At 38.6% G+C, this 144,179-nt stretch overlaps 6 protein-coding genes across 6 annotated transcripts; 5 read left to right on the plus strand and 1 right to left on the minus strand.

The window, feature by feature from the left end:
• Positions 1-10,510: 10,510 nt before the first annotated feature.
• On the plus strand, positions 10,511-31,992 carry LOC306852168 (caspase recruitment domain-containing protein 11). Its single transcript, XM_079388838.1, has 24 exons — positions 10,511-10,631; positions 12,861-13,082; positions 15,854-15,991; positions 18,530-18,716; positions 22,311-22,449; positions 22,543-22,713; positions 22,789-22,908; positions 23,858-23,983; positions 24,076-24,243; positions 24,815-24,904; positions 24,990-25,026; positions 25,246-25,286; positions 25,372-25,460; positions 25,594-25,640; positions 26,378-26,495; positions 26,573-26,729; positions 26,810-26,933; positions 28,602-28,842; positions 29,184-29,250; positions 29,328-29,430; positions 29,505-29,663; positions 31,216-31,322; positions 31,402-31,517; positions 31,620-31,992. The coding sequence occupies exons 1-24, from the start codon at positions 10,625-10,627 to the stop codon at positions 31,822-31,824; spliced, it is 2,979 nt and encodes a 992-aa protein (XP_079244964.1). The 5' UTR covers positions 10,511-10,624; the 3' UTR covers positions 31,825-31,992.
• Positions 31,993-41,630: 9,638 nt separating this feature from the next.
• On the minus strand, positions 41,631-56,977 carry LOC306859008 (alpha-2-macroglobulin-like; the record flags this gene model as incomplete). Its single annotated transcript, XM_079399821.1, has 42 exons — positions 41,631-41,671; positions 41,848-41,953; positions 42,034-42,117; positions 42,203-42,284; positions 42,660-42,781; positions 42,863-43,084; positions 43,154-43,338; positions 43,413-43,575; positions 43,659-43,733; positions 43,807-43,963; positions 44,047-44,122; positions 44,237-44,413; positions 44,528-44,611; positions 44,681-44,732; positions 44,814-44,935; positions 45,026-45,149; positions 45,259-45,484; positions 45,573-45,696; positions 46,352-46,445; positions 46,519-46,644; positions 46,932-47,081; positions 47,158-47,370; positions 47,456-47,683; positions 47,755-47,918; positions 47,994-48,107; positions 48,187-48,304; positions 48,420-48,501; positions 48,599-48,683; positions 48,762-48,927; positions 49,031-49,051; positions 49,205-49,257; positions 49,371-49,527; positions 49,600-49,786; positions 52,704-52,735; positions 52,820-53,004; positions 53,395-53,606; positions 53,671-53,746; positions 53,838-54,014; positions 56,040-56,055; positions 56,212-56,264; positions 56,365-56,520; positions 56,929-56,977. 42 exons carry the CDS (start codon positions 56,975-56,977, stop codon positions 41,631-41,633), a joined length of 5,136 nt encoding a protein of 1,711 aa, XP_079255947.1.
• A 1,184-nt stretch (positions 56,978-58,161) lies between these two features.
• LOC306852142 (trinucleotide repeat-containing gene 6B protein-like) lies at positions 58,162-75,188 on the plus strand. The gene is made up of 20 exons (XM_079388805.1): positions 58,162-58,285; positions 59,021-59,088; positions 59,178-59,199; positions 61,399-61,737; positions 61,822-63,678; positions 63,764-63,919; positions 65,166-65,341; positions 65,431-65,505; positions 65,596-65,748; positions 65,879-66,010; positions 66,098-66,220; positions 66,759-66,854; positions 67,332-67,542; positions 68,480-68,599; positions 69,496-69,630; positions 70,795-70,881; positions 70,998-71,201; positions 71,288-71,352; positions 71,714-71,853; positions 72,272-75,188. Exons 2-20 carry the CDS (start codon positions 59,044-59,046, stop codon positions 72,681-72,683), a joined length of 4,548 nt encoding a protein of 1,515 aa, XP_079244931.1. The 5' UTR covers positions 58,162-58,285; positions 59,021-59,043; the 3' UTR covers positions 72,684-75,188.
• A 4,026-nt stretch (positions 75,189-79,214) lies between these two features.
• On the plus strand, positions 79,215-86,007 carry LOC306852415 (transmembrane protein 184B-like; the record flags this gene model as incomplete). Its single annotated transcript, XM_079389204.1, has 8 exons — positions 79,215-79,298; positions 80,135-80,300; positions 82,177-82,267; positions 82,349-82,424; positions 83,730-83,821; positions 83,919-84,088; positions 84,552-84,746; positions 85,811-86,007. The coding sequence occupies exons 1-8, from the start codon at positions 79,230-79,232 to the stop codon at positions 86,005-86,007; spliced, it is 1,056 nt and encodes a 351-aa protein (XP_079245330.1). The 5' UTR covers positions 79,215-79,229.
• A 3,278-nt stretch (positions 86,008-89,285) lies between these two features.
• Positions 89,286-143,138, plus strand: LOC306859019 (uncharacterized protein; the record flags this gene model as incomplete). The annotated part of the gene is made up of 12 exons (XM_079399830.1): positions 89,286-89,380; positions 89,633-89,686; positions 91,245-91,283; positions 92,036-92,590; positions 99,001-99,042; positions 99,308-100,009; positions 104,909-104,938; positions 105,052-105,496; positions 137,015-137,256; positions 137,505-139,449; positions 142,284-142,363; positions 142,486-143,138. The coding sequence occupies exons 2-12, from the start codon at positions 89,671-89,673 to the stop codon at positions 143,136-143,138; spliced, it is 4,749 nt and encodes a 1,582-aa protein (XP_079255956.1). The 5' UTR covers positions 89,286-89,380; positions 89,633-89,670.
• Positions 132,885-135,044, plus strand: LOC306852330 (GTPase IMAP family member 9-like). Its single transcript, XM_079389065.1, has 3 exons — positions 132,885-132,996; positions 134,052-134,084; positions 134,316-135,044. Exons 1-3 carry the CDS (start codon positions 132,978-132,980, stop codon positions 135,011-135,013), a joined length of 750 nt encoding a protein of 249 aa, XP_079245191.1. The 5' UTR covers positions 132,885-132,977; the 3' UTR covers positions 135,014-135,044.
• Positions 143,139-144,179: the final 1,041 nt, after the last annotated feature.

The raw sequence follows: 144,179 nt of genomic DNA on the forward strand, positions 1-144,179 counted from the left end.
GGCACACCCTGGTCCTCGAGCCAAACGCTCTCACTGCCCACACTGGCTTCCCGCAACACTTTTACAAACTTCTCACAGCGTTTATGTAACTTTAATAGCGTCTGCTTACTGCCACTCAGGGTTTATGAAGCCTCAAACTCTCCAGACGTCACCATCACGGTCCGGTTATGCTTAGAAATGGGTTGCTGGTGTGGGTTAATGGTTTTGACGATCCCATGTTCCCATGCAACATACAGACTGATAAAATATAGATCATGAAGTCACATTTTGTGATAAATGCATAAATGTAAATCAGGAGTCACTCAATCTTGACAGTTTTTAAAATGCGTATGTGTAAAATGTGTGTTTTAAAATTTTTTTTTTTTTTGTATAAAATAGTGTTCCTAGCTCAAACATATAACACATATCATAGTGGGTTTCTGATGTTTACAAGAGATCTATGATTTGCTGTTACCTCGGGACTGTCCTGTAGGGTGATATCAGGTAAATTGGTTTACAGCTTTTGAAACAGTATGCCCCACATTTTTTGAGATGGCAGTGTTCAGGTAAAATGGGCCGGTTGATCAGCAAAAATGGGCCAGTCAAACTACAAAGTGAAATAGAGACATTTCTGATAAAACACAGTTAATTATGTTTAATTTTATAATGTAACAGAACACTGCATTTAAATTACATTAGAACATCCATTTGAATTGCATTAAAACAATCATTTCAAACAATTGAATCTATAAAACATACATTTCATGAACAAAATGTAACAATAACAATTAGTGTTATGGCAACAGTTTAAAGGTTAACAGCCAATGACTGCAAAGAATTTCAAACAGATGAGGTATAAGACACTCAAACCTTTCAATGAATTTCATCAATAAAAATGAAAAATGTAACAAAAACCTGAACATTTGGTGTGTGTGTGAGGACATAAATTTGTATAATGACACAGGTGAAGGAGACTTTTCAGGACATTGCCCCATGTCCACACTTTTCAAAACGCTTATAAATCATACAGAGTGAGTTTTTGGGGGGAAGGTAGAAATGCACAGTCTCCTGTGAGGGCTAAGTTTAGGTGTAGGGTTGGTGTAGGGCAATAGCACATACAGTTTGTTCAGTATAAAAACCATTACGCCTATGGAGAGTCCACATAAACCACAAAAACCAACGTGTGTGTGCATGCATGTGTGTGTGTGTGTGTGTGAGAGTGTGTGTGGTGTGTACGCGTGTTCGCATTCAAAAGTTATGTGAAGGTTTTTCAAAAACTGGCAGATCTTAATCTTGGCAGATAAAGCCGTCGTCATCAAAAATGCCATTCTCTTCACCACAGCACTCATGAAACCAGGCACTACAGCGATCACATCACACCCTGTCCTGAGTGGCCTTTGGGTCACTGGGGTCGCCGTAGAGGGTATGGCAAACCTTGCAGGGATCTTTGTCTTCTCTGTGGTTCTTCTTACCTTGCTTTTTTGTCTTTGTGTTTATGTAGTCAAGGTGTTCCTGACTCCTGAGAAGGAGGCTTGGCTCTTTTTCTCATGGGCCTCTCTTGTTTTGGTAATTTGTTCAGTTGTCTTCCTATATTCTGCCAATGCTCCTCTCATCCTCATCCCCTACCCACCGATTGTATTTTTTTGCCCCATCCCTGGCGGACATCCTTTCTATCTCCTTTATGTTCCTTTCTGACCCTCGTCTTTCCTTTCTATTTTTCATGCTGTCTGTAATAAAACGTGAAAAAGGTACGTCACAAATGCTAAAATATAATATAAATAATTTTAAAAAGGAAAAAACACCAGAATTTCTACTTAAACTCAACTCAGAAGGTGGCCCATTATAACTGAAATTAATGCCTCATTTTATCTTAACACATTCAGGTAAATTGGGCCAGTAACTAAAAATTATTTTTCTTTATAAAACAAAATCAGTATTTTATCTCAGAGAGGCCATCAATCATTATTTCTAAATGTGCATTTGTTTTTTATTGATTTATCTTCCTTATTATTGAGAAGTAATATTGGATATGTCAGGCCACTCACCTTGCCTTTTTCTGGTGTGGTCTCAGAATGAGGCATTGCCCCTCCCTCATTAGCAACCTCAGACCAATAAATCAATTTGTTAAAGTACTGTTATGGCAACAGTTTGAAATTCTTTGCAGTCATTGGCTGTTAACTTTTAAAGAGATAAGACACTTCAACATTAAATGGCCCATTTTACCTGATGGCCCAATTTGCCTATCACCCTACCCACTTAAGAGTCAAAAACCATTGTCACAATTAAATGAAATTTGAACTGAAACCTTCTTTATGTGCTTAAATCACAAATACATGATGCATTTGTGTGACAGTATTCGAGGTATTTCATTTGCCTGCACAGGTTTCAGGTTTTCCCACCCACTCATCCATAAACATGACGTCATACAGAGATCGAGAGAATGATTCTAATGACCATGATTGTGTTTTGGGGGATTTTAGTCATGGATGACTCAGCAGCAATCCCAGAATTCCCTCACGGTGTCTGGAAATTCACTTTGGATACGTGTCTGCTAAAGGAATGTGTGTCAATGCTCTGCTGTAAAAGTACTTTTCAAGTGTCTGTAGTTTATCAGAGCAGTATCCTTTAGAAAACTTAACTTCACAACACTCCAAAGCATAATATTGAACTTTTTTACTGCACTGTTTCACATTAAATATCATTTAATACTTAATTACATTAGAAATCTATTACTTACTTACTTTTACTCAAGTAGAAGTCATTCAAATATTTACTTGAGTACAAGAAAGTACTACATTTTTAATGTTCTTAACTATTAAAGGTAAAAAGTGTGGTAAAAAGTATGGCATTATGCTTTGGAATGAAGTAAAGTTTTCCAAAGAAAAACACTTTGATAAACTACAGATGCTTTTTAAATTTACTTTAGTAAAGTAAAGAAATACGTCATTACTGTCTCTGAAATGCTGTCTGTGTAAATATGAAAAAACATCACATACACTTTTGGTTGTGGGAATATACTATGATATGACATTTGGTTGATATTCCATCTTATCTCTATGGCTTTTGTGTTTCAAGTTAAGATGATGTTCATTGTTATTTAGCTAATAGTCTGTCAAATTAAAACAGTAATATTTTGTCATAGCCTCATAAATGTTCTTCCATGTCTCCAGGAATCTGTTGTTCCTCAGATTGACTGCAGCTGGCGTCGGGACAACCGGAGCGCTCGAGGAAGCAGCTCGGGACCGAAGTGAGAGGAAATTCTCATGTTTTTGAGGAATCAATCACTGCAGAATGAAGCTCACAGCAAGAGCACATTTCAATGTAAATGGCTCTTTATTTTAGCCTCCGCAGCAGAATTCCGCGGCTTCCTGAACGCTGTCTCCTTGGTTTAGTTTTTCACAACTGTTCATAGACCAGAGTAGAGCCCTGCCCGGGACTGTTTTCTTAAACCCGCACCCGGGTCAGGAATATGAAAAAAACTGAAAAACGCATGCAAAAAGTTCGACTCGGTGTGCAATGACCAACTGTTAACAAACAGTTATAAGCATAGGCTAAATAAGCCAAAGCAAAATATTAAATTACTTTACATAGAACTTAGAAAATATGTACGCCGTCTCAGGTGTCAGATTTATGTCCTTGTGCACGCAACTTAAGTTTAACTCTTTCCCATTTTGTTTTCAGTGACAATTGAGAATTGTTTCCAGATGTCTGACTTGCCTTGCTTTGCTTTTGTTAAGTAAACAGCCGCTTTAATTTTCTTCTCAATTTAATGTGTTGACTCCATTTCTATTACACACCGAATCTCACCGTTCCATGCAGGTCTCCCGTGACATTTTCTGACCGCCCACTCCCGCCCGCAAGCAAAGGTCAAACTGCCCGCTCCTGCGAGATTTGGGTTGATGCAGCTCTCTAGATCAGAGTCCACTGTACAGTTTTCATGCATGCTGACTGTAAAACTGCACAGATAGGGGTAGAGTGGGGGAAAACCCACCAAAATAACCACAAGATGAATTCAAGAATTTTTTTAGGCAGTGGCTATTTGCACTAAGTGTAAATACCGATAGATGCAAATAGCTATACATTTACCCTGTTAAAATAGGAAGATTTTCTGCTATTTATACGACTTATTGCAAATAGTGAGAATCATCTGCACCGCAGTATTGTAGTACATTATACAATAATAACATATTGAGTGTAAATTATAGTTTTAATTCAAATTGAGCGATATGAGATTTGAAAAGGAAGAATAAAAGGCGGGTTCGAACTCGGGCCGATCACATCAAAAAGCACAGGCCTAATAATTTACACCATTAAAACTGATGCAGAATGAGCATTTTGTTCAGTGTTGATTAACCCACTCACACATTTGGAGTTACTGTAACCTTTGACAACAAGGCAGCTATTTGCACTTAGTGTAAACAGACATTTATTGTAAATATGGACTACGTTGACCAGAGTGATGCAGAAGTTTTCACCATGTTTTCACAGTAAATTATATCATTTTCAGCAGTAAGAAAAAAAGTGTTTTAAAGCTTGTTGTTTTGTAGAACATCACAGTTATATATGATATGAGAACAGCTGGGCCTGTAGGGAGTACATGTTATTTAATAAAAATATAATTATATTTTCAGAATGACATATTTTTTTCTCAAACGGGGTAAAACGCCCCCAGGGGGCAATTACTGTAGTTATTCTGTTCTGAACATCAAATCTTTGTTTTTCCATCAAATGTATTCTAACTAGGCTGAATAAAAATATTTGGACTTTATTACCTCAAGTTAGCATCAGGTAGCTAGTTAGCTAGCCAGGTAGCATCAGCTAACAACGTATTTTTCTTTTTTTTTTTTTTTTAAATTTGAATTCTAATTAACACGACAATTTGTACAAAACAGTAACTAATCACTCAAAAGTTGGAAAATTCCTGTTTATTTTTACATGTCTGTCAATCTGAGGCGTTGCTATGGGTTGCGTCCGTTTTGCTCGACTGACTGATATTTCTGTTCAAAAACCATAGGCTCTCGAGCTCGATGGAAGGAAAAAATAAAACAAATAATATTTTAAACATTTTTCATCAATAATCAAAGCTAGTAAGTCGATTTAATTAAAAATCCATATATTACATATTTTAGAATATTACATAATTCATCAATGCCCATTAGTCATGTAGCTGTAGGCTATTCAATTCACTTATATTTATGTATGATATACACCGTTTACTATTTAATGAAACTATAGTTATTTAAGCACAAGTGCCACCTACAGGCCTGTTATGTGAAGTGTAGGCTGGCGAAATGGTGACGTGAAAGGACTATTTTTGATAATTATGCAGCATTATGAAAGTGTCTTATGCTCATCAAGAGTGCATTTATTTGATCAAAAATACAGAAAAAACTGTAGCCTAATATTGTTAAATATTATTACAATTTAAAATAATTATTTTCTGTCTTTCTATGTTTTACATTTATACTATTTTAATAAAATATATAATTTATTTCTGTGATTCAAAGCTGTATTTTCAGCATCATTACTCCATTCTTCAATGCATGGTCCTTCAGAAATCATTCTAATATGCTGATTTATGATCAATGTTGGAAACAGTTGTGCTGCTTTATTTTTATTTTATTTTATTTATTTATTTATTGGAACCTGTGATACGTTTGATAAATAAAACCACATGTAAATAAAACAAATAAATAAAATGAAACTCACTGATAAATAAAAAGTTAAAAAGAACAGCATTTATTCAAAATAGAGATGTTTTCTAACAATAATGTATGAGAACAAAGTTGGATAGAATATCTATATTCGACTGTAGCTGTGCATATAGCCTACATTTTTGCAACAATATAAACAATCAAGCAGGCAAGATTTGCTAAAAGCCTATTCCTGTAGGAGGCTACACTCTAAAAAATTTTGTTTAACCCAACTTTCCGGGCAGTAACCCAAACGCTGGGTCTAAACAAGCCAATTTTTTACTTGTTGGACCCCAGGAAGAATAGCCACTACCTTCGTAGTGGCTAATGGGGATCCAAATAAACAAATAAAAAATAAATAAATTGCTGGGTTTGTCCATATTTTATGTATTTAACCCAGCATTTTTTAGAGAGTAGGATATACATTTTATTGTTTATTTATTATTATTTTATCAGTGGACCACTGGATTGTATGCCGTTTGATGTATATCTGTAACATGACTGAATCAGAGATGAAATTCACAGCTCATGCTCAGACATGATCACCTGACACGTGATCATGTTATCATTGTTTGTGAAGTTATCAACTGTTTAAGCCCCTCATCAGAGGTGTCATGCCCATGCCCATTTCACTTAGTTCAACTCTGATGAGTCAAATGAATGAATTTATTGAAATGACTCATTCTACTGTATGAAGCTCAGGCCTACTAAAGTCACAGATCTCAATATGAACTCCAACATTTGTCATTACATCATTTGTTTAGCTCTATACCCTTTTGATTCATGTGTCATCTGAAAAACATGCTCTTTTCTGTATCTTCTAAGCAGAGAAATGGTCATGTTCCTCTGGCCGCAGCAGCCCTGATGATGTCAGATCCTATTCAGCTGTCTATTAATGGCACAACAGTAGTTTAATGTGTCTGAAAGGAGTCATAAAGCGTCATTCTTCTGCAGAACAAAGCTCTGATTATGTGTTCGGATCAGATGGAAAGAAGCTGCTCTCGGCTGCCCTTCGTCGCATTCCTCCTTCGCAGAATCGCTGGATGTCTCTTGATCTCTGCTTCTGGTCGAGTGTTTGGTTTTGTGGCTGGTGGCACAGAGAGATGATTGAGCACAAGACAGACGAATGAACAGAAGATGCAGAATGAGACACTACAATACTGTCAAACACTGAGCTGAAACACATGGTCAACATAATAAACCTTAGTCAGGGTGGCACCATAGTTAATATTTGTCAGGAATGAAACTGAGGCTGTGATAGAGGTACAGTGCACTGTTGTTCAACAGCATGCCAGTTGTTCAGCTGATGAAGCATCTTTCCAAAAACTTTCAAGAACTATGTAAAAATCAATATGGCATCTACAGAAGACTTTACAGACAGTACAGTTAGCTAATATAAAATTTGTTTATTTATTTGATTGAGAATCGAGCATATTGTAGGCCTACAAACAAAAATACTTAACCCAACATTCCAGGGGTATATAAAGGGAAGAAGCCAATCAGTCAATCAGTCGTCAATAAAATCAATCAATTAATAAAACGTTATGCCTGTTAAATGACTTAGTTCATATTGCTTTCAAGCTCTTACCTTTAGATAGCCTATATTCATATTTTAATGTCAGGTTTAAATTGTTCAAACATAGACAATCATGTTCACTCCTTTGCATTTACAGTTTTTCTCAATTGCTTTGGCTCAGTTCTCAAATGATTTTTTTATTTCCCAAAACATTAAGTTCAGATCTCTGAACAATTCGCTTCTTTTTCACATCAGATTGGAATTTCTTATTGATTTGAGCAAATTGCAAATGCTTTGGCACATGTGTGCAAAGAGTACATACAACTGTCTGCAGTTTGGACAACAAATAATTGCATATGGCTTGTTGATCAAAACTGATGACTCGATTCTCACTTACACTGTCAAACACTTCAGAACTTCTCAGATATTTTTTATTGTGTAAGCCATCACATTCAAAACGATCTATTCAATTATCATAATTAGTATACATGAATGTATATTCTAAAATATATCTGACATTGACATTGTTTGTAATGTCTGCTAAATTGGCACATGACCTCTAATTGCATTCGCAATCTAATTGCAAATTACCTCTTAATATGAATCAACCATTTAACCATTTAACCAATCAACTTTGGGAGTATATATATATATATGTAGATTGCCCACAGCACAATCACTGCTGTAGAATTTTTTGAGAATGGAGGACGTTCACAACCCTGAACTGCAGCAACATGCTCGTGGAAGAGCAATTGGAAGGTGTGTAAGAATACGTGGTGGTGGTAGAGGAAGAAATAATCGAGGAAGAGGTGGAAATAGAAGAGTCAGAGTCTCTGATGAAATCAGAGCCACACTTGTGGATCATGTCATAAATCATGGTTTTACAATGGAAGAGGCTGGTCGAAGAGTGCAGCCTAATGTAAACAGGTCCACAGTGTCATCAATTGTGCAAACCTTTCGTAGGGAAAACCGGTAAATATGTATTTTTTTGTTTTACAGTATGTAAAGTATTTTTACAGTATAAACAACAATATTGTAAAGGTAAATGCAAGTCTAATTGTTTATTCTATAGAACTGCACGACAACCTCGCGCTGGTGGCAGAGCAGCAGTATTTAACCAACTGCAAGAACAAGAAATTTGCAACATGGTCATAGCCAACAATTCCATCAGGCTAAGAGAGATCCAAAGTGCAGTCATAAATGACAATAATGTCTTTGCAAATATAAATTCTGTCAGCATTTCCACCATAGACAGAGTTTTAAAAAGACATCAGATGACTATGAAACAGCTCTATAAGGTGCCATTTGAGAGGAATAGTGAAAGAGTCAAGGCGTTGCGGTACCAGTATGTCCAGGTAAACCATTGGTGTGCACTTAGTGAGTTTTCCTGTATTTCTAAGATGCCTGTATTACTTTACTGTAAGTTTCAGAAACCCATAAGAAAATACATTTACTGTTACTTTTTTTTCTGTGTTTCTTCATAGAGAATTATGGAGTTAGAAGTACATGAAACGACCCACATTCTTGTTTTTGTGGACGAGGCTGGGTTTAATCTGTCCAAAGGCCGGAGACGTGATTGGACACCAAGCCACAATTGACACACCAGGCCAACGTGGGGCCAATATTACAATGTGTGCTGCCATTTCAGAGAACGGTGTGAGCACACATATTCCACACATTGGGCCCTATAATACCCAACTTCTCCTGGCCTTCCTAAATGCACTTTACAGAGACCTGATTCCAGAACAAGAAAGAGGTTTAGTTAGACCACATTTGCCTAATTATGTTGTTGTCTGGGATAATGTCAGCTTCCACCGAACCAACAGTGTTGGGGACTGGTTTGCTGCACATGAAAGGATAACCGTGGAATTCCTTCCACCATACTCTCCATTCCTAAATCCAATAGAATAGTTTTTTTCAGCATGGAGGTGGAAAGTGTATGATCATAGACCACAAAATCAGATGTCTTTGTTGGATGCCATGAATGCTGCATGTGAGGACATCACAGCTGACCATTGCAGGGGATGGGTGCGGCATTCAAGGAGATTTTTTCCACGGTGTGTGGCAATGGAAAACATCAGATGTGATGTTGATGAAAATCTTTGGCCTGACCAACGTGAGCGACAAGATGTCCACCAAGTATAATTTGTTTTTTTTCCCCATGAATGTTATTTGTTGTTTTTGTGTATTTGTGGTAATACACAAATATGAAATGTAAAGTGAAATCTTGTTACTCTTGTCAGTTACTTTACATGTACAGTAATACACTTGTATTGTGTATATACACATGAAGTACAAAAATAAACACTGTACAAATACAAATGTTCATAGACTTTTTTTTTTTTTTTTTTTCTTCTACATACTATTGACTTTTCTCAACAAATATGAGATTTGTTTAAACCCTTAATTTTCATGGTTGACTGTTGTGGTGAAAAAACAACTAAACATTTTGACCAGTGTGGCTCACACAATGACAAAAATACTTTAGATTTTGGTGGCCTTGGCCATATTATTGACACAATAACTAGGTTTTGAAGCATGAATTAAATGTTTTGGGTGAGTAACTACATTTTGCAGACATGCTATAAAGTTTTGAAGTTCCTGCAAACAGTTGTGACATTTGCACTCACAGTTTAGAGAATGTTAAGACTGTTTCGAAAAATGTGCCAAAGCAATTGAGAAAAACTGTAATCAATAAAACAATGCGCAAATATACAATTAAAAAATACTGCTATTTATCACCATCCGACGAGAAACACATTAACATCACATCAGCTTCTACAAAATTAATATTTTTTTTGTAAAATAAATTCTCTCAAAAAGTAGGCCTACCTGCACATTCAAAAATGATAGATAGACAGACAGACAGATATATAGATAGATAGACAGACAGACAGATAGATAGATAGATAGATAGATAGATAGATATCTGAAGCAGGAGTGTCTGTCTGGTCAGTCCGTGTTTCATGTCCAGTCTGGTGTCTCCCTCCAGTGGATCCTCCTCATCCTCACAGACATGAACTAACAGGTCACTGAACTCTCTGACCCGCCCGGAATGTGACTAATCACGCCGGATATTAGTTACAAATTAACTCGAGCGTTGCAACACGACGTTTTCACCGTGACTTTCATATTTTATTGCGTGACTCGGGTATTTATGTTTTCCCCTACATTTCTCCGAACTCTGACTGAGCGTTATTTTTTTCTATAATAATTAGGCCTACGTTAAATCGATTCATGAAGTTTAAATGTAAATAGTGTTGGTGTCAAGGGAGAAAGGGAGGCGAAAGTAAACGATTATGTCAATGTAGCTTTGACTCCTGAGAGAGAGAGAGAGAGAGAGGGGGGATCGCCTCGCATCTTCTCATCTGGGTTGTGTCTGTCTGAAGTGCAGCTGTGTTCATTTCTCTCATCTCATTCGTTCTTCAGCTGAATCATGAGCGGTAAGACCTTTAACTTCCAGTTCTTTATCTGTTCAGCCTCATCAGCAGCTTGACAAACCGGATATACAGAATAAAATCAATCAATTAAACAATCGTTTGATTCGGTGATACTAAGGCATTATGTGATATTATGGGGAAAAAGCACGTTTATATTTAAAACTTGACTAGTTTTTTCAGTGTCCTTGACACACAGGTGATTGCATTATTCTTGTGTTGTGTTGTGTTTCGTAACGAAGCCTATTGCTTGTTTGTAGCCTATATCAGTTAGTGTATAATGAAAAAAAATGATGTCCCTGCTGAAAAAGCTATAGAACCCTGCCCAAAACACAATATAAAATCTAATGGATTTAATGTTTTAATGGGAATTGTATTGGTTTTAATGGAAACTATAATGGTGTCTACTGGTATGAGATGGATGTTAAATCCTATTGGAGAAATGCCCAAAACACACTACAAAAAGGAATTTTGTAATGGTGTTACTGGAAAAAGCTAATAGTTTATAATGGTATTTTAATGGAAACCATTGGAATTTCTGTGATGGTTTCTATAGTTTTTTTTAATTTGAAACTCCAAGAATTGGTAGTCATTTTCACAAGTAGCCTAATTACAAAGAAACAGCACATTACACTGAATTAAACGTGACAATTGTATGTAAAAAGACTTTTTTGTACTTGTTTTTGTACAACGTACTTATTTTTTTGTTTTATTTATAACCTTGCATTAGCGTAGTTTTATGTTAGCATTGTTTCAGTATTACTGTATTAGTATTGCTTGTTTGTAACGCAGCCTGTCGTGTGTGTAGTATGCGTTAATGTTAGTGTACAGTAGTCTAGTGTGCTTGTGTTAGTGTACAATAAAGTAGTGTTGTCCTTCCCAGCTCTGGATTCCTTCACTATGAGACATTCATTAGATTCCAGCATGTGTTTGGACCTGCCTTACCTGAACACAAACCCCTCACACACCTCTAATCTTCATCATCTCTCAAGAGGAAGACCATAGTTTGTTTGGAAACAGTATATTCAGTGTATTTGTGTGCTTCTACACAAATCACAAATAAGATCTTTTTAATGCCTCAAACTGTTTGCCACAGGTTAAAAGTTAGAGATCTCTACAAGAATGCTTTTATAGCTCTGCGCTCTCACTGGATGATGCCAGTTTAGTTGTTTGGGTGTGTTGTATTCATGTGAAGGAATTTTAGAAGGATCTAGACTAAGATGATGATTAAATGAATCGTAACTGATATGCCTAGTCTCCCGAGAAACCTCAGAGCGGTAACGATTTGGTGTGCAGGTATAAGCAGGTTTTGTTTTCCTCCAGCAGCGGTATCGGTCTGTGATTATCTCTCAAGTTCAGTGAGAGGTCTGCATGGTACCATCAGCATTCCCCAGCTCTTCATGCATTACATTTACAGTCTCACATCTGTGTTTATGATCATGTGGATCTGTGATATCTCCCCTTTGTCACATGCATTCACCCCAATCTCATGAGAAAACATAACTATTTTTAGAGGTGGTGAATTCGTGTGATTATTTTATTATGTGATTTGTATTTTTTTTTTTTTTTTAGTAAGCAAGCATGAAAGTTCACCTCTGAATATAACCATCAGCGGAGCATAGATATCATACAAAAACATACAAACTGAGTTAATAAGATTGTACGATATACAAAGTAGCCACCAGTTCACCAAAACACACTGAAAGAAAGAAATAAAGACAGAAATATCTGTTGAAACAGTCTTCACTCACTCAATTAAAAAGAAACAGCAAGTAACACATAGTAAACAGATTTTTTCTGGAATAGTATTTTCTTACAAAACTTACTTCAATAATTTAGATTTATTTAAAAGTTTCAATGAAAAATGCTTTTTTTTACCTTCACCGTTGGGACTTATTTCGCTTGTGATCTGATGCTGCAAATCTCCAATATCTGTGCATTCACTTGAATCCTTACAATAAGATTGTTTGAAAAACTTTCTCAGATTCGTTCACCAGATTACTGGTACAAAATGATTAGAAGTTTGTTTCGTGAATGAGGCACAGTAACTTTATCATAACACCCATCTGATTTGTTGTGTTGATTTGTAGGTGTCTTATGACCCAAATGTTGTTTGACTTTTGAACTTTTTTGACGTACCAACTAAAGCAACCACAAAAACAGGCACAAACTTGAGCACCGCACTGCTTCGTGTTATGATCGTGAACCTCATAAACGTCTTCTGTTTTCCCGCAGGTGAATGTCCGCTGGGAGACGAGGGTTCGTTCATGTCTCCGTCAGAGGAGGAGAAGTACGAGGAGCTGTGGGAGCGAGTGGAAGGAGTGCGACACAAACTGACCCGCATTTTAAACCCAGCGAAGCTGACGCCGTACCTGCGGCAATGCAAGGTGATCGACGAGCAGGACGAAGACGAGGTGCTGAACTCCACTCAGTATCCACTGAGAATCAGCAGAGCCGGTGAGACACAAAACACCACACATGAACACTTTCCAAACACTGCATTGACAAATGAAGTTGTATAGAACAACAAAAACAATAAAAATACATAAATAAATACATACATACATCCATAAAGTAAAAACCAAAAGTATAAATTTATACAAGGTTAAACATTCCGAGTAATTTTTGACTTTTCAAGGTTTTTTTCTTTATTGACTATCAAAGACCAAACAGGAATTATGACATTATTCTATTCTGACCCCCAAAAAGTCGATTTATGTATAAAGAAATATGAAGTCTAATAAATAAAATCTACTGAATATGAGAATTTGAGTTATGGATAAAGAACATTTCTACTGCAAGTGTTTGTTTTGTGATATACTATAAATATGGTGAATTTACTATAAAAAATATGGTGAGTTTAATGAACCAGCGTCTAATATGGCTTTAATTTTGGGTCAGCTTTATAATTTCGGTTTGGTTTTAATGTGTATAAATGTACTAAGTGTCCAAATCCTCTCAAAACACACACAAAAGCAGTAGAAACGAATGGAAAAACACACATTTTACATTCATATATATATTTCATATTTAATGATTTTTTATTTTATTTGATGGTTTACTCTTTCATGAAGATATTTCCATTGCTTTGTAAAAGTCTGTACAGGACGTCTTACTGCATTTGCACCAGTTTCATGCGAGAACCAGAAGAGAATCGTTTTGCATTTGTAGATTGCATTTAATAGATCACACGATTTATTTGTAAAATTTCTGTATATTTGGGTTGAGTTCTTATTGCATTTACACTGTTTCGACCAATTTCAAGTGAATAATTTTTACATTTTAGATTCCATTTAATAGATGACTCTTTTATTAAAACAGTCCCACCTGTGGGACGCTTGGCGCTCTTTTTTTTGTTGTCCTTTTTCTCTGTCAAATCTTTTAGGAATTGAAAGCTTAGAAGCTCAAGATTCATCCTCTGAACCCATTTTGAAATCTGATATTGTGTTACCATGGAAATGGTACTTTACAATCTTTTGGCGGTCTCCTCCCCCTTAGCAGGCGTTGTCGAGTGTCATATTACAAAATGCATTACGGTCTTTTATAATCAAAACGTTTTATAATCTTGGCAAAAAGCATATCATTGGAAAGATCTGAGTCTGAAGATTCCAGATTTTGTGATAGCAGTAATACTGACAGATAAATCTAGACATTTGTATCAGAAAAATGCATCAGAAAAATGTACTTTTTGTGGTATAATGCCCTAAATAAAATCTCACAGGAACCTCAATTTTTTAATATCAACTTCAAATTTGGAACATAACCTATTTAGACATAAGGCTTTAATTTTTTAGCAATTTTAGAGTGAAACCTGTTATGTAAAATATTTATTATATATAAAATAAAACAAAATTACAGTAAATTTAAACTTCTATAACTTTTTAATGCTTTAATTTTAAATTTTTATTTTTAAATGCAATGCGTTCATAAATTACAACAATTTAAGTTTGGATGGTGCACGTTCATGCCTATTTTAAAAAATGGGGGGTGGCAGTTAAGAGGTTAAAGTGCCAAATTAAACGTGTCTTTTTGACATGTTTCGGTTGAGTTCTGATAGCATTTCAACAGTTTTGACCAGCCGATGTCGTCAGCATGTTTACTGGGCTCTTTGTAAGTGTGAATCATTCAAATGTCTCCCATCGGTAATGGAAAGTACATTTTTTAGAGCTTGTAGTAAGAAAGTACAGCTGTATTGGGAAATTCTGCCATGTCATAATATTGCGTTATTAAACTACAGACACTTTTGTGCCAAATGTTTGCATTCAAGTGTGTTCCTTGAAAAGCTTCAGCCTCATTTCCCTTACTTTTTTGTATCTGGAAAAGTCAATAAGGAACCAAATAAGCTTTTCCTCATGTGTAGTGCAAAGGGTTGTGGGTAATATTTAACCCTTTTACATTGTAATGATTTAGGATGTACTCATAGCCAGTGTTGGGCTAGTTACTCAAAAAAAATTATAATTTGTTTTACTAGTTACATTATTTTTCTTCACGCCCCACAGAAGTTCTTCTAGAATGTTACTAACAACATATTTCTGCCTCATCATTTGACCAAAATCCACTTTGGATCGCAGTCAGAAGTTATTATAAACACTCAATGATTGATAGTGACATTCAAGCAGAAGTGGTGTATTAATATCATTAATTGTCACGTGAAGCTAATTGTAATTTCTCTGTTACCCATATACGATTATATTTCGTTATGTATTTGATCAAATCACATAAGTTTGTAAGAAACTGTTTAGTTTTACAAAAAGATGTTGAATTATAGTACTATAATGTAGCACATGCTGATCAGAGGGATGTAATGCCAGAGTAAAGTAATACACAACAGCGTTCAGATCATCTTTTTTTCCTGACAAAATCAATATAATGCAATATTTCTATTTTGAATGTAAGCTTTTCCTTATTCCAAGCTTGCCTGCTGCCCTGGGACACCACATGCATGTGCAAGTCCTGAAAATGATGAAAATAAATCAATTATTTAATTGTTGGATTTTAAATCAGCGGGGTTGAGGCACTACTAGTTACTGCAAAAAGTAATATTACAGTAACTATGTTACTAGTAACTAGTTACTGCACAACACTGCTCATAGCATACTATTTATGGTGGATAGTAATTGAATCTGGATTCAAATGTTCACATTAAAAGAGAATCAGTGGAGGAATGTGATTGGTGGCCGTGTGTGCCTGTATCAGTGTGCAGAGATTTGATTGGCTATTGTGCTCAGGCCGTTTATTGGACATCCTGAGGGGGCGTGGCGAGCGTGGTCTCCAGGCCTTCATGGAGTCATTGGAGTTTTACCATCCGGAGCAGTTCACGCAGCTGACCGGGCAACAGCCGACACAGCGCTGCTCCATCATGCTGGGTGAGTATGACTCAATTCACAATCCTACACAAGTATACTACTCATACTATTTCTTGTATGTTTCTGAACTTGCATCATCTCACTCATTATTATATCAAATGGAGCGAATGCTAATTTACTGCTTTCTGAATACTGGTTCAGTGAACACAGTAATAGTATGTGAAACGGAATATAATATATTATTTTTGGAATTTTAATTATTTAGAATTTTTAACATGTCATCCAGGCATTATTTGCATACTGTGCACTGTGTGCATGCTATATACAGGTCCTTTTCAAAAAATTAGCATATTGTGATAAAGTTCATTATTTTCTGTAATGTACTGATAAACATTAGACTTTCATATATTTTAGATTCATTACAACACAACTGAAGTAGTTCAAGCCTTTTATTGTTTTAATATTGATGATTTTGGCATACAGCTCATGAAAACCCAAAATTCCTATCTCAAAAAATTAGCATATTTCATCCGACCAATAAAAGAAAAGTGTTTTTAATACAAAGAAAGTCAACCTTCAAATAATTATGTTCAGTTATGCACTCAATACTTGGTCGGGAATCCTTTTGCAGAAATGACTGCTTCAATGCGGCGTGGCATGGAGGCAATCAGCCTGTGGCACTGCTGAGGTGTTATGGAGGCCCAGGATGCTTCGATAGCGGCCTTAAGCTCATCCAGAGTGTTGGGTCTTGCGTCTCTCAACTTTCTCTTCACAATATCCCACAGATTCTCTATGGGGTTCAGGTCAGGAGAGTTGGCAGGCCAATTGAGCACAGTAATACCATGGTCAGTAAACCATTTACCAGTGGTTTTGGCACTGTGAGCAGGTGCCAGGTCGTGCTGAAAAATGAAATCTTCATCTCCATAAAGCTTTTCAGCAGATGGAAGCATGAAGTGCTCCAAAATCTCCTGATAGCTAGCTGCATTGACCCTGCCCTTGATAAAACACAGTGGACCAACACCAGCATCACTGACTGTGGGTACTTGACACTGGACTTCAGGCATTTTGGCATTTCCCTCTCCCCAGTCTTCCTCCAGACTCTGGCACCTTGATTTCCGAATGACATGCAAAATTTGCTTTCACCCGAAAAAAGTACTTTGGACCACTGAGCAACAGTCCAGTGCTGCTTCTCTGTTCAAAAGTGGCTTGACCTGGGGAATGCGGCACCTGTAGCCCATTTCCTGCACACGCCTGTACACGGTGGCTCTGGATGTTTCTACTCCAGACTCAGTCCACTGCTTCCGCAGGTCCCCCAAGGTCTGGAATCGGTCCTTCTCCACAATCTTCCTCAGGGTCCGGTCACCTCTTCTCGTTGTGCTGCGTTTTCTGCCACACTTTTTCCTTCCCACAGACTTCCCACTGAGGTGCCTTGATACAGCACTCTGGGAACAGCCTATTCGTTCAGAAATTTCTTTCTGTGTCTTACCCTCTTGCTTGAGGGTGTCAATGATGGCCTTCTGGACAGCAGTCAGGTCGGCAGTCTTACCCATGATTGCGGTTTTGAGTAATGAACCAGGCTGGGAGTTTTTAAAAGCCTCAGGAATCTTTTGCAGGTGTTTAGAGTTAATTAGTTGATTCAGATGATTAGGTTAATAGCTCGTTTAGAGAACCTTTTCATGATATGCTAATTTTTTGAGATAGGAATTTTGGGTTTTCATGAGCTGTATGCCAAAATCATCAATATTAAAACAATAAAAGGCTTGAACTACTTCAGTTGTGTTGTAATGAATCTAAAATATATGAAAGTCTAATGTTTATCAGTACATTACAGAAAATAATGAACTTTATCACAATATGCTAATTTTTTGAAAAGGACCTGTACTTCAGAGGTATGACAGCATGATAAATGAACAGATTCAAGTTAAGTGAGTTTATGCTGAAACCAAAGACATTTTTATAAAATTAAGTGATTTTTACTTAAAGCAAGAACAATTTTATCAAAGATATGTAAGTATATGCATAATGAAACAGATTTATCAAAATTATGTGGACTGTATGCGTCAGACAAGAACACATTTTTCAGAATTAGGTGTTTATACTAAAAACTAAAAACACAATTATGTGGATTTATGCTAAAAAAAGAACAACTTTATGAAAATTATTTAAATTTATGCATAACAAAAGAACAAATTCATTCAAATTAAGTGGGTTTATGCTAAAACAACTTTTTTTCAAAATTAAGTTTATGCTTAAATCAAATTATGTGAATTTATGCATATAAACAATTTATCAAAATTAAGTGATTTTATTTTAAAACAAACAAATTGAATAAATTATTTTATCATCTTTTTCTTGTTTTAAACAAAACTCTAATTTATTAAATTTGATAAATTTATCAGAAAACAAGACTTAATATCTTAAGTCCTCTTGTCTGACTATTTAAGAATGTTTAGATATTTGCACTGGAAAACAAGACAAATAGTGAGAATTTAACTCAAAGTAATAATTTTTTGCTATATAGAGCCCAAATCTTCCTCTAGGAAGAGACATTAATCAGCACGCAGCAGTTCTAGCTGTTTGTTGATGTTTTGTGTGTAGATGAGGAGGGTCCTGAGGGTCTGACTCAGTTTCTGCTGCTGGAGGTTCGTAAGCTGCGAGAGCAGTTGCACTGCAGCCGTGTGTGTGAGCGGCGTCTGTCTCAGCGCTGTCGCGTGGCCGAGGACGAGCGCAGCCGAGCTGAACGCAAAGCGCAGGAGCTGCGACAGGACCGCATACAACTGGAGAGGTGAAGAAAACACATCCAATTTCTTCAATTTAAAGTGCATTTACCCTTTTAAACATTTCTTATTTTCACTTAATCAAAACTTGATATACTAAAATAAAAACTACATAGACAATAAAAAAAAATTACTAAAACTTTAAATTAAATAAAGGAAAATAGAAAAATAAAATCAATGTCTAAATAAGGAAGTACTAAACACTGGTCTATACATAGTACATATACACACAGACAGATAGACAGATAGACAGATAGATAGATAGAAGCGGGGTGAATGAGAGCACAGACATAGTTGTAGCTGAATTAACCCCGGAGGGTGATTTATTCACACAAATGTTAAAGTGCAGTGAAGACATGACGTTGTGCGGTGATAGCGCAGTGTGGCTTTTGCAGCAAGGCGTCTGTGTGAAGTGAAGCTCGTCTGGGTCTCAGTCTGTCACTGTTAGGGGAGAGAAAACACACATTAGTTCTATCTCTCATGGAGTCTCAATCCAACTCACAACCAGTGTGTCTTCTCTCCCTGCTTTAAAGGGTGGCCGTGATGAGCGGCAGGTGTGCTGCTCATTAACCTCATGTGTTGGTGCTTGGCGGTGATTGTGAGAGCAGCGTTTCCAGGGCGACGATAATCCACTCCCTGGTGGCTCGCCACAATATATATATATATATATATACGGTATATGTATATAGTACAGTGATACTAAAGACTAATCTCTATCTATCTGTATAGATAGATAGATACAACATTTACTGTTCTAATCCATTACATTTAGTCATTTTAATCATATAATATGTATTGGCATGAAATCAGTATGTTAATATAAAATTAAAAGTATAATTGTCATCTTTATTTTGTTTTAACTTGTAAATAATTTTCAAAAGAGGTTTGTCATTTTAAGATATATCTCACAGTTTTTCATGTAACATGAAAAAATAAATGTGGTTCACATTTCACAGCATATTAATTAATGCTTACATTTTGTTGCAATTGACAATGACAAAAAACACAACAAATCACTGGTAAATAGTGATTTGTTGAATTTTCTTCAGGTTTTGTTCATATACAGTGCCCTCCAAAAGTATTGAACAGTAAAGACAAAATTGCGCCGTTGGCTGTGGAGTCAAGACGTATACAAATATGATTAAACGATTAATATGAGACAAAACTACTACTACTAATTTTATTATTGGGTGACTCAACACATAGATGTTTTACCAGCTAAGAAGTTCAGCACTTTTAGAGATTCATCCCTCTATGTGATGTGAGCATAAGTATTGGAGCAGTTGCCTCACAGGTCTTTCTAAGTGATCAGCTGTGTCCTGTTGTATTAATTCTTCAGATATTAAAAGCAGGGAATGTGTCGGATCAGTTATATCCATTACTTCTGTATTCTGAATCTTGCATTCGAGGATGACACACACAAACCAGGATGAAGACGAGGGAGCTGACTTTGAGAGAAAAGCAAGCAATTTGGATGCTCAAAGAAAAGAGGAAGTCAATTAGAGCTCTAGCAAAAACAAAGGGCATGGAGAAATCAAGAGTTTGGAAACCACCAGCGACACCAGCAACCAACAACGACCTGATCGGCTGAGAAAACAACAGTAGTTGATGACAGACAAATCATAAAAGCTGTGAAAATGAACCCTAAAAGATGTGTCTGTAAAATCACCAACAACTTCCAGAAAGCTGGGGTGATGCTCTGACAATCTACTGTCCTCAGGAGACTTTGACACAGAATTACAGATGCTACACAGCAAGATGCAAACCTCTGACCAGCACCAAAAATAGAAAGACAAGATTAGAGTTGGCAAAAAAGCACAAAGGTGAGCCAGAAGAGTTTTGGAACTGTGTTTATGGACCAATGAGACAAAGATGAACCTTTATCAAAGTGATGGCAAAGCAAAAATGTGGAGAAAAAAAGGGAACTGCAATGATCCCAAGCATACAGCCTCATCTGTAAAGCATGGTGGAGGTGGTGTCATGGCATGGGCATGCATGGCTGTCTCTGGAACAGGCCCTCTCATCTTTACTGATGACTTAATGTAGGATGACAGAAGCAGAATGAATTTGGAAGGGTACAAAACCATCTTGCCTACCAATATTCAAGAAAATGGCACCAGATTCATAGGGGAGTGCTTCATATTGCATCAGGACAATGACCCAAAACACCCTGCCAGTTCAGTCAAGGAATTTATAAGAGCAAAGAAATGGAAAGTCTTAGATTGCCCAAGTCAATCTCCAGATTTAAATCCGATTGAACATGAATTTCACCAGCTGGAGAGGAGAGTAAATGCAGAAACTCCCCAAAACAAGCAACAATTGGGATTGGCTGCAAAAGTATTTCAAAGGATGAGACCAAGAGTCTGGTGATGTCTATGGGTCACAGACTCACTGCTGTGATTGTGTGCAAGGGATCTGCAACTAAATAATAGCTTTTAATCTTTTATATCTGCCTTATGTTCAACTATCCCAATACTTATGCTCACATCAATGAGTGGGATGAACTCTAAAAGTGTTGTTCTTTTATTTGGTAAAACGTGTTGAAACGGCTAATAATAAAATGTGACATTCTGTAGTTTTGTCTCATATTGATCTTTTAATCATATTTGCAAATGTCTTGACTCCACAGCCAACAGAGCAATTTTGTCTTTACTGTTCCAATACTTATGGAGGGCACTGTATACAAAGTTCTGGCATGAAATTCTAGATGGTGCTGTCCAATAGATCTATCTCAATATGACATAAAGACATCATTATCATGTCACAGCTGATTGGTTCTCTCCTGTATTGGTAGCCAATAAGCTCGCTGCTCAACACTTGGCGTTTGCTGTAGCACTAGCAGCGCACTTAAGAAACCTTCCACCTTCCCCAGCTCCACCTGTATATATCTGCTACGGTGTGATAATATATGGTATGGGGGATATATATATATATATATATGTTATATGTGCAGCAGCAGTATTTCTTACATGCTCACAGCAGCATTTTGTGGATGTTTTGGCAGTAGCAATTCTCGGTACTTACTCTCCTGCAGCAGCAGTAGCGTAGCAGATCTATTCCGCCAAGACCAAATACATTAAAGGTGCAATAGGAGATTTCGGAAAATGCTAAGTTTAGCCTGATAGCACTGAAAGTGAACGTCCCACCCTCCCTGCAATTGCCGTCCAAAGCCACGCCCCTGCTCCTGAACGCACATACGCTCAAAGAGCAGAATACCAGAGACTTTTCATATGTATATCTTATCACGTCTGACGGTTATTCTGTTCGAAGTCATTGTGCCCTGCAAAGTGGACATCACCAGATATTCTGCCATGATTCCAGTTCAAAGCGAGCGTATATGTTCCATAATATGTTCCATGACATCTGTGTACCGTGCCACCCCTAATAAATACAGATAAATACATTTAGACCACTTAACTTAATGATTGCTATCAGGATGTGAAGAGAATTTCAACCAGGACAACAAAAAATGTTTCTGAAGACAATCACCTATGGCACTTTTAACGTTTTCATGTACAGTACCAATCCCTCCGAGAGTTGTCATGACAGAAATATATATATATTATATTTTCTATGCGTGTGTTTATGTGTTTATGTGTCAGGTTGAGGCAGGACTGGGAGTCTGGCAGTCGTGAGTTGGGTTTACTGAAGGAGAGACATCTGGAACAGGCTGTGAAATACTCACGAGCGTTAGAGGAACAACGCAGAGCTACAGCGCGCGAGAGAGAACTGCTCACAGAGGTAGTCAACATTAATCAGTATTTCACACTCCAGATACACACAGTTCATGTCAGGCTCAAAGTGAGTGTGTCCATGCGATGATACCACTGACAGGTGGAGCATCTCAGGAAGAGATTACAGGAGGTGGAGAAACAAGTTCATGGCGGCTCCGGGCCCTCGTTGTCTCATCACTCGAGCATTGGGGTGTGTGATGGCACCCCCGCAGGACCGGAGGAGACACCACCGCTCGCCGTGAGAAACAGAGAGCTTAACTCTGGAAATCAGGTCAGAGTCATGTGAGGGACCCTGCTGACACTTACAGGAGTGTGTGTCGGTCGTCTGATGTATTGTGTGTTTTAGGCTCTGTTGGACATCCTGAAGCAGGACCGGCGGGAGGCGTCGGAGCAGCGGCAGGAGCTGAGCAGCACCATCGCCCGACTGCAGGGGGAGCTGGAGAGCTCTGAGACTCAGAGAGAGAAAGTAAGAGCGGACCTCTGCGTGTCTGTGGTGTTTATAGGCTCAATGGCCGTTTCTCAATATGCGTACTTGTCTGTACTTGTGTTCTTGTGAAACGTCATCAGTCGCTGCCCAAGTACTGTTCCAATTCAAAGTTCACATCTAGCCAAGTCCAGTTCAAATCCCCGGATGTGTTCTTGATCCGCCCCTTTTACCGAGGATGCATCGAGAGGTGACTTGTGCGGACTTGATACGGGCCATAACCCAGAATTCAGTTCGTCCTCCCGTCCTCGAGAGTTCGTTCTTCCGAGTTGAACTTGGCAAGTCCAAACTCGAAAGGACGGAAGTCCAGACTCTGCGAACTTGGTATTGAGAAACGGTCAATGTGGAATCACATACTAGCATAGTACTCATTTTCTGCCAAATATGAAACAGATAGTATGAGTAGGCTACGCCATTCTGAAATCAGCCTTTGTTTTGTATGCTCTGTAAAGGTGGATTTAACATGTAAATAAAGTGCAGTTGGAAATGTAACTAATTAACATTCATTACAAAATTACAGTTTATTTCTATAGTGCCTTATACAACACAGATGCTTCAAGCAGCTTTAAAGTAATACACAGGAAAAACGGCATCAGTGTTCAGCAATCAGTTAATTCACTTCAATAATTCCAATTTCAATAAAGCAGCTCTAAAGAAGATAATATAGTGTCATGAAGTTAAATTTTTCAGGAATGTCTTGCGCTAGCTTTAAATAGAGGTAAATGGATTGATTTTACTCAATATTTTTTTTAATGAATATGTAATATAATTTTACTAAACTCTTAAATACAGTAAGAATTCCATGTGGTTTAAATGTCATGGTGATGGTTTGACTATACTGGTGTAGCTAGTCAAAAATGTCCTCATTAATATAGTGAAAAAACACCTGTATATGTACATACACGCATACATATATAATATGTTTGAGTAGTTGGCGTCTCAGTGTGAGCAGCTGCAGCTGCGTCTCAGGACTCTGCAGCTGGACTGGGAGACGGAGCAGAGCAGAAGTGTGTCCTACTTCAACCAGATCATGGAGCTGGAGAGAGAGAGAGACCAGGTACCAAACACTCACTCGCACATACACACACATATACACAAACATGCACTTAAAAACTTGTGTGTGTGTGTGTGTTTGTTTGATTGTTTAAGGCGCTGCGCAGTCGCGACAGTCTGCAGCTGGAGTTCACTGACTGCCTCCTGGACAAGAACCGTCTGCGCAAACGTATTGCAGAGCTGCAGAACAGCCTGGAGCAGCTGCAGAGAGAGACGGAGAGAAACCGAGAGCGGAGGGAGCAGAACAACACCTGCATGCACTGCGTACGTCTGCATCACTACACATGGCATGCTTGTGTTTTTCAGTTGGGGTGGTGTCTAAAAAACCACTACTAATCTCCCACCATATACTATACTATACTATATACTACACATATATTAAAGTATAGACTATAATTCATAGTGTACTGTATTGCACCATATCAAACTATACTATACTGAACTGCACCATTCTATACTCTGTTGAATAATATTGTAAAATATGCTTTACTGTACCATAATGTACTATTCAATACTGAACTATACCCACTCTATACTACACTGCACTGTACTATGCAATACTACACTATACTACACTGTACTATATGACACAGTACTGTACTATGTGGTACAATACTACATCATACTGTACTGCACTACACTGCCCCATACTGTAATATACTACATAATACTCATTACATTATACTCTACTGTACTATATGGTACAGTACTACACTGCACTTCACTGTATTGTACTTTAATGCACTACACTGTACTATACCATTACCATATTATACTACATTATACAATACTATACTATACTATACTATACGTGTGTATGTTTGTGTTTCTGTAGTCTCACCTGTCGTTGTTCAGTGAGGATCAGTGTTTCGGCCCGTGTTGTTCCGTTGATTTGAGTCCCGGTCCACTCAGAGCTCAGCTGAAGGTCAGAGTTCACACACACAAACACTGTTGTGTTATGAGTGCACATGTGTGTGTTGTTCCCTCATGCTGTTATTGTGTTTTTACAGTCAACCTCTCAAGCTCAGATCTGTGAACAGTCTGAAGGTGAGTGTTACTGTGTGAATAGTAATAGTATGGATTTAATTTACACGAATGAGAACAGAATTTGATCTGGATTTGAATTGGATAACACCGCTGAGACTGTTTCATAATTGAAAAACTGTACAACATGTTATTTTATACTGTGAAGCAGCTTTGAAACAGTCTGTATTGTGTAAAGCATGTTGATGTTGGTTTTAATGCTGTTGTGTGTTTGTATCACAGACTCCTGCGGTTCTAATTCAGACGAGAATCTGCTCACGCCGGTAAATAATATATCATTTCACTCGATGATTCAGTGATGATCTTGTCCTGTGTTTGAATCTCACTGTGTGTTTTGTGATTGTGCAGGAGTGTAACGCTGAGAAGGATATCAACAGACTCTCCACATTTCCCTTTCCTCCCTGTATGAACTCCATCAACCGCAGAGCAAACATAGAGTAAGACAAATCAAACATTGTAAACTGTTAAATACGTTAATCTACAGCTCAAGCTTTAGTTTACAGACATTACTAAACTAGTGAAGGTCAACGCCTGATTCACTGGCGTCTCACTGTCTGTGTGTGTTTGCAGGTTTGATCTGAACTCTAGGGGGAGCGACGAGAATGAGCCGTATACAGGTGTGTGAACCAGCTCTATATCTGTCTGTTTGTGCATCTTACTCCCAACCTGTCTGTCTGTTACAGGTGGGAGAAAAAAACTATTCTCTTATGTGTCACCATTCTTTGCTCAACAATTCTGAATTGATTCTAAAGAACTGCACGATTGATTCATTTTTAACCACATTTTGTAATTGCAACTTTTTATCTCACAATTCTGACCTTTTTTTTCTCAAGATGTAAGCTCAGATCAAAAGTCAGAATTCTGATTTTCTCACAATTCAGAGTTTTTATATCACAATTCAGACAAAATAAGTCAGAATTGTGAGACATGAAATGGCAGTAATGTTGATAAAAAGATACAAATTTTTTGCTCTTTACTAAATTCTATTTTTGTGTGTTTTGTATTTTAATATCTATTGATCTGGTGATGTTTTTTATCATGTATCTATTGTCTAGCACTTTGGTCAGTGTCAGCTGACTTTAAATGTGCTTTAGAAATAAAATTATTAATTTCATTATAATAAAAAAACACTTCGGAATTAAATTGTATCAATTAAAAAAAAAAAATAAGAAAGTTGGTTTTTGAGAATCATTGCAACTGAAATGTTGGTGTCTTGACAAACTGACCCCTGTATTGTATTGTAAAAATGTCCGATCTTTACCTTTAGAATCAAATTGAATCATGGGACCTGTGAAGATTCTGTCTGTGTTCAGTTTGTATTTAGATTGTTAGTAATGGTGTGTGTGTGTTGTAGAGGACTCAGACTCGTGTGTGTTGAGTTCGTGGAGCTCTCTGCCGTCTCAGCTCTTTCCTCCTGACGTGATCACCGTGACTCCGACTCTCCCGATCAAACCTTCATCATCCTCCCCGCGGTACGAGCCCTTCATCAGCATCAAAATGTCCTTCATCATGTTTGTTTTGTCTCATGTTCCTCTCGTTTGTTTCTTAGATTGTGTCTGGCACTCTCCTCCTCGTCCAAAAGCGTCAGTCTGGCGGAGGACGTCACTATCATTGGAGGAAACCGGACGGGTGTGTTTGTGCAGACGGTCAGAGCGGGTTCACCTGCGCAGATCTGCGGCCTGAGAGAGGGCAGTGAACTACTGGAGGTGAGAGAGACTGAAAACTGTTTCCTGTCAGACGTTCCTCTGTCACTGAAACACATTCAGATCATGTGCTCTGTTGTCAGTTGGATCAGGTGTTGTTCGGCGAGGGTCGTGTTCGTCTCAGTCAGTGTACGGCTGAAGTGGCTCATTTCTCACTGCAGTGGTGGACCGAACCGAACGCGCTCAAACACACACGCAATCCCGACGGTGAGAGACAGACATGTGCTCCATCAGTATTTCTGTGTGCATACATGGAGAATTTGAAATTGATCATGTTCAGATAAATATCATGAGATTGTGAATGTTTTGACATTGCATTTTCGGTAACACTGTTTCTTACTTACTACATAACTAATAAGGAATTAATGAAGAACTAACAGGTAATTATTCATTCACGCTTAATCACTACTCTTAACTACTAACTAAGATCTGTTAACTAATCAGTATGTAATACAATTTTATGATTGTGTTAAGTAACAGTTAGCTAATCAATAACTGATGTATTCGGTCACACCTCCTGAAGAATTATTATTAATTATTATTAATCTACTAGTTAAGGTTCAAGAAATATAAATATGAAGTAACTACTAATGAACAGTCATACACAATTAAATTGAGTTGTGACCCTTTCATAGAAATGTTATTAGCAGCAGCAGTAGTAGTAGTATGAAAATGCAATATTAATAAATGCAATACATTTTATAGAGGTTTTCCCTGTGTAGTGAATTGTTTTGTGAGTGTGTTTTGTAAGAAATCATCTTCCGATAGGAACCCCACCACCTCTCCAGTGCCATGCGATAACTTACCTTAGTTTTTATATATTATATACAGTACTGTATGTGTGCCTCCTCAGCATATACCACATTACCATTAATACAGTACCTGTATGTAAGGCAAGGACTGAGGGAAAGTGAAAATACAGGTAACCCATTAGTAATTAATAAAGAATTATCAAATGATTCTGCAGGACTAATTTTGAACCTGAAACAGTAGTAGACCTATTCTAAAGTTTAAATATAGTAAAACCTTTGAGTTGGATAGTTATGGCAAGACTGTGGAGTTGGGGTTCCTTTCCGAAGCAGATTTCCTCCAGAACATGCACACAATGCAATTATTTAAGATACAGGGGTGAGAACGAGAACGGCGTGACATTTCACCAACTTTACAAGAGGACCAAAACAAAAATGTACAATCGTTTATAATAAACATTTGTACACTCATGGATGACAGTATACTTTTGTCAGTAGACAGTGCTCATCAAGAGCTTTCTTTTGATATATACAGTATATATATGTCTCTTACGCCCTTCTGGTTCTCACCCCTCATTATGTACAATTATAGTAATGAGTCCTTTTGGGTGTGCAGCAAACACGCATATTTCATTTCCATTATAGGCTAATAATAGTAGTAGTGGACTGTAACAAAGATGCTGTCCTTTTACTCAAGTAATTTTGAAAATTAATAGGCCTACTTTTAATTTTACTGGAGTAATATTTTATTGGGGTATCTATACTTTTACTCAAGTACTTGATTTGTGGGCCACAACCTGATTATTATAGTGATTATTTGCGTATAAATGTTCAGTAGTAGTTATTTTTCTTGAACCTTAACTAGTAGATAATTAATAGTAGTTCTTCAGGAGGAATGATGGCAGAATACATCAGTTATTGATTAGCTAACTGTTACTTAACACAATCATAAAATTGTATTACATACTGATTAGTTAACAGATCTTAGTTAGTGGTTAACAGTAGTGAGTTAAGTGTTAATGAATCATTACCTGTTAGTTCTTCATTAATTCCTTATTAGTTATGCAGTAAGTAAGAAACAGTATTCTAAAGTGTTACCACATTTTCTTTTCCTCTCTCTTCTCAGGTTATTCTCGTTTACTCACTGAACTCTCGTCTCCGTCTTTCACTGGCGCCGACTCTTTCTACGTGCGCGTGAACCTTGACCTCTGTCACCATGGCGACCCGCCGTGTCTCAGGGTTTGCTGTGACGACGTGCTGCACGTCACAGACACGCGTTACAATGGTAAATATCAGTGGCGCTGTGTTCGTGTGGACAAACACACAGGGGCGCCGCTGCAGGCCGGAGCCGTGCCCAACTACAACAGGTACATAATGCATACAATACATGATCACTGAAATATTATCAAGTGTTTAAATAGCATCCCTTTAGCTGTAGTGACTAAAAATCTATGAAAAGGCACATAATTGGTGGTTTAGGGTGGGATGGACTCATATAATCTGGTGTTTTTGAAAAATTGTTGCTATTTTGCTGTCCTATGTTTTTTACTCCCATAAAATTGTTTATATATATATATATATATATATATATATATATATATATATATATATATATATATATATATATTAATCACACAAAGGCTTTTCTGATGTCATATCAAACATCTGATGTCATATCAAACATGTCAGACTTGTGTTTTCTCTTCAGGGCTCAGCAGCTGCTGTTGGTGAGACTTCGTACGATGGCGCTGGAACAGAATCAGTGCAGGAGGAAGGTGACGGTCTTTCCGTCTGTCTGTCTGTGTCTGTCTCTCTCACAGACACTGACTGATTGTTTTTTGTCTGTCTGTAGTTCTGTAAGAAAACCTCTGAGCGCGTTCGGCTCATTAAAGCAGTCGCGGCGAACTATCGCGAGATTGGCTCCTCTAGTGCGGTGCTCTACACACTCAGTAACCGTAAGCCCCGCCCACTCTAACATTTAACCAATCAGAGCGAACATTGTGAGTTCTGAACGTGTGGGTGTTTATAGGGCATGAGGAGCAGCTGATCCCGTTCAGTCTGGTTCAGAAGGTTGGGGTCTTCAGCAAACGGCCAGTGGTCTTCTCCCCGTCTATTCTGTCCCGCGGGATCATCGAGCGGCTGCTGCAGCCGGCAGAATCTGGTCTGGACTTCAACACCTGCCATCCAGGTACAGCGGCAGATCCTAACTACAACCACAACCATGCTGCCTGTCCCTTGAAATAAACTAAATATATTCACTGAAAATATACAATACAATATAGAAACAATAAAAAGTATTTATATGCTTTATATTTATATTTTCCCCAGATTTCAACTTAATTGACAGCATCTTCACATAACCCCATTATAATAAATGTCATATACCTGTGCCCCTCAGCAAGAAAATATAGCCTAAATATAACTTTCTAAAAATATAGAAAATATATATTAATAAAGTTATCAAATACTAAATTCTAAATTAAATAAATGAAGAAGTTATTGATTTCCTCGTTTTAATTTTGTTCTTTGATTAACAGACATCACAGCAGCTGGTTATTAGGTTATTTTGTCTGCTACTTTAAAAACTGTCACTGCTGAATTTGATGCAGATCTGACACTGCTTTGAATGTGACTCATAAATAATAAACACTTGCATGCTTTGAATGTGACTCATAAATAAGAAACACTTGCATGCACAGTTTTAAGGCAGCTTTAATAGCCTTCTTTTGTAATTTCATGACTTAACTGATGACATATCTACGACATTGCATACTCGTAGTTTCATTTGGGTTTGAGTATGATACAGCGCTTTAAGATAGCCTAATACAACGCGCGCCGGCGCACTTGAGGAGCATGCTCTACGAGCACAGTGACAGCTGACAGGACAGATATACTGAAGCTCCTCGGCTCCGGTAACGTTTCCGTGCTCGTTTGATTCGCTTCTGGCGCAGAGGTGAAGTTGGAGTTCACGTCTGAAAACTGTCCCATTTAATGTGCTTGTAAAGACGTTCTGCGTCTGAATAAACGCAATTGTTTAGCAGTTTGAGTGAGCATTAATTGCGCTAAATATTTTTAACGCATTAAAAAGAAAAAATTATTCGTCTGTGTTAACGTGCTAATTTTGACACCACTTATATATATATATATATATATAAATAAATAAGTGGTGTCAAAATTAGCACGTTAATCAGTATATGCTTAAATAACCTACTAAAATTACTAAGGATGACAAAACAAGCATAAAATAAATAGCAAAACTTGAACTAAAATTTAAACGAAGATACAAAAATGTACTAAATGCTACAGTACTACCACTAAAATATATATAAAAAATACTAAACAAGGCACAAACACTCATGGAAATTACTACTTTTATTACTACTTATAAAAATAAAGTTACAAAAGAAAAAATGGAAATATAAAAAACTGATTCAAAATTTAATACTATTATCAAAAATGAAAAAAAAAAACAAAACAAATGAAAATGGATAATCTTAAACTTAATTTAAAAGGAAACGAATAATATATAAAAATTCTAAATAATAATAAATCAATTATACTAAAATAACACTGCTACTGCATTTACGGCTGGGATTTACTTTGTTTATTTGAAAATAGTTTGTTTTTAACATGTCATTAAATTTTTTGTGTTAAAAATCTTGATAACTTCTAGTTCATAATTTCAGTAATTTATTATCCATTTTATGGATTGTTTCCCCTGTTATTATTATTGTGTGCAGAGCCAGTGGAAAGTTGTGTGCGTCAGGACAAGAGTGTGTTCCTCATAGACTCTACAGATCAACCACTGGGAATCAAACTACAGAGTATTCAAGAGGTTATTAACCAGGTAAACATTAACACACACACACACACACACTGAGAGTCACAGCTGTGTCAAAACTTTGTGTTTGTGTCTCTGTGTTCAGGACAAGCACTGTCTGCTTCAGCTGGGCTTGAATCATGTGGAGAATCTCCTAAAGCAGAGCATCTATCCCATCATTATCTACATCAAACCCAAAGACAAGAAGGGACGCAAGTTCAGGTGTGGATCTGTATCTTTCTGTCTCTTGACATTGCACTCACAACATCAATCCGACATTGAGGTCTTGATATCACGCAAACATTAATCCGCTGTGTGTTTCAGGAAGCTGTTATCGGGCCACCGAGAGGAGGACCTGATGGAGACCTGTCAGATGGAGGAGCTACAGCTGGAGACTCTTCCTGTGATGTTCAGCACGGTGGAGCCAAACGTGTGGAGCAGCACGGATGAGCTTCTGGCCGTCATACGCAGCACAATCCTGAGCCAGCAGAGCGCCATGGTGTGGCTAGAACAGGAGCGACTCCAGTAGATACGCTTCTTAATGCGTTTCACACTTACTGTTGTTTAGGATTGGTTATGGGACAGATGGATAATGACCATACCTGTCATATAGTGGTTACATCTCATATACTTCATAATGTGAAAATAAAAAAATATATAACAATTTTCAATAAAACTGTATAAGGCATTTTCATGCATGTTTGGCTTGAGTTTTGTTGTACTTGCACAAAGGTTCGTTTCTCTCTTAAAAAATGTTTCGCAAAGCTGCTTCTCAATCTATTCTCAATTTAGTTGGCAATTCATCAGCAGAAAGCAAACAGCAGGACTTCATCTCCCTCGATGAAACTAAACACGGATCAGGCGTCTCTTTCAGAAACGCCAAGTTATTTTTGATCCATCGTTCAGTGCTTTATTTAAGCCGCTCACAATCATCTGCACTAATAGCAGTCATACTAATTATTGGAAACATGCTTCTTTTTAAAGACGGAGTTAACAAGTTCAAGATACAAGATGTAAAATCATTGCTTGAAAAGGATTTTAAATCTTTTATCTTGAATTTATTAACTCCGCCCTCAATACATTTCCATTGCTTGTAAATAAAGCATGTAACAGTAGCAGGGGCTTGTTTCATAAAACCATTTTACCAAATAAACCAGGCTTATTTCAGTTAGTCTGACTTATTTTGAACCAAATCAACTGACGATAAATCAGACTAACTGAAATAAACCTGGCTTATTTGGTAAACTTGTTTTATGAAACAGGCCCCTGTATGTATTATGTTTTAAAGCTAAACTAGATCGTAATAAACCGACCAAATTATTCCCAGTTGGAGGTTAATTATTGCAATTAACGAGCTTAATTAATTCCAATTAAGAGTGTTTAAATATCGCTGCCAGAAGCGGTAACCATGTGCCACTGATCAGATTTCCTGGTTTAACTTGGCTGGATTAACATCTATTGCTGACATGCCTATTGGGGAGGGTTCAACAATATTAAATTGTGTTTGACAATGTGCCATAGTTGGTTTGCTTCAAGATCCCCACCTGTGGCTTTCTCTTAAACCTGGGGTTTTCAAGCCAGCCCTGGAGCACCACAAACACTGCACATTTTGTACGTCTCCCTTTTTGGAAACCCAATCTGGTCTCTGAGGAGTTGAATTGGATGTTAAATCAGGGGGACACACAAACTGTACAGTGGGTGCTCCAGGACTCCAGTCTTAAATTTTGCTTAACGGGGTGTTTTTGACATTGAACCACTATTCGGTTTCAATTTATTAAGAGCACCACTAAACGCAACTGCCGTTGACCAGTGTGCTGTACAAAGAAAGTAACCACAAACAGAATTAAAAACCAAGACAGTTCACGCATAAAACTGCAAGACATGGGGCAGAACAGAAGCAAATCGCGAATAAGCCAGTTCCAAAACGTTTAACCAGGATTTAAAAAAAAATGATAGTGTAGGGGTGGTTCTGACTTCTGTAGGAAGACTACTCTGAAGTCTCGGAGCAGCTTCTGTGACTGCTTGATCAAAGTAAAGTAAAGTAAAGTAAAGTTGTGACGTATTGTCAAGTATGGTGACCCATACTCGAAATTGGTGCTCTGCGTTTAACCCATCCAAGTGCACACACACAGCAGTGAGTAGTGAACAAATGCACACACACACACACACCGTGAACACACACCCGGAGCAGTGGGCAGCCATGCTGCAGCGCCCGGGGAGCAGTTGGGGGTTCGGTGCCTTGCTCAAGGGCACCTCAGTCGTGGTATTGAGCGCTGTACATTCACTCCCCCCACCTACAATCCCTGCCGGCCGGGGACTCGAGCCCGCAACCTTTCGATTACGAGTCCGACTCTCTAACCATTAGGCCACGACTTCCCAAATCAAAGGCATGGATTACTCTTTTAAAATTATTAAGAGAAAGGACTTGACCAGGGTTCGCAACTGATACAAACTAGACTTCACAATTTGTTTATTCAGTATCTGATCTTTGAGTTAAGTGTGCTACAGCGCTATCAGAATGAGTCTTATTAAAATGAGAGCCTGGAGCACAGACCTCACTTATCTAATGAATGGACCAACCTCAGTTGGTTTTTGCAGTCCTGGTATTAATGGCTTTTCTCTTCCAGTGATGCATGTTCGTGGTCCTGTAGCCTTTGAAATGGCTCTTGCACCAATGGCAGAGAATGCTGGAGGCGAGAGCAGCTCCTCTTTTGACGTGTCTGTCAGGACTTACTTTCCAGAAACCTGGATCTGGCAGCTTGTTCAAGTGGGGTTAGTAAATCATCTCGTTTCATGTAGTGTTTGAAGAACTTGTCTAGCTGGATCAGGTGCCTTTTAGGGTTGAATCCTAAATTCTGCCAGGCTGTGGCCCTCTAGGAACTGGGTTTGATTCCCCTGGGCCTGTCTTCACAAAACCTCTTGAGGCTAAAAGTAGCTCATAACTTGCCAATTTGGGAGAGAACCTTAAAATTAATGGGCATGTCAGTCCTAAATTTAGGACCCCTAAACGTTTGCTTTCAGTGTTTTAATACTAAAACTACCCTGATGGCGCGCGTCCGTCTCGCAGATGTAAATGCAGACATCAAATAGACGTCTCCAAGACATATTTTTAGGGTGTTTGCTCATCTGCAATGCGTCTATAGGACATTTCCTTTTAGATGTCAAATAGACTTCTATTAGATGTCTTTAAGAGGTTTATGATTTAGACTGCATGTAAAACAAATAGCTGTTGCTGGCAATCTGCCTCAGAACGCAAGTATTTTAGAAACGGTTGATTTTATAATGAGCTTTTAAAAAGGTTACCCCAAGTCTTCTATGTCCTTGTTTTCATTAACCAGTTAGGCGAGGAATAACGGCTGTTCTTGCATCCAGTTGTGTGGCTTTTTTTTAAACGTTTGCATGCATTACTATCAGCCAAGATGATTCTGCTGTCAATTAAAAGGCTGTTTACATAGACCTAGCCACTAACTGTATTTGAAAAGTATGCATGTAAAAGGCGGACACTAAGCTGAACACACTTAACTAGCGAGGCTTATCCTGAATTTTAAAGTCTCTTTGTGGCTTATATATATATATATATATATATATATATATATATATATATATATATTTTTTTTTTTTTTTTAATTAAAACTTTTGAGTATAGCAACAGAATATTATGCTGTATTTCTATGAATAAATCTGACAGTCTATCACTGTGTGCATGGTTAGTAAGCATGCTGAACTCATCCATGGCAACTGGGTTAACCCGCCCCCTTATTCTTAGCTAAAAGACTTTATTCCTTATAGTAAAAGTTTGTCTCAGCAGCTTTATGAATGGGTTTAAAAATAGCTCTTGGCTAAACTTTTACTGCCATTTAGGAGCAGTCTTAGTGGTAAGACTGTTTTGTGAAAATGGGCCCAGATCTATAGCCACTTGGCCCCAATTGGTTTACCCCTTCATTTATACTTTCCTTCGTCCTTCAGAGACTATGGATCCACACGAGTTCCCCTCAAGGTTCCTGATACCATCACCACATGGGAAACGGAGGCGTTCTGCTTGTCCTCCAAAGGTTTTGGTTTGGCTCCTCCTATTAAGCTGACGGTCTTCCAGCCCTTCTTCCTTGAGCTCTCCCTGCCTTACTCCATCATCCGTGGGGAGTCTTTTGAGCTGAAGGCCACAGTCTTCAACTATCTGCCCAAGTGCATCAAGGTCTGGATTCACTAATGTAATGTCTTGGGTGGTGAGATCTATAATATCAGCCTGCACATCTCTAACAGAATTGGAGTATGTCACCTTGCTTTAAGCTCTCACTGAAAGATGTAGAGAAGATGCCCTTTACTAAATGTGCACTAACAATGTGACTTTCATTGGCAGGTTAAAATGATTCCAGCTCCTTCCTCGAACTTCACTCTTCAACCTTTTAATGAGCCTTACTCATCGTGTCTCTGTGCCAATGGGAGAAAGACCTTCAAATGGATTCTCTCAGCTTCTGTTCTCGGTCTGTTTTGGACTTTATTTATCTTTCCTCCTTCCTAAACTGAGGTGTTGTTGCTCTCTTCCTGTCTGTCTCTGCAGGACCTGTCAATGTGACTGTCAGCGCTCAGGCTGAATAATCCCGATGTGGCACAGAGTTTGTGACTGTGATAAAGTGCTGATTGTCGTAGATTTTAACATTCACGTTGATAATACAAATGATGCGTTAGGACTTGCGTTTACTGACCTAATAAACTCTCTTGGAGTCAAGCAAAACGTCACCGGGCCCACTCAACGTTTTAATCATACGCTAGATTTAATTATATCGCATGGACTTGATCTTACCGATATAGATATCGTACCTCAAAGTGACGATGTTACTGATCATTTCCTTGTATCGTGCATGCTGCCTATTACTGATATTAGTTATATGGCTCCGCGTTATCGTCTGGGCAGAACTATTGTTCCAGCCACCAAATACAGATTCAAGATTCAAGATTCAAGAGTTTTATTTGTCACATACACAATTATACAGAGTATAACCAGCAGTGAAATGTAGGTCAGGTCCGCTCCAAGGACAATGCAATTATAAAGTATACAAATATTAAGAGAAGAAAAGTAGAAAAAAATAAAATAAAATAAAAGAATCAAATAAAAAGATAGATAAAACATATAAATATAAATGTGCAGGTCAGTATGTTGTTGACTTAAATAGTAATAAGAGGAATGTGCAAAATAATGTGCAAAAAAGTTGTACAGGGTATTTAAATAGCAGCAATATGAGGTAGAGAAAAATTATGAATAGCTTATTGATATGGTGATATTTACATGGAGTCAAGTGATGTTATGACACAGAGTTAGAGTTTAGGAGCCTGATGGCCTGGGGGAAGAAGCGCCACCTAAGTCTCTCAGTTTTTGCCATCAGGCTACGGAAGCGCTTACCAGATGGAAGCAAAGTGAATAGATGGTTACCAGGGTGATTTGAGTCCTTGATGATTTTGACAGCTCTATTTTTGCAGCGTTTGAGGTAGATGTCCTGCAGAGAGGGGAGAGCAGACCCTGGGATGCGCTCAGCTAAGCGCACAACTCTCTGTAGTGCTTTGCAGTCCTGATTGGAGCTGTTTCCATACCACACTGAGATGCACTGAGTCAATACACTTTCTATGGTCCCTGAATAGAAAGTTTTCAGGATTGCTGGTGAGACCCTGAATTTCCTCAGCTGACGCAGATGGTACAGTCTTTGCCTGGCTTTCTTGACCTGTGTTTGGATGTGTGTAGTCCAAGTCAGGTTCTCGGAGATGTTTACACCGAGGTACTTGAAGCTGCTCACCCTCTCCACAGGGGTCCCACTGATCATAAGAGGAGTGTAGGGCTGCTGCTGTCTCTTCCTAAAGTCCATGATCAGCTCTTTAGTTTTGCTCACATTCAGAGAGAGACAGTTGTCCTGGCACCATGATGTGAGTCTCTCTACCTCGTCCAAGTATGCGGTCTCATCGTTGTTGGAGATGAGGCCCAGAACCACAGTATCATCAGCGAATTTGACAATAGATGTGGAGCTGTGAGAGGACACACAGTCATGCGTGTAGAGAGAGTAGAGCAGGGGACTCGGGACACAGCCCTGTGGGGCTCCTATGTTCAGAGTGATGGAGTTTGAGGTGAACTGGCCAACTTTCACCACTTGAGGTCTGCCGGTGAGGAAGTCTTGAATCCAGTCACAGAGTGAGGAGTTTAGGCCGAGGTCTGTGAGTTTAGATGCCAGCTTGATGGGGACTATAGTGTTGAAAGCTGAGCTATAGTCAATGAATAGCAGCCTTACATAATTTCCATTGTTGCTATCAAAGTGTGTGAGGGAAGAGTGGAGAACGTGAGAAATGGCATCGTCCGTGAATCTGTTTGGGCGATAGGCAAACTGAAGAGGGTCCAGAGTATCAGGGATGGAGGAGCAAATGTGGCTCTTTACAAGTCTCTCAAAAACCTTCATGACTATAGATGTGAGGGCAACTGGGCGATAGTCATTCAGGCAAGAGGGTTTATTGTTCTTTGGCACAGGGATAATGATGGATTTTTTGAATGAGGTGGGAACCACGGCGGTAGCAAGGGACTCATTAGAGATAAAGTGAGCAAACCAGCGAGCTGATCGGCGCAGGACCTCAGAACACGGCCGGTTATCCCATCAGGTCCGGCTGCGTAATACTGTAAGGAATGTATTTTATATATTGTATGCTCATGTTAGACAATACATTAGCTAGCATTAATAATATCGTATTGTATAGTGTTACAATATGTATAGGCCTACAGATAAACGTAGCCTATTATCGTTGCATGCGTCATTAATATGAAACATTTCACCAAAATCAAGTTCAAATATGAAGCTTTTGACCAGCGAATGTTTTTTTTATTTTTTCTAGTGATGTTACGTTCGTGAACGAATCGTTCTTTTTGAACGAATCTTTTAGGTGAACGAATCATTCTCGTTCACGTAATCCATTGACTCATATTTCTCGTTCACTGAAATTCCTCCCTCCACCGCAGCACGCCGCTATTGCGCGCATGCGTAGCTCTGGACCGTTTCATCTGTCAAAGAATGACTAAACCTCGAGCCAATAGCCTTCGAGTATGATACGAGGACGGAGCATGTGATTTGTTGAATCTAGTGAACGAATACGCCCTTCATTGAGTTGCTTTGAGTTTGAAAGAGTCAAATGAACTGTTACATACATACATCTCGTCTCATTAGGTGCGTTCGACTTCATGCAGCACTTAGCAGACCGATCGGCGGCTGACTTGAAGCAGTGCATGCCGGTTAGATATTCAGTCCGACTTGACCCGGCGCCGACCACACGTCACTGTCACATGTGGCATCAAAGTACAGCGATAGCGTTTCGAGAGCAGCCGGCTGACTCAGCCGGCGCAATTTCTCCAGAGCGACTGCGGGAGCGCTGATGACGACACAACTGTCTCACGATTGGCCAAATTCACCACATGACAACAACGACGTGTATTTCGGGTTTATTCTGACAGCTTCAGTCCCACTAATGCTCATAAACGGACTTTCAAAAAAAATAATAATAAAAAAATAAAATAAATTAACTTTTCATGTCATCTTCATCTCGTAAATCATGTTTATTAAAAGATTACAATTATTTTTACTGCAATCACTTTTTTGTTAATTCGTTTATATAGGTTTTGTGCATAGGTTTATTTTGGACCTTTTTCATACAGACCCTTTACAGTATTAAGCTGCATAACCTATTTAGATAATTTTTTATGGAATAAATCAAATGTCAATCTTACAGGCTTTTAATATAATGTGGTCATCATGGATTCTGATTGATACTAATTGTCTAGTTGCTGGGTTCATCCATCTTCACTTGCATGTGATTACTGCCAACAACTCAACTTAATACAACATTCAGATCACTTTCATAATCTGGTATAAATCATAATAGAAAGGCAAATAAATTGGGTTTATCCGTAGGCCTGTTCATGGTGTTCACGTATGAATGTTCATGGTGTTTTGTCTTACTAAAATGTGCTTACCTAACTGGAGAAACAGCAAAATAAGTAAACAAATATGTAACATCCTACTTCTTTTATCTGTAATGAAAACCACATTTAGTACATACAATTATCATCTTCATAGATTATTTTTATTAAGTTGCAGTAGCAAAAACACACATAATGAATCATGCACAAGTCAAATTTTCAATATGTTCTGTTTATTTACTTAAAACTTGTTTCTGTCGTGATGACACCCTTTCAAAATATTACATACATCTTAAAGGTTTATTAAAACATAAACCAACATAGTAATAAAAAAAGAATCACTTCTAATGAAAATTGTTAAGTGTATTGATTGGTTAGTAGAAATAACAGTCACACTGGTGTTGGGTATGGTCCCATGTCCCTTTGGATATATAAAAACAACACTTATTACATTGAACCTTTACTCACTTTTGTTGCTCATTGTGCTCAATTTCATACAACAATAACAGCATTTCTATAGCTTCCAGTTCGTCTGCAATAAAGCAAGCAAACGCCACGTGATCTGCCATGACTGAGGTAGATGCAGCAAACTACGAGAGCCCCGAAGTGTCCGACTTGACGACTCCGTGTTCAACTCCGCCCCTGACTGCAAGCGGCTACTCTCGTTGACCACCGTCTGTAGCCGTGCTTCAAGTCCAACGCACCTATTATTACGTTCGTCGTTCGAACAACTGGTTCTTTGTTTTATTTATTTTTTTATTTATCATTTTGTTTTATTTATATTATTGTTGTTTTATGTTTGAACAGTTACATACTTTTAAATAAAAAAAATATTTCATTATGTTAGTCATGTCATGCACTTTTGTTTGTTTAAAAACTGTGAAACAAAAAAATATGGCAGTATTGATTATTTGCGTCACGTCATCCCATCTCATTTGCGTCACGTGACTCACGTCAGCAAATAACATTTCAGCTCGGGTTTAGAAGGGGCATGTAATTGGTTGGATCGAACGAACGAATATAATAGCATCATTGACCGAGATGGCTCTGTTTTGAGTCTGAACGAGAGAGAGATTTCCCGTTCGTGAACGAATTGAAGGAACTGGTAGCTATACCCAGTTCGTTGACCGGGTAGGTCGGCCATTCTGTCAATCTAGTTCATCAATCAGCAGAAAGCGGATGCAAAGCACAGGTATCCGTACTGTGCACGCTTGTTTATATTCATATTTTACATACAGAATAACTCCTCGTTTAACATAATCTCAGATTTGAACGTGTAAATCTCTGCCTAAACAATTAAATGTTAACTAGCCTAGTATGCAAACAAATAAAAAAAACACTTGTGCTTTGGTCATCCGAAAAGAGTGTAATTTAAAAGATAAAAAGAGTAATGACTTTGATCACTTATTTAGACTTATTTTACTCATTTAATGAGAAGGGCACACTTTTTAATGAAGCCAAATCGGTTTTTATTTTGTAACAAGTAAATACGTTAGTTGAACAACACATTTTGCCGCACATGCTGACGTATTTGTGTAATATGGAAAAATGGTCACTGAACGAATTAGTGAACGAATCTGAACGAATCATTTTGGTGAACGAACGAAAAATGAACGAGTCTCTGGAAATAATCAAAATTTCCACCACTAATTTTTTCCTGACTCGTGTCCCGTTTTCCGGGGAAGATTCAGGGTTTCGCACGAGCTATTTGGCTGTGACTTAACAAATGCTAGACTAAGAAACTAAAATTAAAAAAAAAAAAAAAAAAGCATTATCCTTTATAAATAGTGTTTTTTTTGAGTTACGAAACCGCTGTACTTAATCAACAGTTCTTTATTTACCTTCAGACAGCAAACAAGCGGAGATGCTCCAAAATGCGCGCCGCAATTAATTGAGGAGAGAGACGGGAGGAGTAATGAGGTTTGACTGACAGTTTGAGGAGCCAATGGCGTTATGAGGTTTAGTGTCTGTGGCGGCACTTACTGTTTCAGGATCAGTAGCGGTTATATTAACGATTTGAGCTCGAGTTTCAGAATGCTTTCTTTGGAAAATGTAACGTTAGCTTTTGTTGACGCTACCATGCTACTTGATCAAAAAAAAAAAAAAAAAAAAAAAAAAGCTACTGAAGAGCTATTAGTTTCAGAAAGCAGCGACGCTACTGAGAAATGTACTTAAACTAGTAGTGGTCACTACTTGTAGCGACGCTAACACTGAAAATAACTAAACTGTAGTGGATACAGCAAAAAGTCACAAGAGCATATAATTACAGTCCAGAGTCCCACTTTCAATGCCTCCAAAATGTGAAAGCCCCCATTAAAAAAAAAGCAACAAAATTAAAAAAGCAGCTTTATTTGAGTCATGTTAAGTCGTACTCTAAACGGTACTGAATCAAATCATGGACAGGGAGATGTGTAGGTGGTCTCAAATGAATCACCTAAAAGAGCAACAAAATGAGTTGTATTGTTAAACAAGAATTCAGCCTGAGCAAAGCATGACCTCCCAAAAGCATCATTAGCCTATGGTCGCAAGCTCAATTGCACTATTGGGAACGACGGAACTTACGACCATAGCCACTTTTGGAAAACACACCCCAGAATAAAGAAAACATACTTGGCTGATAGTAGTCATAAACCTTGATAACTGCTGGCTTAAGATTTTTCACTGCAAGAACCCGTTTCAGCTGCAGATTGTAACTCATGGGTACTCCTTTAGGAACCTGCAAAACAAAGGATGAACAGCAATACAGCACATGAGAAGATTGCAGTTTGTGAATATGTCCACTGAACACAGTCTCACCTCTTTCAGATACACCAGGACATGATCATCTCTGGCATCAACCCGCTCCACTAGCGGGGCAAATGAATTAGGTGGAGATCCAAGCTGAGATGAAAAGATCATTTTTAACTACACATTTACATGGAGCCTCAAACTTCAGCACTTTGCAAATTTTAAAATGTATACGAACCGGTGACGTTTCGGCCATGAAACCTGACAAGAGCTTAATGTCCACTATAACCATGTTAGTACTTGACTTTGGGCCATTGTATCTGAATGGAGTGGAAATAAAGAGGTTTATATGGTGGCCGAGAGATCTCAATGCGCTGCAAATAGATAAAACGCCTGCAAATAAAGAAACCTTCCTCAATTTGACAACACACGCACTGCAAATGCTCACAACACAATCAAAAAAATAAACGCACTACAAATCAAATTCATTTGTTTGTGTTGTGAGCGTTTGCGCCACCTGCTGTCAAACTGATGATGTTTTCTTGATTTGCTGGTGCTTTATCTATTTGCATGCGTTTTCTGAAGTTGCAGCGCGTTGAGCTCTCTCGGCCACCGTAGGTTTAGTCATCAAGAAAACAGCTTCCTTTTGTAAGAGTCAAACATGAGCTGGTTTCAAGACACAAAGCTGTTCTTACTTCACTGTGAAGCTCAACATAAGATTGGCTCCAAGCAGTTGGCAGTCTCCAGTCACCTTCACTTCGACACTCAATGTCCTGGCTACTTTAATGGGTGTTGGGATGTTGTAGAAACATGCAACCTATAGTATGCAAAATGGAGAGCAAAGAAAACAATTACGCCATGCACAACAGAAACAGAAACAGAGGGTGAAGATACAGACCTGCACAGACACACAAGTTGATCCTGTTGCTTTAACACTATATTTGTCTGGAACGGTCTTCAGCCGTTTTTCCTGATACAGCAGCCTGTTGTCCCAAGTCACATCGAAGTTATGAACATCTTCTCCTACAACTGAGGACTGTACAGTAACGGTGCTAGAACCAACCAAGCCAAATATTTGAGTGGCGTACGTCGATAGAGCCTGAAGAGCCACCACTGTGTCCTATATAACAAGCACCAGATTAAAAACTCCACTCAGATATGGATGAATGCACTCATGTTTGGTGGTCACCTGGGTGGAGGAAAAGCCACCATAGGGATTCTGCTGGGCCACGAGCCAGTTGACAATGCGGTTAGCATAGCCCAGATTAGCCGTCGTGAGAGGTTGTATAAAGAGAACTGCTAGCAGCACATATGAGGTGATTTCCACCGCCAGAGTATCACCAGATGTAGTCTGAGTCCAATGGAGCTTAGTGCCTTAGGAAGAGACAGAGAAGAGAAAGTTTATACCAAAGACCCTCTAACAAAAACAAACGGCTGGCGAATATTACCTTCAGAAATGGCAAGGTTGTTCAAGACCTTTAAAAGCTGTGCTCGAGTGTTGGTCTCTCCTGCCAAACTGAAGGTGTACGTGAGAAGAGCGGTGGCGTAAGTGTTTCCCAGGTTCCCAACGATAGGCCTCAAGCAAGACAGCGCATTGGTGATGACTGGATCCTGAAAAAGAATCAAATCAAATATCAGACAACTGCCAGAACAGGAGGATCATCTAAAAGGAGCTCTACTGGAGATGTTTTTACCTTGACAGGGACACGGAGTTCAAGCAGTGATGCAGTGATGTAGGCGGTCATGGTCACATTATCATCAATTCCACCCTAAAGCACAACAGCATGGATTAAAAATACTCTAAAAGTCTACGGGGTACGTTCCATTTGATAACGTGCATACCTTCATGTCATTGTGGTACAAAGTCCCCCGTTGCATGAAACAGCCATTTGAACCTTGCTGGCTTATCAACCAGTCCTTTGCACTCTGAAGGACATTCGGGTCGATGAATACAAAGCGTGTCGCTAGACCAAAAGACCTCAGGACAAAGGCAGTCAACCTGGCCATGGAAGTTTCATGACAAACTGAATTTACAAACAAATGGTGACAAAAATGATCCTCGAAGAACAGTGTGAAATTCACCATGTGTTTGATTCATCATAACCAAATGAGCTGTATGAACCGTCACTGTGCCTGTAGTTCAGTTGTCCTTGGTATCCTGTTCAGATCAAATACCACATACACGTTAGCTTATCAGAGAGTCTGATAGATTATATAGGAAGGTCAGGACCGAACGTCCTTAGGATTTCTTAGGACATCTGCTGATCCATACCGCTCCGAAGGTAACCGGTGGCGGTCAGTCGGATGGGTGCGGTGAGTTGGCCCGTGACTTCCAGGTACTGCAGGATGTAAATATTGGGAGCAAGAACGATCATATTCTGCTCTCCACAGCCATATGGCATCTGCAACAACCTATTCAAATTCTTCAGTGCACGGCCCATTATGTCCCCTATGAGAGGTAAAGTGTATATTTAAAAAAAAAAAAATAAGAAAAATTTTAAAAAAATGGGGTTTGTCCTGCCAAAATATTACATGTCAGTTTTTACTCAATTAAATACTTTACCGAGGACTGAAACCGAGCATCTGGCTGATCCCTGGATCACATTTGTTGGAAACGTCAGAGTCACGTCTTCAGAAAGAAGACTTCCTGTGGACAGAACAGAATGGATCAGCTTTGAGCACTAGGCTAATGTTTGGGAATTGAGTGTGAACAAACCCTTTGGACACAGTAACCAACTCTGGGCGTCTGTCCTCTCAACTCCTTCAGGCTAAAAAGCAATAAATCACATCAGCAAAGCAGCATGAGCTCAAGAATCAAACTGGTTAAGAAGGCTGGTCAACACACTTACTAGAACAAGTAGACGTCGAGTAACTACATCAATGCGTCCTCTCTCCGGTACGATCACGACCTCAGTGCCACATTGAGTCAGGGATTGTTCAGCTGAAGCACTTACTGTAACATTGACAGGTCCTGCAGAGACGGACAGGTAGTGAGCAACACCTCAAATACTCGTATGCGCTTCAAATTTTAGAAACACATGGGCCAAAAAAAAAAACTAACCGAGAACAGAGGCTGAGAGAACCCACTTAAAGGTCTTTCTCCCATTGGCACAGAGACAGGATGAATATGGCCCCTTAAATGGTCTCAGAGTGAAGCTCGAGGAAGGAGCTGGAGTCATTTTAACCTGCCAATGAAATCACATTAGGGCACATTAGTACACAGGACCAATATGGATCTATTATATATAAAAAAAATAAATAAATAACAACAACAACAACAACATCATGACAGACCATAATGCACTTGGGCAGATAGTTGAAGACTGTGGCCTTCAGCTCAAAAGACTCCCCACGGATGATGGAGTAAGGCAGGGAGAGCTCAAGGAAGAAGGGCTGGAAGACTGTCAGCTTAACAGGAGGAGCCAAACCAAAACCTTTGGAGGACAGGCAGAATGCCTCAGTCTCCCATGTGGTGATGGTATCAGGAACCTTGAGGGGAATTTGTGTGGATCCAGAGTCTCTGAAGGATAGCCAAAGAGAGAAAGAAGCAAATTTAGTAAGTGGCATCAAGTGTCAAATACTGATTTACCGCAAGATGCTTCACTAACCCCACTTGAGCGAGTTGCCAGATCCATGTTTCTGGAAAGTAAGTCCTGATGGTCGAGACAAAAGAGGAACTGCTCTCATCTCCACTTTCTGTTATTGCAGCCGGAGCTGCTTCAGGATGACCAACTTGCATAAAATGAAGATGTAAGCTATTAATACCAAGACTGCAACAACCAATTGAGCTTTATACATTTTCAATAATTTTAGATAATTAAGGCTTTTGCACCCTGAAAGGAAAAACTGTCTTTGTGATCAGAGATTCATTTTGATAGCTGAAGTACATTAAAAGGGATAGACTTATGGGATAATAGCAGCCCAGAAAGATCAAAATGATCCATTGTAGCCCCTAATGCAGAGTTCACACTGCACAATTTTAGGCCCGATTTTCCCTCACCCACAGGTTATGCAAAATCGGTGACAAACGCCCAAAATTAGAGGCAAATTCACACAAGTGACAAAATCACACAAACAACGGTGATCTGATGACTTTGAAAATCATGCAGTGTGAAATCGGCATAATTAGTACATTTAGTAGTTCTTGAATTTGGATTCACTTTAAATCTGGGATTACAAAAAACCCATTTAGGCATTAGACGTGCCTGTATTTACAATATAAAGAGTCGTGTTAAACTTCAAATTCTGCATCAAACAGCCCTAGATAGACAGCTACAGTGCAAACATTCTAAAAATCAAACCCTTGCATAAATCACGGTGATTGCTTCCTTTTGTAATTTCACTAAGTCATATGGCTAATTTTGGATCAAGAACCTAACAGGAATACCATAGAAGAAGTTGCGATAGTAATTCAGGCCTTTGTACGTCAGGCACTGAGGTTCTCGGACAGGCAGATTTGTTGCGATCTTCAGCCCCACACTCTGTCAAAACAACAGTTCAAACTACAAGTCACATTCAAAAAGTACTGACTGACATATAAAGACCATTTTCTACCATGAAAGCTTCGTAAGCTTGGTCTGAAGGAACAGCTCGACGGGGTCGAACATTCAGGCATTTATGTTCATCCTCGACACCAAATGGATGATCTGATAGCGACTGCACTGGAAGTAATCCGTATACCTGAGAACATTTAGAGGGGGAAAGACAAAAACACTTGTAGTTTTAAGTCCTCCACCTGAGAAATTCTATCCTTTTTAAAAAAATAAAAATAAAACACACACACACACACACACACACACACACACACACACGTGTTGATCAAAAGAACTGAAAGTTGGACAAAGGGTCACAGCATAAAAGGATTAAAACTTAAATAAAAACAAAGACCACCAACTGGTACCATGCGTCACCAATGGATTCAAATCTACATTGTTTAATAGGAAATCTGATCAGTGGCACAGGGATACCGCTTCAGCACTCAGACGTCTTCCTGGCTCCATGATCAGGACGCTCTGATCAACAGCACTGAGGCCACACAGGGATCCTGCTTGAGCAGAGACAGTCAAAACGTTTCCCTCAGCAGGAACAGCCGTAGCAGGAGAAAACTGCAGAGACACCTGGAACAAACACCAGCTCACACACTGAAGGACAAGTCATGGCACCCCACATGGGGGAAGGGGAGCTACATCATACCTGGTTTTGGAAACACATTTCTGTGACAAAGGATGCACTAGCAGCAACTACATTCTCACTGGGTAGAATGCAGAAGGCTAGAATCTGCACTGCTGGAGGCAAATCAACACTAACAGACAGCTGGAATGACATCGTGCCACTCGTGATGGTATTAGAAGCCCATGCTTGAACCCTCTGAAATCCATGAAGGATAATAACTCCTTTGGACAAGACCTGACAAGATAGGCAGAGTGCATAAAAAGTGGACCAGCATAGCAATAAAAAGGCAAAGAGCAATATAAAACCAGTGTCCACCCACCATATAGATGATATCAGTGTTGTAGTTACCAGTCTCTCCAACAAATGTATACTTGATTGTCATTGGATACTTGGCACCGCATTTCAGCGGCTGCTCAAGCTTCAGTATTGTCAGTTCACTAAACGTTGGGCTGTAGGGGCTAACAGGTTGGAGAAGCGCAAGTGTTCTTTTATCTGAAGTGAAGTATGGTGATCTGTAACCATAAGAACCTTCTGGAGTCGCACTTGCCTGGAGAACAATGAATGGGATTGGTTACCAGTGACAAGTCTTCATTTAAAATAAATGAATAAAAATCTTACCATCAGAATAAGATCAGCTTTAGGGAGATCAGCAGTGTTGAGAGCGAAAGCAGTCAGTCCATTCCGGTTTGTCGTCAAATTCAACAGCAGTTTGTTGGGCCATTGGCTACCATCCAGGAGATAGACTGCCTTGCTTGGGATTGGAGACCCACTGAAAAAAGATGCTGAGATCTGTTGGGATAAATAAAGGTTAGGAAAGGGAACCAATGTAAAGATTTCAACAAGTGATTAACTTTTACTTTCCTTTCCGTTAATTATTGATCCATAGTCGAAGAACTCCGGGAGCTCCAAAAATGTGACCTTACCAACTTCAAATGTAATGGACACTGTTGCAGATTTTGACATCACTACATCTGGAAAAATGAAACAAAAATCATAAACGCCAATGTCCTCCAAACACATCTTACTGGTTCAGATCAGCCAATAGCTCACCTGTTCCCTCCTCAGTGACATTGGCGGTTATAAGAAACACATCTTGCAGATTTTCAAATCTGGTGGTGAAAAACACTGATGTTCTGAAGGTGAGGGAGACACAGCCCGTGCTATTTATCTGGCAGCAGAACATAGTCATGTTTAAGTCAACCACATGCAGAAGAAAGGAGGGACCAAAAAAAACTACTAGGTAATCATACCGCAGCAGTTTTATTCAAGCATAGACGAGTCACCCCAGGAACCACAATGTATGGAAATGGCTCACGGCACACATCCACCAATGCCTGACCAGGTACAGGCTGCCCATATGTGTATCTGGGAAGTGTTTTAAGGAAGAAGATCAAGACCAGACCAAAAAAAAAAAAAAAAAAGATGAGAAATCTGGCATCAAGTAAACAGAAGTGTCACTCACATACTGCAAACTTCAATCTTCAGCCCCACATCTCCAACACTGTGCAGCTGTGGTACGTTTACAGTGACATCAAACTTGGGTAAAACTAAACCAGAAACAAAGCATTTTAAATTAAGATCTCGAATCAGCTGTTGTACCGTTGCACATCGTACATGAAACTTACCATATTTTTTCACCTCAAAACCCTGTGAGGTCATTCGGTCACCAATAAAAGCCATCAATGTGTACATCCCAACCTGAGCCTCTGAGTTTAAACCGTGAGAAAGCTGCAATATCCACCCCGTTGAGGAAATGTGTGTCCACTGACCGATTCTGTTGTTTTGATTGTCCTAGTAAAACAATTAACAGGTCAGAAAAGAAAAATGTACAAAGAACATCCCGAAATAAAGCAGACCCATCTATTCAAATACTTGCACTGGAGCAAATTCTCACCTCCACAACCACCAGACTGTACTGCAAGACAAACACAATAACATTAGACATTAATATAAAAATCTCTTTTTTTGTGGGGGCGGGGGGCACAATTATGATGGGCTAAAGTTTGCACATCTGAAAACGACATGAATTATTTTGCAATTTGTATGCAGCACAGAGGTTAGGCCTCACCATTTGCTCAAGAGGAACAAATTTGGCATCCATGGTTACAACTCGGAAATTCACTGCAAAAATAAGAAATCAATGAATGCTCACACTCACTACACCAGGCACTTGAATTTGAACTTGGAGCTCAACAGAACTTCTAAAATTCATCCAAGGGTCATTTGTAGCTCACCAGTTTGTCCTGGGTTGTAGATGGGTTTGTCTGTTTGGATGAAGGTCAAAGGCAGGTAATGTCGGAACATAACTTTCCTCTCTTCGGTCATTTTGAAGAACCTCCCTTTAACTACCACCCTCAACTTCTGCACCGAATCTCCATCTACTCTAGGAGCCTGTAAAGAAACATTAATGTACGTACATCAAACTAGACAAATGGTTCATGTGTAGCATGATAAGGTGTAAACCTGGAAACGAAAACAGCGGTAGATTTCTGCAGAAGCAGATCTCTGCTGCACAAGATGAGTTGTCATGTTTTTGTCATCAAGCAGAGAAACGGTCATTGTGAGACTCTCATTGGGTTTCAGAAGAATTGTACAAAATTTGGCATCAGAGCCAGACTCAATCTCTGAAGGAAGTGTCACCAAGAACCACCTGTGGAAACATAAAAGCTGAACTTCAGAAATTATAAGCAACCAAGTCAGAGCATGTTGTGCAGGCATACATTCACAGAAATTGGTTGCCATAGCCAAAACTAACAGCATAAGACAATTGAATTGAATTTATTTATTTGATCAGGGACAACGCACAAAAAAACATTAGTCTAAAAAAGAAGAGATGTCATGTGCCAGGTTATAGCAAAAAATGCTAATTTCCACCCGCAGTCCCTGGACAGGTTGATATTATACTTACAGCAATATACTTTTGTTCACTTCAAAGGCTAATGGTACTTACGGCCCTGATCTCCGTCCATCAACAGCAAATGGCTCTAATCTTGGTTCATCAACAGCGATCGACCCTAATCTGTGTCCATCAACAGCAAAGAAGAAAAGGGCTAAAATAAGACCTTTCCAAACACAAATCTCCTTCATAGCCATGAAAAGCGATCATCCAAGATCAGATGTCAATTGAGTGTCTCAACTTCTGCCACAGTCTACCGCTGTTTACTGCTCTACAGCTTCTCACAATCAGTCTTAGTCAACCCTGATGATGGCAATATTAAAACATTTTTAATCAGATGTGCCCATTCCTGCTCCTGAAAGGCAAATGTCCTGCAGAGTCTAGATCCAACAAGCTCCACCAACCCTGCCTTGAAGCTTCAACTCTGAAGACCTTGATTAACGGGTACAGGTGTGCTCAATTGGGGACACAACTTATAAGCATGTATACGCATATTTCACCATGTTTTATTTCCCCTTGAATCTTGTACTGTTTACATTATCTGTAACTAGGAAACTTACAAAGTATGTTTTATATAAGCAGCTGCATATTTTAACAATAAAAACGAATCATTTCCCAGTCACTCTTTGATATCAGCTATGTGGAATCTAAGGGTGGGTTGACAATATCAATATCTCTATTTTAAATCGTACCAAAATGGATTCTTGAAGGTCATTCTTTTAGCCTGTGCAGTTTTCTTTGACGTGTGAACAAAACCTCACTATAACCATCTAATAATCACAATCATTTTTGTGCTTTGCTATTTTTATTATGAAAGTTGAGTTTTCAATGTCTGTTGTGATTTTTAAGAGCTAAAAAATTTAACTTCACAATAATAAAGTGAATAAGTCCAACAGCAAGTATTATATTTCAACTCTAAAATCAAAACTTAAATATGAACTTGGATTTGGAGCAGGCCCAGGTCTATCGTATTATTAGAGGCTAATCCATTTCTCTGTAAAACACTTGTTACATAAATTACATAAATCATATAACAACATTCAATATGAATATATGAAGGGTTTAGAGCTGCTTAACAGCAGAATTGAATTCTGTTTGTACCATTGATTGTTATTTTCCTGTTGCATTGAAAAAAAAAAAAATCTGTATTTTATAAAGCGCTTTAGGTCAGAATTCTGACTCAAATGTCCTAAATGAACTGTGGCCTTATCCTTGTTTAACTTAAACCCTGTCTGTGAAAATTAAATTGTCTCATCTATTATATCGACTATTGTACAGACATTTAGAAGTTTTTAAAAAAAATGCAAAGTATTGAAACTAAAAATAAATCTCTTTAAACACTTGCATTTTTTCAACACTATAAGTGTGTGCCATCAGGTAATGAAAGTTCTACACACTCTTGTTTTCTTCATGACTTCATACTGTATGATTAAGAAACAGAAAACAAAAGGACTCTTTTCACAATTCCTAGTATTTGTACAGGATTTGCATTTTTCAATGTCAACAGCATTTAAGTTTCGTAATACAGAAGATCCATTTTAACATAAGACGTTTTAGGAAAAAATAGTTTTTATTCCATGTCTTTACATTGTTTAGAGCATTAAAAATAAAAGATATTTCATTCATAAGTTATGCTATGTCCTCGGTAGAGGACATCGGGACTCAAATTCTTAAAAAATAAATAAAAAGACATGAATGAACATGCATAGGCAAGAACAATTGATTTTTTAAATCAGATGCATTTTTAGTTTTCAAGATGTATATTTTTTGCATGCGTGTTTTTGGGGCAACATGTAATGAAGTGTAATAATTGACAATTTTCATAATATTTCACAGAATATTGAAATTCCTACTCATTTGTTAGGTCTCCCAAAATGCATAAACATGCGTTTAGTCCCGGTGTCCTCATATGAGGACATGTGAAATCAACGTCTTGTTTCGTAACAGTCATATTTTGATTTGAAACCCCATAACGTTTTTCTGAGATGTTGATTTATGACACCCAATTTAAATTAGACCGATTTAAATGACTAAATACTTCCATAAGAGTGTCTGAAATTTAGTGACATTTTTGAAGACCAATGAGAGGGAGTGGTCATGGTGAAACATCCAATCTTTTGGTATCTCTGAAAAGCCCTGAATGTGGACATCCAGACTTAAAACTGTGGCATGTATGGTCTCAGAAATTCACTAAAATGTGTCCTCATGAGACCACAGGGTCTTAAGAGGTTAAGACATAACGGTTTAAATTGTGCATCATAAAAGCACTTTGAGATTTGAGCAGTGGCTGCATCTGCCATGCGCATTAAAGCTCACCATTCAGATGAATGGACGCTCGGACAAACTGTACGTAATGTATGTGACTGCAATAAAATGAGAATCATTTCTTCCCCAATAAACCTCTCAAAGAATAAAATAGTTTTTCTATTATGGATCAGCCAACATTTATTTACAAAATAATCTGAAGAATTCTTGATTCAATAAGGTACACTTAATAGCAGTGGCTGGGAAAGACCTGAATGTCAGCGGAGACCATGTCAACTAGATGAGCGTCGAAGAACCTTGTAGTTTCAGACAAACAATTGTCAAAGTTAAAAAAAGGCAACAAAAGTCTGATTAGATAAAAGCAGGTTTATTGGAGTCATGTGTCCTGAACACGTCAGTGGCGTACATAAACAGAGCATGAAGAGCCATCACAGTGTCCTAAAAACAAAGCACCAGATTAAGCAAACAAAAAAAAAAAAATCCACTGTAATGATTGAACTCTTATTTGGTGGTCAGAGTCACCTGGGTGGAGGCAAAGCCTCCATAGGGATTCTGCTGGGCCACGAGCCAGTTGACAATGCGGTTAGCATAGCCCAGATTAGCCGTCGTGAGGGGCTGTACAGAGAGAACCGCTAGAAGCACATAAGAGCTGATCTCCACTGCCAGAGTATCACCAGATGTAGTCTGAGACCAATGGAGCTTAGTGCCTAAAACAGAGATGGAAGGAAATGGATGCCAAACATCCTGATGAACAAAGTCTCAAAACAAGAGACTGGTAAAAATCCCACCTTCAGAAATGGCACGGCTGTACAAAGCAGTTAAAAGCTGCTGAAGGTGTAGGCAAGAAGAGCCGTGGTGTAAATGTTTCCCAGGTTCTCAACGACAGACCTCAAGCAAGACAGAGCATTGGCAATGACTGGATCCTGAAAAGCATTTGAAACGTCAAACTACAGACAAAACAGGAAGGATCATGTATAAGTGCTGGCAATTCAAAAAAATAATAATAATAATAAGTTACTGGGACATCTAGTTCAAGCAGTGATGTAGGCAGTTATGGTCACATTATCATCAACTCCACCCTAAAACAATATACTCACTTAGAAGAATAGTCCCACCCTGGTGTTTATTGGATGACACATTTGAAGAAATGTGGCGTGCCTTCATGTCACTGTGGTACAGAGTCCCCTGCTGCATAAAACAGCTGTCTGAACCCTGCTTGCTGATCAGCCAATCCTTTGCACTCTGAAGGACACTCGGATCAATGAAGATCCTTGCTAGGCCAAAAGTCCTCAGGACAAAGGCGGTCAACCTGGTCACAGAAGTTTCATGACAAATTGAACCAATGACACCACTAGAAGAACAGCATGAAACACCATGTATTGGACGCATCATAACCAAATGTGCTGTATGAACCATCGCTGTGCCTGTAGTTCAGTTGTCCTTGATATCCTGTCAAAAACAAATTAGACACTCAAATGGGAAGAATAGGACTGGACATCCTTTGCATTCAGACTCAAATATTCAGTGGATCTGCTCATACCTCTCTGAAGGTAACGGGTGGCATTTTGTAGGATGGCTGCGGTGAGTTGGCCCGTGACTGCCAGGTACCGCAGGATGTAAATATTGGGAGCAAGAACAATCACATTTTGTTCCCCACAGCCAGATGGCATCTGTAATAACCTATTCAGATTCTTCAGTGCACGACCCACTATGTCCCCTATGAGAGACAGAAAAACCAATGGTCAGGGCAAAAACCCATATCAGAAATCAAAGTTATTCTGCTGAACGTCACAGTGTCCATTGCCCCTCAATGAACCGCTTTACCAAAGACTGAAACGGAGCATTTGGCTGATCCCTGGATAAAATTAGTAAGAAGCATCAGAGTCACATCTTCGGAAACACTTTAGATTGGCTTTAGATGGAATCAACTGCTGAAATAAATGCCTTACTAACCCCACTTGAGAGAGTTGCCTTTTGATATGGCCATTTTGTTTTCTGCTACCATATGACTGCCACTGGCTGTGCCTCCCTCACCTTCAGGACCTTTTGTTGGTATTGTGAGTGCACACAAATACAAGTAGACCCTTTACAGGTTCGAATGATGTATTACGCTTACCTTTTATCAAAAAAAAAAAGACGGCTTAGGCTATTTTAATTTGTTTCCACTGAAAAAAATCCAAAGCTGGTGCCTCCATGTCCTGCAGAGCGCGCTTTAGCTTCCACTCGCAGCACAAACTGAGATATAGGCCACACACATTATTATTATTATAATAATAATAATAGCAGGTTTAACGTTTAAACATTGTTATATACACTTGAACTGTTTTAGTATATCTATTTTATTTTAGGCAAGTCGTGATGATCTGAGAAGGCTAAATTTATCAAACATAGGCTTTGATCAGCTCATGCAACTGGCCGCTTGGTCGTTACTTAAAAACAAAAAAAACTTCTAGGCTATTTAACGAACAAAAATGCTCCAAACGTATTTCTAAATTAACTTAATAAAAAAACAAAACGAAATATAATTTTGCCATTGCACACAAAACTTAACTATTTTAATAGCCGAAACCGTAGTATAAACTTTTAGGAGAAGAGGGAAAAAAAGACGGGCTGGGGTCGGACTCGGGCCGGTAATTCTGATAAGCGTCTCTGGCCAGGGCCGGGCTAGGGCCTAAATTTGAGGCCCGTGCAGGGCTCTACGTCACATGCCAGTAGACACCATTATGGTTTCCATTAAAACCAATACCCCCCCAATATTAAAACCAATATTATTGGTTTTAATGGAAACCATAATGGTGTCTACTGGCATAGTAATAATAATGTGTGTAGCCTATATCTCAGTTTGTGCTGCGAGTGGAAGCTAAAGCACGCTCTGCAGGACATGGATGGAGGCACCAGCTTTGGATTTTTTTCAGTGGAAACAAATTAAAATAGCCTAAGCCGTCTTTTTTTTTTTTGATAAAAGGTAAGAGTAATACATCATTCGAACCTGTAAAGGGTCTACTTGTATTTGTGTGCACTCACAATACCAACAAAAGGTCCTGAAGGTGAGGGAGGCAGTCATCTGGTAGCAGAAAACAAAATGGCCATATCAAAAGTCAGCCACATAAGGTTAAACCCTCTCCTTTACAGCAGTAGTCACATCCCTTAGTAGTTATATTTAGGCACAGACGAGTCACCTCAGGAACCACAATGTATGCTAGCGGCTTAGGACACTTCCACAAATGCTTGACCAAGTACAGGCTGCCCATGTGTGTAACTGGGGAATGTTGTAAGAAAGGAGATCAAGAATTAATGGACCAAAGAGACAAAGCCAACAAAAACAGTTTCACTCACTTGTCACAAACTTCAATCTTCAGCCCCACATCTCCAACACTGTACATCTGTGGTGTTTACGGTGACATCAAACTTGGGTAAAACTAAAACCAGAAACAAAACTCTAAATTAAAACCTTAAATCAGCTGTTGAACTGTTGCACATAGTACATGACAACTTACCATATTTTTTCACCGCAAAAACCTGTGAGGTCACCAATAAAAGCCATCAATGTGTACATCCCAACCTGAGCCTCAAGGTGTAAGCCATGAGAAAGCTACAATATCCACCCCGTTGAGGAAATATTTGTCCACTGACCGATCCTGTTTTTGTGATTATCCTAGCAAAACAAGAGCTTAAACCATTAACCTAATGTAAAAGTACAAAGCAAGACTGTTCAAAGACATGCACCAGAACAAATTCTCACCTCCACAACCACCAGACTGTACGACATAAAGACAGTAATATTAAACAGACTCAAACATCGATGCAGCAAGTATCATTTGGAAAAAAAAAATAAAGTGACTGACTGAAGCTCATGCATCTACACATTTGTAATTTGATCAGATTAAGCTCAATTGTGAGAGACCTGGCTGTACCATTTGATCAAGAGGCAAAAATTTGGCATCCATGGCCACAACTCTGAAATTGACTGCGAGGAGAGAAACATCAATAAATGCACACATTAGAACTTGTATCAAAAATTACTTCCTATATGCCCAATATTCATCCAAGGGTCATTTGTAGCTCACCAGTTTGTCCTGGGTTGTAGATGGGCTTGTCTGTTTGGATGAAGGTCAAAAGGCAGGTAATGTCTGAACAGGATTTTCCGCTCTTGTCACTTTGAAGATCCTCTCTTGAAGTATCACCCTCAGCTTCTGCACTGATTCTCCATCTACTTGAGGAGCCTGTAGGGAAAGATTTGTTTAAACGTTAAAATGAAACTAGACTAAAAGGTCCATGTGTAGCACGATAACAGACCTGGAAACTAAAGCATCATTGAAAAGCCAGCCGAGATCTCTGCTGCACAAGAGGAGTTGTCATGTTTTTGCCATGAAGTAGAGAAACAGTCATTGTGAGATGCTCATTGGGTTTTAAAAGACTTGCACACAATTTGGCATCAGAGCCAGACTCAATCTCTGCAGGAAAAGTCACCAAGAACCACCTGCGGAAACAAAAGTTGAACTTAAGAAAGTATAAGCAACTAGGTCAGAACATGTTGTGTACATTGACAGAAAGTGGCTGCCATAGCCAAGACTAAGAGCATAAAACAAAGCAGGATGTTTTTATTCACTTCAAAGGCTAATGGTACTTACGGCCCCGATCTCTGTCCATCGACAGCAAACGGCCATAATCTCTGTCCATCAACAGCAAAGCAGAAAAGAGCTAAAATGACCCTTTTCCAAACACAAATCTCCATCATAACCATGAGAAGCTCTCATCCAAGACCAGGTGTCAACTGAGTGTCTCTTTCAGAAACAGCTGAACTTCTGCTACAGTCTACCGCTATTTACTGTTCTTCAGTTTCGCACAACCATCTAGTCCCAACGTTTACAAACCTACCTTGGAGGCACTACTGCACATTTTGCATGTCTCCCTCATCTAACACACCTGATTTATCTCATCAGCTCATTAGTACAGACTACAAAACCTGAATTGGGTGTGTCTGATAAGGAAGACATTCAAAATGTGCAGGGCTGCGTTTCCCAAAAGCATCGTAAGCTTAAATACTTCGTAGACCCATTGAAGCCAATAGAGCTACGAACAACTTAATTAACAGTGCTCTTAATTATTAATGTAATGTCAAACACTCTTTTCACTGATAATCCCCAATCTGAAATTAATTAACAGTATATTTGTTTAGGCCTACTCAATTCTAAGCTTTAAAACGTAAAAAAAAAGATTTTATGTAAATATTTACGGTAGTATATTTACAGAATATCTTCATGGAACATGATCTTTACTTCATGTCCTAATGATTTTTGGCATGACATAAAATTTGATAATGTTGACCCATAATGAATTGTTGGCTATTGCTACAAATATACCCCAGCGACTTAAGACTGGTTTTGTGCTGCAGGGTCACAAATTACATAGAAGTATGTTTAATGTTGAAAACAGTTCTATACTATACTCAAGATTCTTTGACGAATATAAAAGTTTATAACAGCATTTCTTTGATTTTTTCCCCCCAAATGGAGTATATACTTCAGTCAACACGACACAAATTATAATGCACTGCAAATTTGCACATTATTACTCTATTTGTGTATTATACTGTAGCTTTATTTTAAGAAATGCATATTTGCTGCTAGATTCGTGGCACTTAATGATCCTTTCCATCCTTAAAGCAGCTGAAAAAAGGGGATTTCTTAAAATTCTGGAAATGACTCTCTTGGTTTAGTGTATAGTATGCATAGCAAAGTCCCTTGTCTTTGGCTGTAGTCAGAGCGGAAATCACAGCGCCCTCTGCTGCTCCGTCGGCAGCGTCCACATTAAATCATAAAACGTTTTTGTGACAGCCGTCTGTGACACGCTTACATCTTTAATCAACATATTAATAATTGTAAGAGTCACTATCACACCTGTTTAGCGGTCGGTGGGAGAGGTGTGTGTTTATGTGAACTGATACCCGGATGTTGCTCGGCGCGGCTGCAGGCCGGATTGACTGAGGTGAGCAAAACAAACTCAAACATTTGCAAACACACTCAACATATATCACACTAGCAACAACATACGCATGTATGCATGTGAAATAATATGTTAGATTCGTGTTTGAAAGCCGTCTTTATTGTGTCGCGAGCAGTAAGTTACTGAATTTAGTTTTGATCTCTTAATCTGTTTACCATCGAAATCCAGTGAATAATTGAATTTATAGAAGCCTTACATAAACTAACGCGGCCTGAGGTGATACAAGTAACTCTATACTACTTGCTTCGAGTGCTATTAAAGCATTTTGTCCGTGCGTTTGAATGTTTGTGGCTAAATGCGCCACAATTAGCATGTTAGCTTGGTAAGTTTTAGCAGAACGATGAATAAAACCGCTTTTTGGCTCATATCAGCAGTGATTCATAGTTAATTTGAAGTAGTACATCGCTCTTTGAAGTCCACTGGAGAACTAATATCGCAGTATGGTCGTCAGTCAGTAGCATGATATGTATCCGAGTGTTTGTACTATTTACCATCAGTGTAATACTGTGCAGTGTTTGTGTAAGAAAGTTTCTAATCATTAACACAGAACAGAATAAAGTCTTTATTGTTTCATGACTGGGCTGGTGGAAATATGTGCAAATGGACCAATTAACAACATGCATGGGACTTTAACGACATGAATACATAACTGATGTGTATCATATAAAACAGTGCAATTAAGCACAGAGTTATAATGTAATGTGTGTCATGACACAGGAACAGGAAGGGAGCAGCAGTTCATGGAAGACAGTCACTGTAAGACAGGAGACAGCAGTCATCAGGAGGTGCTGTACATAACACTGTACATACCCAAGAAAACATACATTAGCTGTATATGAATGTGCAATCAACTAATGAGCTTTTTTTATTGCAGGGCACTGAAGACAGCACTAAAGGTTGGTATTTTACAATTCACTTTTGAATACTCAATTATGAAATAGTTACACATGGACACTACCGTTCAAAGATTTTGTGGTCAGTATGATTTTTAATGTTTTTGAAGTCTCTCCTGCTCACCAAGACTGCAAAAAATATAGTAGTATATGTATGTGTGTGTATGTGTATATATATATATATTTACATTTATAGTCAGTGTTTATTAGGGGTGCAAGAAAATATCGATACACTTGAGTATCACAATATTTTGTTTGGCGATACTGTATCAATTCTTAAGACTGGAATATAGATATTTAAAAAAACACAAGGTTCATGGCAGTTGTTTCATTTTGAGTTCATATCCCAACCACTAGAAAGCAGTCTTCATCTCTGAACTTAAACAGTGACAGTAAATACTACAATGCTCAATCTTTTCAAAATGTCTTGCTTTTTTAGCCCTGTGTTGCCCCTATGCAATCTTTTTTGAGACCTATAGCAGGCATCAAATTTGAAATGAACTCATTTTGTGCATAAAATTTCTCAGTTTAAACATTTGTTATCTATGTCCTATTGTGAATACAATATTGAATCATGTGATTTGAAAGTCCCAACATTTCCGGAATTCAGGTTGTAGCATTAGGGCAGGCAATGTTAGCGTTACGCCAGCTTCACACTGGATGTGCAAGCAGTGTGGAGAGCTTTCATACTTGCAGCGTTTGTCGTGCGCAGCTGAACCGCGGCTACATACAGGCAGCCAGTAATGGGGGATGAACGAATTGTTCCAGTTACCGTTTCAGTGTACAAAGTTGAAGTGTGGTGTCATTTGGGCTTTTGTGGTAACGACCGCGGAGGACGTTCTGCCGCGTCCCGTGTGAAGTGCCTTCGGTAGGGTCGCCGTGCAGCAGCAGCTTTCTCTCATGTTAGGGGCGTTTTGTGCAGTTGGGGCCACGTGGAACATAAATATAAACTAAAAAACCTGTGAAATCCAAGTTGAAAGGTTCTGAGAATGTTCAACATCTGTATTTTATTTTTTTACAATTGTTTTGTTTTCTTTAGGAATCCTGCAAGCACTTTATTTTTCATTGATATTAAGCAGATGTAATTTTTTGTTCAGATTAAAATGTTGACATTGTATGTTACAATTGTAAACTTAAACTGTGAACCTTTAAAGCAGGGTCTAAAAATATATATGGTCTTTTTTATAAAATACATTTTATATGTATTATACAATTAAATATTGCAATTATTTGTCATTTCTTGTACCCCCCCCCCTTACTTGTACTGCACAAAAAGTGGTTCAATAATATTGAATGTTACAGGGACTCATATGCAGATCCATTTACGTTTACATTTATACATTTAGCTGACGCTTTTATCCAAAGCGACTTACAATTGCTATATATGTCAGAGGTCTCACGCCTCTGGAGCAACTAGGGGGTTAAGTGTCTTGCTCAGGGACACATTGGTGTCTCACAGTGTATTCGAACCCGGGTCTCTCACACCAAAGGCATGTGTCTTATCCACTGCGCCATCACCACCCCCGTACTGGTTAAATAGATCCCACTGTGTTCTGGTTAAATACTTTTTATTTATATATTTTTTGCTAAGGTTTGCATATGGTGGTGTGGTCTTAATGACAGCTTTCCTAAAAATATATCTTATTCCTTAAATAAAAAATATCACAATATATTGCCTTGCTTATGGTATCGCAAGCCCTGTATCGTGATCCGTATCGTAGATTCTTGCCAATACACAGCCCTAGAGTTTATATACTGTGTTTTTTGTTTTGTTTCTGGTTAGGGTTAGTACACCGTCTTATTTTTAGGGGGCGATTTCTTTTACTAAAACGCCAAGACTGAAATTAGGTTTATATTCAGCTGACAACTAAAAGCTGTAGGTAATTCAATTTGGTTATTTGGGTAATTGAACTCTGCATGGTGTTAAGTTTTGACTGAAACATATATATATATTTTTTTTCTATGTTTCACCTGAATATTTTTGGTTGTCAATAATTTAGTGCATCACTAGTTTTATCTTTTTTTCTGAATTTCAAATATGTTGGTTCAAGGTTTGAAACTCAAACCAACAAAGATTTAATTTTTTATTTTTTTTAAATATGAGTGAAGATTTCTGGCATTATGTAAAGTCATTTTAAGAAATGCTGTCCATTACTGTGTACTATTGACTGCATCTCTTCTGAACTGCTGTCCTCCTGTCAGAATCGGGCTCATCTCCATCTGCCGCATCCATTGTCAGCCTCACCTGTGCTTCATCTCGACCGGGTCCCTCCGAAACAACCTCCCCCTGTCCTGTTGTCGGGGGTTTGCCGGACCCCCCTGAGGGGAGGAACAATGCAAAGTGGACCGCTGTGGCCAACGGACAGCCCCCCTCCACGGTGTCCCAGCGCTACATGCCCCGTGAGGTGCCCCCGCGCTTCCGCAACCAACAGGAACCAAAAGTGCTACTGAAGAGGGGCCAACCACCACTGTCCTGCATGCTGCTGGGGGGCGGAAACGGAGGGGACGCTGTGCCCCAACAGGAGCAAGCTGATGCCTCAGGTGGGTTGAATGAAAAAGGTATTGAACAAAGTTTTTTGAGGGATCTTCTAAACTTTTCTGATGTGCTGTATTTTTCTCTTCCAGATCCAACAGTAGATTCTGTTTCTCTGCACTTATCATCAGACGCCTCTGCCACTCCCACTTATGCAAATTACACATGGGGGTTGAGCTCAGGACGTCAACCCTCCACTCAGGGAATGGACAAGGACAATTCTGATGTAGAGAAATGGCCAAGACCGGAAGACTCATGGAATAGTGATCAGACCCCACATTTTGCCAGGTCAGGGATGGATGAATCTGATGGCCTAAGAATGGACAGTTCTTCTCAACTCTCTGAATATGCAGAAGCTAGTGCGGTAGGAGATGCATCTTCACAGTCTGAGAATAAAGAATCCATTAAAGGAGTCAATCAGCACTTCAATTCCAGTGTGTCAATGATTTCTGGAGACCAGGAGGACACTCAAGGTCTAAAACCAAATTCCAACCCTGATAGAGCAAACCACACTGCTTCTGAAGAATCTTCTCCCACACCCTTGAGTCCAGCCAGTGCAGTGTACCAGACACTCTGTAAGAACGAAGAGCGCATTACAGGGGATTTGGCTGGACCAAATCGTGGTGGAGATGGTGGAGTCTCCAGTACGGAATTATGGGATACAGGAGAAGACCCTGTTGGGAAGAAAATTGATGCAGTAGGTGGAAGTTCAAGTGAAGGCACTGACATCTCTCAGGCAGTGTGGGATGGAGACACGGTAGGTTCAAACAAACAGGCAGCTACAGGATGGACCTCGGACTTCAAAGCATCAAAGGAGAATGTGAGAGGGATCTCTGAGGTATGCACAGATAGTTTACAGGACTCTTCAATGTTTGCAAACAGTGTGGCATCAGGAGATGACAATCAGAAAGCAGTCGATGATTGGGATGGGTCTGAGGAAGAATCAACTGGCAGAGGAAGCAATGAGGATGGAATGCACGCCCCAGATCTGGTCCAAAGCCCTTCCAAAATTCAGGCCCTCCACCCAGAAGAAGCCTTACAGAGCATGATCAATCACACTAACCTGGATCCTAAAGTGCTGTGCAACACAGGATGGGGAAAGACTCAGATCAAGCAGAATGTTGCCTGGGATTTTGAGGGCGACCGTGGGAATGTTGGCCGGGATGGAGAAGTGCATACCGAGCGCAGTAAGGAGGGTTGGCGGGACGCTGGTGATCTTTCCAGTTCCAAAATGCAGAAGCAGGAGGTTGGCCAGGTGGGTAGAGCTCAAGGGTGGCCTGGGCATGGAGACATGGGCAGTGGGATTGGTTGCAAAGGGAGTGGTTGGGGAGAAGACCAGGAGGTTGAAGATACTTGCAGGAGGGAAGAGACTGGGTGGAACCAGCGTGGTGGAAGTGAGTGGACTCCATTACCCGAGAGTGGAAGCTGGAATGAAGAGAGAGACAGTGACCGCAAGAATCAGGATGAAGGGTTATGGGGCAGCCCAGAAGATTCGGGACAGCGTAGTGGTGGCTGGGGAGGCAGCAGTGTCAAACCGCACCAGGGATGGGGTGAGAAGCTTCTTCCATCACAGATACCAAACAAACAAGCAGCACTTAAAACCCAAAATCAAAAACCGCAGCAGCAATCGCAAACCCAGCAGCAAATGCCGGGATATCCAAAGGCCTTGCAGGAACGGGGTCGTCCAGGAGACACCGATGACCAAAGTAAAGGGTCTGGCTGGACCTGTGGGCCCATCCCTCAGGTGCCTTCAGTTGTAGAGTCGAGTGGGTGGGATGAACCCTCGCCACAGTCCATCAGCCGTAAAATGGAAATTGATGATGGCACATCTGCATGGGGCGATCCTTCACGCTACAACAGCGGGACCGTCAGTCTTTGGGATAAGAACAGCTCACAAGACCAGCAACAGTTGTCTGGAAGACAGGCTGGAGCTCTCACTAAAAACTCTGGTAAGAAGGCAGCAGTGCATATTAGAGTAGTTCAACAGTTTCAAACCAGAAACATCCCATTCATTAACACAAGTTCACATTCCAGTTCCTGCAACACGGGCACGCAGCAGTGGTCCCTCCGATCCTTCCGTGGACACAAGTACATCTGCTTGGGGGAAATCGTTTGATGGTTGGGGAGAATCCAGTGAACCAGGGAAAGGAGGAGGATGGGGAAACTCACATTCCCGTTCTACTAAATCTGGTAAGAGCCTGCCTAAGTATACATGCTCAAGGGTTGCCAAGACAGTGATTTTTTGCAAGGAATTGGGCTGGTTTTAAACTATTGCCGGGTTATTTTCTGTGGGTGGAGGGTTTGACACATTGCACCAATTACGCTAGTTTTTAAATATTTTACTCTACCAAATTTATATTCTATAAATGTTTTAAATGAGACAAAATAAGGAGAATTATGTGAATTTTGATCATTTCTATTATACAGTGATTATTTGGGCTAGTCTTGGGGCTAGTTTAATTGGCCATTAAATTAGTTTTGATTGGCCAATCGCTTGTGTTTTTGCTATGCCAGATCTGGCAACCCTGAGTACAACAGTAGGATGGGATTCAAAAGTAAGATGGCACGGTTGTGACGACAACCCTAATTGTTGATTATTTCTGTTTCTATTTTAATTGCAATTTATTCATTTTGAATAATCAAACTTTAAAATACCACTTTTGTTGGGGACAACAGCATGTTGTATTCTTCATATAGGTTATCCATATTTGGTTGCTAATATTATATTGGTTACCTTGATTTGCCATTGTGTTCATCCTGAAGACATATCTGTAGCTGTGTTTCCATTGCCTTTCAAAACTGTGCAAATTGAAATTGCGAATTAGGGCTGCACGATAAATCGCATGCGATGATCATGCTCATCTCGTCAGTAAAGCTGGCTCTGTGATTAGTAGGTAAAGGAACACGCCACTATTTCTGAAAATAGGCTCATTTTCTAACTCCCCAAGAGTTGAACAGTTGAGTTTTACATTTTTCGAATCCATTCAGCCGATCTCCGGGTCTGGCGGTAGCACTTTTAGCTGCTGTTTAGCATAGATAATTGAATCTGATTAGACCGTTAGCATCTCGCTCAAAAATGACCAAAGAGTTTCAATATTTTTCCTATTTAAAAATTGACTCTTCTGTAGTTACATACACCAGCCTACCAGCATCCGTTACCTTGACTTTGAGTTTTACCCACATAACAACGGTTGATTGAAATGCCTTCATTTCACAATAGTTTTTTATTGACATTGATAAAATATCACAAGTTTTGCACAAGTCTGTAATGATAACACAGCTTGTGATTGGTTACAATGTTGAAGAAAAACATTAGAAATGGCAACGTTTGATGTAATGAAGTAAATCTAAATAGGCCTAATGCTGTGTAAGGCTTTTCACATTTAATTAACTGGCAAAATAATCATGATTATGGCTACCATGATTACCTAAACAGGTTCAAAGTCTATGCAAGAGGGGTGGGGTGACGAAGGCTCGAATGTATCCCGACACTCCAGCTGGGAGGAAGAGGACAGTGGCACTGGTGTTTGGAGCAATCGAGGATCTCAAAGCAACACGTATAACTCCGGGGGCTGGGGGCAAGGCCAGGGGGCCAGGAGACTCAACGCTAAGGTATGATGGGAGCTTTTTTTGACCTCACCAAGACTTTTTGATTTTGGGAAACTATCGAGTCCTAAGTAACCCTTTGGTTTGTCCCTTAGAGCCCTCTTAAAGGTAACAGTGGGGACTCATGGGCATCTCCTGTGAGTCGGCAGTTCTCAAACATGAGCGTTACGGTAAGCTAGTTGTTACCACTGTGCTGATCTGCTTTTGTGTGTTGATGCAGCTCTGTAGGAATATGCTTCATTTTTAATTTTTTTTTTCAGGATGAGAACTCCAGTATGGGTCACGATAGTAGGCACGACAGGAGAGGAATGAATGATGGTGAGATGCGGAGAGGCGGCAGGACTGGGGGTACTTTCCGCTCCCAGCCTTCCAAAGAGATGCCATGCGGGGAGACCGGACCTTACCTGGACAAGGTACTGAGATACATCCATTGCAGCTTCCATTTTATGCTGGTTAAGTACCTTGTTCAAGGTCACAAGTGTAAAAGTCTAAAATTTTAAAAACCTTTTAATACCCTAAGCTTTAACTGCTGTTGTTTTGAAGGTTGGAGGTCATAGTATGTTTGGCGGTGGTGGGATTCCTCCACTGAGAGGGATGCATCAGGCTGGTGTGCACCCCTTAAACCCTTCCCCTGGGATACGAGCACAAGTGCCTCCCCAGTTCCTGCCGCCTCAGGTTAGTATATGTTCATGGATTTAACACTAGGATAAATGGATGTTTATTAGTGCACAGTCATATCATGGTTCCTCCTTCGTTCTTCAGGTTCCTGGGCCGATGCTAAAGCCAATGGCGGCCCCTAGTGGAGGCATGTTCCCTCCACAGCTTTCCCCCCAACACATCGCCATGCTTGGTGGCATTCATCCACACATGCAACAGTTTCAACTAGTACGTATCACATTAAGAGCCAGATTTACTAAACAGGGCAAATTAACGTTAGAGCACAATTCCATAAAAGCACCGATGGGAGGAGAAAATTCTGCGGGTGATTTACTAACAATGCGCACATTAAAGAACACAGCCAGATCATGTCTATAATGACCAGTGCAATCTACCAAGAGCAGCGCAAATTAAAGCCTGCTTTACGACATGCTTTTTTGGGCGTTAAATAATGGCACAAATACCAGTAATCTGACGAGCGCAAACGTTGCCTGATTCATTTTAATACTCTCCTCCCATAAATTTAGTCTTAAAGGGAAACTCCTACAAATGCATATTCAATAAGGTCAGGTTAAAAAATAACGGTGTCCATGCCTTTTCAGCGCTAATTCGTCACTGGGCGTGTTTAGTAAATCCTGACAGTACTATTTTAACGCCAAAAGATGGCTTGCGCTGGCTCAAGCTGTTAGTAAATCCGGCCCTTAGTCCTCAAATATAACGCAAGGCGTTTAAGAAGCATTGTTTTAATATGCATTCTCTATTTCAGGCCTGTCAGCTCTTATTGCAGCAACAACAGCAACAGCAGTTTCTGAATCAGAGGAAGTTTCCTCCTCCTGTAAGACAACAGCACGACCCGCAGCAGGTACAGACAGCTTAACTGCTCAACCAAACACCACCACAGTGCCCCCTACTGACTCAAGCCTGTAAAGCCTGCCAAATCAATTTGATATTGTAATTTCTAAGGCTTTTAAATAATCCACATGATCAAAACTGTTGCACACAATCAATCAGGCAACAGAAGGCATGTACTACACCTTCTGTTGCCTGATTGATAACTTAAACTCTTTTGTATCTAAAAATTCTGGAAGCATATTCTTGAAGACTTGTAAGACCTGTTTTCATTGATTTTCTCTCCTTGGCATTCTGGCAGATTTACACTATATGTATATAATGAAGTCAGTATAACACTATATTCAAGATGAAATCTATGAAAACAAGTTTTAATATCTAATATCTTAAAATGTATAGTACATTTTTAGATATTTAGGCCGGAATGCAAATACTTGTGCGTTGAAAGAACATTTTGAGTCTGTTTCACTAACGTGTGAATTCTTTGTAGTTGGCGCGGATCATGGCAATCCTACAGCAGCAGCAGCAGGGTGTTGGTGGGCCTAAACTCTCGCCGCCACCCATGGGAGGACAGGTTCCCAAATACCCAGACGCACATCTCCATCCGCTGGGCATGAATGCCCACAAACAGCCTGATGGACCAGTGCATGCAGCCATGGGCGGATCTGAGCTGCACAGCAAAGCTCCTGCTGCTTTCACAGGTGAGGAGGTCACCACCTCAAACACACGAATCAGACATTTTGGACTATCCACCTTTTTCTTGCTGTAAAAATGGGCACAGCCATTTGTAAATTGTATGGGTCTTGCTTCCGGTCTCAAACTGTTTGCTGTACAAAACATTTATTGAAAATTTGTGTGACTTACGATATTATTTTAATGTATTATCTTAATTATGAACACACTGGTTTGTAGTGCAAACAGTTTTACCGTATACTGCACGTTGTTATTCTCGTTATTTATCAATGAACCGGATGTCTCACCCGAAGGCTTACTTCCGCATTGAAGAAAAAGGTGGATAAAGCATGTTTTATTGATATGTGCTTTAAATTATTTTAGGGAATGGTTTTATTTAAATTTTTCATTAAAGGTATAGTTTTTTTTTTTTTTCTCTCCTGGAAATGTACTCTCCCTCAGATGTCCCAAGATGTAGATGAGTTTGTTCATTTGAACAGAACTGGAGAAATGCAGCATTACATCACTTAATGGATCCTCTGAAGTGAATGGGTGCCTTCAGAATCAGAGTCCAAACAGCTGATTTAAAAAAAAAAAAACATAATAATTGCAAGTAATCCACAGGACTCCAGTCCATTAGTTAATATCTTGTGAAAGGAAAAGCTCTGTGTTAGAGAGCTCATAACCATAAGCAGCATTTTGAAGTAAAAAAAAAAATCTTAGTTATTGATTTGTTTCTTACAAACATGCAGCTTTTGGCTTCACAAGATGATATTTGATGGACTGGAGTGGTGTGAATTACTGTGGTGTTAAATTGTCAATTCAGTTGATTAGACATCCTTTTTGATTAGTAAAATGTAATTATTATTTAATTATTAAAAAAGAAAACCCGTAATTTGAGAAAAATGAAAGGCTATTTCATAAGCGCCTATGAGTAGGTGTTAAACTCTGTGTTTGTGTGTTCAGGGCCGGTCAAGCAGGCCGGTGGCTCCTCGTTCTCTCAGTATGATGTGTTGGGCGGCAGCTGGCACAGAAGCGCAGGTGGGAAAGTTGATGCGTCTCCTGCCAACCCCACCTGGCCTCCAGGTGACATTTAGATCTTTTTATGTGATTTTATTAGTGATTTTTCCCTCCTTTGAAATGGTGAAATTACTTAAATTGACTTGGTTCACTTTGAAAGATCAAATCTGATTCTTAGGCATAGCCACACTACTGATCAAAAACAGATTTCTGATGTTTATGTGTGTGTGTGTGTATACATATACACAGTTGAGGTCAAAAGTTTACATCCCCCTTTCACAATCTGCAAAATTATAAATTTAGGAGGGATCATACAAAATGCATGTTATTGTTTATTTAGTGTTGCCCCGAGTAAGATATTTCAGCAAAAATGTTTATATAGTCCACAAGAGAAAATATTTTATGAATTTATGAAAATGACCCTGTTCAAAAGTTTACATCCCCTTGATTCTTAATACTGTGTTGTTACCTGAAAGATCCACAGCTGTGATTTTTTGTTTAGTGATAGTTATTCATTAGTCCCTTGTTTGTCCTGAACAGTTAAACTGCCTGCTGTTCTTCAGAAAAATCCTTCAGGTCCCACAAATTCTTTTTGTTTTTTTAGCATTTTTGTGTATTTGAACCCTTTCCAACAATGACTTAAGATTTTAAGATCCATCTCGGCAAATCTTCTGAGACCCATCTCAGGAACAGCAATCTGCTTGAAATCTGATTCTTACAAAATCCCATCCTAAGCACATTCAGAAAAGCCTTAAAATATGTTTTTTTGGAAATTACTTTCGCTTTGAATATATTGGAGTAGTGTCATATGTCTGCATATGTCATAAAGCTGCAGCCCATAGTGTCATTTATTTAACTTTCTCTTCACATTCAGTCCAGCTCAGCATTTCACCCAACATCAGGAGCCCCACAATGTGCAAGTGTTGGACTTTCACATGTGTTTCGTATGTTGTCTCAATCAGAGTTTCAGCCGGGCGTCCCGTGGAAGGGCATCCAGAGTCCTGAGCCCGAGCCTGACCCCTACATGAGCCCTGCGGGAATGCTGGGATCCTCCGTGCTCAGTGATACCGAACATCATCTGCTGCAAGACAACACAGGTACTGAGACAGTGAGCGTTCACGTTAACCTCACCTCGTCTTCAGACTGCACGACCCGTGATGACCGCATGATGTGTATCGCACGATGTGTGCTTCACGTAACGAGTCAGGAGTTTATATCAGTGTTCAAGGAAGGAAAGCCACGTTTACTAGTTTTCAGAAGAAACAAACTAGATGTTCACCAGCACAACTTATAAAAAAGTATGTCTTACTTTTAATTAATTTGCTTGTTTGTTTAACAAAACTCATGGGAATTACTTCAATACATGTTTTTGTTGTTGTTGAGGTTTTCCCCACTTTTAGAGTTTAATATATTTTAAGTTTTTTTTTTTTAGTTATGTTAATTAATGTTATTTTCACATAGAATTTTTAAATAATAGTAATAAAGGATTTTATATACAGTTTAACACTAAAGCCTGACATATGAAATGATAGTTATAAAAATAAAAGTTTAGAAATGGAGCAATTTATTGAACGTTTAGACAAAATGTTAAAATTTGTATAAGTGTTTTTTTTTGTTTTGTTTTGTATATTTGATACATCAGGCTTTTTTGGCTCGTATAGTCTGATATTGTTAGAATATGGAGGAAAAGCACAGCTCCATTTTTATTCAGACACAAATTAAGCAAAATATGCAATATGTGCTGATATATGATCAAAAAGATGAAATTCTGAAACTCTTGTAAATGAATGAGATCTTTATAACAGTATAGCTGATAATTACATGAAATTATATAAATATTAGTATATATAATGTAATATATAGTATATATATATATATGTAATGCGATGCAGTGATGATTGAGAGATGAAGAAATAAACACTTCTCAAAAGATCCTGATGATCAGATTTGAGAGACACTGATTTTTCCAACAAAAAAAAGATTGATGGAGAACCAGCTTCAGTCCAGTAAGGGCTCATATGGAAATATTACTAAAGTTATTCTGATGTTTACTTGAGGAAAATCAGTAAAGATCTGACAGCAGAAAGACGCGTGAAGCACCAGCTGAAGGTGGACATTTGTACAATTACACTAAAAGAGATCATATAACAGAAGACATTTAGTAGATTGGGAACATTTTTTTTGGAGGCCTTAGAAATTGGTTTTGTTATGCATATTTGAAAAATGTAACCGTGTTTGACAGTCTGTCTGTCTGTGATCAGGGTCGAACTCTCTGAACACCTGTATGCCTTCACCTGGTGCCTGGCCGTACAGTGCCTCAGAAACACCCCTCACTGCACATGGCACCGGTAACGCTGTCTTCAATATACTAATCAAGGTTTTAATGAAAATGCACAAAGGTTTCAAGTCATTTGAATTGCAAGGACAGTCGGTAACATTGTGCATCACCTCTTAACGTTTCCAGCTAAATACTCCGAGCTGAAGTCCAGTTGGCCGCAGGAGCCCATTGGACATGGCAAATCATGGCGGACCAATCGGAACACTTCTCATCTGCCCCGCCCCCCTCCAGGTCTCTCCAGTCAGAAGCAGCCATGGTCGGGGGAGGGGTCTTGGATGCCCAGGACATGGGGGGGCGGAGCCAGCGGCCCAGAGTCGACCTTTAAAACGGGTACTGCAAACACACATACAGTCACACTCATATGTGAGGAACAGATGTTTGTGAAGATCAACCTGTTCATGTCTCGTGATCTTCAGAGTGGAGCGATGGAGGAGCTTCCACGGGAAAATCATGGCTGTTACTGCGAAACCTCACGCCACAGGTGTGCACAAATACACACACACTACTGTTCAAAGATTTTAATGTTTTTAAAAGAAGTCTCTTCTGCTCACCAAGGCTGCATTTACTTGATCAAAAATAAAGGAAAAACTATAATATTAGGCTACTTGAGTAATGATGCTTAAAATATATTCACATAGAAAACTGATTGTAAAAGTAATATTTCACACATTTTTCACTATATTGTTTTTACAGTGTTTTTGATCAAATAAATGCAACGATGGTGTGTATCTGAATCATTTGCTGCTACTTGTGTCATTTTAAGAGGTTTTTATTGTATTTGTCAGTGTATTTATTATAGCAAAGCATCATATTTTTGTGATTTCTTGTGGTTTGCATTGCAGATCGACGGCTCGACCCTGAGGACGATCTGTCTGCAGCACGGCCCTCTGCTGACCTTTCACCTCGGCCTGACGCAGGGCAGTGCTCTGATTCGCTACTGCAGCCCTCATGAAGCCGCCAAAGCCCAGAGCGCCCTGCACATGTGAGTCACACTATCACACACATGCTTACTGATTATATATATAATGAGATGTGTATAGTTAAATGTTTATATCAGATTTTCTAAAATATGCATTGAATATTTTCCGGTTTAGCTCATCTCATGTATTTTATTTGCATAGATTTATTTTTGCACAGATCAATCAAGCGTTCTCCATTTACTGATACTCTTTTAATGTCAAAATCAATAACTGTTTTATATATATTTAAATGGCTGGTTGATGAGAAACATGCCTGTGGTGGTAATTTGAGTTCCAACGTCAACACGGGTCACATAAACATTTAAAATCCGTTTACATGTTAATAAATATAATGTCAAACACGAATGCAAGAACTTCCTAGTAAGTTTATTTATTAATTTTTTTAATAAATTGACTGTCAATGATGTGTCTGCTGATCAGGTGTGTTCTGGGAAACACCACCATCCTGGCCGAGTTCATGAGCGAGGAGGACGTCGTCCGTTACTTCACACATTCCCAGGCTGCAGGGGTCGCGGGGTCACCCGAGGGCTCGCCTAGCTCTGACCCCGTCCCGCGAGAGAGCGAGCGGCCCGTGGACTCCGTGGCAGATGGAGACGCGGCGGTGGGCTGGCAGGGGCTGGACGTGGTGCCCGGCTCCACGGTGGAAGCGCCGGGACTCGCCCTCCTCAGCCAATGGAGCAACAGCAGCGGGGAGGGGGCGGGGAAAGGGGTCTGGGGAGGCGTGGCTCTCGGTTACCACGGCAGCAGCCTATGGGGCGCTCCTCAGTTGGAGGACAGCACAGCTGGGTTGTTGCCAGGCAACCTGCTTGGAGGCGGGACGGACAGTTTGTGATTGACAGCAGTCAGTTATTAAGATTCTGGTACGTGGTGTTTAAAGTGTGTCAAACTGCAAATATAATGATTGTGGAAGCCCATGCATTATTCCCAAAGTGATTTCCATTTGATTTTTGCTGTTATATCTTATGAATACAATTATTTATATATATGCATATATACAATTATTTATGCGTTTATATAAAATAAATTAAGATATAGTTTAAAGGCGTTGCAGTAAATATGATGAAAAATAATAGATTTGGCATGAAAGTATCACAATGCAAATAGCTATGTAAAACTCAGTTACTTAACTATATGCAAGCTTAAAAGTATTCTCAAAGTTTTTTTTTTTTTTTTTTTTTGAGTAAAATAAGTTAACACAAGAAAAGCAGCATAATCATGGCCTCTGTATGTTTTCATTATTTTTGCAGTTGTTTCTGGTGACACACTGCAGCTTTAAGACAGACACACACTTTGAACAAACACTCACATTCAGAGAGCTACATTTCCACACAAACACTGGACGTGTTGACAGGCTTTTGTATCTATCCATTGAGATCTTAACATACACAGGTGCAGTGTGAGCGTCGTAGGGATTTGCTTTCAGACATTCTCATCATTGCCAGAGTTAAGCTATCATGTATTTGAATGCAGGGACTGTTCCTTAAGGCCTTCTTACTCACACACACACACACACACACACACACAATGATCAACTTGAATGACTGATTTCAATTTGATGGCACACGCAGGCACTGTTTGATGCTTCGACAGCAGATTTATTGATTTCATTAGAGCGCAAGATCATTTGAAGCCGGTAGATGCGTTAAACTCGCCAAACAAAAAAAAAATACATCTAAGTTTGATTTCACTCCAGAATTAAAATTACGATTGATGACTGAGTACATTTACTCACACATTCTCATTATTGTAATGTGGAAAGTTTTCAATTTCTCATTACCGTAACAGTAATATTTACTATATTACCGCAACGCAATTAGCTTTTGATTTAAATAAACTAGTATCATGATAGATGAACACTTTACATTTTAAATAACGTCATTTTTCTGCATGAAAGTAATGAGAATTTGGAGGGGGAGGAAAAGTTTAAAGGTTGGAAGGTCCTAAAAATTAGCTTTTTTCATTGCTACTTTGGGATTCCGGAGTGAAATTGCTTCCCTGTGTTTTGGGAGGTTCACGCGGGAGGTGTTTCGGCTTTTCTGTGGCTCCGTTCATTATCCAGCGCGGCGTTCCTGTGGATTTGTGTATCTTAAACGCTGATCTGATCTCTCATTCAGACCTTCCACTGTTCCCTTGAGCTGTTCGTCAGGTTTGCTGTTACATTTATATGATTCGTACGTTGTTTTTTTTGCTGAGGCATATACAAGTTATCTTCAAAGACTTTCAAGTGACCGGACGGACGGACGGATGTGTGTAACGTGTGTATGTGTGCACTTTACTGTTTTGGTCTGTGTTTGTGAGTTGGTGTGCAGCTGTACATTGTTAATTGTGCACTATACACTGCTGGTTGTGTTTTACAAATGTTGGCATTAGCGGGTTTCTGCGATTGGCGTTTCTCTTGTGTTTTTTAAGCGTACTCATGTAGCCTTTTGTATCGGCTGAATTGCAATAATGATTCTACAAGCATTTTTAAGACACGAACGTGTGACGGCGTTTCTGCCAAACTTATCCGCCTGTCCAGAGTTTACAAACAGCTGAAAGACGTGTGTTTTTATGTGTCTGTACTGTTGTTTTTGTTTTAAATTAAGACTGTAACACTCCTTTCAGTGTTTCGTTTTTTTTGGTTGAGATTTTACAGAGAAAAAGAAGTGAAGAGTTTATTTAAATAAGTGACATGCAGCTGTTATAAACAACGAAGTATCAGAGCTTTTGGTTGTTCCTGGACTCTTTTTATCATACATGTTACTAACCATAAACAGATTTTGTCTCTTAGCTGTAAACTTGTCAGTGTGTTTTCTGGTTTTCCTTCAATAATTGAGTTTGACTCACTTAATATGTAATTATATAGTGGTTGCACTCATACATTTTATTTGAAGTGTCTTGTTACCTTTTGATTTTGTGGATGTTTTGATTTGTAATTCCAGATGGTGTTTGATTTGTCATTCTATTTCCAGTAATGATTATCATTAGGAATATTTTAAATAAGTGCATTAGATGCCACTGAATGCACTGAATTATTATTATTGATTATTCTCAACTCAGCTGCTAACCTTTCAGTATGAGTGGGAAGTTAACAGGTTTTCATTCAGTCAAGTCGTCTTTCTTTTTTTCATTATGTGAATGTTTTGCTTTGTGTGATTATAGATGCTCTTTATCTTTAGTAACACTTACAGTAATCAAACGATAGTTTGGTGTATATCTTTCCATATACAATATTAGTCAGAATTTGTGCACAATTATTCAGGTTGTTGACGTTTTGTACAATGGAAAATTGTTAAACAAGCCTGAAACTTATGCAATAATCAAAGCATGTGACAAATGAAAACTACACTTTTATTTGATCTCTCTCTCTCTCATTCATATATATATAATTAGTACAATGTTTCAAAGCAGCTTGAGTGCTCTAGTTTTAGTCAGTGCTGTAGTGAGCATACTGTGGCTTTTCCCTCCCTCACCCGTCCCAAAGCGACACCCCATAAGCACCACTCACTAATGTGTACAGTATGCATCTACATGTTACTGACAGCATTCTAGACGGTTTATGTGATATCAACATGTCAACTTATTATAAGCAACACAAGACATTTACAGCTGGGGAGACTGGACTGGTTTTCTACTGTTAATCATCTAACTCAGCCAGTTAAGAGCTACATTTTTCCTGAATATGGTCCCTGGAGCACAGGTTTTATCAGCAGGCAATTTTCAAAGCTCATTTAATGGTGGCTGTTTTTAAATTCCCTAGCCTGACTTTGTCCACAAGGCTGGTCAGGAGTTCTCATCATCTGAAATGCAGAGATATAAACATTGTTTTCAGTTTAACTGCTGTACACAGACACACGTGTTATCTCTCCCCTTCTCCTGCATTCATTGATCCGCACACTAATGTCACTGAAGTTATTAGCTAGTTATGTTGTCCTGAGAAACAGCTGACTGATCTGTCACTGCTCCCCGGGGCGTAGCTGGGGTTTGTGGAGCCCCGGTGCAGGTTGAAGGCTACCTGTGGGCCCTGTCTGAAATAGTTTAATATACAGGTGTTGGTCATAAAATTAGAATATCATGAAAAAGTTGATTTATTTCAGTAATACCATTCAAAAAGTGAAACTTGTATATTAGATTACTTCATTACACACAGACTGATATATTTCAAATGTTTATTTCCTTTAATTTTGATGATTATAACTGACAACTAATGAAAGTCCCAAATTCAGTATCTCAGAAAATTTGAATATTGTGAAAATGTTCAATATTGAAGACACCTGGTGCCACACTCTAATCAGCTAATTAACTCAAAACACCTGCAAAAGCCTTTAAATGGTCTCTCAGTCTAGTTCTGTAGGCTATATGGGGAAGACTGCTGACTTGACAGTTGTCTAAAAGACGGCCATTGACACCTTGCACAAGGAGGGCAAGACACAAAAGGTCATTGCTAAAGAGACTGGCTGTTCACAGAGCTCTGTGTCCAAGCACATTAATAGAGAGGCGAAGGGAAGGACAAGATGTGGTAGAAAAAAAGTGTACAAGCAATAGGGATAACCGCAACCTGGAGAGGATTGTGAAACAAAACCCATTCAAAAATGTGGGGGAGATTCACAAAGAGTGGACTGCAGCTGGAGTCAGTGCTTCAAGAACCACCACACACAGACGTATGCAAGACATGGGTTTCAGCTGTCGCATTCCTTGTGTCAAGCCACTCTTGAACAAGAGACAGCGCCAGAAGCGTCTTGACTGGACTGCTGCTGAGTGGTCCAAAGTTATGTTCTCTGATGAAAGTAAATTGTGCATTTCCTTTGGAAATCAAGGTCCCAGAGTCTGGAGGAAGAGAGGAGAGGCACATAATCCACGTTGCTTGAGGTCCAGTGTAAAGTTTCCACAGTCATTGATGGTTTGGGGTGCCATGTCATCTGCTGGTGTTGGTCCATTGTGTTTTCTGAGGTCCAAGGTCAACGCAGCAGTCTACCAGGAAGTTTTAGAGTACTTCATGCTTCCTGCTGCTGACCAACTTTATGGAAATGCAGATTTCATTTTCCAACAGGACTTGGCACCTGCACACACTGCCAAAGCTACCAGTACCTGGTTTAAGGACCATGGTATCCCTGTTCTTGATTGGCCAGCAAACTCACCTGACCTTAACCCCATAGAAAACCTATGGGGTATTGTGAAGAGGAAGATGCAATACGCCAGACCCAACAATTCAGAAGAGCTGAAGGCCACTATCAGAGCAACATGGGCTCTCATAACACCTGAGCAGTGCCACAGACTGATCGACTCCATGCCACGCCGCATTGCTGCAGTAATCCAGGCCAAAGGAGCCCCAACTAAATATTGAGTGCTGTACATGCTCTTACTTTTCATGTTCATACTTTTCAGTTGGCCAACATTTCTAAAAATCATTTTTTTTGCATTGGACTTAATTGATATTCTAATTAATTAAACATAGCACTAATTACGTTATACGTAGCCTATAGTTGCCTTCTGATCCAGTGACCAATTCGTTTTCGACTAGTTTGTTTAGTAATTTTTCTAAACCCCATGAGGAGGATAGAGCTAAAAAAAGGATGCTTTTACTTCACTGTCTTGTAAAACAAGTTCCATTTTCTATGTCGAAGGCACTTTTTTTTTCATCCAAAAGTGTGTCCAAACTGCTAACGTTACCGTGTTGATATTTGCAGTAGCAGCTGTTATCTGTGCTAAAGCGATTATGAAGCGGACGCGCTCGGTGACGTCTCCGGGAGTCAACGCTCGCTCGCGAACTGAACGCGTCGCGGAGCAAAGCGTCATGCGGGGTTTCAGGTCCTGAGAGCTGCAGATGAGCGGGATCCACTGAATAACGTGAGTACTGGGTTTTGATCGATGTGTAGGTTCAGGAGATCTGCTTGATCTAGATCAGCTCGAGAGACCGCAGCATCAGCATCCGCTCGCGACGCGACACCGCAGCGCTCGCATGATCCTCCGCAGAAACGATCGAGGAAATTATAAGCGTTCTCGCTTCGTGTCGATACAGGGTGAACGCGTTTGAAGCCGGTGTATGATTTGCTTGATCGTGTGTCAGCGATCAGAACTGGAGATCTTTATAAAACCACAAACATCAGAGAAATAACGCGGCGTTTGATTAGTTTGTGACTCAGAAGGAGGCCTGATCATTGTATCTTCACAAATATTAATATCTCTCATCATATAACATTCTCATCATGCGATTGAAAAAAAGATGGAGTTTTTCATTGATGCTACATTTTTTTAACATAATTCCCTGTTACCACGTTTTTTGGACCTATTCTAATGCCTATTATATATATATGTGTGTGTGTATGTTTTGGTTGTATTAGTGTCTGCTGATAATACTTTAGTCCATCATATAGACGCTGTTGTTTTGATGACATTAACCCTTAGTTCACCTCATTGTGTTAATTTAAAGTGATAGTTCTCTTAAAATAGTGTTATTTACTACAGAGATGTTTGAGATGTTCATCTTGTGGAGCACAAACATGAGCTCAAATGCTGTCAGTGTCTCGGTCAGTCTTGTGGTGTGATGCTGCTGTCTCCAGATGACCGGGTTGGCATGGCAACACTGAGACCATCCACTTCCTGTAAGAGAGTCATGCCTCATCACTGCAGTAGGAAGATCTCCACTTATTCTTGTATCAATAAATACTGGTGCCACGTCTAAAATCCACAGATTTTACGAACTTGTCCTGTTTTTGTATCATAAACATTTAGGTAAGTGTTTAAAAAAACTTTGTATGATTCACGTTTCACTAGTAAAACCTCTATGGACCTTCACCTTTTCACATCTCCGGGTTTCTCAGCAGCGGAAGTCACCATAGTTGGGTTAACTTGAAGAGCAGTGAATGGGAGAGTACCGCAAACATGTATTTGTGCATTCCCATTTGCTTAAATAGCAAAAGAAAATCTCCATGATAGTGTTTTCACGACTTTCAATAAAAGGAAAAAAAATGAGAGACCAATGTCAAATTAACCGTCCCTCCCATTAGAAACTAACGTTAACTAGTTTTTTGTAATTTGATGCAAAGGTAATAATACAATAAATAGTGTTAGAACTGTACATACATAAATATGAAGAACTTTTGAGGATTTACGATGCTGATGACCATTAAACGCGTCATCACAGTCTTGTTAAAAGAGTTCATTTGGACGATATGTTCTGACTAGTATTAGCTCCTCCCCCTGGTGTGTTTGCCGTGTTCTGATTGGCTCTCGTCCACAGATGGCTCTGCTGTGGAGGGGCGTGTCACTATCAGAGCATTCAGGGAATGACTCTCTGGTTGGCATGGTGTCGGGGCCCGGGGTCGTTACGGTGGCCCCTGGGGGTCACAACAGGTCGTGGGAGACACCGGTGGTCACCCCAGAGACGCCCATCTTCCTCATGACTCCCGCCGCTCAGACCATCTCTGGGATCTTCACCTGGACGGCTCTGCTGCTCACCTGCCAACAGGTGCCACGCATGCATTCATATCCATAAACGTATTCCTTACACCTGAGAAACTCCTTCTAGACTCCAGTATAAAGTTTAATTACATTGTGATAATATTTATGCATTAAATCATTTGAATAAAACTTGGCAGTAGTAAGGCAGTTTTATTTTTTTTAAATCAGTTCTACACGACTAGAGAAAACAGAGAAAAGGGGCTGTGTTAAGTGTTTTGCTAGAAAAGTAGGGAGACTTCAATACCCATAATGCATTGGGCTCAATCCGGCTGTCTGAGTGGGGATACAAAAATAAAAAAGTACATCTGTGAACTTCTCAGGTAAGGTAACACACACACATATATATATATATATATATATATATATATATATGTATATGTATATATATGTATATGTGTGTGTGTGTGCGCATATGTGTGTGTTCACATTACATAAAATATCTGGTATCATAGAGGTTCAGCTGACATATAATGACGAGCAGTTGTTCTGGCAACAGGTGGCATGACATCGTCGAGCCGAGGTGGTTGCATAGCAACAGCATTCAGAACTGTGTGTGTGTGTGATAGTTCAGCTTATGTGAACACACACATGGAGAGTTGTGCTGACAGAAGAGGCAGCCACTCCACTGACAAACAGACATGCTTTTTTCACATGTTTGACAAACATACAGGAAGTTCTGTTTCTGCTCAGTTTACATGCTTAATTAATTGGCATGATTGTTTTATGTACAACACAGCATCAATATATGCTGCATGCACATTAATAAAGAATAATAAATGACAAAATGTGAGTAGGCATGATAATACATATGAAAGTATTAATATCAGATTGTCTGTGTCTCAGATCTACATGCACTTGCGCTACTATAACACTCCTAACGAGCAGCGGCACATCGTCCGCATCCTCTTCTTCGTGCCGATCTACGCCTTCGACTCGTGGCTCAGTCTGCTGTTCTTCACTAACGAGGAGTATTACGTTTACTTCGACACCGTCCGCGACTGCTATGAAGGTCAGGCACGCACATCTGCTCTGTTTACAGATAGAAATTTAATTGCGTCATTAGTGCTTTTTTGAATCATCTTAAGTCTGCTTCTGTAAATTCACATTACAATTGCAATTCAGCATATTTTCATAATAAAAATCTGTTTTTCACACAACTCTGATGTCTGTATAGATTAGTTATGTTTTTTTTTTCTCTATAGTGTCAGTGATGCCTAACCAATCTCCCCTATATTGTATATATATTGTAAATCAGTGCGTTAATACCATGTTAACACAGTTTCCATGTAGAAACAGTAACTGTCTGAACTAGAGATGTGCGATACTGACAAAATAAATATTTATGTATTTTCTGATAATGGTAATTAAACTATATTGTGCTGGAACCCTGGTTGGTTTAAGCCGGTCATAACTAAATATGACACTCAAACCACCAGTAGATGGCGGCAAGTCTCTGTCTTAATGAGTGAGTCATTGAACCATTCATTTGTACGATTCATTCAGAAATGAGCAAGTGACTGTTGTATGAATGGCACATTGAATCAAAAACAGATTGATTTATGAACGAAACACAGCAGTGCTACTATATAGTGATGGGGAGATCGGACCTTTGGGTTTCGTTCAGCAAAATGAACAAATCTTTTTTCGAGTTATTTTGTTAATTTCGTTCATTTTAGCAAAATATAATTAAAATGTAACGTGCTACTTCCCTAAAACATCTACTACTTATGCAAACGCTGATCACACTACAAACAATGCAAAACTATAATGGTATAAGAAACAGAAAAAATGAATTCGTTGTTTACCTGGTCTCTAGTCTGTGATTAGCTCACATCTTATCTGACAAGTGTTCGGGTTTGAGTCGTTCGTTCATCACGTGACAGCCTCATAAACTTAACCAATGCAGTCTGATCCGGAAACAGAATTGATTAGTTCATCTCTCGAGTCTTTTGTCACGTGACGTGACAGCATTGGATAGAGAAATTAGTTAATTTGCAACCTTCCTTACAAACGGCTGCATAGTTATTATTATTATTACTTACTCTTAAAATTGGAGCTTTTTATTTCTTACAGTTTATAAATTTGTGAATTTCCGTTATGATGGTTCTTTTCCATAACACTGAATGTGGTAACAAAGGTAATAAACTAAAGAGTTGGTTATTATTATTATTATTATTATTATTATTAAGTCTTTTTCCAGCTCTGACTGCATAGATCACGTGTATCATGTGATGAACGAGCGACTCAAACCCGAAGACTCGAACCAGGTGAACTAATCCAGTACAGAACCTGTAGGATGATGCGCATGCACGACTGAACGAATCACTCCCCGAGACGACTCGTTCTTCCCGAGTCACATTAAAGATTCATTCAAAATGAACGAATTGTTCAAGAACGACCCATCACTACTACTATAAGGTGTACAAATGTGCTGATCCGACTTTGTTTGGAACTGTTTTGGCAACCTGAAGAAAAACAATGTTTTGTTTACAATGTATCTCGTGCTGATATTCAGGAAAACTGCATTTTTGTAGAAATATTATCAGGATGTCTCATATTCAGTGAACGTGATGTTGAGATGTCTTTCACGTCTGTCAGTAGAAACAACTCCTGAAGCGGCACAGATACAGTGGACCTTGATCTCTCACAGCTTTCTCTTTCTCTGCTCAAGACATCTGTTATGTGGTTAAATTATGAAATATGTCTCAGATGTTGTAATACCAAGTGCTCGTAATACCAAGTCTGAAGCATTGGTTAAATAAGTTCAAGCTAGACAGGGAAAGATTAAAGAAAAGAGAAAAGTTGAGTTCATATTGAGACTTCTTAAGTTCTTTAGTTGTGCTGTGAAGGATGAATTATTGTGATATAACGGTGTGTTTCTGCAGCGTTTGTCATCTATAACTTCTTGAGTTTGTGTTACGAGTATCTGGGTGGCGAGAGCGCCATCATGGCCGAGATCAGAGGAAAAACCATCCAGTGAGTTCAGCGTTTACTGCTCTTCTCTGTTTCTCTGTCACGTGTGAAATCAGCTGATCTTAGGTGTGTGTGTTCATTCAGGTCCAGCTGTGTTTACGGCACTTGTTGTCTGTGGGGCAGAACGTACTCCATCGGCTTTCTGCGCTTCTGCAAACAGGTATCTCACACACACACACACACACACCGGTGCGCCGCTATGGTTTCTGGGCCCCCTGGACAGCATGTTCACTCGGGCCCCGTGGGGAGGGTGGGGTGTTGGGGGGGTATTGAGCTGGTTGTTTTTTCCCCCTCCTTAGACTCATTCTAACTAACTGCCCCTGCACACACACACCTCCAAACATAAATGTTTCATAAGGAGTAATGGAAAAACTATTTTAACACACATGCAAAGTGCTTAATAATGACTCAACAATAATTCATAATAATAATTAATTATCTGAGAAGATATAATAAATTATTATCAGTAGAAATAAAAAGCAAATAGAGTATTTTCATACAAAATCATTAAAAAGACTAATAACTATAATATACAGATAATTGTATCTGTATACTGTGAATTTTTGAAACAATTATGTTTCTAGGAATTTTCTCATCTGACATGCTAATCTGAATTAATGTTTTGCGTGAAAGAAGGATGATAGTATGTGATATGAAGAGTCAGTCATGAAAATCTGCAGTGGTTATCACACTTTGTTCTATTATTATTATATTTTAAAACAGTATTGCTTCACCATTGACATTTGTTTTATAATAAAAGGTTATGTCTGACTACTTTATAAAGTTTATTTGTAAAAAATCTGCCATTTTTCTTTTTTGATAAATTAATTTGAGAAATTTTAAACATGTTAATTGTAGAAGTCAATTCAAGTTTTTATTTTTATTTTTGTCTATGAGTGAAAAAAAGTATGCATATATACCATACAGAATTTTAAATGATAATTTTAAAGGTATTTTGAAAAAATCATAATTTTATTAATGTATTTTACATTTTATTTTGTTGTAATGTTACAAAAAAAGAATGCCTTTTATATTTAATATAAAAAATGCATAATAAAAGTACAAATACAATAACATATTTGTGTGCAAAAGCTTTAGACATATTTTTCAAATAAAAAAAACATGGGGTTCCTTGGGAACCTAAACTTTTCTGTTTTATACATGGTTCAAATTGTATGATATTTGTTAAAGATGAGGCTCTTAATTGTTTATCACACAACATTTCTAAATTTTTCTTGACCTTAATTTGGCAACAAAGGTCTTTTCTGTTGTTAAAGCGGCACTATCTACATGTTTTGGAAATAATAAAACCACCTAACTCCAGGCTACTTTATAAAGTACGAATAAAACAATCAGAAAATGAAGAATGTTTATTATAGTTAGAGTCATTTGAAGTCCGCTGAGTTCGGTGTTTTTCTGAAGTGTATTATTGTTTGGACTGTGTGTGTGTGTGTGTGTGTCTCAGGCGACGCTGCAGTTCTGTGTGGTGAAGCCGCTGATGGCCGTGATCACCGTCATCTTGCAGGCCTTCGGGAAATACAGAGACGGAGACTTCAAGTGTGTCTGTTCACCGCACTAATCAAACACAGACATCAGGGAGTGCTTTATGAGAGACTGATAGTAAACTGCATCTCTCTGTCTGTCTGTGTTGCAGCGCGGCCAGCGGTTATTTATACGTGACCATCATCTATAACGTCTCGGTCAGTCTCTCGCTCTACGCTCTCTTCCTCTTCTACTTCGCCACTCGTGATCTGCTGGAGCCGTACGGCCCCATGCTGAAGTTCCTCATGGTCAAATCCGTCATCTTCCTCTCCTTCTGGCAGGGTGAGTCTTCATCTCGGACCTGACATTTGATTTTCCCAAATAACACAACATCTCAAGAGGTTTTTGGGACACTTCATGGAAATCAACCCTGATGGAGGAGGACAATTTGAAGAACAGTTGAATTTGCAGTTTTATAAGATATGTTCATTAAATCAGGATGATTTCTTAAATGATCACTACTGAATGCAATGCACCCTTTATCTTTAATATATATGATTAAATAAATTAATAAATGTTTAAATTATAAGATGTTGAATATAATTCTTAAGTATTATAATCCTTAAATCTCAAACTACAGGAGTTCTGTTACATGCATCATTTATACATTTTAAAAGGAAAGAAAACAGTTTTTTCTTTAAGTATAGAACCTTCATGTCTTGTTAAAGTGTATTAATTACAGAGACATTAGAAATGCTTGGGCGATGCACATCTGAATTGAACTGTGTTATTCTGCACGCTGCAGGGATGCTGCTGGCGATTCTGGAGAAATGCGGCGCGTTTCCTCGCATAAACTCTCCTGATGTCAGCGTGGGGGCGGGGACTGTTGCCGCCGGTTACCAGAACTTCATCATCTGCATCGAGATGTTCTTCGCCGCTCTGGCGCTTAGACACGCGTTCACTTACAAGGTCTACATGGACAAGACACTCAACATTCAGGGTAACTGCATGTGTGCTCATAGTTAGACTTAGTTTAGACTAGATTCTGATTCACAAACTCAGTTTGACTTGATTCCGATTCTTTTGGATATATTTCAGTTTCACACTTTTCACTGCCGTGGCGCTGAGAGTCTGTGACAGAGATGTATTTAGCTTTATAAATGTGCGAAATCTTCAATGATTCTGACTGGTCTTTCTCTTTGTCTTCCTCTCTTGTCATCCCTCATTCATGGATTTGTTTCTATTTTCAAATAATAATTTCCATGTGGATGTGTTGTGTCTTTTGTGTTTCTCTGTATTTTGTGTTCATCTCTGTCTCTCTCAGGTTGTGTTCCTATCTACGGCCAGTACGGTAGGTTTACTCGATTTTATTTTCTGCATGTTTTCTCTGTCTTCATTTAATGCATAATTCACTTTAACACACATCGTGTCTGTACAGGCAACCTTTCATTGTATTTAATTAGGTGTGTTCATTTTTTAATGTATTTTTAACAATTACATTTTTATGTTTTGATGATTCTTTTATTTTTTGTAGTTTTCCTTTTTTTTTTTTTTTAAGCTTTATTTTGTCGTGTTTGCTATTTTTATAATAGTTTTTTCTTTAAATGCTATAATAGGTTTCTCTTTTTTTTTAGTTGTAGTTGTTGCAGGTGTTTTTCCAATTAAATACTCTCTAGTTTGAGACCAAACTCTAATGCTGTTTATAAAAAAAATAGCAATGGAAATAAATATTTTAGATCAACTTTTCATAAAGAAGAGCTTAATTTTCTGTAGCATTTTTCTTAATAGGTACATTATTGTCCCATGTTGTATGTGAGTCATATGTCATTTTGGAAATAAATATGAGATTTTAATTCATTTATTAATATTCAGATTTGTGTGAAAATATGTGGTAAAATGTTACAGCCATGGTTTTGTCAGGCTGTGCAGTTAACTAAAGGCTATCGCCAGTTTTTCCTTCAGTTCACCCCTCACAAACGTCATAATTGAATAGGGAAAGAAAATTGCTCTGCAAGTGGATTCAAGCGGTTATAGGCTCGGTATAACTGTCTGTCTGTCTTTCAGGTCGTTGTGCTCCCATGAGCATCTCCAGCAGTCTGAAGGAGACGATGAATCCGGGCGACATGCTGCAGGACGCCATCCATAACTTCTCTCCGGCGTATCAGCAGTACACCCAGCAGAGCCGCTCTGAACCGCTGAGCCGCTCCAACAGCTGCAGCAACGAGAAAACACTGCTGCTCAGCTCCGACGACGAGTTCTGACGCGCTCGCGTTCACTTACAAACACCAGTGAGACGATGAACATGATGCCTACATAGACAGCATGTTTAGGCAGCATCAGTGCTTCCAGTATGCTACCTTGCGGTACGTCGTTGTGGCCAAAAGACTGATAGAGAATACATTAATCCAGTGGTTCTCAAACCTTTCAAATGCAGTTACCACCTTTGATCAAATCATTCTATTAACAGTAGTGGAAGAATGTTCTGGCAAGGTTCTCTCAAAGTTACGAACAAACGTTCTCCCAGTAATGCTAATAAAGTGTTTGTTCAAATTTATGTTCTCAAAATGTTAGCACAAAAGCATTTGTTCATCGTTCACAAAACATCGTTCATGGAAGTTTTTTACCACTTGTTCCGGAGAACATTCAAAAGTAACGTTCCCATAATGTTTAAACAATGATGAAACAGAATGTCACATAACCAAGAGAAAACGTTTTATATATATATATATATATGAAAAAAACATTCAGAAATAATGTTACTAACATAACTTAATGAGAACATTAGCTAAACATATTCATAATACAGCGGATTTTGATTAATATCATATTCTGATCAGTATCAATAACCCAGTAGTTCAGATAAGTCGGGCCCCTTTTTAGGACTCATCCACACGAAGCCAGAGCCCTAAAAAAAGGCTAATACAATTTTTTTTCCCCTCGTTCCTCCGTAAACACAGAGTCGTCTCAAGAAATATCTGCGTTCATACAAAGGCACCGAAACCGATACAGACCAGTATGTGGCGCTGTAATTCTGCCACAGAGATACAAAAACAGAGAAGACTTGAGGCGTGCTCATAAACGTTGCGTGCTAAACCCAACACAACAAGACGAACATGGAACAATACACTTATTACCCTATGTATTCATCTGTTTTAATGTTCGCTAATAAAAATACAGTCGTTCAGTGTTTGTTCATGCTGTTGTTGATGTTACGTGATGTAGTAGCGTGATGTGGGGTGATGACATCATCGTTTCACAAAATATACGGATTGGCTGAACACACGAAAACGCTAAGGGAAAGGGGGGGGAAGGAAAGGGGTGTGTGGCCAAGCATGGTGACCCATACTCTGAATTTGTGCTCTGCATTTAACCCATCCAAGTGGACACTCAGTAGTGAACATACATCCGGAGCAGTGGGCAGCCATCAATGCGGCGCCCGGGGAGCAGTTGGGGGTTCGGTGCCTTGCTCAAGGGTCTCACCTCAGTCGTGGTATTGAGGGTGGAGAGAGTGTTGGTTATTCACTCCAACCACCTACAATCCCTGCCGGACCTGAGACTCGAACCTACAACCTTCAGGTTACAAGTCCAATTCTGTATCCATTAGGCCACGACCGCCCCAAGGTGCCGTTCTCAGATTTATCCACTCTGGGGCCCGGTTTCACTCTCCCAAAACCCCAGATCCGTCTGGACGAAACGCTGATACGATACAAAAATGTAACATATACAGCTAAACGATGGGCCCTTAGACTTGACTCCTGGAGCATAAACTTTTTCATTATGTTTTCAGCTGCTTTTCCGCACATTTCAAATAAAATGAAAGAATAAACATTTGCGTAAAATAATCTTCCGTAATAAATATAAATTTAAAAGTGCGGTTTGAGAATCACTGGTTTAATATTGTAACTGGAGCACTGTATGTGTGTCACGTGAAGCTGCTGCCTGTGTAGAGCGTCTCAAATCACTCACTAATGAGGGTTTATTATTAGCTGTAGTGGATTTGAAAGAGTGAGACAGACTGGAGGATGATTATGAATCATAATGATGTGCCATATAAACACACACGCTCCTCTCGGCACTTTCTACATGTATATTTCAGGGTAACGTTAATATTTATTTACATGAAATATCTAGATGATAAACTGCTGCATAATAAACTACAGGAGGAACAAGCTCATGACTGAAATGCCTTAAACATCTGTTACTCATGTGTTTCACACTGGATTGAGAACTTTACCATAGTAAACAGCTGCAGATTTGAGTGAAGCAGTTTGCTGTCTCTAATATCTTCTTTTCACTTTTTTCTGAGTAAATGAGACTGAAATCTCTGCTCAAACGGATGTAAAGATGAATGAAATACAGATTAAACTTCACAGATGGTTGAAAGCAGCCTCTTTAGTCTTTTGTCCTTCCTTTCCTGCCCCTTTTTCTGTGATTATTATTATCAATCATAACTAAGAAATACATGATACATCTTTGAAAACTATTTATTAATTTAAATCAGTTTTGTGCATGTTAATTATTGATCTGTTCAGGTCAGGAAGCAGCATTCGGTCAGTTTCTAGTTTGGTGTCATGAGAAGAGAGAATTTATATTGAGTTATACAGTAGACAAGATTCACCTCTTCTAGGACAAAACATCTTTATAAAGTATTTGATTAAGAAATAAATAGTTTTATTATAACTAGTGCTGCAGCTGAAATTGTCAGTAGTGTTTTATATTTCTTGCATTTTGAATGTACTTGCCAGGCAAAATGATAATAACAATTCAATCTGCTTGGTGAAGCTTCTGTTTATATAGTTTATGTTTAATGGAGATTGATGGAAATCAGTGAATTGTTTAAAAAATGTAAACAAAGCAGAACAGACCAGCCATAATCTGAACTAATGTAAATCTGTCCATCTGTGTATCTAAACAGTCGAATACATCCCAATAGCCTATGTTAACGTGGTAAAAAATATATAATACATAACTTTAGTTATGTCTCAAAATAAAATGGTAATGCACAATGAATGATATGAAATAATGTGGTTTGGATGGGAAACATCTGTAATTACTAGGGCTGGGTAAAAAATATCGATTCTCCGATTTTAATCGATCTTCAGTTTAACGCAACGATATCGATTCGGGAAATCCCCGAATCGATTCTTAATGCGCGTGCTTCACGTAAGAGGATATGAATATTCACCTCTCGTCCTGAAGGCGTCACCATCTTTCGAATTGCTCCACTAAAAAAAAAAAACTGTGTGCACCCTATTATTAATGTAGATGTGTATTTCAGTAATAAACTTAAGTAGGAGAGTTTCAGTTACCAGCATTTATATCAAAATATGGATCCCATGTCTGCAAAACTAACATTTGAAATGAAATATTGATAGCTAATCGATATCGAATCGAATCGAAACCATAAAAATAAGAATCGAATCGCAGAATTGGTCGCAATAGCCAGCCCTATATTACTGTGTACAGTACACATGTTTTTGTGTGAGTAATATTCTGCCTGTTGAAGTTATGGATATTATAACCTGCGCCTTCCTGTGGTGGCTTTTGTTCATGCATGCTCGTTTCTACATCAGTGTGACTTTCACTTTGGTTTTGGAAAACTTTGGCGTTGGTGGAAAAAGGCGCACATCTTGGGTAAGATGTTAAACACACGTTTAATCCAAATGAAAATGTTTAGTTTTATTGACATCTTAAAACGGACTTTAAGAAATATATAGCTACACCACATGGCATGCCTCTTGCTGTCTGCTGACACTTAAAACGTCATGTAATTTTATTGTTTTGAGTTGCCAGCTCTTATCATTACTTTACTTGATTCAGATTTTATGAGCGGAATTAATCACATGTGACTATTTATAGCTTAAACGCATGCATTTCTTTCCTCAGTCAGATTTCTTCCTTGGTTTTGAAACTGGGAGGCAGAAATGGCACAAAGTCTGCGTGAGTATCAAATTACAACAAATGAACATGTTTTATTTAAAGACACAAGTAGCCTACAGACAGGCACGCATACTGAGAAACGGTCCCTGCTTTATTCAGCTGTAGCTAGTATAAACGATTGTTTCCGTTCATTTTAGCACTGCATTTCTAAGCTTTATGGCCTACAAAAGCACCGTGAACCAGTCGTCAAGATAAACCTGACGCATGATGAACTGTATAAATGTTTATAAAAGGGTGTATGGAAGATCTATCACTGTTTACACTACACTATATGTTGCCTCAATTTTAGAAAACATGTAAACATTAACTGGGTCTTTTAGTTTAGATATTATTTTTGTTTCCTGTATATAAACAGAGGCCTGCAGCGGCATAAAGGAGACAAAGTCTGCACAATTTCTCAAAAACATTGCAATTTATGTTATATTTGTTAGAACCACATGTAAATCTCAAGTTAGTGTTTATGAGAATTTTTACATTTATGCCAAAATAATAACAATTAACAATACAGTCCGGATATTGTGTATATTTTATTTGTGAACTGATATTCAGGTATTATTTTTAATATTCAATTTTATTTTTTAATTTTTTTACTTTTTTAGATCAGCAGTCATTATAGCTTGGTAAACAATTTAACCAATTATTTCCTGTAATTTCAACAAGCTTAGTTTTTTTTTTTTTTTTTTTTTGTCTCTCATTAACACCATCATTATTCATACATACTTATGCAGAACAAGAGTCAGGATTCAGTCTCGATTACTCCCCACCAAACCCATCTCACACATTAGGTCTGTTCAAACTCAATGGGCTCAAGAGAAACATGGCCTGCTGTAACTTTAAATATGTGAAATCGATGTGAATGTGAAATTTTTTATCTGAACTTTTGCAGATTCTAAAAGTTAATTATATACTTATGATCTCAATTGTACATGCAGCCTATTTAGTAATCACTTTCAAATGACTTTTGGTGCAATAAACATAAGTATGTATTTTTCTTGAAATGAGTGATGCACTTAATTCACTGACAGGCATGTATAACTGCCTTGTTGAATTGAAACTACTGATTACTGAAACTGCGTTTTTATGATGCTCACATTAATTGTAACTGAAGCTGTTTGTATTGTATAGAGTTATGCATACACATAAAATTGACTTGACTTAATTTCTGTATCTCCTTACTGATCTGAGACTAGAGACTAAAGATCATGTGACTTGTGTCACAAGGGCAGAGATCCGCAATCACTCTGACCACAGAAAGTTTCATTGTTCATACGTAAAAATATTGGGCTGTTTTAGATGGCTTCTCTCTATAATCATTCCTGATCTACCAGTATCTCAATTACAATCAAGTAATACATAGGGAATCTGATCTTCATTAATGCTCTTAAAGTATTACATCTTAAATTATTCAAAAGATAAATAAATAACTTTACAAAGGATTACAGATAATAAAAAAGGCCTTGTAGTGTGTGCATTGTCCTTTGGCTTGTTGACTTGCTCTAGTCAGTAAGGATAATAATGCAGATATCAATAACTGTTGATTTATTTATTTATTTTGCAGAAAGCAAGAGAAACCACAGTCCACCTAATCGTCCGAACAGTAAGTAAAACAAAACAAACTATGATTGACAAAAATATAGTATTAATATTAGTGCTGCCAAACGATTAATCGCGATTAATCTCATCCAAAATAAAAGTTATGTAATGTGTGTGCTGTGTAAAATTATGTATATATAAATACACACACGTATTTATATGCATATATTTATATAATTCATATTTGTAAAAAAAAAAAAAAAAAATGAATGTGTCACGTGGTTTAGTTCCTGTTTTTCCTTTTTTGGTCATGTTTCCTGTTCCCTGATTAGATCATTCTGTTCCATCGGTGTTTATTAATTATCTCATTAGTTCCCTTTGTTTGGTTCAGGTTTATAAGCCCTCAATTCTCCCTCAGTCTTTGTCCGATCTCAGTCATGTGTTTTCTCTCTGTTTGACTATTAAATATTCCTATTACCAAGATTCCTGCCTTTTCCTGCCTGACACACCGTGACAATATACAAATAACATATTTTTCTTAAATATACACATGCATGTGTGTGTTTATATATACACAACAAACATACACAGCACACACATATTATGTAAACAAAAACTTTTATTTTGAATGTGATTAACCGTTTGACAGCACTAATTAATAACTTTCATTTTATATGAAACCAGACTTGATGTTTGCATGTTATTTCAATAAAAAAAAAAACATCCTCTCAAAAGCAGTTGTTTGTTCAATATTATGTAATGCAAATTGTGAAACTCCATTTGACAGCATGTTGATGTATGTATTGTGTGTTTCAGTGAGCAATCTGAGGATTGTTCTGGTGGGCAAGAACGCATCAGAAAACACCAGAGTGGGAAACTTAATCTTAAATAAAAATGTGTTTGGAAAGAAAACACCACAATATGACATAGAGACAGTGAGTGAATCAGTGAAGGGGAGAAACATCACAGTCATCAGCACAACTCACCTGCTCAACCCAGGACTCAAACTACAAACAATAACACGTAATGTGTCCAAGCTGTCTCCTCCAGAACCTCATGTGATCATACTGGTGCTGCAGCACAATGATTTTACTGAGAAGAACAGAAGCATATTAACTTCAGTGTTGAGCTGCTTTGGTGATCAGGCGATGAAGCGCACAATGATTCTGACTACTGATGATGAGATAGGCAGCGCTGAACATACATTTGAAAATGAATATATTCAAGAAATATCTACAGAATGTGGAGGAGGATGTCTTCAGCTTCAAAACACACAACGCTCTCAAATACTTCAAAAAGTGGATGAAATAATCAGTCATGGTGTAGTTAAAGAGACACAACAGGTCTCATCCCTGCATGCAGAACACAGAAGTAAGTCTTTTACAGTTACTAACTGCTATTAAGAATGTATTCATATACCGATATGATTATTCAAATGTGTCTGATTTTAAAGGTTCACCTATTAATGTTTAGTTTGGTCATTTTTACACAAAGAAATTAAATAGAAATTGATGATGAGCATTTGATTTCCAAGTATATATTTTATTATCTACCACTTTTAAATAATGGTTCATCATTTATAGGTAACAAACTATGCAAGATGGAATGAAGGACACTGAGTAGTACTAGACATTATCATTTAAATTAATACTATTAGCTCATTTTAATTTGTAAGCAAACTAAATCAGTAAATATGATTGATTTTAGGATTATGAATTTAGCACTGATAACCTTATTAGTTCCTTATTAGGTAATCCATACTTAATCACAGAGTAGTTTCATTAAGAACAATTACTGGTTTATTAATCTTGTTTCCATATTAGTTATGTAAGCAGCCAAGTCGATTACTTTAAGCAGCTGATGGCTGCTGGAAGGTGCTTGTTAATGGACGCGCTCGCTTGAGTTGTTATTCACTGCAAAGTCCACACAAAGTTAATATGCTTACATTGTAGATTTATTTTACCGTGACTGGTCCTCATTTCTAGTAAGCAAGAGTCCAACAAACAGTCAATAAATCCACAGTTCCAAGTCCTTCACCAGTACAGATTTTCCTCAGCATGGCATACAGTGTAGCATAGCTTAGCGGTCAAAAAACTGTGTGCACCTTCCCTCCAGCAACACCCGTCACCTGAAGGAAGGTTCCTACCTATATTCAGCAACCAATTACCCAAAAGAGAGACCCCTACTGGACACACACTTACATAAGGTTTAAATAAAGACAAAATGGCTCTTACATACCGGCCCCTAATTGGGATGAATCAAACATACCAATTCCCAACACATAACAAAGAGCCACACATAAATACAAATAGTGATACTTATAAAAAACCCCTTAGCCCATAGACTCATGTAAAAAACAAAGCTTCGCTACAGGCCTGTCTATAACACTGGTCTTAGTTTGTAAACGGACAGAGCGAACCAACCCCTTTGTGTCAGGGAATGTTTCCAAAACTCTTCCGAGTGGCCAAGAGCCTCAAGGCGCCGTTGGATCCATAATGGTCACAATGTCTCCAGGCTTGAGGCTATTCTTAGTTTTATTCCATTTCTGCCTCTCCTGCAGCAAAGGTAAGTATTCTCTCACCCATCTCTTCCAAAAGAGATCAGAAATGTATTGGACCTGTCTCCACCTTCTTTTTATGTACAAATCATGTGCATCAAACAATCCAGGAGATGATGTCGGTTTTCCTTTCAGCAACAGAATATGATTAGGGGTCAGAGCTTCAAGATCCATTGGATCATCAGACAATTTGGTGATTGGTCCATCGTTTAAGATGGCCTCAACTTCACACAAGACCGTATGAAAACCATCGTCATCAAGCATCTGCTGTTGGAGAACTGCAGTGAGGATTTTCCTCAACATGCGGATGACTCGCTCCCAAACCCCACCATAATGGGACCCAGCAGGAGGATTGAGACTCCACTTAATGCCCTTCTGGCAAAGAGCCTCGTGTCAGCCGCCCTCTGACTCTCAAAAGCCCATCATCCAACCATGGGTCCAGCTTATAGATGGTACTCTGTTTGCTTACTATATCCTTTCCAGAAGACAAAGCAGCGATCTCCTCAGGGAATCTTTGCTGTTGGCAGTAGCAAATTATGGCCAGCTCAGCTTCCATACGATCTTCTGCTGACAAGGTTTGTCCTCCTGTTGCACCTTTAACTATTCGACTCTCTTGCACCAAGGCACTTTGCTTGTTGGCATCAGCAATATCTGACTCCATCCTCTTGCGAGTTCTTCTCAACAATAATATCCTCTTCAACCTAAGCAACCAGGCAACTGCTACTCGAAGTTTCCTCCAATCTGAAAAGTAAGCCAACAGCCAATCTGTACCCTTCAGTGAACCTTGAGTATTTACCACATTTACAACAGCTTCTCTTTTGACCTCAAGGTCGTCAACCCATACTGCAGTATGCACAAGATTTTTGGGCCAATCCTCTTCTGGTTTGTACAGAAAATTGCGACCTTGTAAAAGGACTTGATTCAAAGATGTTCCATTGAATGCAGCACCACAATCAAAAACCACCCGCAAGTTCCTCTTCTTGGGATGACGTACACCATGGTGAGGAATGTACCACACCTTTCCGCTCTGACGTTTAAGCTGATGAGTGGGCACTTTTTCTGCATATCCCTTTTTGATGATTTCATTTACAAATGATACATACTCCTGACAAAACTGATTATCTCTCTGGAATCTCCTTTTCAATCCAAGTATCCGCTGTTTTGCCACAGAGAAATTGTTAGGAAGATACACATTTTCTTTTTTAAATGGTAACTTCAAGGTGTAATTATTGTCCTGAAGCTTGGCAGAACTCTCTGCAATCTCCAAAAATCTAATATCCTCTCTTGACAATCCTTGCTCTTCTGCAGCTCTTTCATTGAAGTCATGGTTGTATTGTTTAAACAACATCTGTTCCAATCTACACACAGAAATCCTGTTAACCATTGCAGAACAGTCTTCAGCCTCAAAGCTACCTGTATGCAAAGGACCATTTATGACCCAACCTAATGCCGTTCTCATAGCATAAGGGCCATCCCCATGGCTGTTTATGACTACCCAAGGCTCTAACATCTTAGGAGCGTTGTTTCCAATCAACAAATCAACGTTAGCCATTATGCGGGGAACTTTAACCTTTGCTAGGTAAGGCCACTTAGACAAATCTCCTTTAGACACAATGTTGTCAGAACTTACAGGCATTTGTTTGTGTGAGTGTTTGTGGAAGCTGATAGAAGATGTTACCATTAATACCAGACACTTCCAAACCTGAGAGTGCGTATGCTGATACAACTCTTTCCTGTCCCATAGTTTGTAACAGAAACGGAGTTCCTCTACCGGAAAGATTAAGCCGCTGCATAAGACGTTCAGTACAAAAAGTCGCAGAACTGCCAGGATCCAGGAATGCATACGTCTGGATTATCTGATCTCCTTTACTGGTCTTAACGTGAACTGGTAAGATAGAAAGCAGACAGCGATCTTTTCCGGCCCCTGTATGACCACATGTTTCGGCAGATCCTACGAACTTGCATACCTCCGCCTCCTCTGAATTGGCCATACATCTGTCAACATGAAGCACAGTGGGATGGTGCTGACTACATATCCTACAAGTCATCCGTTTGCCACAATTACGACTCATGTGCCCAGCACTTAAACAACCAAAGCAAAGCTCTTTCTCCTTTAGAAAGTCCATCTTTTCCCTTTGCGTCTTCCTTTTAAATTGTTGACAGTACTCCAATACATGATGCCTAGCACACCACACACATAATGGAATCACTTTAGAATTGTTTGGTGGCAATTCGGTCCTCATATTCGTAGAGGTTTCCCCAGATTCCAATGGTGCAATATTAGTGGCAAAGATGTTTCCCTTAACTCTGCCTTCTGGACATAGCCTTGGTCGATTAACAGGTCTTTTGATCGTTGGCAAATCCCTAATATCACCAAACAAGGGATCCATTAGGATGCCCACCTGTCTTTCAATAAAATTCACAAGATCTTTGAACAAAGCTCTACATTGAGTATTTTCCAGAATATTATGTGCGACAGTTCTCCACCGCTCTCTGATCTTAAAATGCAATTTACACATAATAGCTCTCATATTGCTTGGCATATCTAACTCCTGAAGGTATTGCAAATCCTCAGTGACGTTGCAACAACCACGCAGAAAAAGGGCATACGATTGCAAAGCATTGACATTCTCCCCTTTTATTGCGGGCCAAGACAAGGCTCTTTCCAAATAAGCAGTGGCAATCTTGTACTTATTGCCAAAATGTTCCTGCAATAATTGTTTTGCCTTAGCATAGCCAAGGTCCGGGGTCATGTGCAGGCAACTACGTACCAACTCTTGTGGCTGCCCCCTGGTGAACTGTTCCAAGTAATATAAACAATCACTACCGCTTGTCTTCTCCTCCACTCCCTTTTCAAATGCTCTGATAAACGAAACATACTGAAAAGGATCTCCATCAAATAAAGGTATATCTCTGGCTGGTAAAGAGGAACAACGTTGCTGTTGGACAACAGCTGATGTCATTTCATTTTGCCTTTGCATTATAGTGCCAATGTCACCATACTCACTCCGCATTTGTGGCCAAAGAATCATTTCAAATGCTTGTTGTCCATGTTGAACCGATGTGGGTTGAAGAATCATTTCAGATGCCTGTTGTCCATATTGAACTGATGTAGGTCGAGGAATCAGTTCAGATGCAAAAGGTCTACGAGGTTGAACTAATGTGTCTCCTAATGCATGCTGGGAATTCCGCCTTTCTGAGTCCACACATTCATGCCAAGGCTGCTGACGTATTTCCTGATATGGCACAGAAGACGTCAAAGAGGGATCCACTGCTGGCACTTTATTTGCAGTTTTGCTATAGCCAACAAGTTCAAACTCCTCTGCCATTGGATTTAAGAAAGTTGCAGATGCTTTCCCTTCTTCCTTTTCCAATTGAGACTTCACAACATGAGAGGCATTAGAAACACTGTGACTTTCAGAGGCCTTTAGAACTGCAAGTTTAGCATTGGATTCTAATAGCATTGCTTTTAGTTCTATTTGCTCCTTTTTCCTCTTAATCATCTGCTCTTGCTCCTCCAAGTCCTGTCTTTCCTTTAAAACTGACATACGAGCAAGCAGTGCAGCCTTATTTGCCTCGGCTATTATTCTGGCAGAAGAAACACTACTGCTTGTACTCGTTTTACTTGGATGTCTACTACCAACATTTGAAATACTATCATCTGGATTAACCCCATCAACATTGTCATTCATGACCTCAGTATTTTCAACATTTTCATTACATGATACCCACATTTTGATTTCAGAAATAACATCATTATTTACAATCATTTTTGCCTTAAACCATGTGTCATGTTTTTCCTTCTCACTTTCAGGTAACATACCCATCAAAGAACCATGAATACCTTTTACTTCACACAAATCCAAAAGATCAACAAAAGCACTTTGCACCTCTTTTACATTTCTTTGTTGCATCAGACCTTGTATCTTTTTCCTTAAATTAGTAGCTTTAGTTAATACAGATTTTCTATCACTCTGCAACCTTTCAATCCTTTCTACAAACGCTTTAGGAGTTAATTTCACAACACGTTTTTGTTTGTCCATTTGAACATCAACATCAGTAAACACACCCTTGTTCAACTGAAGCGCTTCCATAGACCTGTGCTCAGTTTCAACAGACTCCATGATCTACCGTTTTCAAAGCACAATCGAATCAACAATGAATCTAGTTCGCAAAGTTAGTTATACTCTTTGACAACCAATGCATTGGATTTATGTCCCCATGTTATGTGCACAGAAAGTTAAATGGCCATTCAACAATAAGTAGCGCTTCTAGACATACCTCTTTACGTTGGGCGCCATATGAACAAAAGCTCCTTTGCTGAGGTTTGTAGAGCAGCTCCAGTGTCTTTCCTCACGCTGGTAGATGGTCCCTGACCCAAAAGCAACGACGCACACATATAATCCACAGATATGCAATGTCCTCCTGTCGTGGCTGCAGCTGATCTCAGATGTAAACGAAATCAATGCAAAGTTCCTCCAACATTCCACTCAATCCCGTTCAATAGACAATGAGACTCCAATGCAAAAATAGGCAAACTCAGTTCCTTTTGAGTAAAAACAGTTTTTTGACTAAATGTAAGCAGCCAAGTCGATTACTTTAAGCAGCTGATGGCTGCTGGAAGGTGCTTGTTAATGGACGCGCTCGCTTGAGTTGTTATTCACTGCAAAGTCCACACAAAGTTAATATGCTTACATTGTAGATTTATTTTACCGTCACTGGTCCTCATTTCTAGTAAGCAAGAGTCCAACAAACAGTCAATAAATCCACAGTTCCAAGTCCTTCACCAGTACAGATTTTCCTCAGCATGGCATACAGTGTAGCATAGCTTAGCGGTCAAAAAACTGTGCGCACCTTCCCTCCAGCAACACCCGTCACCTGAAGGAAGGTTCCTACCTATATTCAGCAACCAATTACCAAAAAGAGAGACCCCTACTGGACACACACTTACATAAGGTTTAAATAAAGACAAAATGGCTCTTACAAGTTAATACTAGTTATTGAAGTGTTAATATAATAATATTAATTTGTCCTGCATTATTACCTAATATGACAGCATTATTCTAAAGTGTTACCTAATATTCTGTCTTTCAAGTTTATCTTTGCATAAAACCTCCATATGTTCTTTACACATTTACTAAATCCAGTCAGTCATGATCACTGTGAAGCTTCAATCATGTTATATTCATCACATCTGATACTATATGGGGGATGTTATTTTCAGAGAGGCAAAGGCGACAAAGTCAAAGTGGAGAACGACCCAAGTGTAAGTTAATTCATTTATATATTATAACTCCAGGATTTTATTTTATTTTCAAAATATTTTAAATTGTTCTTCTCTCTGGCAAAAGAAAAATGTTTTTTTTTTTTTACTCTGTAACCCCATAATAATGTAATGTGAAATCATGTTGTGAATTGATTCAATTAGCCTGTATGAATCAAAGCCAAGCCTTTCATCATTCCTTAATTAAAACCAGAATATTAAACATTTTCAGTGTTTTCATATATGCATGTGTTCTTGTGTGTTCCAGTGTGTGATCTGAGGATTATTCTTTTGGGCAAGAATTTATCAGAAAACAGCAGTGTCAGGAACTCAATCCTGGGAATAGATGCGCATGAGAGTGATGCACCGATAATGCAGCACAGTGTGACGAAAATTGGTGGAACAGTGAAGGGCAGACACGTCACAGCCATTAACACTTTTCACCTGCTGGATCGAAACATCTCAGATCATCAGATCACACAGACAGTGAGAGAGTGTGTGAATCTGTCTAATCCAGGACCTCATGTGTTCATAATCATACTGCAGTATAAAGACTTCACTGAGAAGGACATGAGACGAGTGAAACACGTGCTCAACAAATTCAGTGAAGAAGCGATTAAACGTACCATCATTCTCACAACTGATGAAGAGACAGACGACTCGCACACGAGTCCTGTAATAAAGCATACAGCTGTTCATCAGCTCATAAAGGAGTGTAGAGGAAGGCATATTGAGTTTGAAAAAGAAAGCCCAAAATGGCAATCTGACATTTGCAAGAGGGTTGATAAGATACTTAAGGAAAGCCATGAAGAATATCTCACATGTGAAATATATGAAGATGTTAAAGGAACATCGGTGGATGAAGAGCAGAGTGGATCTGATGATCCAGCCAGATCAGAGGAAAAAAACAAAGAGCATTCCTATTCCAGAGATGATGGAAAACAGAACAAGAGAATTGAAGGAAGTCTAAGTAAGGAATTCTCAGAATGTCTTTTCTCATTATGCTAATGAACAACAATTTGTTGTGGTCTAATGGTTGGAGAGTTGGACTTGTAACCCAAAGGTTGGGATTGTAGGTGGGGGGAGTGAATGACCAGTGCCAGTGGTGGATGAAGTACCTGAAGGCCACAATTAAGTCAAAGTACAGGGCCCGTATTTATCAAGCTCCTCAAAGTGCCATTTTAGTCATAAGTGCTGAGAATTCATGAAATTTACTCCTACTTTCAAATTTAAGTATAAAAGCAAGTTATCAAATTTCTTATAGCTAAGAATCACTCTTACTCTCCCAGTTATTTAATACAGCTGTAGAGGTCTAATCTTATAGCTGTACAGTCATTGGACTAAAATTCAATCAGTCATCGCTCCCAAAATGAATTCAGTGGGTCATCTTGTTAATGCTATACATTAATCACAACAATTAAAGAAAATTTCATCCTGAACAAGAACATGAACAACAATATAACATTAGACCACAGAATTTCCAAAATGACATTTCCCTTACATTCAACTTCTGAAAGTGCATTCATCTTTGCCATGTTACATTCATTTAGTTGACAAGTGCTATACGCTTCATTAATAAAAACATTAATGGCATTAATAAAAACACTTACACTGACAAGCTACGCAATATTGCGTTCATAATTGAATGCGATTCATCTGCGATTATGAATGTGATATTGCATAACGTTAGCCTGTCAGTGATCTACGGCTCTGTCTATTAAATGCTGCTCCATCTAAAAAACACGTGATAGAGATTTACTACTAATAACAAAACCGGCTTTACTGACAAGATGTGACAATCATGTGCCATTTATCGTGTAGCCCTAATCTTTAGTTTGTTTGTTGATCACAAAGTACAAAATGGATGAGGTAACCTAGGAAGCCAGGTGTATTCAAAGCGTCGCCATTACCAGTAAGTAAGTAAGTAAGTAAGTAATTTATTTGTATAGCACTTTTCATACATAAAATGCAACTCAAAGTGCTTCACAGGCATAAAACAAATATAAAAAAAACAACGTCATCAAAAGCAAAATATAAACAAGTATAAGTAAATATAATACACAAATATAATACACACACTTCACACACTATTATGATCATAAGCAACTGTAAAAAGGTATGTCTTAACACGCTTTTTAAAAATATAAATACTGGTTGACTCTCTCACTTCATTTGGAAGACAGTTCCAAATTTTTGGAGCATAGTGACTAAAAGAAGTACCGCCAGATCGCTTGAGATTTACTGTATAATATGCTAAAAGTCCAGCACTAGAGGATCGTAACGTTCGATTAGGAATATATCTTGACAAACAATCAGAAATATAAGAAGGTGTCAAGTTATGCAATGCTTTATACACTAATGTAAGAATCTTATAGTCAATCCTTTGATGCACAGGTAACCAATGTAATTCCATTAAAACCGGTGTAATATGTTCTCGTTTCTTCAATTTCATTAATACTCTGGCTGCTGCATTTTGTATCAATTGCAGCTTAACCATAGAACCCTTAGGTAGACCAGTATACACAGCATTACAGTAATCAAGTCGAGAGAAGATAAATACATGAATTAGTTTCTTAGCATCGTTAAAAGATAAAAAAGGACGAATCTTGGCAATATTTCTCAAATGATAAAAACATATTTTTGTAACTTGATTAATATGGGACTTAAAACTCAGATCACAGTCCAAAGTGACACCCAAGTTCTTTACCTCTTTCTTGGATTGTAAAGCTAAGGAACCCAATTCAGCTTCAATCCTTTCCCGCTCAGGTTTTTTACCCACAATAAGAATTTCGGTTTTATCTTTGTTTAGTTTTAAAAAATTTGCATTCATCCATTTTACGATGCTGGACAGACAATTAGACAATCTTTCTATTACAACAGTGTCTCTGGGTTCAACTGAAATATATAATTGTATATCATCAGCATAAAAATGGTAATTCATTTCGTATTTCTGAATTATGCTACCCAAAGGAAGCATATATAATGAAAATAAAACTGGCCCAAGGATGGAGCCTTGTGGAACACCATAGAGAATGTCATGATTCTTTGATGTACAATCACCTATATTCACTGAAAATGTCCTTGCTGTAATATATGTTTTGAACCAATTCAAAACATTACCTGAAAGACCTATACATTTTTCCAATCGGTTTATTAAAATACAATGATCAACCGTGTCAAATGCTGCACTTAGATCCAGGAGAATTAAAACCGATGCTTTACCTTTGTCTATATTTAATCTCAGATCATTTACTACTTTTAATAATGCTGTTTCCGTGTTATGACCTTGTCTGAAACCTGACTGATATTTCTCTCGAATACTATATTCCTCTAAAAATTGATTAAGCTGTTGCAGTACAACTTTTTCTAAAATCTTACTTAAAAATGAAATATTCGAAATTGGCCTGTAGTTATTAAGGAGAGAATAATCCATGTTAGGTTTCTTTAAAAGTGGTTTCACAACCGCTTTTTTAAAAGCATTAGGACAAATGCCCATCTCCAGTGAATTATTTACTATGTCAAAGACATAGTCAATCAAACTGTGCGAAATCTTTTTAAAAAAAACTGTTGGTATAGAGTCGAGACAGCTAGAAGAAGAATTTAACTGAGAGATAATTTGTAAAAGATTCTCTTTATTTACTGTCCTGAACATTTCCATTTTGTGGTATGGGTAACTTCCCAATTCATCCACAAAAGATTGATCAGTATGAGCAATATCAATTCTAATCTGTGTTATCTTGTCGTTAAAAAATATAGCAAAATCTTCACACATAATTAGGGAGGGCTGATCAAAACAATTTACAGGCCTATTATTTAAAAGACAATCTATGGTAGAGAAAAGTTTTCTAGGATTATTGCTATTTTCGTTAATTATTTTTGAATAAAAAATTTGTCTTTCAGAACGTACAGTTGTTGTGTATTCGGAAATATTAGAAAGCAAAATCTCGTGATGAACAACTAATTTAGTTTTTCTCCACAGACGTTCTGATTTTCGGCATTTCCTTTTAAGATGACAAATACGATCATTTTTCCATGGCATATTCTTCAACACCGACCTTTTTTTTATCTTTTCTGGAGCTACTATATCGAGAGTTGATTTTAACAAGGCATTAAAACGATCAACTTTATCATGTACATTAGGCAAATCCCTCAAAGACAGAGGCGCTTGTCGAATCTCAGTAATAAAAGACTCCGATGTTGATGCATTAAAAAAACGCTTTCTAATAATTTTTTCTTCGGGATGGAATGGAATGTTAATTTTACAATCAAAAAATAAACAAAAATGATCAGAAATTGCTAACTCAGTTATTTCATTTACGTTAACATTAACACCATATGAAATTATAAGGTCAAGCGTATGCTCTTTATTATGCGTAGGTTCATTAACGTGTTGCGTGAAACCAAAAGAATGCAATACCTCTACAAACTCCACTGCTTTACGATCACTTTTGTTATCAACATGAATATTAAAATCACCTACAATTAATATTTTATCATAGCTAGTAACACACAAGGTTAAAAATTCAAAGAATTCAAGAATAAAATCAGGATTTTGCTTAGGAGGTCGATATACTATCACAACTAGACATTTACTTTCTATTATTTCTATTGCCAAATATTCAAAAGTAGTAAAATAATCAAAAACAATCTCTTTACAAGCCAATGTCTGCATAAATATAGCAGCTATCCCACCACCCTTCTTGCCACAGCGAACCTTTTGCAAGAATGTATAGGTGGTTGGGCATGCTTCAATAAGAGATATAGCCCCATTTTGATCAAGCCAGGTTTCCGTTAAAAACATAAAATGTAAGTTTTTCTCAAATAAAATATCATGGATGAAAAATGTTTTCCCAGTAATTGATCTAACGTTAAAAAGTGCCATGTTTAATTGTCCTTCATTTTGCAAACAAGGTGGAGTGATATTTAAATCATTTCTCTCTATCAATACCAAATTAGATTTTCTCCGATGATTATTTCGTCTACTATTATTGTTCCTAGAGGAGACAACAACCTCAATGTTATTTATCTGTTTGTTACTAATCTGTTTGCATCCCTGTTCTAATTTCAAAAGATTGAACATATCATTACTTACAGGGGTGCTACAAACTTGTCACAGATTATACAATACAGTTTCAATATGTCTCGACAAGAAGTGTACTCCAGTCCTACTTGGATGTATACCATCAGAACGATAAAATCGCGCTCTCTCCCAAAAGAGATCCCAGTTATTAATAAAAGTCAACTTTTTCTTCTTGCAAAACGAGTCTAGCCAGCTGTTGAACGCAAAGAGTCTACTGAAGTATTCATTTCCTCTTCTATACGTTGGTAGTGGTCCTGAGATTAAAATCCTTGTTGCAGGTGATACATTGCGCACAACTTCCACTAGTTCAGTGAAGTCCTTTTTTAAAATTTCTGATTGTCTAGATCGAATATTATTCACGCCAGCATGCAGTATAACTGTGTCAATTTTTTTGGTGCGATTTAAAACAGCTGGGATTTGGGCAGCAATATCAAGCACCCGAGCTCCTGGAAAACATTGTTTTTGCACCTCAATATGATTAGTCTTAATTTTCAGATGTCGGATGATGGAGTCGCCAATAATAAATGTCTTACCAGGTGAAGAACATAAAGAGGGTGAAAAGGGTGGCGATGACTTTGGGGTTCTTGACGAACTGAGTGGCTCAAATCGATTGCTGTTTATAATGCATGGAATGGTGCGCTGTGATTGGTTGAGCGGATATATCACATTCTGCAGAGAAGGGAGACTGGCGTTTGTCGCAGTTTGGAAAAAAAGGGAGAAACCATGACAGAATAACACAACAAAATCTGTATATTTTCAAACATTCTTTTTTCTTTTTTTTTTCAACAGTTGAGATAAATCAGTGGATTCGCTCCAACTGTAAGTTGATAAAATTACATACATTTTTTTTGCATACATATTTTTTCATATTCTAAAATGTTAAAGGAATAAGATTGTTAAAGGAAGTCTGATGTCTTTAATGTGTTTTTCAGTGCCACCTAATTTCTCTGGAAAGCAGAAGCTGAATCTGGTGTTGTGTGGAAGTGATCCAAAATCTAAAGTCTTGTTGTCAAAACTTTTACGAGGGAAAAATCAAAAAATTTTACATCAGAGAGAGATCATCGAAGATTGTGTGAAGAAAGAGGGGAAGATTCATAAACGTCTGATCAGTGTGGTGGAGCTTCCAGCTCTCATTTGTCTCTCAGAGGAGAAGGTGAAGCATCAGACTCTCCGCTGTGTGTCTCTCTGTGATCCTGGAGTTCATGCTTTCATCATCATTATTCCTGTTGGTCCACTGACAGATGAAGTCAAAGCAGAAATGGAGGAGATCCAGAAGAACTTTTATTCCAGAAAGCACTTAATAGTAATATTTGTCAATGATGGCACTGTTAAAAGATCAGTGACAGAGTTTATAGAGCCCAACCCAGAATCTCAGAGGTTAATCAGTTGTTGTGGAGCTCAGTACTGTGTGATGGGTTTAAAAGAGCATGAAAACTCAAGACAGATGATATCTGATCTACTGGATTATATAGAGAATATGAGCACTGAACCATATTCACTTCAGATGTATATAAAAGCTCAAGAGAACAGAGCCAGACATGAAACAGAGGAGAAATATGAAGAAAAGCTGAAGAGAATGGAGAAGGAAATCAAAGCGTTAAAGCAGAAAATTCATTCAGAAGGTGGGTGTTTTCTTCTTTAGCTTTATGCATCGTTAGAGTATAGAAATCATAATCTTGCAGCAATCAGGTTGTGTGTCCTCCAACATACCAAAATTTACTTACCCTCAAGCCATTATAGGTGTATATGACTTTCTTCTTTCAAATGATCTGAGCTATATTAAAAACGACCCAGGTTACGTATGTAAACCAGGTTCCCTGAAGGGAACGAGAGCTGCGTCGGAAGACGCTATGGGAACGCCATCAGCGTAACCGACGCTCTGAATATCGTCTACAACAAGTCCAATAGAAGGGCGAGGCGTCACGGGCGGGGTGACGTCACGGCCAGGAAGTATATAAGCACGTGAGGCAGAGCCCGTGTCAGCTTCATGCCATGAAGCAAGCGCTGGCAGGGATGCCGGAAGTATGGCTTCGAGACGCAGCTCTCGTTCCCTTCAGGGAACCTGGGTTACATACGTAACCTGGGTCGTTCCCTTCCAGGAACGTCGAGCTGCGTCGGAAGACGCTATGGGAACGCTATACCAACGCCGCCAGACTGACAAGTGGACAGAGGAGCCTGGAGTGGCTTGGATGTCGAGGTCGTAAAACCTGGAGAATGTCAGGGGCGTGGACCACCCAGCAGAGTCGCAGATGTCCTGTATCAGTACACCTGTCCAGAAAGGCCTTGGAGGCCGCCATACCTCTGGTTGAGTGCACTCTGACTCCCACGGATGGGCAAGCCCAGAGGCCTCGTAAGCAAGATTGACAGCATCCACCATCACTTACTAAGAGTGGACTACCTAGCCCATACCCTCTTAGGCGGACCAAGGCACTCGAGCAGTTGGTCCGACTTCCTCTACAGAGCAGCTCTGTGGATGTACGTGCCCAGTGCTCACACTGGACACATACGGTTGTGCTTCTCCTGGCCGAAGGGAGGAGGACAGAGGCCTGGAGTACGACCGGCTGTGGTACGACCGTTAGAACCTTCGGTACGTACCCCATTTTTCAGGGGTAGAGAAAGACTTTCGCCGAACCGGGCACACAGTCAACATCGAAGGGGCCGCAGACAGGGCCTGAAGGTGACCACCCTCCTCAGAGAATGATGGCTAACCAGAAGACGGTCTTGGAGGTGAGGAGTCTATCTGTTATCTCCTCGACATGCTCAAAGGTGCTCACACCGAGCCTCGGAACCGCAGCCAGGTCCCACGTGGGGACGTGATCGTACAGGAGGCCTCAGCCTCCGCGCACCGGAGGAAACATGTAACTAGGGGGTATCTGCCCACTGACTGGCCACCGATAAGGGCGTGGTATGACAAATAGCTGCCACGTAGACCTTAGTAGTGGAGTGGGTTAACCCTGCTGAGAAACGGGCCTGCAGGAACTCCAGAACTGCACTAACTGGGCAGTTGACTGGGTCAAGGTGGCGGTCTCCGCACTTCATCGTATAGTTTCCTAGTGGAGGGAGCTCTGGATTGAAGGAGAGTCTCGGCAACCTCAGTCGATAGACCGGAAGCTATGAGTTGCGCCTGCTCAGAGGCCAAACCCACAGCTTCCATAGCTCCGGGCGAGGGTGCACAATGGTGCCCCCGGCCTGTGAGAGGAGATCTCTCCTGATCGGTACCGGCCACGGGGTGCCGTCAAGGAGAGAAATCAGGTCCGAGAACCAAACTCGGCCCGGCCAGAACGGTGCTACTAACAGTAGACTGACCGCGTCCCGGCGCACTCTCGCCAGAACTCCCGGGAGCAGAGCGATCGGGGGGGGGGGAGGCGTACAGACGGAGCCTCGGTCGCGTCTGTACCATAGTATACAGTCCCGGAGGAGCTGGAGGAACTAGAGAAAACCAGAGGGGACATTACGCTGACTCTGGAGTCGCGAACAGGTCCACCCGTGCCTGGCCAAAAACCTTCCAAATCTGCTTCACCACACCTGGGTGAAGCATCCATTCCCCGGGCCTCAGCCCCTGTCTCGACAGAACGTCTGCTCCTACATTGAGATGCCCAGGAATGTGACATACTGGGGCGGAGGCGGCGAACCCTCGTGAACGCTCGTCACATCAACCTCCTCGGAGGAAGAAAGACGCAGTGTCAAGCCCTCGTCTCGGGGGGAAGAGTACCGCTTCCAAACGAGAGACGGGGCGCCAGATCTGGCGGATACCAGATCAGCCTGCGAGCCCCACGAGCTCAGCCGCCGCTCTGCCTCGGCAGAGAAACGGCGCAGAGAGCTTGAGAGCGAACGAGGCGGCGAAACCTCGTCAACGCTCGTCACGTCAACCTCCTCGGAGGAAGAGAGACGAAGCGTTGAGCCCTCGTCTCGGGGGGAAGAGTACCGCTTCCAAACCGAGAGACGGGGCGTCAGATCTGGCGGATACGGGAGGAGATAAGGACATACCCGTCTCACTCTCACCAGCCAGTTCAGCCTTTTTTTTTTTTTGCGAGCCCCGCGAGCGCAGCCGCCGCTCTGCCTTTCTCTCTCTTTCTTTACGGCAAAAGCGGGACCGGCTTTATTTTCTCTTATGCTTGTGCAAACACTGCAGCTTACAAAGCTTGGAAGACAAGCGGGGCGTTGAGCCCTCTCTCTGGGGGAAGAACTTTTTTTTTTTTTTTTTTTTTTTGCAGCTTCCGAATACAGAGAGCGGGCGCTGGATCTGATGATCCATTTGCGAGCCCCACGAGTGCAGCCGCCGCTCTGCCTCGGCACGAGCGGGACCAGCACTGCGCGGGGTGCTCACAAATGCTCTCTCCTCGAAGAGAGCCCTCCGGGTGCGGAGTGTGCGCAGCGAGAGCCGCTCACAGCGCACCCAGGCAGACCACGCACAGACTATGTGTGTCCTCCCCAGTAATAAAGCGAGGATAAGGACTAGCACACAATCTGAAGCGCAATCCGAAATTGCCCCCTGTTTTAGTCTTGGCTTTGGCATGTCTAGACTCTTTCTCAGACAAACAACAGTAAATAAGTCTCACAAAACAGATATGGACTGACAATACACAGAGCGCTTGCTGAATGACAAAAAGCTGACGCGGGCTCTGCCTCACGTGCTTATATACTTCCTGGCTGTGACGTCACCCCGCCCGTGACGCCTCGCCCTTCTATTGGACTTGTTGTAGACGATATTCAGAGCGTCGGTTACGCTGATGGCGTTCCCATAACGTCTTCCGACGCAGCTCGACGTTCCTGGAAGGGAACTGGCTCTTCCAAGCTTTATAATGTCAGTGAAGGGGGGGGGGGGATTTCAAGCCCAATAAAAAAATCATAAATCAATCATAAAAAGTGCTCCATATAGCCCCAGGAGGTTGAAAAAGGCCTCCTGAAGCAAAGTGATATGTTTGTGTAAGAAAAATATCCATATTTACGACTTAATAATTGTAATCTCTAGCTTCCAGTAACTGTTGTGCTCACATTCACGAAAGTGGCTTTCCAGCGGTTGATCGAGGATATAAGCATACCGTAAGCTCCGGTGAGAATATGCTAGTTTTGTTTACAGCAAAGGAAAACCAGTCTCCTCTTATATCGAAATCCTTCAACATTTTTCTGTACAAATCCTCATTTTCTACTTCTAATTTGTGACCAGTGTTTTGTTTTGCTCTCTTTACTGCGCTTCCACGGTCATTACTTCTCACCGGAGCTACGTCCTACGTCATCAGCTGGAAAGCCACTCTCTTGCGAACGCACATACGACAGTTAGTCAAAGCTCCACAGTTAAAAGTTACTCCAAGTTGTTCTCGACTGCGCTGTATTGACTGCTTTGATGCGTCGCAAAATGGTATGGCATTATTTTGATGCATACATCCGAAAATATTTAATTTGCCTTTTCAAAAGCAAGTAATCAAATGTTTTATTGAACAAAACTGTTAAAACACATAATTTATAATCAGGGATTGAAATGAACTTTTTCACTCACCAGCCAATTTGGCTACTAGTTACCGGCCATTCATAATTTCTACTAGCCAAAAAAAAAAGGGACAGTGTTACCCGCCACAGCTGATTTTTACCCGTATTTGACGGGTTGGCGGATGTTAAATTACAAACCCTGTTTATAATGCCAACAGTCTGGTGATTGTTTTTACTCTTTAGTGTGCTTAGTATTGACTCAACAACATCTATTCAAATGCTCACTTAATCTTTGGTATTTGGCCATTAATTTCTTTATGGTGGAAATGCTATATCCACTGTAATTTCCTGAATATGTGGACATGAATAAGTGTAAACGAGCGAGGGTTTAAACTTTTATTTTGAAATTGCGATGAATTAGCATATTGAGAAAGATATTGATGTATTCGCCTGTGTTTGCATAGGTTTATAAATGATTTACCTTACAATTCTGATGAAATAGCGCACGTTGTGTTCCCAGATGAATGTTACAATAAACCCAAACTCACAACAATATGCTGAAATGTAAATGACATGTAAATGATAACAGATCATGGAGCAGCATTTACTTTGAAGGAAGCCGCTCTGACACACTCTTACGTAACCTACACCCATGTAAATGATTAAAACACATATATTAAACCTGCATCGCATATATTTATTTAATTAAATCATAGCGTTTGTGAATTCTTAAAAGTATTATGCTTTGTTATGATTTTTAAATAGGTTTAATATGTGCAATGCACCACTTCCGGTATTTTGCCGATTACTCGACACGGGCAAAATGCAATCGAGGATTTTTAAAATTGAATACTCGAATAGAATCGAGTAATCGTTCCAGCCCTACATATACACTTTGTAAATAGAAACTTCTAAAACTCTCCTGAACAAATACGCATTGGAACATTTGCCAAATCTGTTTCACCAAAATCCTATTTGTACACCCTCAACTAAGCTCTTGCTTTTGTTGGAGTGTGCTTTGCACCCTCTAGCACCCCCTTACATCTGACAGTGTTGGGAAGGTTACTTTAGAAATGTAATAGGTTACAGATTACAAGTTACCTTTCTTAAAATGTAATAAGTAGTGTAACTATTCAATTACTTTATTAATGTAAATGATTACATTTGATTACTTTTTGATTACTTTTCTAAATTTCAAATGTTTTCAACTGTTAATCATTTTCAAACAGGCAGGGTTGACCTTACAGTAGTACAGTACTCAATACTGATTACTGTCAGACTTTCGAAATCCTTCATCACTTGAATTAAGATTATAATATTTAAATTTTAAAGGAGACACTGAATGCAAAATTCACTTTTACATGGTGTTTGGATATAAAAGTATCTTAGCAGTGTGTGGACACAACCACCCTACAATGATATAAAATCCATTCACTCCTTTTTTTAATCCTCCAAAAAACTATACAGTCTCAATTACCTAGCCATTTTTTAGCAGTATGATGTCATATCGCTCAGGCCCCACCCACGACCGCTGCCCCGTATTAGCATATTTCTGCACTCAGCCAGTTGTATGAAGTCCATCATTTTCTCCGCGCTCAAGCAGCTGTAGCGACAACGTCTTGTAAGCAATGCAGGTGTTTTGTAGTTGGATGTAGAGGAACATAATTAAGAGTCTTAATTTTCTCCCGGCGTCGGAGCCACTGAGGACACAGTGGATTAATTTTTGATTTTGATGGTAATGCACTACCTAATACACCTAAATTTGTTTGTCTGTGCAAATTATTTTAGCATCCGATGTCCCCTTTGAAGCACAGCCACCATAAAATCAGACTTTCTTTGAGATCATGCTGAGGTTAAATACAGATATAAAATCATAACAAGAAATAGTTTAATAGCTATCATACTGTGTTTGAAATTAAATCTTTGCATAGCTGTGACAGGAAACACTGTAATCTAATAGTGCCTTAGAAAAAACAGTTAAAGCAAAAAACAAAGCATCCTGAGTGAAATAACTCTCCTGGGAGTACATGTGAGACTACACTCAAGAGTGTGAAAGTGTTAAAATAAGAGTGTTAAATTAACACTTTCACAGAGTTAAAGTTAATGAGATAATTAAGTGATTAATTGAATGATGATTGAAGACCATTATTGAAAACACCTGATGTTAATGAGCAGAATCACCAAAGACGAAAATCACAGTCACCATTATAGTGGTAAGTGTTTGCTTTAGTTGGGCTCTTGACCCTTAAAAGTTTAAAGTTAGATTTTGCTTGGCTGTTATAACTGAGTTATAACAGACAGACAAGCAAAGAGAAAAAGAAAAAAAAGTATTGTTTTTCCTGAATCTCTGAGCTCATTTAGAGCCTAATCTCTGAGCTAGATTTACATTGTTGATTATAGGAGTCATGTGCTTCTTCAGCATAAAATTACCAGCATTTTCAATACAATCCGAGGGATTTCTTAAACGATGTTTGTTCAAAAGATTCTTTTATTTAGACACACAAACATCAAGAATCAACCTGTGAATCTCAACAACGGTGACAATCAAAAATGCATGTTGCAGTGCATTCTGGGTGCCACCAATCAAAATCCATCCATGGCTCCCATGATGCATAGTGTCAGTCCTGTGTCTTGTTGTCCCCTCCTCTCGTGTCTCTATTTGGCCTTCCTGTTCCTGTCCTCGTTCCCTGTCATCATGAGTTAATTAGTCCCAAGCCCTGTTTGATTTAGTCCGCAACTGTTCCAGTTCTTCCCCTGTGATTTCCCCATGTTTATAAGCCCTGTGTTTCCCTGCCTCTGTGTCCGGTCTGAACGTCATTTATGTTCGTCTCTCCCCCAAGCTCCTCGTCTCGATGTGGATTTCAATAAAGGATTATTATTGGGAATCTCCTTGTCTCCTCGTTCCTCGTGCCCCGAGAGGGAACTGACAGAAGACCGGACCTACACAGCGGCGTCCTACGTTTTTTGTTTTCGTTTTTGGAAAGTGTTTTGTTTGTTCCATTTTTTTTCCCGCGGCATGGACGCCGCCTCCCGCTTCACTGCCCTGATCCGCGGGGATCTCCCCTTTTATGATTATGCAGAGGGGTTTTGCAAGATTTGCAAGTTTGATGACGCAACCCTTAACAAGCTGTTCTGTCTCGGGGAAAATTACGACCGTCCCGTGGACCTCCCAGACACTACCGGCCTGAGTTGGAGAGAGGGGATTTACCGGTGTCTGGGAAGCGTCCGGACCCGAGCCAGCCCGCCGGCTCCCCCGAGCTCTCTGCAATTCGCGCTTCCAGAGCGCCCCCCAGTGTCCGCGCTCCCAGAGCGCCCCCCAATGTGCGCGCTTCCAGAGCGCCCCCCCAGTGTCCGCGTTTCCAGAGCGCCCCCAAGTGTCCGCGCTTCCAGAGCGCCCCCAAGTGCCGGCTCCTCGCATTTGCCCTCCAGTGCCAACTCCTCGCACGTGCCCTCCTGCGTCTCCGCTGGTTCCGTCCAGCTCCGCGCTGCAAGAGCGCCCCACAGAGTCCGCGCTGCAAGAGCGCCCCACAGAGTCCGCGCTGCAAGAGCGCCCCACAGAGTCCGCGCTGCATGAGCGCCCCACAGAGTCCGCACTGCAAGAGCGCCCCACAGAGTCCGCGCTGCAAGAGCGCCCCACAGAGTCCGTGCTGCAAGACAGAGTCCGCGCTGAAAGAGCCATCCGCCATGGCCTCCCGAGTCCCCTGACCCACCATGGCCTCCCGTGCCTCCTGACCCGCCATAGCCTCCCGTGTCCCCGGACCCGCCATGGCCTCCCGTGTCCCCGGACCCGCCATGGCCTCCCGAGTCCCCGGACCCGCCATGGCTCCCGGAATGGGCCCCCGCTCTGGAGGCAGGTAGCCCTGCCCCCTGATCCCTGGAGGCCTCCAGAGCGCCCACCCCCCCTCCCCATTAGATGGAATAGGGCGTTAGGACACGCCTTCCGGAGGGGGGCGTTATGTCAGTCCTGTGTCTTGTTGTCCCCTCCTCTCGTGTTTCTATTTGGCCTTCCTGTTCCTGTCCTCGTTCCCTGTCATCATGAGTTAATTAGTCCCAAGCCCCGTTTGATTTAGTCCGCAACTGTTCCAGTTCTTCCCCTGTGATTTCCCCATGTTTATAAGCCCTGTGTTTCCCTGCCTCTGTGTCCGGTCTGAACGTCATTTATGTTCGTCTCTCCCCCAAGCTCCTCGTCTCGATGTGGATTTCAATAAAGGATTATTATTGGGAATCTCCTTGTCTCCTCGTTCCTCATGCCCCGAGAGGGAAATGACACATAGCGGCATGAATAAATTATGAGCTGAACTGTCTTAGTAATTTCCTTTATTCTTACTATTTGTATGTGGCTTTTAGTAGCTTGTTTTCTAATGATTAGAGTTTATCTGTTTTTCTGAATATGCTGTTTGTCACCATTGTTGAGATTCCTATGCTGATTCTTGATGTCTGTGTGTGCCTAAAACAAGCTTTTTTATTTTTTTAAATTAACAGAACTTTCAGGAAATCCTTTTAATTAGTGTATACTGTAGAATCACAGGGCTGTTATATCAACAAGGTAAATCTAACTCTTTTAGGTTTAGGCTCTAAATAAGTTTGGTGATTCAGGTCAAATGATCATTATGTGAAAACATAACCAACATCACATGGTCACTTTTTTTTTTTGCTTGTCTGTCTGTTATAAGTCAGTTATAACAGCCAAACAAAATCTAACTTTAAAAATGTAAGGGTCAAGAGCCCAACTAAAGCAAATGCTGTCCACTGTAATGGTGACATAAAAAATGTGATTTTCATCTTTGGTGATTCTGCTCATTAACATCAGATGTCTTCAATAATGGTCAATCATCACTCAATTAATCATTTAATTATCTCATTAACTTTAACTCTGCTTCAGTGTTAATTTAACACTCTTAATTTAACACTTTCACACTCTTGAGTGTAGTCTCACATGTACTCCCAGGAGAGTTATTTCACTCCGGATTTGCATTTGTTATCGAAAGCATGTTCTAAACTCCTGAAATATTGGTGTTTCATATTTTAGAGCAGTCACTGCAACTTATGAAATAAATCAATTAAATCTGTATGTGGGTGTGTGTGTGTAAATTTTTTAAATAAAAATCAGACGTAACTCCCTTTGTAATCCTTAACATTTTCATAAGTAACTAATTTAATTACACTTTTTTTTCTCAGTAACTGTAACTGATTACAATTACTTTTATTTTGTAATTAAATTATGTAATTCCGTTACATGTAACTAGTTACTTCCCAACACTGACATCTGAGCACATGTGCACTTTGGTCAGAGCTGTAATAATGCGATTAAGGCATTTAGATGCCTGTTTATTGTGAATAAAATATATGTATGCCACATATTTTCATACCAATATGCTTCAACATGCTTGCTACAATTATGAGCTTAATCACATTATTCTGATCAAAGTTTTGCATTTACATGAGGTAAAGTTTAATTTAGGCAAAATCCCATTATTGTCACATTGTGAAAATGCATGTAAACGCAAGTTTAGTGTTTGTTTGTTTGTTTGTTTTTATAATAAAAAATAATAAATGTATATGCATTTTTTAGATGCTGAATGTTCAGATGATCAGGAGTGTCTGAGGATTGTGTTGATCGGAAGGACAGGAAATGGAAAGAGTGCGACAGGAAACACCATTCTGGGAAGAAATGAGTTTGCGAGTCAAGCAAGCATGGATTCAGTGACGACTGATTGCCAAAAGGGAGTTGGTGAAGTTGATGGTCGATCAGTAGCTGTTGTTGATACTCCAGGACTCTTTGACACAACACTCTCAAGTGAACAAGCAGTGGAAGAAATAGTGAAATGTGTTTCTCTGTCGTCACCTGGACCTCATGTGTTTGTCATTGTGTTGAGTGTGGGGAGATTTATTCAGGTGGAAACAGACACTGTAGATTTGATAAAGAAGATCTTTGGTCCAAAAGCTGCTCAATTCAGCATCGTTCTGTTCACCAGAGGAGACGATCTTGAGGGTGAATCTATAGAAAAATATGTGGAAAGAGGAAACAATGCTGAGGTCAAGAAACTGATCAGAGATTGTGGAAACAGATTCCTGGTTTTCAATAACAAAGAAAAACAAGACAAAACGCAAGTGATTCAGCTGTTAAACATGATAGAAGAGCTGAAAAACACTAATGAGGGCCGATACTTCACCAACAGCATGTTTGAGGAGGCAGAGATGTCCATTAAAAAGAGGATGGAGCAAATACTGAAAGAGAGAGAGAAAGAAATTCAGATTCAAAATGAAAAATTAAAAGCCAAATATGAGAGGGAAATGAAAAACATGATGGGGAGACTTGAGGAAGAGAAACAAAGAGCAGATGAGGAAAGAATGAAAATGAAGAGTCAGTTCAGAGAAAATGAGGAAAAACTCAGAAAAGAGTTTGAAGAGAAAGAAAAAACAGAACAGAAGAAACGAGAGATTGAAAACCAGAAACGATCAGAAGAAGAAAAACAGCAAAGAGCTGAATATCATCAAAAAATAGAAGAGATGAAGAATGAGGTTGAAAATCAGAGATTACAGTATGAAAAACAGCAAAAAGAAAGAGAGGAAGAAGATAGAAAGAGAGAAGAGAAATACAGACGAGAACAAGAAAAGTTGAAAAAAGAACAACAACATATTATAACAGAGTTAAAGAATAAACAAGAAGAAGAAATAAAAAAGAGAAATTTGGAGAACAAAAGGAGGAATGAAGAAGATGAGAAAGAGAGACAAGATTGGGTAAGAAAAATAAAAGAAGCTGAAAATGAGCGAAAAGAGGAAATTACGCGACAGCAGAGAGAATGGGAGGATGAAAAGAAACGTCAGATGAGAGAACGAGAAGAAGAAGAAAGAAAGAGAAAAGAGAAACACGAGGAACAGCTGAGAGAAAAACAAGAAGAACTGGAGAAAATGAGGAAGAGGTTTAAAAGAGAGAGAGAAGAAGAAAGAGAGAAGTTTGAGGTGGAGAGACTGAAACAAAGAAGAGAAAGAGAAGAAAAAGAGAGAGAATATGAAGAGAAGAAAATGGAAACAAGAAGATATTATGATCAGCTGGAACAAGAGAGAAAAGAGGAGTGGGAGAGAAGAAAACGAGAAGAAGATGAGAGAAGAGTAGAAGAGAGAAAGAGATGGAAGAAAATGATTGAAGATATGAAACAAGAGCAAGAAGAACAGATGAAGAGAAGAGAAATAGAGGAGAAGGGGAGAAAAGAAAGAGAAGAGAAAGAGCGAGATGAAATAAAAAAGGAATATGAAGAGAGAATAAAAGTCATAAAGAAGAGACATGAAGATGAAGCCAGAAAACAAGCAGAAGAATTTAATGATTTCAGAGAGAGAAAAGAGCAGCACGTTCAGGAGCTCCAACAGATGCTGGAAGATCATCAGAAACAACAAGAATTACTGAACAAACTCTGCCAACACCTGAAACATGAGAAAAGTGAAGAAGTGGAAAAACTGAAAAAGGAGATTGAAGTTTTAAAAAAGCAGTGGTGTAGATTAATGTGAAATGGTTCATTAGGGAGCCATTATTTTCAGTTTTTACTTACCTTGATCTATTTGTTTAAAATCGCCTTGCTGACAAAATGGGGAAAAAAGGTTATTTTGTTATTCTGATACCCTTTTGAACAGTTTCATATTCAAATTTTCAGTATTACTTCAGTATTACAAAAAATAAAAAATAATAAAATAAATAAAAACTACAATATTAAATAAAAGCATCAAATACTACAATATGATTTTTCCATTGTTTTCCCTTCTACTTCTAAAACTGACAACATACATTTTGTTTCTTTCCAATCTGGTCACCTTAAGCATAGCATCCCTAACCTTAGCATCTCTTTTGAAGGACACCAAATAGACCTTATACAGTATGTAACTGAAAATGATAACAGCTACCACTATTTACTTGCCAGTCTTGAGGTGAACAATTAATCCGTGCAAGTTAATCCACAGAAAAACAAATGAATAAATACAAACCGATTCCAAAAAAGTTGGGACACTGTACAAATTACGAATAAAAAAGGAATGCAATAATTTACAAATCTCATAAACTTATATTTTATTCACAATAGAATATAGATAACATATCAAATGTTGAAAGTGAGACATTTTGAAATGTCATGCCAAATATTGGCTCATTTTGGATTTCATGAGAGCTACACATTCCAAAAAAGTTGGGACAGGTAGCAATAAGAGGCCGGAAAAGTTAAATGTACATACAAGGAACAGCTGGAGGACCAATTTGCAAATTATTAGGTCAATTGGCAACATGATTGGGTATAAAAAGAGCCTCTCAGAGTGGCAGTGTCTCTCAGAAGTCAAGATGGCAAGAGGATCACCAATTCCCCCAATGCTGCGGCGAAAAATAGTGGAGCAATATCAGAAAGGAGTTTCTCAGAGAAAAATTGCAAAGAGTTTGAAGTTATCATCATCTACAGTGCATAATATCATCCAAAGATTCAGAGAATCTGGAACAATCTCTGTGCGTAAGGGTCAAGGCCGGAAAACCATACTGGATGCCCGTGATCTTCGGGCCCTTAGACGGCACTGCATCACATACAGGAATGCTACTGTAATGGAAATAACAACATGGGCTCAGGAATACTTCCAGAAAACATTGTCGGTGAACACAATCCACCGTGCCATTCGCCGTTGCTGGCTAAAACTCTATAGGTCAAAAAAGAAGCCATATCTAAACATGATCCAGAAGCGCAGGCGTTTTCTCTGGGCCAAGGCTTATTTAAAATGGACTGTGGCAAAGTGGAAAACTGTTCTGTGGTCAGACGAATCAAAATTTGAAGTTCTTTTTGGAAAATTGGGACGCCATGTCATCCGGACTAAAGAGGACAAGGACAACCCAAGTTGTTATCAGCGCTCAGTTCAGAAGCCTGCATCTCTGATGGTACGGGGTTGCATGAGTGCGTGTGGCATGGGCAGCTTACACATCTGGAAAGGCACCATCAATGCTGAAAGGTATATCCAAGTTCTAGAACAACATATGCTCCCATGCAGACGTTGTCTCTTTCAGGGAAGACCTTGCATTTTCTAACATGACAATGTCAGACCACATACTGCATCAATTACAACATCATGGCTGCGTAGAAGGAGGATCCGGGTACTGAAATGGCCAGCCTGCAGTCCAGATCTTTCACCCATAGAAAACATTTGGCGCATCATAAAGAGGAAGATGCGACAAAGAAGACCTAAGACAGTTGAGCAACTAGAAGCCTGTATTAGACAAGAATGGGACAACATTCCTATTCCTAAACTTGAGCAACTTGTCTCCTCAGTCCCCAGACGTTTGCAGACTGTTATAAAAAGAAGAGGGGATGCCACACAGTGGTAAACATGGCCTTGTCCCAACTTTTTTGAGATGTGTTGATGCCATGAAATTTAAAATAACTTATTTTTCCCTTAAAATGATACATTTTCTCAGTTTAAACTTTTGATATGTCATCTATGTTGTATTCTGAATAAAATATTGAAATTTGAAACTTCCACATCATTGCATTCTGTTTTTATTCACAATTTGTACAGTGTCCCAACTTTTTTGGAATCGGGTTTGTAAATAAGGTAATCTGTCATCTTAATATTTTCTCTGCTAACTCATTTTCTGATGATGTCAATAGGCTACTGGGTCGTTCTATGGAAATATCCACTTTTCTGCCCCCAGCCTTTACAGAAATATTACACTTGAAAAACACTTTAGGGTTACAATTTCTTTATATTGTAAAATGAAACAATATGTTATTTGAATAATTACACCTTCTTGAGCCATCAATTTGGCAATATTTGTTTTTAATTAATTATAAAGAATTCCAAGCACCACAAAACTGCTCGTCCCCGCAGCCATGTACAGAGGGCAATTCTGAGATCAAAAACAGGTTTTCTACCATTTAAAATACAACAATGTATTCATAACTATCAGATATATGATAATGGAATAATAAAACAAAATGCTGAATAAATATTATAAATATATAATGAAAACAGTGGTCCCTTGGAGTTGTCACTGGTGTTACCGGTTAACAAAAGTCTTTTATTTTGAAATAAAAATCACCCTGATGACATCACTTGACTTCCTCCTTCCTATTTTCTAAACATCTATGAAAAAAGGCCCATGTTTAGTCCACTGTTTCTTTTCAGTTATAAGACATTTTCTCATTTATCTCATGATTTCATAAGAAGCTTTTAGTTGAAGTCACTGGTATGACCTTTTTATTGTTAGAGAATTGTAAAAAAAAAAAAAAAAAAACTGTGATACAAATGGATTAAAATAATTAATTTAGTCAGTATACCATGATTGACAACATGTGGTTTGATATCTTGCAGCAGACATTTTGTAAAATGCATTTTCCATGAAAATTGTCACTGGTGTGACCTTCCTTATGACTTACACCTGTGAAGATCAGTATATGTTTATGTTCTTTTACTAAATGCTTTCACTAAATGCCAAGTGTATGACGAATGTAACAATTTAGTCTCATCTAATAATTATAGTTGAAGAATAAGGATCTTTGGTCTAATGTATGTTACTGATGCTGTGCTGTGTTACTGTATTGTTTTTTTCTGTCACAATAAATAAGTAAAACATAATCTCCTTATTTCGCGCATTTTCATTATTTTCCTGTAACTCTGACCTCATGTGCTGACTAAAAAAATTGAGAAATAATATTTCATAAAAACGTAATATTGCTAAAGAAGGTAACACCAGTGACAAAAAAATAGTACATGTGGTCTTGAAATAATTGCACAAAAAAGCTAAAAATAAAATAAAAATATGCATTCATAAAGTCAAAAGGTAATCTAATAATGGTCTAAGTTTAAATGTTAGAAAAATAAATACATTTTAAGACATCTTGTCAGAATGACCCTACTGACCCTACAGATGACGGCTCGATTATAAATCAAGATTTTTGTGCAGATTAGCATCTTGGAAGTTAGAGCTGGTTATGTGGTCATAATGGGTCACGTTTCAGTCACTATTTCATTTTAATTCTGTTGTCTGACAACAAAATATATCATTTAAAAAAATGTATCAATGAAAACAGTTTTATTGAGAATTTAGCTGCATCAAAATACAGTATGTGGGCACAGAGAAACAAACAAATGTAACAATAAATAATAAATGTACATTTCGCATGTTCAGGAGATGTGAGCTGCCCTGTAGTGTGAAAAGTTAAACAGGTGTAAGAATGACAGAACCTCAGATACTTTGAACTTCTGAGATGGACAACACACAGTGTATTAACATACAGACATCTGTCTCCACATCCCACTGAGAGAAAATGTGGGAAACTCCTCTCACATATGCATCAGTTCCTTTTCATCCCCTTCCTTCCCCTCACCCATCCTTCCTTTCACTCAGCTCACTCAGAATGGCCAATAGTAGAATATAATGTTCTACATGAATTCAAATGATATTTACAGTCATGTTTGTTGTCATTTGAATTGTCTCAGGGTGTCTGGTACAATGGTCTCATTCTTATAAGAAGTAAACAAAGGTAATACAGATCCTCAGAGTTCAGAGATATTTTGCACACTGTAGAGGGCGGTTCAATTGCCATTGGTTTTCATGCAAAATTACTTTTTGTCCCAAAAGGTGTTAACTCGATCAATGGAAATTCCAATTGTTAGCTCCTGTCTCCATCTCGGGGGGTGCTGGTCTTGTTCTGAAGTACTTAAGGAAATGCTGCAATGGGATCGGGACAATTCTGTAGCCAGAAGTCCGTAGTGTGGTGTGTCTCTATACTACACACTATGTATTTCTATAAAGTCAGATATGTATCTTTTACTCATAGATTTATCTTTGAGAATTTGATGTTTCGAATTGATATGATTTGATATCTCTGAATTGGCTGTGTAATTGGCATAATACATACAGTATTTACCGGTCTGATGATAAATTGTTACATTTGATCTTATTCTGTTTTACTCTGTAATTATTTTCTCAAGTAGATGAAGTGAAGGTGTATGTTACCGCAAACATGCATCCAGGGTTAAGTACAGACTAGATCTCAGGTTAGATGGAGCATGGGGCATATCAGGTTAGTTTTTAGACTTCTGACTAACTGCTTGACTTTAGTTTAGTTGTTATACAGTTGCATTAACTATGGGGGGGCTAGATAAAATACTATTGAAATACTAGCATGGTTCGGGCATATTACTAGCCATAACCTCTGATTATTGTCTCAGCTTTAGTTAAGTTGTTATGTAGTTAGATCAACTGCCCAAAGTATCACAGTGCTAGCCATAACCTCTGATTATTGTTTGAGCTTTAACTAAGTTGTTGCATAGGTGACTGTAGGGGGCTAAACAGAACCACTATTTAAAAATGACAAGCGAAGCGGTCTATTAAATAATTAGTCATAACCTAACTAATGATCAGACTGGAGGGTTTACATGTACATCGGCTGGCATTATACACCCTGAGCGACGTAGATTCCTAATGAACGAGTAATAAAGTAAAGTGTTAACTAGCATAATCAAATGTCAGAAGAAGAAGAATTATAAACAGATGATTCGAGGTCATAATACAATGGAATCAGATTAGATAATAAAATGGAGTCAGGTTAGAATTTATCCTAAACTTAATAACTTCGCATGATGAAAAGACCGAACATGCAAGAAACCTTCATCCACCATTGATACCTTCTTTGAGCCAAGTGTGTGGACCTTACACAGGCTTGTCTAAGTCAGTTGCTCAGTGCAAATAAAGAGAAGTACTAGGCACCTGGTATTTATTCTTTTTTCATGTGTCTAATAGACATGAACAAGTTATTTGAACAACATATATGACCTTGATTGCTTCTGTCTGTTGTGCTACTGAGAGGTTTGCGATTGTAGCTCCGTGTAGCTTCGCTTTTCTGTTGAATCTCTATCTTACTTTCACTCTCTGTTGTTTAAAGTGATAATATATAACTTAATTCCCACCATATTTCTGGTATTATCTATCAAACTAATCTAATTAATTTGATCGTTCGCTTTTTAAAACAGCGCGTTAGCATTCGTTAGCCGGTTAGCTTGTCACTCACGGTTCCATTCGTGTTTCTATTCGTGCCTATTATTGTTTTCTTTTTTCTCGCACTGTTTTTCATGAGTTCATCAAATAACAGTGGTAAGTGAATCATTCATCAATAACGGTGAGAAATGGCTTCTCCTACTATTGTTGTTTGCACTTCATGTCACATGTACAGTTTATCTCTCTCTGTCGGCGACGAGGGATTCACATGTGATAAATGCAGGGAAATAGTTAGGCTGACAGAGAAGATTTCAGAATTCGAGACACACATCCAAACTTTAGTTGAGGACAGTAAGAATGTAAGGGCTGTAGATACTGCTTTGGATGTGACTAGCTCAGGGAGTCCTGTACATTGTTCGGTTCTGGTTGAGCCCGTGCAGCAGGGCAACTGGGTGACTGTGAGGCGGCCTAGTCGCGGGTCAAAACACCACTCTTCTGTTCCGATCAAAACATCAAACAGGTTCTCCCCACTCAGTGACACACCCACTGAGAAACCTGATGAAAGTGCTCTAGTTATTGGCGATTCTATTGTACGGAACGTGAAAATAGAGACACCAGCCACCATAGTCCAATGTTTACCGGGAGCGAGAGCACCTGACATCTTGGCAAATTTAAAAGTGCTGACTAATGCTAAATGTAAATTCAGTAAGATTGTTATTCACGTCGGTGCTAATGATGTTCGACTTCGCCAGTCAGAGATCACTAAAAACAATGTTAAAGAGGTGTGTGAATTTGCAGGTACGATGTCAGACACTGTAATATGCTCTGGTCCGCTCCCTGCTTACCGGGGTGATGAGATTCATAGCAGACTGTCGTCACTCAATGGCTGGATGTCTAAGTGGTGCCCGCAGAATAACATAGGTTTTTTTGAAATAATTTTTGGGGCAGACCTGACCTGCTGAAAAGAGATGGTCTTCATCTCTCCTGGGGTGGTGCCGCTCTTCTCTCTAGAAATATGGCACATAGTCTTAGAGTTCATACTTGACTAACTGGGGCCCAGGTCAGGAAGCAGACAGACTGGCTAAACCGACCGTCTGCTAGCCGCCTCACGTCACAGAAGTCAGTTAATTCTCAGCCCATAGAGACTCTTTCACCAAGATATCACACTATAGAGACTGTGTCTGTTCCCCGAACTAGAAAATACAGAAAACGTCCAAACCAAAAGTAAGAGTAACAATTTAATTAATGTTCAACAAATAAAAAGCAGATATAATACAGATAAACAAATGATAAAGCTTGCCTTATTGAATATTAGATCCCTTTCTACAAAAGCACTTTTTGTAAATGATATGATCACTGACCATAAACTAGATGTGCTTTGTTTAACAGAAACCTGGCTAAAACCAGATGACTGCATTACTTTAAACGAGTCTACCCCCCCCCCCCCCCCAAGATTACAGTTACAAACATGAACCGCGACCAAAAGGTAAAGGGGGAGGTGTTGCTACAATTTATAGCAATATTTTCAGTGATTCTCAGAGGTCGGGTTTCAAGTATAATTTGTTCGAAGTAATGGTGCTTCATATGACGTTATCCAAAGAAACAAGTGTTAATGATAAATCCCCTGAGATGTTTGTACTGGCTACTGTATACAGGCCACCAGGGCACCACACAGACTTTATTAAAGAATTTGCTGATTTTGTATCTGAGTTAGTGCTGGCTGCAGATAAAGCCCTAATTGCTGGTGATTTTAATATCCATGTTTATAATGAAAAATATTCGTTGGGATCAGCATTTATAGACATTCTATCTCCATTGGTGTTAAACAACATGTTTCAGGACCTTCTCATTGTCGAAATCATACTCTAGATTTAATACTGTCATGTGGAATTGATGTCAGTGGCGTTGAAATATTGCAGCAGAGCGATGATATCTCAGATCATTATCTAGTTTTGTGTATATTCCATACAGCTAAAGCTGTAAAGCCAACTCCTTGTTACAAATATGGTAGAACCATCACTTCTACCACAAAAGACTACTTAATAAATAATTCTCCTGATTTATCTAAATTCCTCAGCATATCCAATAGCTCAGAACAACTTGATGATGTAACAGAAACTATTGACTCTCACTTTTCTAGCACTTTAGATACGGTTGCTCCTTTACGCTTAAGGAAGATTAAGGAAAAGAGTCCAACACCGTGGTATAATGAGTACACTCGGGCCCTAAAGAGAGCAGCCCGGAAAATGGAGCGCAACTGGTGAAAAACAAAATTAGAGGTATTTCGTAGTGCTTGGCGGGAAAGTACCCTATCCTACAGAAAAGCATTAAAAACTGCTCTGCTTACTTTACGTCTCTTTTAGAAGAAAACAAACACAACCCCAAGTATTTAATACAGTGGCTAAATTAACAAAAAATATAACATCAGCAGGCATTACCCAGCAGCACAGTAGTAATGACTTTATGAACTACTTTACTTCCAATATCGAAAATATTAGGGATAAAATTGTAACCATGCAGCTATGTGCTTCCAGAATTAACAGATCCTCTTCTGAATATTATTAACTCATCATTGCCATTATGTCCCAAAAACCTTCAAACTTGCTGTTATTAAGCCTTTTATTAAAAAACACAACTTGACCCCAAATAATTAATTAATTACAGACTGATCTCAAATATCCCTTTTCTGTCAAAGATATTAGAAAAGGTATTATAGATTTCTGCATTTCTGGATAAGATTGACTGCATGGTGGCAGCAAATGGGGGCAGTTTCTTCACGAGTGAGATGTTCCAGCAGGTGGAGAAGAACATCAAAGAGGAACAAGAGAGAATACTGAAAGAGAAAGAAGAAGAGATCAAGAGAAATGAAGAAGAGCTGAGAGCCAAATATGATGTAGAAATTGAACAAATGAAGAAAATAAATGAGAGAGAAATACAGGAGATGCAGAATGAACTGAGAAAAAGTGAGGAAGAATTCAGAAAAAGAGAAGAAGAGCTCAAGAAAGAAACAGATGAAAATCTACAAAAAGAGCTGCAGAGAAAACTGGAGGAGAAATAGAAACTATTTGAAGAAGAAAATAAAATAAAATAAAAGGCTTTGGGAGAACAACAACAGAACTTCATAAAATACCTGGAAGAAAATCACGAGAAAGAAAAACAAAAGCTCCAGGAGAAAATTCACAGTGAAACAAGAGAACAAGCAGAGCGTGAATATCTCAAAAAACTCGAAAGAGAAGTAGCTAAAGCTTTAAAAGAAGCTGAAGAACAACTACCACGTAGTGCAAAACGAGCTCGTGACTGGAGTGTGTATGGAGGTTTTATCGGAGCAGCTGCTGGATATTTAGTTGGTTCTTATGAAGACGTTGTGTATTGGATTACCAGAATAGTTTCTAAATGTCAAGCTCAAAAGCAAACTGAAGGGTGTGTTCAAGTAAAACCCCAATTTCAAACAAATTTGGACGCTGTGTAAAAATTAAAAATAAAAACAGGAAGCAATGATTTGCAAATCTAATAAACCTTTAATTTATTCACAATAGAACATAGAAAATATATCAAATGTTTAAACTGAGGAACTGTACCATTTTAAGGGGAAAACAATTAGGCAATTTTGCATTTGATGTCTGCAACATGTCTCAAAGTTTGGAGGCAACAAAAGGCTGGAACAGCAAGTGTTTTTAAAAGAAGAAACCGCCGGAGGAACATTTAGCAACTAATTAGGTTAATTGGGAACAGGTCAGTAACATGAGTGTGGGTATAAAAAGAGTATATAAAGCCTGAGACACACTGCACAATTTTCGGCTGTCCCAGGCGAAGGGCTTTAGAGGGGCAGAGTCTCTCAGAAGCATAGATGGGCAAAGGTTCACCAATCTGTGAAAAACTACATCTACAAATTGTGGAACAATGTCAGAATATTATTCCTCAAAGTAAAATATTATATTTGTAAACCACTAGTTTTCATGAAAAGTACTGCATTTAGAATATTATTCTATTAATATTATTAGAATACTATTCAAGAATATTCTTCCTGAAAGTATAGCTGTAGGTGCGGCGCTGTGACAGGTTGTCAGGTGTGCTGTGGAAAATTAGTAGGTTTTCATATCGTTGTATTTCATTATTATTATTATAAATCAATGCTATTGGTCATATTTATGTTTATTTGTGGGTTTTGCAAATATTTAACCAATAAAAAGCATTTAAAAGTGTTTGTGCCTAAACCTCATAATGCCATTGGATCCTCAAACTGTCAGCAAAACCTCGTAACTCCACCCTGCCTCCATTTAAAATGAAGTGATGCGCACCAGTGTTAATTTTGACAGCCATTTTTGATTTTGTCTTAGTCTTCATCTTCAGACGAAAATGCATTCTAGTCTTAGTCACATTTTTGTCTTTCATAGTTTTAGTCTAGTTTTAGCCGACAAAAAGTAATTGCATTTTTGTCAACTTTTAGTCAAACTGCAATTACCAACATTACTTTTGGTAGCCATTTTATATGCAGTCTTTAGTCAAAAATAATCATAATTTTTCTCTCTTTAGACCAATACAATTCTGAGAAATTTGAATCAAGGTAACAGGCTGTTTAGAAATTGTACTAGCAGTAGCACTTGTGCAATTTTACATATCCCTTTTCCTTAGTTAGTTAGCCTATATGCTGTGATGTCTGCTAATTTATAAGGTAGGATCATACATTAAGGATAGATAAAAGTGTTATTATAGTTCAAGAATCAAGTAAAAAACAATTCTTTAACTGTTGTGGAAAACAGCATTTATTTGAAACTTCAAATAAAAGTGCAACAAACGAACACACGTTCAAACGCAGTCAGTGCAATGGCTGATGAACATATAAAGTCGAGTCTGACATATCACTCTGTCAGTGCATTCAAGAGGACAGTACTTTAAACTATCGTTCTGTTCATTCAAGTACAGTATTTTTAAACATAATGTGATAAAACCATTTGTAACAGCACGGCCAGGCTCCCCCGTCACTCAACTCCCAAGATCTGCCTCACCTGACTTCTAATCATGCACACCTGCACCTCGTCATCACCCTCATCACAGACACTTCATAAGCACTCACCCCAGCCACCACAGTTGTCCGATCTCGTTGCTACCTGCCGGATTCTACTCTGAAGCGCTCCAGTCGATGAGTATTACCTCTGATTACTTACCTTGTGTACTAACCTGCTGTTCTCCGTCCCGTCTTCCTCTCAGTCTTCAGACCCGTCTGTGTGTGATCATCTGTCTGGGATCCGACTCCTCTCCGGTCACGCTCCACCCGCCTGCAAGGCAGAAAGACCCGATTAGCACTATCACCCAACACCTGCAAGATTCACGACAAAGAAGCTACTCACCTTGTCTCACGATCACCAGCACCCAAGTCCTGTAAATAAAGACACATTATTGCACTTACCTTTTGAGTCCGTCTGCATCTGTGACACCATTAAGGCTGTACATATTTGGAAGCAAAATAACATTTGAAATCTTTAACAAAAAATGTACAGGCTCAGAAAGCCTTTTATTAACAAATTTAGGTTTGTTAAACCTTCCTTTATATACCCTACATGGATCAAAAATGTGCCATAGAAAAGTTATTGGCAGAGGTAATAATTTGCAAAAAATTACTTGAACACAACACTTGCTTTAAAATCTTCTGCTACCTACAAATAAAAAAAGTTGAATCCACTGGGCAATCATCTTTTCTTTGCAGATTTGTTCTGGCGAATCTGCTTTATATTTTGACACTGATGAGAATGCCACTGGTATAGTTGATGGTGTTATTGCACCCCGTTTCTGTTTTTGTATAGTCTTCTCTTGGACCTGGTTGAAGAGAAAGATTGGATTTGCAATTACTCACTAAAAACATATCATAAAAGCTACAAAAGAACTGAAATTAAACATATGCTGATATTAATTATAGATTTCTATTATCTTGAAGTTGAACTGTATCTTCTGAAATGGCCATTACTTTCACACAGTCATCTATGATAACACTAAGTTAGCTAACTTGTATTAGCTAACATTAGTTCAAATGTATCTAATGTTAATTCAGTTTGCATGTATGTGTATAGCTCTTTTCATAATACATATGGTTTCAGCTTTACGGAAGATGCATGACGTGTATTATTAAATTAAGACATGCATCTTCTGTAAAGCAGATTTAAAAAGCATTGAGAAAAGCGCTATACAAATACATGTAAATTGAATTGTACTAACGTTAGCTAACTTAGTTAACAGAAAGCTAAAACGTATTTTGGAAGAAAAATATCGCTTCTTGGCTAAGCCAACATTGCTTCCGAATTTACCTATGTTGATACATTCAGTAACACTGAACTAACGTTAAGAAAAGTTTTTACATAAGATTTTACACAGTTAGTTTACTTACCGTGACGGAGGATGCATAAACAGCAGGGTGATGTGCTTTCAGATGCCTTTTTAAGTTTGTTGTATTCTTTCTGCATAATTTATAGCCACAGGGCTTTTCTCCGTGTTCTGTGACTGTCTTCCCTTCAGATGAATTGTAAATGAAATGCTTCCATATGTCGATTCTTCTTTTCCTTCCTAATGCTGAAGCCATTGTTGCAGCGAGCTCGCAAGTTCGAGTTTTGGTAACCTAGACTACCCGTACCCGTGACGTCAGCTGCGGCTGCCTGCCTGAGATATGCAGACATAGTGCAGACGCCCTCAAGGAGAAGGGACGCACATGAAAGACAGCCTATGATGATATCAGAATCAGAATCAGAATCAGAATGAGCTTTATTGGCCAAGTATGTTTACACATACAAGGAATTTGTTGTAGTGACAGAAGCTCCACAGTGCAACAGAAAGACAGTAACAGGACAGGACACAGGTAATGAAACAAAATAACAGGAAATAGCCAATAACCAATGTACAAAGCAGCAAAAAAAATAAAAAATACACAATATATAATATATAATATAGGCGACTATGTATGTACAGGTGAAGTATGTGCAAATTAGAAATGAGAAAATAAAATAAGTGAGTGTGGTGAATGGATAATGTATTAGTTGTGTGTTCTACGTTTATTTATTGAGTGTTCATGAGATGTATTGACTGAGGGAAGAAACTGTTCCTGTGTCTGGTCGTTCTGGTGCTCAGAGCTCTGTAGCGTCGACCAGATGGTAACAGTTCAAAGAGGTTGTGTGCTGGATGTGAGGGGTCCAGAGTGATTTTACCAGCCCTTTTGCTCACTCTGGATAAGTACAGTTCTTGGAGAGTGGGGAGGGTTGTACCAATGATTCGCTCAGCAGTCCGGACTACCCTCCGTAGTCTTTTGAGGTCAGATTTGGTAGCTGAGCTGAACCAGACAGTTATTGAGGTGCAGAGGATGGATTCAATGATGATATGAAGACATCATGTATTTTGAATGTCCGATATTTCTAAATTTACATCTAGTCCTGTCTCGTCTTGTTAACAATTAAACGGCATACATTTTGTCATAGTTTTAATCATCAGATATTAGTTTAGCTTGTCAACGTCTCGTCGTAGTCACAGAAAAAAATTGTCGTTAACAAACATTTTTCGACGTCGTCTTCGTTAACGAAATTAACACTGGTCCACTCCTTGTGAAGCTCTCCCAAGTGTTTGAATCAGTTTTGCTTGACAGTATTCTCAAGCTTGCGGTCATCCCTGTTGCTTGTGCACCTTTTCCTACCCAAATTCTTGCTTCCAGTCAACTTTGCATTTAATATGCTTTGATACAGCACTCTGTGAACAGCCACAGCTTTCAGTAATGACCCTCTGTGACTTACCCTCTTTGTGGAGGGCGTCAATGTTCGTCTTCTGGATCATTGCCAAGTCAGTAGTCTTCTTCATTATTGTGGAGAACAAGAGATACCCGGGATTTATACTGTAGGGATGGTCTGTCAGTCCTGTGTCTTGTTTCCCCCTCCTCTCGTGTCCATATTTGGCCTTCCTGTTCCTGTCCTCGTTCCCTGTCATCATTACTTAGTTAGTCCCTAGCCCTGTTTAATTAGTCCGCACCTGTTTCTGTTCTTCTGCATTGATTTCCTTGTGTTCTTAAGCCCTGTGTTTCCCTGGGTCCGGTCTTATCGTCATCTCAACTCGTCATCTCCTGGTCTCCTGTGATCCCAGAGTTATTAATAAAATTCTGAAGTTTGAGAAATTCCTCGCCTCCGCGTTTCCCTGCTCCAGAGTGGGATGTGACATGGTCATTAATTTAAACTCAAATGTAAATATTGTAATATTTTGAGATACTGATTTTTGACTTTCATTAGCTGTAAGCTCTAATCATCAAAATCAAAACAAAAAACTTTTGAAATGTTTTACTTTACATGTAATGAATCTAAAATATATGAACGTTTCACTTTTTGAAATAAGTTACAAGAAAAAATGAACTTTTTCACGATATTCATTTTTTTTAGATGTACCTATTATGTACAGAAACTGACAGTGATCATAAAATCTTCTTTAAACAGAAAGAGTACCACAAAGCAGAATTGTTATTTTTCCATATTTTAAATCTCTTATAAGGAATTAAGTTTGAATGTTTTTGATGGAGGATTAAAGTTTGACATGTTCTTTTCTTTGATTTCAGGATAAAGATGTATTTTAACTGTATTTTTGAAAATAATGATAATAATAATAATAATAATATCAGTTATCTTTTTATAAGTATTGTTAACTTAATACAATGGCACAAATAATAATAATTACAAAAATATTTGAGTAGACCTTAATGAAAACTTTTAATTATACCATAAACAAAAACTACAAGTAATGTGTAATAGATATATTTAACTTCTGAAAACATAGGCCTAATGTTTCCGTTTATTAACTCAAAAAAATAAATTAATTGTTTTGTGTTCTGTCAACTTATCGGGGTTTACAGTGGGCCAGCAATTGTGAAACTTGGATAAAATGCTGTTTAAACATATTTGAGAAAAAAAAAAAAAAAAAAAGATTATCATGAAAATGCTACATTTTAGTTGTTTCTTTACTGCAACAAATGCATTTAAACAAGAATGATCTGTAATTTATCTGGACTAAGATTATTATAATAAAAATCACTCTTCAGTTCATCTTTTCCGCATGTACTTCACTCATCACAACGTTAATAAACTCGCACACACACTACAGAGGCGGCTGATGCTGATGTTGACAGCCGCACTTGTACACTGTAACAAAAAAAAGAAGAGTTGAGCCAACTTAAAATTTTAAGGCAAGCAGCTTCAGCGGATTTTTGAGTTCTCTCAACTTATTTTTGTAGGAGATTCTCAACTTTTTGTTGTATAAACTTAAAACAACAAGTTGATAAAACTCCAAATCTGCTGAAGTTGGTTGCCTTAAAATTTTAAGTTGGCTCAACTTCTTCTTTTTTTGCAGTGTAGCCAATCATTAGGGATCAGCAGATGATTCATGAGTGACAGGTTTTTAACACGTTCAGATTTTGAATATATGAATTATGATATCTGAATGAATAACTAATCAAGGGATCACATGCATATAAGTTACACAGTAAAGTGTGGGACTCTGAAAACGTACACCAGTGGAGAGAGATGGCACGAATATCACTGTAACGCCGAAATTAGACCACAGTTTATTAAATCAATTCAAATCTAAATATCTGTCTATATAATCCTGTAATGTGGAAGTCTGTGTACCATCATAATGTTTGTGGCGCTCATATTTCGTTAAATAACTTACAGTATGTGTAGTTGCTTTAATCAGGTTTTTAAAACATTTAAACCTCTCATGAAAATGTTATTACATAATACTGTGGTCATAACATATAATGATGAATTGGCCGTGTTAATTATCTGTGCGTGCGTGCGTTTATAAAACATCACTTAATGCCATTTTCAGTAATATTTAACGTTACTAAATGTGTTTGTGTGCCTGCGCGTTTAACTTGAATGTCCAACAGATATTTTAAAACAGTGGGTAATTCACTCGTTGATTTGCTTAAAATGTACTTTGCGATTCTGTTGGCAAACATGTTTATGGTGCATTATTCTACATGTTTATTGCTAGTGCAGCAGGTTTTTTTTTTTTTTTAACATAATAGCCTACAATTCTAATGACGTGTAAAACTCATAAAGTGTCTTAATATACTAAAACAGTGGTATTAAAAGATCAAATTTGATATACACCTTATGACAATGAATAATGAATGAATATTGCGCTCATATTTTGGGCTCATCTGTTCATTTGTAAGTAATATGCATCATAATAAAAGCGTGTACTTCATTTGAGCTTTTAATATCACGGTGACATTAGTAAACACTGTAAAACTAGCTGGCGGTCAATGGACGAAAGCAGGTGGGCGTTCCTGAGGGTTTGACGCGACGCCAAGTGAAAGCTCTGATCCAGCTCCAAGTGGGCGGACCTGTAGCTTCACATGGGTTTTATAGAAAGTATTCATAACCCCACAGACTTTAAGGTGTCCGCTTACTGGTGTCACAAGGCAGCGATACATAAAGGCCACTTGGATTCATGGCGCACATACGATTAGGTAAGATTTGAGTTTAATAAGCCATGTGTGTTCTTGCATGTTAAAAATGTCTTAAATTATCCATCAGAATCTAACTTAGTCAAGTGGTCGTCCTTCGTTAAATTGTTTCAGCAGTTGGGCGTTCTTGCTTAAAGTATTGGCTACACCGGGAGAGAAAGCAATAATGTAGCCTGTCTTTAAGCGGACTTTAAATGTGACGCCTGTCTGTGTTTGAGTTCTGCGCAGTTGTGCTGTCAGTAATGGTATGTTGTGTTGTTTATGGTCTATGGAGTAATACAGAAATTTGAGTACCTCACGAATTCGCTTGTTATTTTGGGTTTCTTCTTTTTTTCAGGCATGTTTGTTTATTAATACTCAACGCTGTTAAAGTTAAAAACTGATGAATTGACACAAGCACAAGTTAGAGAACAAGTGAAGTGTAGAAGTGTTTTTTTTTTCTTAAATAATGCATTAAAATAGAAATGCCTTTATGAGTTATATGCACCAAGAAAAGATGTGTCTTCAGCTGTCTTTAAAAGTTGTTGATATTTCTGTATTCATATATGTTACCCTGGAGCACAAAACCAGTCTGAAGTCGCTGGGGTATATTTGTAGCAAAAGCCAAAAATACATTGTATGGGTCAAAATTATCCATTTTTATTTTATGCCAAAAATCATTAGGATATTAAGTAAATATCATGTTCCATGAAGATATTTTGTAAATTTCTTACCGTAAATATATCAAAACTTAATTTTTGATTAGTAATATGCATTGCTAAGAACTTCATTTGAACAACTTTAAAGGTGATTTTCTCAATATTTAGATTTTTTTGCTCCCTCAGATTCCAGATTTTCAAATAGTTGTATCTCGGCCAAATATTGTCTGATTCTAACAAACCATACATCAATGGAAAGCTGATTTACCAATCTCAATAAAAAAATACACTTAAGACTGGTTTTGTGGTCCAGGGTCACATATGAAATAATTTTAGTAATTAATATCAGAAACTTGTTCACAAAATAATTTCCACCAGGTCACTAACAGTTTGTGTTGTTTTGTTTTGTATTTTTTGCAGCAGACAGAAATAGTCTACAAATCCCCCCTGAAAGTAAGTTAATTAAATGATTTGACACAAACAGCAAAGCGAGATGTGTTAGTTTAATGATAAATCTTCTGAGCTATTTAACACACAGCAAAGATGAAAATAATAATAATTATTATTTTTTTTATTTTTTTTACAATTTTCAGTGTTGTTAATGCTAAATAAGACATATGTTCATGTACAAGCATCAAGTGCAATAGTCCTTTTCTCCTGTGAGGAATGTGTTGTGTGTTTCAGTGAGCGATCTGAGGATTGTCCTGATGGGAAAGAACTTGTCAGAAAACAGACGAGTAGGAAACTTCATATTAGGACGAGCAGCGTTTGACAGTGGAGCTCCTCCAGATGTTGTAGAGAGAGTTGTAAGAAGACTGAAGGACAGACATGTGATGGTCATCAACAGTCCTCAGCTGCTCGAGACAAACATCTCAGATCATCAGATCACACAGACAGTGAGAGAGTGTGTGTATCTGTCTGATCCAGGACCTCATGTCTTCATAATCATAGTGCAGTATAAAGATTTCTCTGAGGAGCACCTGTGGAGAGTGAAAACTGTCCTGAAAGAATTCAGTGAAGAGGCAATTAAACGCACCATAGTGATCACGAGTGATGAAGAAGAGACTTACGAGTCACACACGAGTCCTACGATAAAGCATACAGCTATTCATCAGTTAATAAAGGAGTGTGGAGGAAGACATCTGCAGCTTGTAAAAGAAAAATCAGAATGGCACACTGACGTATTCAAGAGTGTTGAAAAGATACTCAAGGGAAACCAGGAAGAACATCTCACATGTGAAATATATGAAGATGTTACAGGAACAGCAGTGGATGAAGAGCAGAGCAGATCAGAGGATGGAAATGAAGAGAGCTTTCACCACAAATATGATGAAAAACACAAAGAGATCCAGAAAGAGAGAAGTGATGAAGGTAGAGTTTAAAACTGTGGTGTTTCTACCTGGGCCACTGTGCTGTCGGTGTTGAATGATCACAAAGTGGCGTCCATAAATAATGACTTTTTAATCTCAAAAAGCGAGGACAGACAAACACAGCTTTCACTCACTCCGAAGAGTCACATAATAAAGAAAACAGCCTATTTATAATAGCATAGTTCCCTCTTGTGGACACTTTAGCCTACCTTGAAAAAGGCAGACTGAAAATTAAAGACAAATTTCATCACTCATTTTAATTTATTCATGCAAAAAACACCAAAGCATTACATTCTGGTTATTTTGGGATAACTTTAGGATATTATAAAAAAATAAAAAATTTTGAGAACATTTTGAAATGTTTCTAAAATGTCGAAAATCCCGTTTTCTTGATCGTGATTGTAGCTCTATTTTAATGTTACAAAATAGTTTCTTACAATGTTTTACCAACTTTCTTTTTACCCCAAATATAATGTTATCTGAACAATAATTTGTAATATTCTAGGAATATTAAATGTCCTGTAGAGAACATTTGAAGGTGACCAAAACATGTCTTGATCGTTCTACTAATTTTATTTATTAATTCATTCCAAAATATATATAAAAATTAATTTTTTGAATATTCTAAAGAACATTAAAATGTCCCGTTTCCTGTCATGATTATGACATTATTTAAAGGTTACAAAACCCCTAATGAAATTGTTGAAAAAGTCATTATTTTTATTTTCTTTGCGTACAAAAAGTATTCTCGTCGCATCATAAAATTCAGATTGAACCACTGACAGTGAGAATTACTTGGCAGTCAATGGGACAGTCACAAACCTCCCGGTTTTCATTAAAAATATCTTAAATTGTGTTAAGTGTTAAGACCAGAATATATAAATTAAATCAATCATATCAGAACACAGAACTAGAACTATTTGTTTTTTAAATCCCTATAAACTGACCATTAATGTTGATATAACATAGACCAGTTACATCACAATCTGTCATTAAAGCTACTATGGTGTGCTGAACCAATAATCTTCAAAACAAAAAGTAATTAAGCATCACTATATCTGAATGGATGTGTCTGACTGTCAGATATGTATATTGACATTATTATAAAGTAAAAAAAAAAAATTATATTATTTTGACTTTTAAGGTATAATTGCAAGTTACTTTAATGGATTTGCACAACAATGATTTAAACTGATTAATTCATGCATACAACACAAAAGTCTCAGGCATGTATGATTTTCCATCATACCTTTTGCTTAACTATACCAGAAGGAAATATCACTTTACATTTCCAAACATTACTTTTGCTGTTAATCGTAATAATCCTGGGATAGTTTTGTATGCAGATGACACATTACAACAAATCGACAAAGACAGTATGGTCTACACAGAGACATTAGACAGACTAAATCTATAAGAACTCTTAGAGATTCTTGGAGAAATCTAAGTTCTTATTTTATTTTTTTCTCCCTATGTAACCCCAGATGACTTGACGGTAGTAAAAAACGTTTTTAAGGAAGTGTACAGTAACAAAGTGTCTTGAGTCTAATGTATCTTATATATTTCACTTTCAGTGCATTTTCATGAGAAACAGAAGCTGAACCTGGTGTTGTGTGGAAGTAACGGATCACTTACAGCCTCTGTGTCAAAACTTTTACGAGGGAAAAAGACAAATCTTTCCCATCCGATAGAGAGCAATAAAGTGTGTGTGAAGAAAAAGAAGATAATTCATGGTCGTCAGATCAGTCTGGTGCAGCTTCCAGCTCTCAATCGTCTCTCAGAGGAGGAAGTGATGCATCAGACTATCCACTGTGTGTCTCTCTGTGATCCTGGAGTTCATGTTTTCATCCTAATAGTTCCTGATGCTCCACTGACTGATGAAGACAAAGCAGAAATAGAGGAAATCCAGAGAGTATTTGACTCTAGAGAGCACTTCATGCTATTCTTTATCTCCAGTCTCTCTGTTGAAGGACCAGTGACAGATTTAGTCAAGTCCAGCCCAGAATCTCAGAGGTTAATCAGTCGTTGTGGAGGTCAGTACAGAGTGATTGGGTTAAATGACCCTGAAAACTCAAGACAGATCCCAGATCTACTAGATTATATAGAGAACATGACGAATGAACCCTATTCACTTCAGATGTATGTGAAAGCTCAGGAGAACAGAGCCAGACATGAACTGGAGGAGCAACATAAGACAGAACTGAAGAGAATGGAAGATGAAATCAAAGAGCTAAAACTGAAAATGCAGTCATATGGTGAGTGATTGTTTTCAATTTTGGTGTTTGCAACTTCATAGGAATGTAGAATCAGAGCTAGCAATGTCTAACTCATGAATTAATTTTTGAGTTATTCAAACAGCCTTTAATAGTCTGAATCCCTTCCCCATTCATTTTGAGTTATTCAGACTCACATACACAATCAAGCTATTTCTCACTCTGTAATGACAAACACCAAACCTAAACCTGCATGATATCAATACATGAAACTGTTGCTTGATTTTCAGGTGCTAAAGATGAAGCAGATGATCAGGAGTGTTTGAGGATTGTGTTGATTGGGAGGACAGGAAGTGGGAAGAGTGCAACAGGAAACACTATTCTGGGAAGAAATGAGTTTCAGAGCCAGATAAGCACAGATTCAGTGACGATTGTTTCTCAAAAAGGAGTTGGTGAAGTTGCTGGTCGATCAGTAGCTGTTGTTGATACTCCAGGACTCTTTGACACGACTCTGTCAAATGATCAAGTGATAGAAGAAATAGTGAAATGTGTTTCTCTGTCGTCACCTGGACCTCATGTGTTTGTCATTGTGTTGAGTGTGGGACGATTCACCAAAGAGGAGACGGACACTGTGGATCTGATAAAGAAGATCTTTGGTCCAAAAGCTGCTCAGTTCAGCATCCTTGTGTTCACTAGAGGAGACGATCTTGAGGGTGAATCTATAGAAGATTATGTGAAGAAAAGTAAGTCTGCAGAACTCCAGAAACTGATCAGAGATTGTGGAAACAGATTCCTGGTTTTCAATAACAGAGAAAAACAAGACAAAACACAAGTGATTCAACTGTTAAACATGATAGAAGAGGTGAGAAATACTAATGAGGGTCGATACTTCACTAACAGCATGTTTGAGGAGGCAGAGATGTCCATTAAAAAGAGGATGGAGGAAATACTGAAAGATAAAGAAAGAGAAATTCAGGCTCAGAAAGAAGAGTTACAAGCTAGATATGAGATGGACATGAAAAACCTGAAGAAGAAACTTGAGGAAGAGAAAGAAAGAGCGGATGAGGAGAAAATAGAAATGCAGAATCAATTTAGAGAAAAACTGGAAAAACTCCGAAAGGAGTTTGAAGAAAAAGAGAAAAGAGAACAGAAGAAACGAGAGACTGAAAACCAGAAACGATCAGAAGAAGAAAAACAGCAAAGAGATGAATATCATCAAAAAATAGAAGAGATGAAGAAAAAGATGGAAAATCAGAGATTACAGTATGAAAAACAGCAAAAAGAAAGAGAAGAAGAAGATGTAACGAGAGAAGAGAAATACAGACAAGAACAAGAAAAGATGAAACATGAGCAAAAGTGTATTATGGCCGAATTACAGATGAAACATGAAGAGGAAGATAAAAGAAGGGAGGCTGAGGAGAAAAGGAGGAATAAAGAAGAAGAGGAGGAGAAACAGAAATGGGAACGAAAAATACAAGAGGCTGAAAATGAAAAAAAGGAGATTCAAGAGGAAATTAGACAACAGCAGAAAGAATGGGAGGATGAAAAGAAACGACAGATGAGAGAACGAGAAGAAGAAGAGAGAAAGAGAAAAGAGAAACACAAGGAACAACTGAGAGAAAAACAAGAAGAACTGGAGAAAATGAGAGAGAGATTTGAAAGAGAGAGAGAAGAAGAAAGACAAAAAATACCATATGAGAGAATGAAACAGAGAAGAGAACAAGAAGTAAAAGAGAGAGAATATGAAGAAAAGATAACTGAAATGAAAAGACATTATGAACAACTGGAGCAAAACAGGAAAATGGAGTGGGAGAGAAGAAACCGAGCAGATGATGAGAGACGAGAGGAAGAGAGAAAGAGATTGACGAAACTGATTGAAGGTCTTAAACAAGTGCGAGAATTTGAGATCAACAGAAGAAATAAAGAAGAGAGGGAGAGAAAAGAAAGAGAAGAGAAAGAGCGATATGAAATAAATAAGAACTATGAAGAGAAAATACAAGTCATAATGAAGAAATATCAAGATGAAGCCAGAAAACAAGCAGAAGAACTGAAGGATTTCAGAGAGAGAAAAGAGCAGCACATTCAGGAGCTCCAACAGATGCTGGAAGAGCAACAGAGACAACATAAATTACTGGAAAAACTCTATCAAAACCTGAGAGACCAGAGAGAAGAAGAAATGCAAGAGCTGCTACAAGTAGTTGAACGTTTGAGTGATAAATGCAGCTGTGTCATTCTGTGACATTTTTACAAATTTGAAGAGAAGACTTACTATTTATGTTTTTTTTTTTTTTTAATTACTATTATTATTTTAGGGTGCATTCACACCAGGAAAGTCCGCTATTTCACTTGCTTTGGTCCGGACCAAATACAATGTGGATTTGTTTTGTTCGCATTCACACTGCCCTTTTTGCAAGTGAACCAGAAATTGTAAACAAAACCCCACGTGTGCTAAGGTCATCCATTCATGAGACAGGAATTCTCAAGCAGGAGAAACAGGAAATGCAAAAACAGGCTAATCATGGAGATCTATCGTAGTGCAATTTTTATTATTTTACTGATTTGCTGTTATGAGACACAATATTTGAAGAAACTTATGAGCATCATATGAGAATGTCATACGATGTTGTAATTACGACTTATCTACTATAGATATGAAATACTTAAAGCATATCAAAATGTTAGTTTAAACATTTAACCTAGATAAATGTGCGCTATTAGGCGTATATCCAATCATTTGTACGGAGAGTGGAAGCTGAAGCGTGCTTCAGGACATCAGCGGCAAGCTTTAGCCTATTTAGTGCACGCACGTCACGCTGCTGTGTGTTATTATGAGACTCAAATGCATCACTTCATAATTTGTAAGTGTTAAGAGCTATTAAAATAAATCAACTGGATGTGAGTTAATACATAATTATTTTTATACTAAATCATCCTTACTGATAAAACGATTTATTTCACAATAATATGGCATGCAATTAGGCTGCAGTCTGAATATATGGTCAATTTTGAGTGCTCACTGGCTGCTTAACACTTCTCCTCCTTGACTCAAATAAAACATTTTGCTACAGTAAATGTTTGAAATTTGATATTGCTGTTTTACTTTCACTGTAACTGAGGTAGACTAACATGTTACAGGTTATGTTTGTGAATGTATTGGTCAAAGGTAGAAGTATGTGATAAATTAACAAAAATATATATTTAATTTGATTGATGATGACATAATTGTTTGATTCTTATATTGTTTGATTCATGATTCTTATATTAATATCACTATTAAAGTTTGGTTTTACACATTTGATGTTGTAGCTTTGTGTGATTATTTGGAGCATTGCAAGATAAAAATGTACTTTCATATATGTACCCTGGACCACAAAACCAGTCTTAAGGCCTCTCCACACCGAGCGCGAAACGAATCTTCGCCTTCTGCTAATTCTCGCCTGCAAGCTAGGTGGCGCCGACCAACAATGTATTTTTCCTCAGATATGTATCGCGTATATGGATTTAACATCTAAATTAAGATGAACAAAGTTTGGTTCTACACCAGAAACCTATATTTTAGGATAGGCTACATCCTAAAATATAATTAGAAGTACAATTCAAGGCCTGTTTTCTGATGTATTGCATGTTCATCAGTTTGACAAACGGTTTGTTTTGCAGCATCCAGAAGCAGCGCAGAGACTGATCGCTCCAACAGTAAGTCCACTAAATGAGCTAAAATGTGATTATAGTTTTATAATATTGATTACTTAGTGTAATTCACCTATATGTTATGCTTCTTAATGAGCAGTTCATTGTTGGAAGAGGGGTGTCTTCAAATGTTTCTTTAAATTTGTTGTTTTTAAATTCAGATATCTTTATTCTGATTCATTTTAAAATCACGTAATATTACTGTAATATGTACTGATTTTTTTAATCTGGTTTGGATTTGTTTTCTCTCTGTTCTCTTTTACCTGAGTTCCCTCGTCAGTTTTCATGGTTTTTGATTAATTAGATCCCACATCTGTTCTGTTTCAGTTCATCATTATCTGTATATTTAAGCCCTGTAACATTAAATACACTATATACTATTTGGTCTGTGGTCTTGAAACAGTATTTATTTCACTGTAGTGTAAGATGGATACTTTTTATCTTTGAATGGGGGGTGTTAGAAATAATAGAATATATATTCTGTGACATATGTTTTGCTGAACTTTCTGAAATTTAAATTAACTGTCAAAAATGTTACACATTTTTTTACTGTTTTCTTTATATCATCATATTTTAGTCAGAGACTAAATTTTCTCTGTCCTATATATACTGACATCTGGACTTAGAATGTGACCTTTAAAACTTGGAACTTGTTTTCATTTGTAATAATTTGTTAATCCACAAAGGGGCACTGGTCTATTTACATTTGCTCAGTTAATTCATGTCAACCATTTATTTACTTTCGGTTCATAAATGTTAAAGTGACAATAAAATAAATGCTAAATGTATCAGAATCCAATGAAATTCTAAATCAGTAATCATTAAGGTTTTTAACCTCATTGTTTACAATTGGCATGAATCGACAAAAGAACCTACTTAATACTTAAATGCATTTGATTCCTATATATTGTAAAATCTCTTAGTGTTCATCAGACTGACTAGGCTACTTTGTTTTGCAGCAGACAAAACACAGCTCCAGCAGCAAGTCCACTAATTGAGCTAAAATGTGATTATAGTTTTGATTCACTGATATTTTATGATTTTAAATGAGCAGTTCATTTTTGGAAGAGGAGTGTCTTAAAATTTTTAATTTGTTGTTTTTAAATTCAGATATCTTTATTCTGAATCCTTATGTAATATGGTTCACCCTTCACTGTTATTTCTATTGCTCATAACCCTGAATCGAAGCAGTTTTACAGAAATGAACAAAATTTATGTTTTCAGTTGGCTGAAAACAGAGCTGGATGGTAGTATAGTTTACATTTGGAGTTAATAATTAGTTGTGTGGTGAACCTGTAAGTGTCACAGTTCTCGTCTGTGTGAAGGTATTGTGTGATCTGTTTTCTGAGTATTTTTTGTATTATTTTGGATAATTTCTCCAGTATTAACTGTGGCAATGAAATAACTCTTTTTGATTTTGGAAAATGGAGAAAGAAAGCAGGCAACACCAGAGATCAGTTCTGTAATGAAGTAGATCCGTTACTGAATTGATTGATTGAGCTGTGGTTTATCAGTAAAGTTTGTTAAGCATGTAATATACATGTTGAGATAAAATAAGTAATTGGTTTCCTTTTTTCTCTGCAGTGTCAAAAACACCACTGCAAGAAATCCCTGATGACAGTTTCTCATCCATAAGGATTGTGCTGCTGGGTAATGGTGGTGTAGGGAAAAGTGCATCTGGAAACACAATACTGGGAGAGAAAGTGTTCAGATCTTCATTAAGAATGAGATCAGTAACCAGTGAATGTTCAGCTGCTCACGCCACTGTTTCAGGCAGATCCGTGTCTGTAGTCGATACTCCTGGATTCAGTTACTTGTCAATGACAGAGATAGGTAGTAGTGTATATTTATCCAGTCCTGGACCTCATGCTTTTCTCATTGTCTTTCCTGTTTACACGAGATTCACTGAACAGGATCAGCAGATTCCTCACATGATTGAGATGATGTTTGGAGAAGAAGTGTTAAAATACTCTATCCTTCTCTTCACTCATGGAGATCAGCTGGAAGAAAGCTCTGTAGAGGATCTCATTAAAGAGAACAGTAGGTTAAGGGTTATAGCTGATGAGTGCGGAGGCAGAGTTCACATCTTCAACAATAAAGATCAGAATAACAGAGAGCAGGTGAATGGTCTGCTGCAGAAGATTGACACAATGATAGAGCAGAACGGAGGAGGACATTACAGTAATCAGATGTATGAAGATGTTCAGAGAAAACAGCAAGAAAAAGGTGAGCTTTGATTAACAGCAAAATATGTATAGTAGCATGCTAAAGGTTTCTTCAGTGCTGTATCTGAATCCAATATAAGAAATACAAAAATATATTGTTGCTCTTAATCATAAAACTCATAAAACTATTTTAGTGGAGTTGTAAGTACTTTTTTGAATTCCTTCAAAACTGGTGAATACATTCTGTAAATATAACGCATGTAGTCTGTTGTTCTGCAAAATCTATTTAAAAATAACAAGATTTGCCACTTCAGTGTTAAAGGGTGCAGATTAGATTGTGTTTTACTCAAGTTGAATTACATTAAAACAGAAAAACAGAAATTAAACAGAAAAGTAAAACACTGGTACATTGAGTGTTATATCACTTTGAAAAAAGTAATTCAACATCTAAAGTATCCAGTGAAATAATTGTGACTCACCAGATCAACAAAGAACACTTAACAGTTTGTGTTTTGCAGCAGGCAGGAGCAGTCCAGATTTACCTCGTCCCAACAGTAAGTCCATTAAATGATTTGACAGCAACAGAGATTATGCTTTGACACACAGTATAGTCCATATACAGTAAGGCTTACCAGATTCACAAACAGTTTTTCTGTTGTGTTTTGCAGTGGCAATCAGTCCAGATGTTTTTCACCCCAAAAGTAAGTGAATTTGACAGAAAATTGTACATTTGATAAACTGTGTTTGTAATTAATTCAGCAGTGATTTGTGTAGAAAAGACGAGATGATGAGATGATATAATGAAACCATATATACTATGGAAGCTTGTTTCCACCAATAATTGTGACTTTTTTTTTACTCACAATTGTGACTTTTTACTCAGAATTTTGTGATGTAATATTGCAATTCTTATATACATATATTATGTGATACAAATTATGTGATATAAAGTCGCAACTGCATGTTATAAAGCCAGAAATGTGAGATAAAAAGTTGTGATAATATTTTATTGTTATTATTATTTTTATTCCATGGCAGAAACAAGTTTCCATAACATACAGATAGTTTTCCAGATTTAAATAGATTTTTATTGGTGGTAAAATTTGCTGTCAT

Source organism: Barbus barbus (assembly GCF_936440315.1).
Source record: "Barbus barbus genome assembly, chromosome: 3".
Classification (NCBI taxonomy): domain Eukaryota; kingdom Metazoa; phylum Chordata; class Actinopteri; order Cypriniformes; family Cyprinidae; genus Barbus; species Barbus barbus.

Bases quoted from the DNA above. Each gene is read 5' to 3' on its own strand.
- LOC306852330 (XM_079389065.1), top strand. The intron at 134,085-134,315 runs GTAAGTTAATTA...TGTGTGTTTCAG, and splicing joins TCTACAAATCCCCCCTGAAA to TGAGCGATCTGAGGATTGTC.
- LOC306852142 (XM_079388805.1), top strand. From the start codon at position 59,044: ATGGAAGACAGTCACTGTAAGACAGGAGACAGCAGTCATCAGGAG. The intron at 59,200-61,398 runs GTTGGTATTTTA...TCCTCCTGTCAG, and splicing joins CACTGAAGACAGCACTAAAG to AATCGGGCTCATCTCCATCT. The intron at 68,600-69,495 runs GTGACATTTAGA...TGTCTCAATCAG, and splicing joins CAACCCCACCTGGCCTCCAG to AGTTTCAGCCGGGCGTCCCG.
- LOC306852168 (XM_079388838.1), top strand. The intron at 22,714-22,788 runs GTCAGAGTCATG...TGTGTGTTTTAG, and splicing joins AGCTTAACTCTGGAAATCAG to GCTCTGTTGGACATCCTGAA. The intron at 24,905-24,989 runs GTCAGAGTTCAC...GTGTTTTTACAG, and splicing joins CACTCAGAGCTCAGCTGAAG to TCAACCTCTCAAGCTCAGAT.